Source organism: Clarias gariepinus, chromosome 8, assembly GCF_024256425.1.
Source record: "Clarias gariepinus isolate MV-2021 ecotype Netherlands chromosome 8, CGAR_prim_01v2, whole genome shotgun sequence".
NCBI classification, from domain to species: Eukaryota; Metazoa; Chordata; class Actinopteri; order Siluriformes; family Clariidae; genus Clarias; species Clarias gariepinus.
The window spans coordinates 11916711-12060889 of record NC_071107.1 but is presented as its reverse complement, the minus strand read 5'-3'; the positions used below and the strand labels follow the sequence as shown (position 1 = coordinate 12060889).

General features: G+C 38.6%; 2 protein-coding genes across 6 annotated transcripts in view; both read left to right on the top strand.

The window, feature by feature from the left end:
* The window catches only part of si:ch73-109d9.1 (zinc finger protein 420), a 16723-nt gene extending 6758 nt beyond the window's left edge, over positions 1–9965 (top strand). For 4 of the 5 annotated variants that reach the window (XM_053501277.1, XM_053501276.1, XM_053501275.1 and 1 more), the window contains one exon: positions 1–336. This exon is cut by the window's left edge. In XM_053501277.1, coding sequence (XP_053357252.1) covers positions 1–93 — 93 coding nt within the window. In that variant the 3' untranslated portion in view covers positions 94–336. Of the gene's footprint in view, positions 337–5945; positions 6024–6128; positions 6219–7487; positions 7593–9609 lie in introns of those variants that run through there. The other variant, XM_053501280.1, reaches the window with a different exon arrangement.
* A 32297-nt stretch (positions 9966–42262) lies between these two features.
* galnt2 (UDP-N-acetyl-alpha-D-galactosamine:polypeptide N-acetylgalactosaminyltransferase 2) lies at positions 42263–138207 on the top strand. Its single transcript, XM_053503019.1, has 16 exons — positions 42263–42604; positions 94008–94095; positions 97348–97501; positions 111251–111349; positions 111585–111652; positions 111898–111963; positions 117059–117180; positions 124383–124470; positions 127205–127292; positions 130397–130500; positions 131609–131735; positions 134217–134309; positions 134461–134544; positions 136268–136394; positions 136870–136989; positions 137595–138207. Exons 1-16 carry the CDS (start codon positions 42509–42511, stop codon positions 137748–137750), a joined length of 1680 nt encoding a protein of 559 aa, XP_053358994.1. The 5' UTR covers positions 42263–42508; the 3' UTR covers positions 137751–138207.
* Positions 138208–144179: the final 5972 nt, after the last annotated feature.

Sequence of the window (144179 nt, the reverse complement as noted above, 5' to 3'; positions counted from 1 at the left end):
AGTTGTCCTTGCCGTCAGTGCGGGAAGACGTTTTTGTGTCTCAAGCAGCTGAAGAGCCATCTGCTGAAAGTGCACGGAACGGAAATGAACTAAATCGCACATTCCAGTGCACGGATCTCAGAATGCATGACCTGAACCCTGAGCCTTTAGTCTTTCTGTCTGAGCTAAGCCATGCTTCAGTTTTATGTCTCAAAATGTCTCACAGTTACAGAAAACAAAGAATTCAGATGTAATTCAAAAAAGAGGTTGATGCTTGAAAAAAGCAATTCTGAATAAATAAAAACTAGTTTTGCAATTAGCAATTAAAAGCACTAATTCTAAACACATGAAAGAAAAGCCTGATTTTTTTTAAAAACTATTTATTTATTTTTTGTATTTTTGCCTTGTGTCTTAATTTTTAGAAGCTGAAACTTTCACAACAAAGCACATTCTCTTAAAATTAAAATATTCCTTAGGACAGATTTTTATTTAATAATTAATCAAGTAATTTGAAGTAATGTGGAGATCCAAAGCCTGTCCTGAAAACAGGACACTGGGGCAGGAACAGTGGGCCTGAGTGAGGAATACACCCTGCATGAGATACTAATCCATTACAGGACTGCACAGCACAGCACACACGTTCACCCCAGTGTCATGTTTTTGGGAGGGAAAACCCAGAGGAAACCACAACTGACCTGGGAACGTAAGCAGACAGTAATCTAACTCAGTCAACCAAGGACCCAATATTATTGTGTGCAATAATATTTGACTCTATTTGGAAGCTTTTAATTTGTGAACATTCAACTAAAATTTTTTTTTTTATATAATTTACAAACCTACTGGTTTGAGAGTTAAGCTGTGAAAACCCACTGAACCCATTTGAAGGATGCAATCAGACAAGATAATACCTAGAAGTCCTCTATAATAATAAAAAATATAATCATTTTATAATGGTAGGTTGTGAATTCCACAGCAGTAATCAAGAGTAAAAAGTTATGTTTTCCTGACCCCCACCTTGAAAACCATGGCTTCAGTGTAATGGCCCATAAAAGTGCCCCATTTATTTGTTTAAAGACCCGAAGACATTTTGGTGTTGCTAAAGTACCCTGAAAAGTCATTTTCCATCACAATTAACACACCACATAATGCTAATGTTTTAAATGGAATATTGGCTAAGACTGGTTTCAGGTGGTCAGTCATTCTAAACATTTTTTGAGACATTTTTGACCTTAAGACTCCTGGAAGCTGCTTTAAACTCAAGCAACATTATAAGACAGAATTATAATCCAACATAAAGCTTGTAGAGAAGCTGACAGATAGAAGTCCTGCACTGTGGACAGTGCTGTCCCAAGGTCTTAAGCCACCCCTCATTTCTTCATATTAAATGAAATGAAATGATGTAGATTAAAATAAAGAAACAGGAACAAATGTTTTACTGTGACAGGCTGCAAAGTGCCTTAAGATACAATTTCTAACAATTGTCCGTCTATTACAACCTGAGCAGCAACCTCATTTCCCAATTCTTCTGTTCCAACCATTCAGCATTTCAGCATATTAATCACCTGCTTGATCATCTGTCATCTTCTGCACCTTTTTCTCACTGGTACATGCCTTAAGTTTGATGTTTTTTATGCTTAAATGATTGATAGGTTACTGTGTGGGTTAACAGTATAAAACATTTCTCTGAAACTGGTCAGACACAGGGACTGGACTGAAGGTGAGAGCCAAAAAAAATTCCTTCAGAAAGCCTGCAGAACTGTTTCTCAAGACCACATTTAACACAAGAGTGAGTTTGATTCTTCCAAAACTAAATCAGAAGAAATAAAGGGTGGATCGAGTGAATACAGTAGTGTGTGTATACAGTACCAGTCAAAGGTTTAGAGACACCTTCAGTGTCTTTTCAGTGGTTTTTGTTTGGCTTTATTTTTTACAGGCTAGGGCAGTATTTGATTTTTTTCCAAATGTAATGAAGTAACAAGTACAACAACAAAGAAGAGTTATTTTAAGACACACAGGTCAGCTGTTCAGGAATAGTTCTTGCAAGACCTATGCAACATCGTCAGGTGCATTTGCATGAAGCACGATGATGAAAGTGGCTTTCATGAAGACCATCCTATGAAAGCAAGACCAAAAGTTGCATTTGCTGCAGAGAGTTCATTTGAGGTTACCAGCATCAGAAATAACCAATTATCAGCACTTCAGATTAGAGCCGTTGCAGAGCACAAGTAGCAGATGCATCTCAATATCAACTGTTTAAAGCAGATTATTGCATGTTTTGGATGCCTTCAGCATTGTTTTACAATGTAGGAAGAAAAAAATAGTTTTCCACAAGCTAAATTTATATATTTATCAGCAGCTTTAAAAACATGCTTGACTAGAAAAACCTGTTCTTCAATGGTTAACATTTTTACACAAAAATGTACAGCCAACGTTAAGCAAAGAACTCCTCAGATACGTACAACAGACTGGTGGCGACAAAAAACAAAACAAAAAAAAAAGCCCAATTGCTACTCTACGTGGCCGCTGCAGAGAGATTTTCTAAACGCGCTGCATATATTTCTTTTAATTTTGATGATTATGGCTTACACATCATAAAACCTCAAAATTTAGTATATCAGAAAATTTTAATATTACTTAAGACTATTAAATACAGATTTTTAACACAGAAATGTTGAACTACTGAAAAGGTCCACAACACCTCAGGAGTGTCAAAGACTGATCGCTTTCATGCCACCGTGTTGCTGCAGTAATTCATACAAAGGGAGCTCCAACCAAGTATTGAGTGCTATATATTATGAACATATATAGCACTCAATACTTGGTTGGAGCTCCCTTTGTATAAATTACTGCAGAAAGCGATCAGTTTTTGACACTCCTGAGGTGTTGTGGGCCAGGGGTAGCTCAGTGGGTAAGGCATTGGACTATTGTTTGGAAGATCCCAGGTTCAAACCCCACAACCACCAAGTTGTCCTTGTTGGGCCCTTGAGCAAGACCCTTAACCCTCAACTGCTCAGATGTATAATGAGATAAAAATATAAGTCGCTCTGGATAGGCAAATGCCTAAATGTAAATGTTGTGGAAGCCCAGGGTGCTCTGATAGTGGTCTTCAGCTCTTCTGAAGGTCGAGCGAGTTCGCTGGCCAATCAAGCAAATGGATACTGTACCACGGTACTTAAAGCAGGTATTAGTACTTTTGGAAGTGTGGGCAGGTGCCGAGTCCTGCTGGAAAATGAAACGAGCATTGCCATAAGGTGGTCAGCAGAGGAAAGCATGTTCTGAAGTGCTCTTAAACTTCTCACATACACTAACCTTGAACCTGATAAAACATTGGACCACCACCAGAAGATGACATGGTTTCTCAAACCACCACTGACTGTGCAAACTTTACACTGGACCTCAAGCAACTTGGATTCTGTGGCTCTTCTCTTTTTCTCCTTTTCCAAAGAAAATGCAAATTTTACTTTCATCTGAAAAGACACAAGGAATGAATCAGTTGTAGCCCATGTCCTGTATATATTAGTGTGTGGTGGCTTGTGAATCACTGACTCAAGCTGCAGTCCACTCCTTGTAAATCTCCCCCAAATTCTTGAATGGGCTTTGTTTTACGATCCCCTCATGGCTACAGTTATCCCTGTTTTTACCACATATCCTCCTTCCATTCAACTTTCCATTAATGTACTGTACTTAGATACAGCACTGTGTGAACAGCCAGCTTCTTTAGCAGTGACCTTTTGTGCCAGAATGTCAATGATCGTCTTCTGACTGTCAAGTAAGCATTCTTTCTCATGATTATATAGCTTACTGAACTAGACTAAGAGACAATTTAAAAGGTCAGGAAACCTTTTCAGGTGTTTTAAGTAATTTCGCTAATTAGAGTGTTACACCATGAGTCTCCAATATTTAACTTTCACAATATAAAAATTTTCTGAGATTCTTAATTTTGGGTTTTCATTAGCTGTAAGCCATAATTATCAAAATACAATATACAGTATATTTTGCCTGGCCAAAAAAAAAAAAGGTTGGATATGACCATTAGAAATCATATCCCCAGTAGAAACCATAGTTATGTTTAATAGTGAAATTAAGAACATTTCCATACACAGTGTAACAAGATCTCATAGAATTGGGACTAAAGAGCTGTGTGTTTATAAGAAAACCAAAAAAGTTTTTTTCAGAACTTTGGACAGTTGTGAATTATGTGATTCTCTAAGCGTGAGGAATCGTTTTCACACATGAACTGGTCGCCACAGTATGTGCTGTAATTAAAGCTGAAGGTGATCAAATAAATGTTTTGGCCAGGCAGTGTATATGTGTACACACAAAGAAACAAATGTACATTAGATGTAGGAAGAACTGAAATAATCACAGCTAATTATGCTCACAGACACAAGACTTCTGCAAAGACATAAATCATAGGCAGATTAGAGCTCAGGGTGTTCACAAGTAATCTCTTTAAGATAATAACATTATTAATATTAATACCATTTGTCTGGAAGGCTGCATGGGAATCTGCAGAATGAATATCATGAACTATGCTGGGTTCCAGCAACCCTGCTGCACAAAGTGGATCAGTTCCCATTTAACTGTTTGGTTATTTATTTATTCATTTGAGGCGGGTTTGCAGATCAATCGGAAGCTTGAGCACAAATCTAGCTAGACCTAGAACTGCATAATTAATACAACCACCATTTTTTGGCTTTAAATAAAATGTATTTAACTAGCAAGCTTGCCTATAAATAATCTCATTGGTTAGCATTAATAAATATGACGGTTTTTTGTGTTTGCTTTTTTATGACGTGTTTTAACTGCCTGTTCGTTTGCATGCTGCAATGGCATATTTATGCGTTAACTAATTTTGAGCCTGATTGTACTTTGCATATAAAATAAGTGATTGAAGAATGAAGCACAGGAATATAAGATTCTATTGTACAGTATGGTTTTTTTTGTTTTTTTTTTGGCGGGGGAGGGGGGGGGGCTAAATGAGAAACTAATAAAGTCCTAATCAAGTTATTTTGCTCCTAAATCGTCTGAATAACTGTGTGATAAATAAGCAGTATTTCAACAACGAGGGCAAAAACTGATTACGTTTGTAATGTAGTCATTATCATGCAGCTTTAGCTAACTCCATTATGCACCACTGGTGTGCTTTGTGAAACTATCCTGCTAGTAAACTGATTAAAAAGGAATTTGGATGAACAGCAATCTGCTGAAGTCTGTCTGCACGCTCTAGGATGCTAAGGCTGATGAACTAAGGGACATCTCTGTCTTTTTATTTTAAGACTAAGTATAATTGAGATGAGAATTAATATCCGCAGAATCTATTCAAACACTGTAACATTATTGTTTATTCTACAATATGTCAAAAGTTAAATTAATGTGATTGATTATACATACTGAAACGCTTTGTCCCACCTATTTGTGACAGGATCTTTTAGGTTTTTAATCCATATGTGCTGCTGCAGTGTGTGCGATGTTTGTAGGCTTACCGAACATGTGTTTTGTTTTTGTTTTTTTAATGATTGAATGAAGGTTGTTGTAATATTCTGTACTTTCCCCCTCAGGAACAGCAGGAGATGCGAATGTGCTTCAGACTTTCTAAACTCCATTCGTTAGCTTCCCGCAGTCTCTTGTTTATCTGTGTGTTTTTTCCTCCTCTCCTGTTGTCAAGGTCCCACCAAGCATCTGACCTTCATGTGTATAGAAATAAAAAATGGTTTTATCCCATTATTCGCCTTAGCCTCCTGCCTGGTTCATCCTTTTTAAGCTCATAAAAAAACCTTTCTGATCGTTAATTACGATTTCTCAGACTTTCACTCAGTCACGACTCATGAGCAGGCTCTGAAGCATCATCTATCAAGTCACAAACCTTTTTAAAAGTTCTAAAAAAGTGTCTGGATATTGTTACAGAATGCGCCAGACTGGAATACTTAGTCAGATTTGTGTGTGTGTGTGTGTGTGTTTTTTAGACAACACAAAGGCAACCTGAAAACCCTCCAACAGACCTGGTGAAAATGTGCACGACTAACAGACAGAGAACATTTAGTGTAAGTGGTTATCTTTAAATTATTTTCGGTGTCTCTGAATAATTATATTTAGGAAAAAGTCTTATGATAATATCTTTTATGTTTTTTCCATGTTTCTGTAAGCAGGTGGTGGCCAGAGAGATCCTGACCCAGTTCCAGGTGTGGCAGAGGGCCTGCTATAGCCGAAACATTGAATGGGGGCCAATTACAGCAAAGGTTTTGTGTGTTCTGTTTTTCATTAAACATATTACAGCATTGTGCATAAGTTTTAACTTCCCTCAAACTATTCTGGATTTTGTCACTTAATAGCCTGGAATAGAAATGCACCTTACTAAGGTTATACCCTCTCTGGACAAAAAGTCTCCAATTCAGAAGGGCCTGTATCAAGAAAGAAAAACAAGCATAGAGATTGTTTACCTTTTTATTAACTACCAACTGAAGCACTTTGTGGAAGAAATCTGGTTGGAAAAAAAATCATAAATGATCTAGGGAATCAACAGATGAAATCATACCTGTGATTACTAGTCAAACAAAAGCATTTTCACACCCAAAATGTGACGAGAACTTACAGGATCAGGACTAAACAGCTGTGTGTCCATAAGAAAACCACTTGTTAATAAGAAGAAAGTTTCGATTTGCTAATGAGCATAAAGATATTTATTTATTTGTTTGTTTGTTTGTTTGTTTGTTTGTTTGTTTATTTGTTCGTTTATGTGATAGGGACATTGTACATTAATTCACATATCTGTAAATGTAGCAGAATTAGCCAAACATATTCTGACAGTAAAAACAATTACAATAACAACCCAGGACCATGCATTAGAATTCAGACCAATGGATAAAGTTCATGTGATTTGATGAGTTCAGACTGACCCTATTCCAGAGTGATGGGTGTGTCAGTATGAAAAGAGAATTGCATAAAGTAAAACGCCTATTATACATAGTGGCCACTGTACAAGGCAGTGTTATGATCAGGGATTGCTTCAGTTGGTCAGGTCTAGAATCAGCAATGTTATGTTGCAATAAATTAGGTCAGCTGATAACCTAAATGCACTAAATGACCAGGTTATATAATTAATGGATTTTTTTCTTTCTTTACTGGTGACACATGCATATTCCAGGGTTTAAACTTAAAAGAGTGGTTCTGGGAGCATGAGGAATTATTTTCACACATGTACGCAAAGCTCTGGGCATTATGTGCAACAAATTATTACAAGTTGTTTATTTATTGTATTAGTATTCACCCCCATTGCTGTGGGACTTCTAAACCAACTGCCCTTAGAGGTCACATTATTAGCTAAGGGAAGTCTAGCTTTGCTTTGAGTCCTCAGCTATCCAGTTTAACTTCTATCTGATGTTTGATGTTAACAAGCTCCTGACCTTTATAGTCATAAGGAAAACAAAGTGCACCCTCCTTCAGTTGTTTTATTAAGGGCAGATAGACAAGACGTTCCCAATAAAAGTTGTATTTCTGTGTGTTTTCAGATCATTTCTGCTTTACCGTATTTGTCTGGGAGAGAGACGGAGGTGATTGTGCGATGTACTAAAATGCTGCATAACCGCAGGGATTACCTTCGTAGGAGAGCAAAGGTAATGCACAAATAAAAACAAATACATTTTTTTAATGCAAAGTGGTTTTACTTTATATATGACACAATTTAGATTGGTTACTCGCCATCCAATATGCAGCAGCAACAACAATCATGGTGCCGCAGAACAGTGCAAAAACAAATTCATGTAGATATACTGTAGGTCTAAAGCTTAATTTAAGGTACACATCAAATTAAGCATAGGGATGTGCTTTTTGTGATGTTATCTGTGGCATAGGGTTTTCAAGTTTACACACTAAAATACATTCTGTGAGCACATGATCTGCAGGCTGGAACATCTTGTTGATTAGAGAGATCAGAGGAGAATGACCTCATATAATCAGAAGGCATCTCAGCGTGCACAACACATCATACCTTGAGGTGAATGAGCTTCAGCAGCAGAAGACTTTATCAGGTTCAACCTATTATCAAGACATTTTTAGGAAATGGGCTACAATGGTCGTATTGCTAATATCAAGCCATTCCTGAAGCAGAGACAACATTAGAAGGGTCTACGGAGAAAAAGAACTTGACCGTTGTCCAGAACTGAGTAGTTCATTTGCATTTCATTTGAAAATCAAGGTCTCAGAGTCCAGAGAAGGAGTAAAGAGGCACAGAATCCAAGTTGCTTAAAGTCCAGTGTGAAGTTTCCACAGTTGGTGATGATTTGGGGGTGTTGGTGTTGGTCCACTGTGTTTCTCCAAGTCCAAAGTCAACACAGCCGTCTACGAGGAGATTCCAGAGCACTTTATGCTTCCGTTTGCTGACGAGCTTAATGGAGATACTGATTTCGTTTTCCAGCAAGACTTAGCACCTGTCCACACTGCCAAAACAACCTCTTACTGGTTTACTGTTCTGTGATATTACTGTGCTTGATTGGCTAGCTCACTCACCTGACCTGAACCCCATAGAGAAGCTATGGGCTACTGTGAAGAGGAAGATGAGAAACAACTGAACTAACAATACAGATGAGCTAAAGGCTGCTATCAAAGCAATCTATTTGTCAAAAGCCCTGACTAATTATTGAGAACAAGGCTCTAAAAATTTTACTTGCGTGTAGGCAATCTAAAAAATTTTACCAAAAAACACTTGTATTTATGCTACGATGAATGTGACAGGGATCACACTTTTTTTTTCCTTCTGATGTTTAATATAAACATTACCTTAGACTATTGAGCTGTATCTGTATGATTATGCGTGTTGGTTGATTAAATAACTGCATAAAAGTGCAGGGGTTCCTAATAAAATGCATGGTGCGTAAATATGTTGCTGATTGTATGTGCATAATTTCATATATCCATATTTTTACTTCAGCTCAGAGGTTATGTATGAGGAAAGATAATATTTTATCTTTCCTCATACATAACCTCTTATTTTTATCATAATTATTCTGTTAACCTAAAATAATTAATGTGAAACATAAATAATGTGGAAATCACATATTTAAAATACCTCTTATAAATTCCACCTTCTTCATATGAGCACTGGGATTTAGGGTTTAATTCCAGTTAACACAGAAGGCTCTAGTCTAATCTGATCCACAAATGGGCGGCGATCCTTTTGCTGCTCACTCCAACGTGGTTTCACATGTAAGATAAGTGAAAACGGAAACAGCAGAAACAGGTGTGGATCCTGCACAAGACTTTAAGTTTTTGGTGGATAAGATTGAAGACTTAATTCAAGTGACCTTTCACAATATAATTGCAAGTTTCCTCACGGGGAAAAGAAGGATGACGGGGATCTTTCTTTTTGACTTCACCATTCAACACCATCTTATCAGGTGTCTTCACTTCTTCCAAATGTTTTCAGCAAAGCTGTGTGTGCAGTAGATTGAAAATGCCTCAGTGCCAGACAGACCAAACACTGGCATCTGCTTTGCTAGATTGGTAGTACTGTCATCCAGCAGGCTGGGACTGAGAATGATCTAAGCCAACAATACAAAAACGCAGCCTGATTAAATGAATAAAGAAGGTAAAAAAAAAAAAAACATCTGACACCGTGTTCATTTTTATCCACAGGATGCAACTCTGGAGAGAAACAATTTGCCTATGGGCCAGAGATATGTTTTTCATCTTCACAGTGGGAACGTTATTCAGCATGTGTAACTGTGAACAACACGCTCTTTGTACTCTTGATAAACTATTTATAGTCTGCTATTGTATTTATTGTCTTTTACTTGTCAGTGAGTTTTTTGTACATTAAAGTAAAATGTCTTCCAATGTTTAATTTATATTCGTCTTCTATAGCAAATTTGAAAAAATGTTCTTAGACTTTTTGATTTCTTTGTTATTTATTGTTAAATACACCACATTTTACTAATATACATACAACTTTATGAGCAAAAGAATAAACCGCACATAAAGAAACACATGAACATGTAGTGATTTCTTAATTCATTTACGCCTTAAATGTCCTGTATTTTTTTATATTGTATTAATGACAATCAATTGGTATGCAACAAATAAGATTTGTTGGCTCAGGCGGTTGAAATTCCTGCACCACTTTTGAGTTGCTACTGTTGGACCTTTGGGCAAGCACCTTTACCCCTTGCCCATATTTATAATACCCATCCCCTGAGATGTACAGCATTATCAGATATGAGTTGTGGCAGACAGGGCATCCAGTGTAAAACCTGTGCCAATGATTTAATGTGGTGACCCTGAGAAAGGGAAAAGCGTAAGGGAAGTCCTTTATTCTTCAAACCCTGCTGGTTCTGGCTGGGGAGAGAGTCAGAAAGACATCTGCAATACCCTGGTATAATTTGCTCAATCCATGCCTTCTTGATTGCTTCTTGAAGATCATGTACAGAAGATTGTTTCTTGACTGCTATTGCCTTCTTTACCATTGTCCAACAGTTTTCTATTGGGCTTAGGTTGGGACATGATCCAGACCAAGGCCATATGTTGTCTTAATACTTTGGCTACCACTGTGTCGTAAAATGAGCTACAGCTGAACCACGCCCTGACAAAGCAACAGTGGGGGAAGCATGTTCTTATTTAAGGTCACAATAGGGGGTAATTCTTATTGACTTGCTAACCTGTGGCCAATACAAAAATTCATAGTAGACAGTTTTTTCATGTTTTTTTTTTGTACTCACACTCCTGAGAGCCATCTGAATGTTTAAACATGACTAAAAGATAAATGATCTATAATACAGGTGTGTTCAAAATAATAGCATTGTGTTGAAAAAAAACTGAGTAAAGCTCCATATCCATATAATAACTTTTAATTTAAATCACACAAATGCAATAGACACCCTGCATGTTCTATTCTGAATCAGACCATGAAGAAAAAATGTGCTAAATGTATTATTAGTTTAATGTAAGTGAAGAAAAACAAATATTAGTCTGTTTAAAAGAATAGCATTGTCATCATTACAAAGTGATGAATTTACAGTTTAAACTTTTTAGGTATTTGGCAGACGCTCTTATCCAGAGCGATTTACATTTTTATCTTATTACACACCTGAGCAGTTGAGGGTTAAGGGCCTTGCTCAAGGGCCCAACGGTGGCAACTTGGTGGTTGTAGGGTTTGAACCTGGGATCTTCCAAACCGTAGTCCAATGCCTTATCCACTGAGCTACACCTGACCCCCAAACAAAAATGCTTGAAGTTTAATCTTTCTTGTGCATCTCTGAACTAATATTTAGTTGTAAAACCATGGTTTCTGAGAACTGCTTTTCATCTGTGCTGCATGGAGTCAACCAACTTCTGGCATCTTTAAACAGGTATTCCAGCCTAAGAAACAGCATTTTTTTTATGTCATTTTTAATGTCAGGCCACAAGTTTTCTATTGGATTAGGGTCTGGGGATTGGGCTGGCCACTCCATAACGTTAATCTTGTTGGTCTGGAACCAAGATGCTGCTTGTTTACTGGTGTCCATGATCCCTGAAATGAAGCCCAACTCCATAGTACGAGAAGCATCCCCATATCATTGCTTGTCCCTCCATGCTTCACTGTCTTCACACTGTACTGTGGCTTGAATTCAGTGTTTGGGGGTCGCCTGACAAACTGTCTGCGGCCTCTAGACCTAAAAAGAACAATCTTGCTTTAATCAGGCCACAAAGTATTGCACCATTTCTCTTAAGGTCATTCAATGTGTTCTTTGGCGAATGGTAACCTCTTCAGCACATGTCACATTTTTTTCAACAATAGGACTTTGCTGGGGCTTTTTGCTAATAGCATTTTGGTTTTGTTCTCCATTTTAAAGCATTTGATATCATTTTAGCAGAGCAACCGATCATTTTCTGCACTTCTTTGTACGTTTTCCCATCTCTAATCAACTTTTAAATCTAAGTACGCTGTTCTTCTGGAACGACCTAATTTATTTTTAGAGAGAAATGCACAGGACAACTTCTGCATTTATCCCTGAATTTTTTTATCCTTGAATTTGTTTGACACTATTTTGAACACTTCTGTATGTTCCCTTTAATTTCCAATATTTATTTGATGTTAGAAAACGTCCAAAGAGTTTTGGTTGGAAAATGCTCTTACCTACTTCAATGATGAATTGGCGAATTAACTGGACATTACTACCACAATGAAGAACTACCGCTTCAATTATGTGCCTCCTGATGAGAAAGCCTCAACTGAAAGCATGAAAGCATTGTCGTAAGAATTTCTGTACATGTGTGGTGATGTGTGAAAACCAGTTTTTGTCGCTTTGGCTGAAAACTGTAAAAAATTGGGCCAATGCTTTGGATTTTCTGGCAGAGTGAGCATAATGGCGTTGCCTGATTTAAAACTATCTATTTTAGTTCTATTAAATGTCTAGTGTTAGACAGGTTGATGACTGCTTATCATGTTGAAAGTGTGGAAAGTTTAGGTCAGTAGAGGATCTTCTTGGGAGGCACTAAAGTCTCTAAAGCATTCTTATTTCCTAAACTGGTGTTAGTGAATGAACAGGTATTACTAGAATAAGCTACTTGATCACCAGGGGGAGATCTTGCTCATCTCTGCTTAATCTCAAAAGCTATGAAAAAGTGATGGGATTTCACATTGTAACAAGTGATTCGAATCGCGCCAAAAAGAGTTAATTCTTTTGGCTTCTAAATGGCTCAGAGCAATCATTGTTCTTTGATAAATCATTGATAAAATGATGTCAATAATCTTAGCTAAGCATTTTATAAAATATTTTGGAATATAACTTGAATAAAGTAATAAACTTGAGTGCATGCAACATACACTGAAGGACACATTCTCTCTTACATAATGCCTCATATAACCACCAGAGAGTCAAACCTGTTATAATTACAGATAAGAGGTATTTATAAAAGCATTTTTGAATGAAACTCTGTTGTCTGTATGGACATAAAAAAAGGGTTAGACTGCTTGTGAAAGGTACTTGAGTTTCTAGTTTCTGAAGCTTTTTTAAGAAATAGTGAAAAGCTGTGACACCTCTGTAATACTCGTGTGGCATCAATACATATTCATCAACACATATGAGTAATAAAACGATAAACATGTCCGCATTTATAGGAAAATTACAAAGTGCAATATTTTCTTATGACAGCATTAAGCTGGCGGCATGGTGGCTTAGTGATTAGTACTGTGGCCCTGCACAATCTGGGCCTGTGTTCGATTTCTTTCTATGTCTATGTGTTTGGAGTTTGCATGTTCTACCCGTTCTTAGTGGGTTTCTTACGGGTAGTCCGGTTTCCCCCCACAGTCCAAAGACATGTAAATTAGACTAATTGCCAAATCCTAATTTTCCATGAATGAGTGTGTGTGTTTGTGTATACCACACCTGTCCAGGGTGTACCTAGCCCTGTGCTCTAAGTCTCCTGGGATAGGCACCAGGCACCCATGACCCTGTATTCAGGATAGTATATAGTGGTTGCATTTTATCTATCTATCTGTCTATCTGTCTGTCTGTCTGTCTACACTGTCTGGGCCTAAATAATTAAATAAATGTTATGCTCTAATATTTTGTTGGATGCAATTTGCTTTATTTATGGCCATGGCCTTGTTTCAATAAGTTTATGCAATGTCAGCATTTATTTTCATCCAGAGTCATATAAATTTTTCTCCTATATTGATGTTGGGAGAGTCGGACCACTCCGTAAAGCCTTCTCCATCATTTTCTCAATGGAATTACGGTCTGGACTTTCTGGTGGCCAATAGATGCTTGAAAATGATATCTCATGCTCCCTGAACCACTCACTTACTCACTCATCGTCTATACTGCTTTATCCTGTGTACATCGTCGCAGGGGGCCTGGAGCCTATCCCAGGGTACCAAACCAGGGTACATCCTGGACAGGGTGCCAATCCATCGCAGGGCACACACAAATACACTAACACTTGCATTCACATGCTACGGGCAATTTTGGGAATGCCAATCAATCAGCCTAATCTGCATGTCTTTGGACTATGGTGGGAGGGTCGTCTCCCCTGCTGGTCCTAGTGCACTCATTTTCCCCCCTTACCCTGTCGGTATGTGTGTGCGGGTAATTTGACACCTTGCCAGTTCACACGTTCTCTCGAGGTAAAGCGTAGGTTAATTTGTTTTATTTTTACTTTAAATGTTGTATTCATAATTTTTATGTATTTATTTTTTTGGGTTGTGGAATAAATAATTTGAGTTTCCATTATTTCTTATGGGAAAATTAAATTTGGTTTAGGAGTGTTTTGGAATACGAGCCCACTTCCGGGACGAATAATGCTCGTAATCCAAGGTTTCACTGTAATTCAGTTTATTCAGGTTATTAGCTGACATCAATTTTTGGGCACATAACATTGCTCAACCTAGACCTGACCAAACCGCAGATCCTAACACAGCTCCAACAGGCTCATACTAAGCATTTCACTAAGTCATTAAAAGGTCTCCCAACACACTTATTCAGGATGTTTTTCCGACCACATTTCTTCCTCGAAGATGATGGTTCACCACTATTCCTCCAGGTTTTAATAATGTGTTTTACTTTTCAATTATTAATTAACCCAATTTTAGTAGTTTTGGCAATTTCCTTAGTTGTTTTCTTTTCCTGATGCAGGGATATATAATTTCACCCTTCTAAAAACACAGTACCATCCCTGTCATGACCACAGGATATGTCTGCCAGCTAAAACATACTAATCAGTGCATTAATTACCTTTTTGCTTACTTAAATCTGGATGGTCACTTTTTACAGCAAGACTAATCAGACATGAAAGCATTAATTTCCTAGGAAGCATAAAGAAGGGACTGTGTAGCATTGGGAAAAGGTCATGTGGTCTGATCAGTCCAGATTTACCCTGTTTTAGAGTCATGGATGTATCAGGGTAAGAAGAGAGGCAGATGAAGGGATGCAGCCATCCTGCCTAGTGCTTACCGTACAAGCCTGTTGGGGCAGTGTTATGATCTGGGGTTGCTGCTGTTAGTCAGGTCTAGGTTCGGCAACACTAAAAAAGCAACCTAAAGATCCTGAATGACCCGGCATATTCCAAGATGACGATGCGAATTGATGCGGTTCAAATTGTGAAAGAGTGATTTAGGAAGCATAAGGCATTATTTTTACACCTGGATTGGCAAGTACAGAGTCAAGACCTTAACCTTACAGGTATCACACCCGCACCATTAATACAAGAATGATGCGACTTTGGACGGAAATCAATGTTGTACATTGCATATATAGTATGCAAATATATACACATAATAAAGTATGTCCGCCTTTTTTTAGGACAGGCAATATATATAATGATACACCCATCCGGCTACTTTGCATTCTCCATCCACAACAGATTGTTTATTGTATTAACACAGCAACAAAAGGAAAGCAGGCAATTAATCACCATTCTGTCACATCATAAACCACTGCTGCATCGTCATTCAGCCCATGAAATCAGAGACAAACCAAAGTTGTGCATACTGTATGTCTGGATGCATATGCAGGTTGGTGCTCTGCTGCCAATTTATTTACTTACACCAATGCTGCTTACACCAGTGTGCTTGAATGTAAAGCCATAAACACTACAATGCAACAGCCTGTGTAATAGGCACGCATTGAAGTCAGAGTCCCATCAGTTTAACACAGAAGAAGGAATTTCATTAGCTCTTTTTATCTTGCTTGAGTATATACAGTGTGGGTGCATAAAGGAAACTTCAAAATGCTTATTCAAGTCATTTTGATCGTGTTAAAATGACTTACAAAAGGCAAAAGGACACTGGATGTGTAATGCAACTTGTGTTACTCCAAATTTTATAATAGATTAGAATAAAACATGCCAACGATCTTACCATCACATCACAGATTTAAATAATGAATATAATATACCTATTTAAATATATCACATACCAGGGATTTTGTTGTTGAGGTGTGTTATAGCTATACATTCCTGGATTTTTAAAGACAGAAATTGTAATTTCCATAGAGAACACTTCACATTATAACTGGTTAGTTGTTTTCCTTTGTTAAATAACACATGTTCAAACTATTTAGTAGTTTTAGATTTTATTATGTCCACCATACAAGTCACTCTATAATTTAAGGTACATTTGACATAAGAACAAACACAATGTTCTATCTCAATAGAACAAATAGTGGTTAAAGTTAAAGAGTTCATTCAGTCTAACATATGTGCTACTTGCAAAACTTATACGTCAACCATTTATTTTTTAAGGTAAATAATGGTTTTACTACTCAGTTTGTCAACTATGTTTGTTCTGCAACTCAAAAATGATTTTTTCCAATGCATAGTGACCCACAGATCAAATGATGTCAACATGCTACTGAGCCCTGTATTTCACCTTTTGATTTATTTAAAACATTCAGAACTTAAAAATGTATTGATAAAGGTGAATGTGTCTATATGAATAATGTGTTCTGTAACATATGTAGACTAATGACAGTTATGATGTACTGTAGAAATGATGACTGGTTATCCACAATACTGGGTAACATAGTTGACAATTTTAGTAGTACTGTAGGACTCGCCTGGCTGACCACTTCCCATTTTGATAAACGTCATATTAGCATCATATTAGAACAAATATTGTAATTATTAATAGATTAATAATGTAATAAATGTAAATAAGAATATGTAAACTATAACAGTGTATAAACAGTTGATGGCCAATTCCTAATATACAGAAATTGGCAATTCCTAATATACAGTTGATGGCCAATTCCTAATACTTAATGACAACAGGCTATTATAGATAAGATATATGCTCTCCCTTCCCACTTCGTGCTAACCTCCTGGGATAGGCTCCAGGCCCCCTGTGACCCTGTATACAGGATAAAGAAATGTATATACAGTAAGTGAGTAAGCGATAATTTAGTTAAAAAAAAGTTTTTAAATACAGTAGATTTACTTATCATCATGGAATGAACATCAAATTATAGAATAGTATGTACACGTCCCTGTGTCCGAGTTGCTCTTACAGAAAATTAATCATCACCTTCCATACAATTAGAATTAGGGATTCAAAAACTTATACTTGTTTTGTGGATGTTTAATTATATTAAACATAATATATATAAAAGTATGACATGTTATTCATTAATATATAAATGGTGTAGGGAGAATAAAACACTCTCCCAACAGGCTCGTAGTAAGCACTTCATTAAGCTTTATTAAAAGGTTTTCCAACAAGCTTCCAGGTTTTAATAATGCTTTTTACAGTTCTTAACCTAATTGTAGTAATTTCAGCAGTCTTAGTTGTTTTCTTTACTTGATGCAGGCCAATAATTTGTCCCTCCTGAAACAGAGTAAAGTCTTGGCCACAGGATACGTCTGCCAGGTGAAACATACTAATAACTGCAATAGTTTTTCAATCCAAATTATGGAAGGCTCTTACCTATTTGCTTATTTAAATCTGGGTGGTGCTTTTTTCTTTTTTTTAGCAAGACTAATTGGGAAAAAAAAGGTTTAATTTGCTAGGGAGCATAAAGAATGGTCTGTGTAGCACTGAAAAAAGGTCCAGATTGACCCTGGTTTAAGAAGAAGCTGTTACTTCATTCTAAGAAGAGAGGCAGATAAAGTGGTGCTGCCATCATGCCTAGATTCTACCATATAAGCCATATAAACCATATTAAGGGGAACAGCATTCTTTATGATCTTGGGTTGCTTATGTTAGTCAGGTCTAGGTCCTGCAATGTTTTGTGTATAAGAAATAAAACACTACTTATGAATGGATGAATTGAAGCTCTGAGGTTTGGATCATGACTAGCTTGATCACATCAAACTGTACTATGTTGGTTTAGGTCATATTTAACAAATAGGACTTTCTCTGTCATGATTGGTGATCACTCTTCCTCACCAGCCCATTTGACATCTGGTGTTCCACAGGGTTACATTTTGGGCTCTGTTCTATTTTCTTGTACATGCTAATATAAGGGTTGATTATTTCAACACAGTGTTAGCACAATGTTTCATTTCAAGCACATGTACAAATGTTTCATATGCAGATGATTTATACATCTATTTGACAGTCGTGCCAAATTCTTCTGATGCACTTGAATCGATCCACAGATATTTGCATGGCATCAAACTTTGGCTGTCGCAGAATTGTCTCTGTATTAATGAGGGTATTCTGTTTGGCATTTCCAGTCTTCCTAGTTTTGTTACTGCTGGTCTTGATTCCCCGTTCTCTTATTTTAGCCAAGCAGTCAAAAATTGGGAGGGCACTTTAGGTGATTTAGCGATTTGGGTGATCGCTCTTTTGCAGTAGCTGGTCCTAAACTCTGTATGTTATATTACTGACCTGCCTCTGTTTAAAGCAAAACATAAAACTCATTTTGTTTTGTATATTTAATTATATAATTAATGTTAATTATCTTATTGCCATTTTATTGTCACTTTTTTATGCTGTTAAGCACTTTAGTTCAACTTAGGTTGCTGTAAGGTGCTATATAAATAAATGTTGATTAATTGTAGTTGATAATTGTTGACTTTCCTACAGCATCAATTTTCATTCCTTATTAGAGTTACTGTGGTAAGGGATTAGAATATAAGCAGTTCTGTAAAATCAGTGACTAATTCTCAGATTATCTCCAGACTTCATTTTGAGTGCCATGTATATATACAGACAAACAGATGATAATAATAGAAATTCGAGTACTGAGGACAACATGATCTTAACTGGGATTCTGGGGAGTGCTTTGCTAAAAGAAACCAATTATCTCATCTCTGATTTTCTTGACAAGGGCAGAGAAGCAAGGAAAAAAAAACATTTGCCATAGCTTAACAGCAGGAGACTGACAGTTAGAGGAGACTTCCTGGTAAATAAAGAAATCACAAAACAGTTCTTAGTGTAAAATAAACCTGTGTCAGTGGGTGTAGAGGAGAAAAAAAATGTAATATATATATATATATATATATATTTGGACTGTTTGGACTGTATAATGTGTGTCCTTGTCTGTGTGCCTTAAATTGAAAGCAGTAATTTATAGCGGACATCTCAGTTATACAAGATGTACTGCCAGGTGTAAATGGGTACTACAGAAGGTGCTCGATGTGGTGCCAAGTCGGGTTCAATACAGTAAATCAACCAGCCGTTACACAAATGCTGCCAGCTTTGGAGTGATGTGCGTTGCATTTTATTGCACTTAGTGTAAAATGGACAATATGTTCCTAGTGATTTACATACCACTGTCATTACTACTTAAAAATATACAAACCCCTGTTTTTTTTTTTGTTTTTTTTAACCTTTTTGGTTATTAACATTTCCTAACATATGTTACAAATATGGGATAATGAAATGTAACAGCACACATTTATCTGCACAATTTATCTTCTCAGTTCCAGACATGACAGAAATGACAGAATGTACTTTATCTCGAGACAGATTGCAGTGTACTGCAATGACAGTAGGGGGTTTACTGGGGAAAAAAAACAAGAAAAAAACATTTTAGTCCTTCTGTTCATGAGTCGGTGTTTAGACACTCAGTCACTCAGTCTAAAATGTTCACATCAGGTCACACTGCACTGACATTTCACTTCATTAGTTTTTGTCTGTGACATGAGCCTTAATATGAAATGAAAATCTTCTCCATTTAATTAAAAAAACATTTTTTTTAGCAAGTGCAGATATCTTGAATAGAAATTTCCTGGTTTACCTTTTCAAATGGGTCTAGTACTTAGATAATATACATATAAGATATAAATATTTTATATATAGTGTATATATATATATTAGCATACAGTAATGTGCTAAAATATGTAAAATAAATAAAAGAAATGGAACAAATTTTTACCGTGACAGGCTGCAAAGTGATAGATACAGATATGATTTAAAAACTACTTGTTTCTGTAACAACCTCAGCAGCAACCTCATTTCCCCTCTTGTCTGGTCCAACCACTCAGCATTCAGCATCACCAGTGTACTAATCACCTGATCACCTGTCATCGTCTGTGCCTGTTTCTTACTGGTTCATGAAATAAGTTAGCTATTATTTATGTTAAGCTGAGGTCACTTTGTGGCTTAACATATAAAAAACATTTCTATGAAACTGGTCAGGTACGGATACAGGACTGAAAATGAGAGCCAAAAACTGGCCAAAAATGTGAGTCAGTAAAGGCCTTGAGGGAGCCTGGAGACCTATTGCTCAAGACTATGTTAAAAAAAAAGAAATGAGTGGTGGCGCAATTTAAGCTTTACAATCTCTTATTTATTTTTATCTGCCAATATCACAATCCTGAAATTATCTATCTACAATTAAGTTATTTTCAATAATTTATTTTTCACAGTCTACTGAAAGGTATTCTTTTACCTCAAGTGCCTGTCTAGAAACTATGTATTTCAAAATTGTCTATTTACAAGTTATTTAGAAATCCTTAAACAGTATACACTGTCTCTATAACAGTCTCAAATGGATCAAATTATCGGCCTGCATCAAGTAAAGAAAACAACTTTCTTTTTTTTTACACGCACTAGTCATAAATATTCATTAGTTGACCTGAGACATTTAATATTTATTAGTTCTAAAATACTGCTGGCCTGAAAGATATAGAAAATGTTTAAGGAGTAAACAAAAGATTTAACTTTATTACCAGTAGATTTAATTCACTTCAGTTTTGTTATATATGTATAGCACTTTAAAGAGGTCCTATTATGCCAGTTTAAAGGTTGCATTTTTTTGCTACTATTTACATGTAAATAGTAGGTCAAAAAACACTTCAGTTTTCTCTAAAAATAGATTTAATTTTACCCCATTTCTAAATGATTCGTAAACGACTCGTGTGAAGCAGTTCGAAGATTCAGTCTGTCTAAACCCCTCCTTTCCATGAGCCCTCACTGCTGTGATTGGTCAGATGGCACGGTGATTTATGACTCGTTTACTGCTACTGTCATGAGCGGGTGGTATAGGCTGTTAATGCCGTGAGCAGAAAATGGCAGGCATAGGCGCAGAGGGGTGTTTTTATTCAGGATATAACCAAAACAGGACTCTCAAAGAAACAAAACAAACAAAAAAATAAACACTTAAATTAAACTAGCCATAACTGACCCATACCCAGGCTAGAGGAAAAGACACAATACATAAGCATTATACTAAAATACATGCTTAACTGACAAGACACAGACTCTAATACACATATTATAAGCACTATGTTGAGACACATGCTTAAGGACGAAACACAGGCTCACGCTAAGCATGGAGCTGAAAACGGGGACAAGACGAGAGACTTAGAGAGACTAGAGACAGGACTAGAGACAGTACTGAGAGACACGAGACGGGACTAAGAGACACGAGACAGGACTAAGAGACACACCTAGCTACACTTACCAAATAGCTAAACACTGAGAATACTAAGCTAAGCACAGGGACTAGGCTAGGGACACAGAAGCACAGAGACTAGGCTAGGGAGACAGAAGCACAGAGGCTAAGCTAAAGGGCAAACAGGGGCTAGGCTAAAGGACACACAGGGGCTAGGCTAAAGGACACACAGGGGCTAGGCTAAAGGGCAAACAGGGGCTAGGCTAAAGGACACACAGGGGCTAGGCTAAAGGACACACAGGGGCTAGGCTAAAGGATACACAGGGGCTAGGCTAAAGGACACACAGGGGCTAGGCTAAAGGACACACAGGGGCTAGGCTAAGGGACACACAGGGGCTAGGCTAAGGGACACACAGAGGCTAGGCTAAGGGACACACAGGGGCTAGGCTAAGGGACACACAGAGGCTACTACTTACCTATTTTCTAACTCACAACACCGAATCAGCTCCTCACACACATGAACATCATAGACTTACATATGAACACATTTGGCCTGGGGACATGCTTAGTAGTTATGGGATAACATGAACTATAAAAAGAATATATAAAATAAAGCAACATATAAACAAAGAAAAGCAATACACAAAACAAAATGCCCACATAACTGACAGTACGTACAAACGTTCAATGCTCGACCCAGTTTCCCAGACTAATCAGCTCTTTAGTGAAGATTTAACGACCTACCTCGGTTCAGGTGTGCTCCCGCATCACCTGACCGAGGTGCCTACTGGGAAACTGAGTCTGCAAAACAAAAACTTCAAAGGGCTAAACAGTGCCCTCTAGTGGCGATTCCTTCCTTGGCAATAAATGTAAAGGCAGGTCAAGGAAAGGGCACGGCGCATGCGCACTTTGCGTGTGCGGATGCATTTTTCTACGGCTACGGCAAGCCCAGAGAAAAAAAATGCATCCGCACACGCGAAGAAAAATATGAAATTAACACAAGCTATTAAAATAAAATGTAACTTTCACATGTAAAACATGTTCATTTAAGAAATGAAGAAGATTAAGAAACATATGGATAGACAATAAAACAGAAAGCATAAAACAATATTGAGGAATATATTTCAATCTGAATTGAGAACGTAGCTCAACTTAGGATAAAAACAGAATATTAAAAAATAAAAACATCTGAATACAAATATAAAATATGAATTTAATAACTGAGAAACATTGGATGTAAAGTTAGATGTAATGTGCAATATATAACTTTGATTCCAGTCTATCGCAGGTCACTATGCACACACCTAGTACAGTACATTCACACTTATGTACACCCAAGGGCAATTTTGCGTAGCATTTAACTTATAGCATGTTTTTTAAATGTGGAAAGGATCCAGATAATGTAAGCCATGGACCCCATGTAAACATAGGGAAAACTTCAGGATAAGACCCTAGAGCTATAACACAACCCTGGGGGTAATATACTAATATATTTAGTATATATACAGTATACTAATATACTAAAATCAATATATACTTATTATTTAATTTACAACCTTATTTAAAAAAAAAAAAAAAAAAAAAGCAGGTACAATGTGGAAGAATAAAAAAAATTCTGTTAATTCTCTTTACCTTGTATTATATTAAAAACATGACAACAGCAACTCATTATTTGATAACTTACCATTTGAATGTAATTGTTACAACTTACCAATTGAATGTAATATGCATTCATTTCAAATCTGGTGGCTGCAACATCCCCCAAAACAGTTGGGACAATTGACTGTTTACCAATATGTATCATGTAGGCAGGCCAGTCTAGCACCCGTACTGTGAGTTTAGCAGCCATTGTATGTGTAATCTGAACAGAATGCAGTTTGGCGTTGTCCTGTTGGATAATACAGAATGTCTCTGAAAAAGATGGTGTTTGGATAGCAGCATATGGTGCTCCAAAAAGAATATATTTTTTTGCATTGATGGTTTCCCCACAGATATGCAATTTACCCATGCCATGGGCACTGGCACACCCCCATACCATGACTGATGCTGGCTTTTGAACATGATGCCGATAACAGCTTGGATTGTTCTTTTCTTTTTTGACCCAGAGAACATGACAGCTGTTGTTTCCAAAAAATATTTGAAATGTTGACATGTCAGCCATCAAAACAGGTTTCCAGTGTGCCAATTTTTATTTCTGTCCATGCATTTGTAAATGTAGCGAAAAATGGGACAATGGGCAAAGGTTTACCACAGTGTTGGCCAGGTCCTAACTTTTTTGCAGAACATTGCATTTTTAACAAACAATTAAATTCACATCACAAATCATTAAACAATTAAATATTATAGTATTTTCAGTAAATTACAAGGTAAAGAGACTTTACAGATGACTCTTTTTTTGTCTTTATTGACCATTTTTCACACTGTCCCACCTTTTTTGGAATTGGGGTTGCAGTCTAATCAAAGCACAATGCCTCTTGTCTGTACTTAATGCTAGCTTAAGATAAATGACATGCTTGCATTAAAGAGTCATAAGATCTGTTAGAAGAATTTTTTTTTTACAAAAAAGAAACTTATTAGCTCACTAGAAAATGTTCCACCATGTTCCAAATAGTGTTTTTCTTGGACTTTTTTATACTAAGGGTGACCACATTAAATCATTTGATGTGCAAGATCAAAGATGTGCAAGGATTTGCACTTTTAAGATACCCTTCCAGTTGCAACCAGTTTTTAACTGTTGTCTCAGTTTTTAACTGTCCTTGGGACCAGCACTCCATGCAGTGGCGTTACAGTATATGAGGCTTAGGGTTGCCTAAGGACTCAACAACGAGCAACAGTGGAGCTCAGAACACTGACCCTATGATTAGGCACCCAGAGCCTTAAATCATATTCATATGATTTTTTAATAAAAAAATATTGTTTTAAAATAATAATAATCACCTTGGGATATAGCCCATGTCTTACATAACGCTAACGTAATTTTAGACATGACTTAGTTACAGTGAGTTCTGTAACTCACTGTTATGATGTAGATGAAATATCAGATTTTAAAATGTTTTATTTTACATGGTTTCAATACAATATATATATATATATATATATATATATATATATATATATATATATATATATATATATATATATATATATATTTATTTATTTTTATTTTTTTTACAGCTGAACTGAAAAGATCATGTAAGATAGGGATTTTCATTTTCTCAACAAAAAAAGAAATGATTAAAAACAGATCCTTTCATAATGATCTGTCATCTACAGTATAGACCATTTGAAATATATCCAGTATTAGGTAGATAGATACTGTAGATAGAGTACTTTATTCGTCCCAAAGGAAAATTGCAATGTTACAGCAGCCAAGTCACAAATTATATAAAAAAGATGTAGAAGAATATTACAGTGCTTAGGTAAATTTTGAAATCACCATGAAGAAAACAAAGTAGAAAAATAATTTACGAACATAAAAAACATACCTAGATATATGATACCCTGTACAACAGTGGGGTCAAAAACTGTGCATTAATGTGCTTTCATCCATCTATCCATGTACGTAGGAACCTCCCTACTGAATGAAGGTTTGGGGTAAAATGACTAAAAGTGGAGTTAACATTTAAGAAGCCTCAGCCTGGTTGTGTGAGACAGTATTGTGTCCTGATGGCTATCTGACTGTCAGGTTTATAATACCATTTTTCATGGTGCTATATTTCCAAGATGTGGTTAAACTACATACATAAAAATATAAGATCATAAATATACTAAACTATACTGATGCTGCATTATCAGCTGTGACAATAAATCAACTGCAGTGACTGCAACCGCAAGTGAATCTCTTCACTTTTTCAGCTCCAAACTCGTGTCTCGAATCCAACACGTCCTCCGTGTCTAGAAGCAAAAGTCCTTGATAATTTAGTGTGACATTAAGTCATGCTTTATTAACTTTCCTTTTTCTGACTATATGGAGAGCCTTGAGCTTTATAAGCATATTGAAGTTTCTCCATGACCTTAACATACAAAAATTCATCCTCTTGTCGCATTTTCCTTTCAAACATTGAATGTGTCGGAAAGAATTTAAATGTCTTGTTAATCTTCAAGCTGGAAAAGATGACTTGATAATAAAGATCTATGTATAGACTTTGTGGATAAGGCATTATCTGTTACAGTAATGGAGGTTCACTTTTGCAGGAATTAATGCAAAACCAAAAGAGGCATCGCAGTTTAATGGCTAAAAGTAGATTCAAGAACAAAAGGCGTTTTTTTCTGAATGCTAATCTTAAAGTTTGAGACAGAAGATGAGAACAGCGTCACTCTCTGCCGCACTCAAGCTCCATGGAGATAACCTAAATCTTATACAAGCTGACATATGATAAAAAGGTCTTAGAATTTACTTCTGTCAAATATTTGACTTGTGAGATGCAGAATGAAGTTTTACAGTTTGATTGATGAATGGAATACAGGATTAGAAAGGAGCTCAAGGCACTGTTTGAATAATAAAACTTAATAATATGTGCACTTTTGAAAATATTTTTTTTGTACAGGTAGTGTTTGTCCAGAAGCCCGGACATTTAAAGTCATTTACGTGCTTTTTAGTTGGGCTTTTTTTTTTTGTAAACAATTTGACAGTAAAATAAGATAAACTTCATTTTCAATTATTTTGGAAAATTATTGTACAGATTGAAGATTCTTTTAAAAACTTTAAACTGGTTTTGCTGCATTTGGAAGCCATAATACACTTCAACATATATGAAAATAATTAATAATAATGAAAAAAAAATAAACAAAGAGCCAATGCTACAAACTGGTGCCTTTGTTACAACAGTGGGTCTGCTATGTCTGGTTCTGCAATCTGAATGTCTAAACTTCCATGTTTACTTCCTGCTTAAAACTTACAGTATATGGCTCATGTTTCATGAAGAATACAATATATAAAATATAGATGTAATGCAATATAATGATGTATCTACCATAGGGAAGAGTAATCATCCAATTCAAACTTGCAAACTTACTTGCAATAGTATTCAACCCCATTCTAAGACATCATATGTTTCTGCATTGTACACATATTTTTCCACAAAGGAATTTTTAATAGACAGCATGGTGGCGTGGTAATTAGCACCATGGCTTTGCTCCTCCAGGTTTAAGGATTTGATTCCCACCTTGGGTCTGTGTGTGTGTGTGTGGTGTTTGCATGTTTTCCCTATGTATGGTGGGTTTTCTTTGGGTGTTCTGCTTTCCTCCCACAGTCCCAAAGATAACTGGTTTTTCCAAATTGCCAGCATTGTGCTTCTATGCATGTTCTCCCCGGGCTAGGTGGGTTTTATCCGGGCACTCCGGTTTCCTCCCACAGTCCAAAGACATGTACTGTAGTTTAGGTTAATCAGTGTTCTCAAATTACCCGTAGTGTGTAAATGATTGTGTGAGTGTGTGTATGTCTGTGTGCCCTGCAATGGATTGACACCCTGAAACACTTTGAACACCCTGTCCAGGGTGTTCCCGCCTCGTGCCTTAAGTCTCCTGGAATGGTCTTCAGGCACTCCGCGACCCTAAATACATGATTAAGCAGTAATGACGATGAGTGAGTGAGTGTGCTTGTGTGCCAATTTTCCACATTGTTTAGCCGTTATTTTTCCCTATTGCTTTTGGCAGATTCTCAATATCAGGGCTTTGATTTGGCCATTTCAAACCATTCACCTTTCTCTTTTTGAGCCACTCCGGTGTTGGTTTGCCTTGTTTTTAGGGTCGTTGTTATGCTGAAAGATGAATCTTATCCCAAGCTGTAGTTCTACAGCCGACTGTAATAAATTGTCCTGCAATATAGTGTATAATTTGTATCCATCCATTTTCCTTTCAAGCCTTACACAATTCCCAGTCCTAGCACACTACCAACTTCACAGAATGAAGCTCCCACTGCCATATTTATGTTGGTTATTTAAATAGCACACATACCTCATTAAGATTTGGTCAAGATTTTGGTCTCTTTGATCTGACAATAAAACCATCTTCCACATCTTACCTAGGTCTCTTTCATGCTTTCTAGCAAACACCATGCATACTTTTATGTTGACCGTCATAAATAATGGTTTATTGCTCACACTAGTTCCAGCCACTGAGCACTGGTTGGACTGTTAGTGGCCTCTCTCCCCAGATGGCGTTTTCCTCGTATGCTTAGTTATGAGTCAAGACCTTTTCTAATAAGCTTCTGGGTGGTGTGATGCAGCTTCCACTTTCTGATAATGGATTTCAAATGAAATACCCAACAGGACATTTAAACTTTTGAATATTTTCTTGTATGTATTTCCTGCTATGTACAACTAATTTACTTTGTCTCTTACGTCAGCAGAATACTCCTTTGTCTTTCATTTTTTTCCCTTACAAATTGTAATTAATTTTTTAAAATATTTATAAAGGCAACATTACTTTAAAGGGCACCTACTTGGGGAAACAAACAAAAAAAAAAACACTTTTTTTTGTTATTTTTAAACAATTAGCTGGGACTCAAGTGTAAGTGTGAAAAAAGCTAGGGAAAAAATTCCTGCTTTTTTCCCTTTTTCCACTTTTGTCTTAACCAGCAATTAAACAAACCAATTATATTAACCTACAGACTTAGGGGGAACTCTGAGATCAGTGTTAACTTGTTAAAGAAATGGTTACATACACTGATTAACCATGACAATAAAACCAACTGCCTAATATTGTGTACTGTAGGTCCCTCTTGTGTCACTAAAACAACTCTAAATCATTAGGGCAAGGACTCCACAAGACTCATGTGGTCGACTGCTGTGGTATCTGGCACCAAAGTGTTAGCGGATCCTTTAAGGTAAATTTACAGTAAATCCTGTAAGTTTCCAGGTGGGGCCTTCATGGATCAGACTTGTTAGTCCAGCACATCCCACAAATGCTTAATTTAAGAAATTCCGACTCTACATCGGATTTTACAACACAGCAGGGTAAATTATCTTGCTGAACCAAGCCACTGCCATCAAAATACTTGGTCTGCAACAATTTTTGGAAGGTGGTACGTGTCAAAGTATCATTTCCATGAATGACAGAACCCAGGATTTTTGTTGCCTTGGCCAGCATCCCCCTCCCCATAGTGCATCATGATCCTTCAAAGCAGACCACCTTCTTCCACTGATCCATGGTCCAGTTTTGATATTCACATCCACATTGTAGGAGCTTTTAACAGTGGACAAGAGTCAGCATGGACACTCTGACCAGTTTGTGGCTATGAAACCCTATACACAGCAAGCTGTAATGCATTGTGGGTTATGACACCTTCCTATCAAAGCCAGATAGTAATATCCTTTTCAGCCAATTGTGCTACAGTACCTCTTATGTGGGATTGGCCAAAATGCACTAGCCTTTGCTTTCTATGTGGATTGGTCAGCCTTGGATGTCCATAAATCTGTCACCAGTTTATTGTTGTCCTCCCTTGGACTTATTTTGGTAGTGATAAGTACTAACCCATACATTCCAGGAACAATGCAGTTTTACATTTAGCAGACGCTCTTATCCAGAGCAACTTACTTTTTTTTTATCTCATTATACATCTGAGCAGTTGAGGGTTAAGGGCCTTGCTCAAGGGCCCAACAGTGGCAACTTGGTGGTTGGGGGTTTGAACCTGGGATTTTCCGAACCGTAGTCCAATGCCTTAACCACTGAGCTACCACTGGCCCACGTTTTTGATCTGTTGTTTTGGAAATGCTCTAACAAACATTTTTAGCCATCAACATGTGGCCCTTTCTAATGTCTCTTAGATCCTTATGCTCCCCTATTTTCCTCCTTCCAGTACATCAACATCAAGAACTGACGGTTCACTTGTTGCCTAATACTGTATATCCTACCCCTTAACAGGTGTCAGTTGAGGATATAATCAATGCTTTTATTATTTCATTTTATTACATATTTGGGTTTATACCTTTTATGCATTTATTATTACATTTTAAAAATACCTAATAGAATTATACAGCTGTTCTCTTGTAAGACAGGTTTTTATTTCCCATATCAGAACATTAATATTGACATCCAATCTGACACGACTATCAGAGCTAGAGTATGCTGGTACTGAAATATATTTAGGACTTTTATAAATGGCTCCACATGCACACACAAAAAATCTGATATTGTAACAAGCTGCAACTGTGAAAAGGTTATTTCTTATGGAATTGCACACAATACAACTAGCCAGAACTAAATTAATAAATAACTATTAAATATAATCAAGTATTTGATAAGATTTTTTAATTAGAGCCGCAAAGACAGCTTCAAGAACCTGAAAATAGCAACAGAAAAAATATTTATAATAAAACAGATTTTGCTCATTTGGTAAAAACTGAAAGTGCTAAATATTGTAGTGCTTAAATAAAACTAGAAGCAGTGGTATAAACATTGTCATGCTTTGCCATTAGCTGTTTAAACACAGTCTAATTCAGCTACAGCACCATATGACCACAGGGACTTAATATCAACACTGATCTCATTTTATAATAACACTGAGCTTAATGAGAGGTGCAGCTGTAGGCGTTGATTCAATTAAAATTGCTTGATGGAATTTTGCTTAATGTGATTATGGGACTACAGTGTCGGGCTGCAGATTCTTTTTTTTTCTGATTTTATTTTTAATGTCTGAATCAGTGTTTGGCTGCCATGCTCACTGTACCTCACCATATTCCGTGTAATTATTGTAGTATGAGCCTATGCAGGGTGCCATCTGCCTTGGAAAAAGGGCACATTTCCAGGCTCTTAGACTTACACTATACTTCACAGGCAGCAAGGTAATTGTTTCCATGCTAACACTTATTGCCAAGAGGAGAGCGCCATTCTGCAACCTACAGTACATCTGCGGCCACTTACTGTACATGCTCCTCTTGGCTTGCAGAAGTTCTGTTTGCATGACCCTGCTATAGCATTTTAGTCTTAAATTGAGAAACAATCTTAGAAATCAGCTATTTTAATTTTATACTTGGATAAATGTACAATATTCTTTAAACTTAAGAGTACTCTTAAATCTGAGATTATTTAAAATGTGTCTCAGAGACGTCTCAAATGTAACATTTACTACTTTGCTTTTATCTAAGATATTAGTAAAATATTTACCAAGATATTCAAATACTTCTGTATTAAACGTAATTTTAAACGTACTATATATAACATCCATAGGACAGACTCAAACATCGGTCCTTTAGGAGCATCTAATGTGTGCAGATTATTAATGGCATAGCCGAATCCCTTTTATTCTCAGAACCCAGGGTTTTTTTTTTTACTTTATAGACCACAAGTGAGAAAACTGAAATAAAGTAAACTTTGATATAACAAGCAAATACTCAAGCAAAGCAAAGATCAGAAGATTGTTTAGTATAGGAGCAGCATTTCATATGAAAGCCACCAGAATAGAATCAGAATCAGAGAACTTTATTGATCCCGCAGGAAATTGCTTAAACAGGTTAAATATAAAATATAAGATGTTATTAAATGATTAGAATGGTTAAATAGAATGAAACTTACTCGCAGTAACAAATTTTATTTTTTTTCTACCTTTGTCCCATGTGCGACCACACCGCCTTTTTGGAAATGATGTCTCGAAGACACAAATTCACAGATTGTTACACGACTGCACCAGGATGTTCATTAGATGTCACTTAGGGACTTTATGAATTAAATTAATTATAGCCTTATGGGCTAGTATATACAGTAATGAATATCACTACCGATGATCAATGTTTTCATAAAGTTATAATGTTACTAAAGAGAAATTATTTATTAAAATTATAGAAGTGATGTAAAATTATTTATAATCTGACTGTCTGATGTCAACCAGCTAACATTGTTTTTCCTTGCTGCCACCCTTGCTGCCTCTGATTTGCTCATTTGCTATCCACATTTTAAATGTATGTATTATAAAGAGGAAGATGTGAAGTGTCTTACACAACAATACAGGTGAGCTGAAGACTGCTACTGTATCAAAGCAACTTGGTCTTCAATAACACCTCAGCACCACAGGCTTCAGCACCAAAGCAACTTTTTGTACAACCAAATTTATACCATACTGTTTTGTATATAAATAAATTGAGCTAAAGGAGTCACAACCAAGTATTGAACACATACTGTATAAAGACACACATGGAAACAGAGACCTAAAGATAGACACGTAACACAGTGAAGAAAGAAGGGACAATATAAAGTCGTGCAATAACAATATCTGAACTCAATCCCTGTTTAAATTAATCTTTTATTCTAAGTGACTTTTGCAACTACCAGAATATTTCATTCCTTATATTTTATGGCTTGTAATATTGGATTTTGTCCATCTATCTACCTGGCATTGATTTGTCCGCCCATCTACAATGTCCTGGGTGCCTCGATGCCTGTGTAGCCTCAGGTGTGTTTCTTTTTTAATTAGCTTTCAACATTTATGTGGATGGTTCTCTTTTAACATCGCTATACAATTTTTAAACCCTACAAAATCATTCAAGCTTATCCTCAGCATAGTGTGGCTAGAGAACGAACAACAACTTTGCAGGAATTCAAGAAGGCCAGAACTCTTATTTACATCTAGGCATTTGGCAAACACCCTTATCTAGAGCGACTTACATTTTTATTTTATTATACTGTATGTACGGGCATGTTACTCACAAGTTCTGACGCGTATCTTTCTTGTTACACTTGGTTACTCACGACTCAAAGTCAGTTGAATTCTTTGTCTCTTGTTTTATTTTCAACATCAAAGTTCAACAGTTCTTGTAGTTTTCTTGCATAAATCCACTGTGGTTGCGACAACTCGTTTGCTGTATCCTGTAGCTTACGGTCTTAAATTATCGTTACAACAACCTTTTTGCTGTATCCTATTGATTATAGTATTACGGTTACAACAACCTTTTTGCTGTGTCTTTTAGCTTACGTTCAAAAGCTTGGAGACAGGGGTAGCTGCAGATCGGAGTAATGGGCGTGTTGAAAGGTTGGGGCGTGTCGAAAGCTCTTCATGATTGGTTGCACAAGTCGCCTAACTTTAAAGGCTAATATTAAACACTATTGTTTTTTGTAATGCGTTTAATTAATGCAGCCAACATAATCCTCTATATTAAAATTCCATTCTTTTTCTGTAAAATATCAATATTACAAATATTCCTTTCTAAACATTCTACTGCGTTGCCACGGGTTACTGACGTCGTCCTCGCGCGTTTGAGTCAGGATCGTGGCTAAAAGGGATATATAGCTCTGACCAGAAACTAACAATGAAATGAATTGTTATACCCATTGGATTATTTTTCACGTCTAAAACTAATTCTTTCTGTAATACAAAAAGTATTGTGTTGTATTGTATTGTTGTATAGTGAAAGAGAAAAAACGTTAGATTGATGTGCGCATGCCTAATAGAGCTCGAGCTGTATTCCTTCTAGCCTTAACTGTATTAAACCCATAATCAAAATCAAATTACAATTATTTAAAAGAATAAAGTACCACAAGCTGTTCATAAAATTTTGAATGTAAATTTAATATTTTTGGAATACTATTAACTTTGTATTGGTTAAACAAGACCAAAAAAAGTTACAGAATTAGTCATTCAGAATGTTTTGAACTGACAGTTGTTTTTCTGTAGTTTTACTAAAAGTGCATAAAAACTAAAAACATTCTTGTTTATACTGTTTTATATTGCTCTTTATAATGTCACTTTAATCAACTAAAATAAGCACACTTGCACTATTCTTATTGCACTGTTCCGTTTTTCACCATATCAGCCTTCTGTGTTGTAAACTGTCCCTTTTTGCAGAACAGTAACTCAATTATCTTACCTCTGTTGTTCTCCAAGTTCTCCAGTATTATTTAAGGTTTTTTCAGTGTTATTTGTAACAAGGGTTGAGAGAAACGTAATTTAAATTCTCTATATGTATGCACTGTACATGTAGCAGAATTGACAATAACGTTGACTTTGACATTGCCTGATAGGGACAAATATAGTTCATAAAACCCCACAATAAAGAAGAGAATTTCTACAGTTCAGTAACCTTTGAAGTGGCACTTATTCAGTAAACAGACACAATTTTAGCCAATAAAACATTTTATTTAGAATCAGAATAAAATGACGAGGCCTAAAAACATCTCTAGCGCAAAACGGACATCGATACAAATTGCCAACCCTTACTTCGAGGGAAAACCTGTCCGTGTTTCATCTCACAGTAATACGTGTCTGTCGACAACAATTAAACGAACAATTAAACAATTGTTTTGAAAAAAATTATTTATATTGACTAACCACACCAAGCCTTACCGCCGCCATGTTCTTCCACGCTAAAATAAAGGTACTTACATATAAATAGGATTACCGCTGATTGGCCAACGCAGAAGCTCTTTTCACCAATGAGAACGCTTTCGACACGCCCCCTACCTTTCGGCACGCCCCTACCTTTCGACACGCCCCCTACCTTTCGGCACCATCTGGGCAGTTGAGGGTTAATGGCCTCGCTCAAGGGCCCAACAGGGACAACTTGGTGGGCATGGCTTAACCACTGAGCTACCCCTGACCCTCTGAGTCAGTGAGTTATGACAAATTTGACAAATAAAATAACATATTAATAGCAAATACAGCAATCTAACACTAACACAACCACAGTTGTGTATTAGCTCAAAATATCTCTGGCTCCTATAGCTGCACTGGTGAGCGGTCTACTAGGCAATACTACACAGCACTCTCCAGCTAAAACGAACCAAATACCCTAAGAAGAGTGGAGGGTCTGCTTGCACCAGTCAGACTTCACATCAGAGAATAAACTTTAGCTCTGAAATTTTTTTTAGTAAGGATAATTAAAACACATACTGCAAAAAAAGTTATTTAACAGTCCCAACATCCAACTAATCTGAAAAATTTGAGTGGGCACCTGTCCTGTCAAGTTAAATGATCATGACCCCTCTGCACCTGACTGACCACTTTTAACTGAATTTTGGCCTCATTGATTTAGTTCATTGAGGTTTTTGTGCATTTGCTTATGCACAGCTTTCTTACAGCCCCACCACAGCATTTCAAATCGGTTGAGGTCTGAACTTTGACTGGGCCATTCCAAAACTTTTTTTCTTTAATTATTAGCCATTTAGATGTAGATTCACGGGTGATTATTGTCCTGTTGCAGGACCCAATGTCTACCAAGCTGTAGCTGTCAGACAGATGGCCTCATATTTGCCTCTAGAATACTCTGGTAAACAAAGGAGTTCATGAACGACTCTGTGAACCACTGCAAGATACCCCGGTCCTGTGGCTGCAAGACAAGCCCAGATCATCCTCTCTCCACCGATGTACTTGATAAGCTGTTTCTGCTGAAATGCTGTGTTTGGTTTTCACCAAACATGGTGTTGGCATTAAGGCCAAACAGCTCCACTTTGGGTCTCATCTGTCCATAGGACATTATTCCAGAAGTCTTTGTTCAAATGCAGTTTCGCAAACCTCAGTTGTACTTCCATGTTCTTTTTAGGCAGAAGAAGCTTCTCATGGCAATCCTTCCAAACAAACCCTACTTACTGTATAAAGTCATAATATTTAATACGCTCAGTGAGGCTTGTATGGCCTGAAATGTAGCTCTTAGCTTTTTTATTTTTATATTTCTCTGAGCATTGCATGGTCTGATCTTGGGCTAAATGTGGTGGGACGTCCACTCCTGGGAAGATTGGCAACCTTGAATGCTTTGAACTTGAGACGTATTGTGGAGAACGCCTTTGGCATCCTTGCTGGTGATTGTATTTTTGTGATAAGCAATGTGTTTCTTATTGTAAATATAAATACATTTAGATAATTTGTACAAAGTGATTTTATTCTAAGTAGAATTTGATGAAACTTGATGTATAAATATTATAATGATATCAAAATCAAAATGAAATGACCAAACCACATATATTTTAGGAATAAAAGTTTTATGTAAAATTTGTCATCAGACTATTATTTAAAAAACTTAACTAATTAATCACAGATATTTAAGATTAAAACATTTCTACTGTGCATCAGACTTTAACAAGTAATATATCTTTCAACTGTGTTTAATCATCACCATTTACCTTAAAATATTACTTTGATGAAGTTGTCATTTCTTCTATCTGCATTTAATATGAGGATTTTTGGTAGTCGAATGCTACCAAACAGGTAAGGAGGTGATACTGACCTCTACCGAGCTCTCCAGGGGTCGTAACGAATTTACATGTGAATTTGTGGTGAAAATTTTGTAGCAAACTGGTCCGAGAGGAATGGGGGTATTAAGAAGAGCCACTGGGTTAAAAGGAATCTAGTAACAAATAGCGAAAAAACTAAAAGTGAAAACAAAGAGAACTTACCAGTTTAAGAGTAGTGAGCATGGAGGGTCCTAGTTTTGTGGGAAACGCTTTTCTGATAGCATCCTATATTAAAATGCATATTTCTTTCATTTATACCCCTGAGCCTCTTTAAAATGTTTCATGATCAGAGTACCGATTAGAGAGACACAATGCAGGATGGACCCCCAGGCAGGTAGCTCATACTAGGGTGCTATTTGGTAATTAGCTTCCTGATAATGAGTCAGTGGGAACAAAGACAAAATGTCACCTCAATGGATGTGTTTTTGGTTAGCTTATTGGTTAGCACTGTCAGCTCACAACCCCGGGTGTAGGCTGACTGGCATTTCCCTCTTGCTTTGCCCATCTAAGGTGTAACCTGCCTTGTTCCCTGGGATTGGCTCCAAGCCCCCAGTGGCACTACACAGGCTGGATAATGTTTGGTTCACAAGATCTCTCTGCCCCACATTTCAAGATATTTTTAGTCCGATCAGCAAAGTGATCCTGAGTTTGAGTTAATATTGACATGTTCTCTCTGTGTGCCTTGGGTTTCCACCAGACTCTGAAGTTTCCTCACATCGGTAGATTGGCTAACCTAAATTACCTAAAGCATGTAATTAAATAAGAATAATTAGATAATTAATCATCGTATGAATAATCATACCAGTTGCTGCACCTAGTTTGGGACAGACTAGTTTGTTAAGTAGGGAGGCACTTTCATTATGTTTAATTCTTTAGAAATTTGAACGCCTTAAAACCCCAGGCTACATTGCTCAACATTAAAACTACTGTAGATACCGTTCCTATTTTTCTCACTGTATCTACTTTAACTATCATAGAAACAAAAACATAAACCAAATAACTAAAAAGACATCATAACCAAAAAAAATGAAAACAAAAAAGTTGGCAAGTTGAAGAGTTAATTAACAAGGAAAGCAACACTGAGGATAGTGTACTGGTGGAATATCCTGGTGGCATGATGTGAAAGTGAGTCCACTACATTACTTATATATTCTTATAATACATATACTATATTATATATAACTCAACTTATATATTACAATATAAGTGATATAGTGAACGAGAACATGAGAAATTTTATGATGGCTGTTGGATATTATCTACCATTAGTCTTTGGTGGTCATGTTAGTTGGCTGCTCTCAGTTGTGGGGCCATGCGGTTAGCCGTTCTCTGTGAAGCGACGCCGACTTGGCTGTTAACATTGCATCATATGATTGATATGTTTAAATGTAGCACAGTCAGAAAACAATGGCAGTTTTTCCTCTTCCCTCCCAGTGAAAACAAGCTGTGTCATCCAGTGGTGCGATCCAGGAAGAAAAAGTACATCATTGTAAATGCAACCTGACAGAAAAAAAAACCTGAACCAGACAAACATTCTACATTTTTTTTTTGCAAAGCTAAAAGATTTCTTTTTATCATGTTTGTTTTTCTCTTGCCCATTTTAGAACCTAAAACAGATGGAAGAAGCATGACATCTCTCCCAAAAGGGAGTTGTACTGTGCTTTTCATTACTTTGGCTAAACTTGAAATATCAGAGTGATGAAAAGCACATTCTGCATCTGTAATTTCTTATATTAATCACATCGAGGCATGGACACAATCTTCTGCTGTGGGGCATGGCTGTAACTATGAGCAAGCACTTCACCATAGACAAATTAAAAATCGCTGCATTTAGGCAGCCATGTTCAGGGTGTAACAGTGGGATGGATAATTAAGCTGCCATACTCAGATACTGCAGGGTAAAAAAACAGACGGCAGTCAAGGACAAGTGGAACAATGAGCTGGAATGCCTTTGAATAGTTTTCTAGCAGCAAGAAAGCAACGTCATTTGAGTGAAAGCTGCAATGACCTCCCGTCATTTAACTTTTACCGCACTTTAGCTAAAACGCAAATTGAGTCATGCTTAATGAATCATATACTGTACACTGACTAGCCAAAACAGTCACACACTCTAAGATTTCATTCCACCACCAGCACACAATTTGGTGGCCAGTTCATGGGTGAAAATGATTCCTCATGCTCCCAGAACCACCCTTGGACTATTTAAGTCCTGGAATATTGCTGTGCTATCAGGGAAAAAAAACTCCATTTATGCAATAACCTAATAATAATTCAGTACATTCAGGTGTGGTTTTCTTATGGTCACCCAGATGTTTAGTCCCAATCCCATGTTCTCATAACATTGTGTGTATGGAAATATTCTTACTTTCACCATTAAACATAGATATTGTTTTTAGTGTTATTTTCACCATGAAAAATGTTTTGGACCAGATTTCTTCCACAAAGCTAACAGTTCAACACGATCCTTCCAGGTTTTAATAACTCATTGAAGGGTTCTAAACCCAGTTCTCATAATGTCAATTCTCCTTAGTTGTTTTCCTCCCTTGATGCAGCCCAATAATTTGACTATTCTGAAATACCACTTTTTTTTTTTTTGCTTGGGTACTGTCTCTGGGTAGGTAAACATCTGATAGCAAACATCTAAGATGAACTACATGATCTAATATACATAATAAACTGTTTAAAAGAAAAATAACCTTCATATTGTACAGACTAAATGAGATGCTGATTTAAGATTTTAACACTTAGATTAACAGTAAGTGTTCCACCATGGGAAAGTCTTTGTATTTTCTGCTTTCTTTTTTAAATGACAAGCTTTGTTTTCTTGTCATTTTACTTTCGAGAAAAAGGAATGAATAATGAGAAAAACGAGAATGTTTCGAGCTACCATAATGCAAATGCTAACATGACAACAAACATTCTGTAATATTAAACATACAGTACTGTGAAAAAGTCTCAAGCCATCTTTTATTTCTTCATATTACATCAAACTAAATGATGGGAACAAATGTTTTTCTGTGATAGGCTGCAAAATGCCTGAAGATACAATTTTGTTAGAAACTGTTTTTGTAATAACCTCAGCAGCAACCTCATTTCCCCTCTCATCTGTTCCAACCACTGAGCATTCAGCTCCACCAGCACACTAATCACCAGCCTGATCATCTGTCATCATCCACACCTGTTTCTTGCTTTATTCTTGAATAATTCATAGGTAAAAAAAAAAAACATAAAGGTTAGGTACAGGGACTGGAATGAAAATTGGACAGTGAAAAGCTTGTCGAAAAATAAGAGCTAAAAAAAGTCACTTACGAAGCCTGGAGAACTGTTCTTCAAGAATACATTAAAAATACATGAAGGTCTAACTCATTAGAAGCAAAACATAAAGAAATGATGGTTGCTCAAAACTTTTGAACGGTACTGTGAGTATAAAGAGTTTAAGAGCATGATGTCCTTCAATAACATTTAAAATGGTCAATGTGCTATAAGAAAAAAAGATTTTGGGATGAAGGATTAAAGGAAAACAATCAACCTGATGGTACAATTAACTCCACTCGGGATACACTGTACATCTCATATTTTATTCCTAATGCATCAGATACCTACAAAGGTAGAATCTGAAGATGAATATAGAACTTTGTAACAAAGTCATATTAAGAATATGATTAAATTTCTACTACTTAAATAAAAGCTGTTAAATATTTCTATTAATTAGACTATCAGACACACTTTACATCCTGCACCTCCAAGATACATGTACAAGTATTAAAGACCTATAACCACTTTACCACACTTAAGCATTCTCATTTAAGATGTCTATTATATATTAAAAAAAAAAAAAAAAATACTGATGTGTTTTAGCTTCATCCAGATAGGAGAGGAACACCATATTGTGAATTGTGAAAAGTAGGTCATCAATCGATGCTTCCAGTTCCTTCATTTCTGATCCTTACGGCTGTAAATCTAGTGCTAAAGATGATTGATCAGTGCAGAATTGCTCTGTAATAATAAACCGATGGTATGTCATTTTGATTTTTCTGAAGCTGATTTTTTTTTTTTTTTGTCAAGGTTAAATGATATCTCTTCATGGACTGTGCTCAGAGTTTTAGGTAAAGCTATAATGTACACAGACATTTCACATTCCTCTTTGTCCCTTAAGAGCAGCAGCTACATAACTTTGGCTGTCTCCAAATGTTTATGCTGCTTTATTGGAGAGGGCTTTGTCAATTTGGTAATGACACATTGGACTAAATATTTATCAGCACTGTAGAAATGGAATAAAACAAGATGGCAGTGAACACTGACCTTATGAAGCTGAGGACTTCTTCAAATTCTAAAATAGAGGGTGTAATTAAAGGCGTTTGAAATGCTATTGTATAATGAATATGATAAAGTCAGAATACAATTTAATTATGTTTTCTTTACCTTGTCTATGCACTCGCCATTCACTCTATCCAGAGCTCCTGCAAACTGCAAAATCATGCAGCTATCCAATCAGAGCTTCAGGTAATGTTTAGAGCAAACATTAGAGTTTAGACTATGATTATATAATGAATGTTGCTAAGAGGTGGGCTGGTTTAAGTATTTAAAAAAAAGTTGTCAATACCGCCTTACCCTGTGAGGAAGGAACTAGAGTACCAAGAGGAAACCCACCAAGCATGGAGAGAACATGCAAACACCATGCACACAGACCAGATGCAGAAATCAAAACCAGACCCTGGAGGTGAAAGGCCTTTGTGCTAACCAGTAAACCACCGTGTCACTATGGGTGAAGCTTTGTAGATGAAAATGCCTTGTTCTTAAGCGGGGTCAGAGTGAAATGGCCAGATATATATATATATATATATATATATATATATATATATATATATATATATACAATATTTTTTAAACTGCCACTTTTACATTTGTTGAGTAAACTACATTTATTGAATAGAGAAAGTGAAGAATAAAATACTTCAGTTATACTGTAGGTGCTGTTATAGGAAGCTAATTATTCTCAATAATAGTGGTAGGATGTCAACAAGTTATCCTTGAACAAATGACTCCCTGTTATACATTACAGAATAGCAGTTATCTTAACTTTACAATTTCTCTTTTTCTCTCACTTGAAGTTAATAAGAGTAAAATGCAGCTTGTCATGTTACCACAAAAGTCAAAGGCCTTTGTCCTGAAAAACTGACTTTCTCATCTTGTAGCTTTACGCTGCCTAATTCCTGCAATCTACAATCCCGAATTCGCAATCATGACAGCAACAACGGCAGTGACTAAGAGACTGCGGAACAGATGGTCTGAAAAATGATACAACGTTCTGTAAGAAAAATAGATCGAATACATTTTAAAATCCAATGCAGTGAAAGAGAGATCCTAGATTTACCATAAAACTGTAGCTCTGTAAATGAACCCTGTTCATAAAAGAAGAATGCATTTCTTCATTCTTCTTCAGTAACTTTATTAGATTCAGATTAGATTAGATTCAACTTTATTGTCATTGCACATAGTTACAAGGCAACGAAATGCAGTTAGCATCTAACCAGAAATATAAGTTAGCAGTGGGGTATAAACATATATACAGATCTATATATACTATACATAAATAAATAAAAAATAAAGGCTATGTATGAATTGGATTTACGCTGCCAGTATTGTAAGGGATCTGAAGCCTGCATCACAATCTCTATATAAAATGCCGGTCCATCATTCACACTTAGGGCCAATTTATTGTAACTGATCTAGTGGTACAGTATGTATCACTGTGACTGTCATTCACATTAAAGGCAGCAGAGGGCTCTAAAATTTACAAACTACTCCTTTAAATACATTATATCAGCCATTACCTCTGTTTTTTTATGTTGTTTACTTTTTTGGGTTGTTTGTCTAAGATTCATGTTTGTGCGATAGCTTAAATAGCTTATAAAGTGAGATATTTGCAGTACATTTTAAAGGTGTCTGAGGAATACAAGATAGGAACCGGAAAAACAGGGTTTGTCAGCGAAAGAGCTGATAATGAGGTTTTTTTTTTTACATTAATAAGACAAAACAATGTGGCTCGTCTTGTTACACTGGAATCTAAAAAATGCGTAGAGTGTGCATGCTGTCCCTGTGGGTTTCTTGGGTGCTCAGGTTTCCCCTACAGTCTTGTAAGATATGCAATGATGGTGCTTCCAGGTGTTTACAGATTGCCTGTGGTGTACGATTGTGTGTGTGTGTGCTTGTGTCCAGTAATGGTTTGGCATCCCATTTAGGGTGTCTTATGCCTTGAGCTCCCTGTGTAGACTCCAAGCCCAATGCAACCCTACACAAAATCAGTATGGAAAATAGGTGGATCAATCAATCAATCAATCAATCAATCAATCAATATATTCCACCTGTTGAAATATACCTGGGTGTCTTTATCCCAAATATTCATTTATTCATTCATCTTCTATCTGACATATCCTGGACAGGGTCATGGGAGCCTGGAGCCTACCCCAGGAGACTTTGGGCACAAGGCGGGGTGGACTGTGGGAGGAAACCTGAGCACCCGGAGGACCCCCCCCCCTCCTCCTCCCTCCCCCCAAGTAAGAGGAACACATGCAAACTCCATGCATAGAGACCAGAGTCGGGAATCGAACCTGGACCCTGACGGTGCGAGGCCACTTGGCTAACCCCTAAAAAAAAAGAAATACGTGTTAACATGCAGAGAACTCGACAACAAAGAGAAATCAGTGTGAAACTTCATTCATTCATTCATTACACTATTTATTGAGTAAAAATTGTTTATTTATTCAATGCTTTCTCGTTGTGTCATGTTGATTATGACAGTTCCCTTTCGAGCTGTTACATTGTTTAACACCGAGTTTGATTCGGTTTTAATGAGCTCCGGGCTCGGCGTTTTGCCCGCAGGCTGTGGATGGGTAAGTCGCCGCCCTCCTCCTGCTGCTCTGCCGCGTGTGATTGGGTTAAAGTCGGCTCCCCTTTCCCCTCTAACCCGGTGATGTTGGCCGTTTCCTGCCTCTTCTGCCCAACTAGTGGTAGACAGAGAGCGCTGAAGCTCCGGTGAAGCACGTAGCCTGGACGAGCGGGTGGCTTTAACACCGAAACACGAAGCCATCCAGTGAAGCAGTGCGTCCAGACCCGCAGCCATGCGCCGGAAATCGAGGATATTACTGTGTTTCGCTGTGCTCTGGATCCTAGGAATAGCCTATTATTTCTATTCAGGGACAACGCTACATCGGAAGGTAGGATGAGCTCTCGCCGCGTTGCTAATGATGAACACGGGCATGTAGGGGGGAAACGAAACGCACGCCTGGTTCTACCCGGCTCTGGTTTTCCTCGCTTTGTTTTGTTTCTGTTTTTCTCCTTTTGTTTTGCTCTTGGTTTCACCTTAAAATACTTCTTCCACATCCGAGGAAGCATGTAGTAACTTTACCGGGCGTCACACTCGGAGTGTTGGTGTTATTTCCTCGGATACTGTAACCGAGCTCTACAGCCCTGTGCTGTGATTGAATCCTGCTCACAGTGCTAGCAGCTAGCGCTAGCCGAGTGTACGCAGAAAAAGCAGATATTTCTTACATTTCCGTATTGTTTAACCGACTTTGACTTCAAACGGCGCACTCGGACATCTCAATATACAATGTTTCATTCTCTAAGCGATAAAGGTTCAACATAAAAGCGGCAACCGAGCTAACGGAGATACAAAGTATCGGCTCTAACGTTACTTCGGGGAGAGAGGGGAAAAAAAACCTGGTCGTGTTCGGCTTTCTGTTCGGAGAGCCTCTACTAGAAACTTTCTATAGCTTGTAACTTACTACATGATTATTTTTCACACCAACATAACAACCCAGTCAAATATTACACTCATTACTTCAATATGCAAATCAATGTTTTGACTGCGTCTTTAAGACTTATTCATGGACTTTCCATACATCAGCATTCACTATCATAACCTTTTCTGTCACTAGTGTAAATTCAGATTAATAATAATACTAATAAACAAATCTGCTTGTCTTTTTGATTTATTTAAGTTCAATTTGACCCTGGTTCTTTTACATGACCAGGCTACTAACTAAAAATGACTCAATAAGTGGAAATATCTGATGATAATCTCTTGTAAGCACAGACCACACTGTGAAATGCACTGTACTCGAATGCCACACTTTTCACTTACAGACTGAAAGCCCTTCCAAGAACCCGCTCATGATTAACTCACAGATTAAGAGCAATAGGGTAAATATCTGACACGGGTTTAGCTCGGTCATGTTGTTTAAGTTTTCATTCCTGAACCTTACACTCGCCCGGATAAAGATCATATTTCGTCATCATACATGACCGCTACTTCCTGTTTAGAGTGAAATTTGCACTTTGTTCAAAATGAACATTACTTTTACAGTACTTTTAGTTGTCGTGTTTTTGATAAAACCATATTATTTTAAGCGATCAGTTAGAGAAGCATGCTTCTAGAGAATAAAACTGAGAAAAAAAATCATCACTTTTTTATTTAAAAGTGTTTTACATGGCTATAACCTTTGTGCTAGCCTTATGTGACTCATGTTAGTCAACTTTTTAACAGGGCTGCACGGTTTCATAAACTGTGAAGTAATACTGTGATAATGCCAATTTAAACTGATATATGTAACAATTTAACCCATTGTACCATTTTGTATCCTATTATATTTATCCAGGTTAACAGCAAATAATGACACAAACTATAATGTTAAGATGGTGTTTGCCAGCATTTGCTTAGCACCCTAAAAAAATGCTTAAATTATTGACAAGTTCTGCATGAATTCCTGACGATGTGTATTTTACATGTAATACATGACAGTCTTCTGCGGTTAAATAATTGCACAGATCCGTATTGCCATTTCGATTTTTATGTGATTTGACTGTGCAGTTCTTCTTCTCCTTATGTTTTAAACAGAATAAGATTATTTTTTAATGACACTTTAAATATTCAATATATTTAGAAAATATTAATAATTATTGTATTTGTAACACGTTGGTGTGAGGTGAAGGCGGTGAAAAAAGAAAATGCTCTTCACTCTCATCCCTTAAACACATTGTTTATGTTGAAACATTTATGGTATATTTATTTATTTGGGTGCAAATTGTGTTGGGTTGGTGCCACATTTTTCTTTTTCCTTTCACAAGTTAGTGGTGCTCTGGTGTCATATGGGAACACTGCTAGTGCACTTAAAGCACTGTTTAATCAGATCTCCCTTAAGTGATACTGATCAAGTTTCACTGTTAGCTCCTAAAACTAAAGAACAAACGCTTATTTTCTCACCAGGTTTCACTGATGTTTAATGTCACATTAATGAGAAATACAACATAGATGTATTGAAGACAGCATTCTGAATGCATTGCAGCTGCAGTATGATACAGTTGAGTGACAGCAGAGACTAGGCTCAGCTAGTTAGCAAAATATAGGGTGACAAGCACGGTGGTGTGGATTGATGGTGGTGGTATGGGCATGAAAGTTGAAGATTTGGGAGCTGACGTGTTTGAGCAGAGTGTACAGATGAAGAGGTGAGAGAGAGAGAGAGACATACAGGAAAAAGGTCTAGATTGGAGCTTTGTAGCTATCTTTAGGTAGAGATGTATTCTCACTTGATATATTTTGCACAATTGAAAGTTATATATTGATAATAAATATTGATATACAAGTACCTTGGAGATTTGATTGTCAGATTAACAAAAAACAGTTATGACAGTAAAATCTATTCTTTGTGTTTGTATATAATCCCCGGTTTCACTAATGCACCGTGTTTAACTAATGCTCGGATACCATTTAGGTAGATCTTTTTTTTTCAGTATGCTGGAGCCATGAACAGACTGCCTGCTTTACTTCTAAAACGCTGGCCTCCCAGGAACTCCTTTAATGGCCCAAACTTGTGGAAATTCCTTGGAGCGGGGACAGGACTGTTCGACAGATGTGACAATGTGAATGGTGTTCGTAAATGATTGTGTGTACAGTTCCCACTGTTTGATGCGCGTCTTCCACAAGTTGGCCACAAGTTATCCGTCGATTGTCAAGGATTTTCACCTGCTGAATATTCAAGGGAACGAATTCAGCGGGCTCTGAGCCACCTCAGCCAGGATCGTCATTCACGGGCATATGGCCGGGAGTCTCATTACTGTACCGTGCTTCGAATCTTCAGTAAACGTCAGTCGGTTTTATGCCTTCATTTAGGGGAAATGACATCACAAGTCTCAGTTTGACTTGAACGCAACTTGTATAATATCTAACATCTATTACCTGATACTATGTTGTCATGTTAATAAAAACATTAAGATTAATATGTGCAGACTCCTAGCTACTCAGCCACTTTAAGATCCAGAGCTAAGTAATGTTGTTAGTGAATATTAAACATTAAGCTAGTGGCATATTCAGTGTATGGTGTAGTATGACATCATATAGGCCAGTAATATGAAACGTGGTCATCATCTAGCATTACTGATGGACTCTCGGTCGATAAGTTAGGTATCGACTGGTGTAGTATTTCTCACAAACTCCATTTGGGAACCTGCTGGTGTTGATTTCTTTTGCACACTGACGCTTGTTTATTTTTTCGTCCCTTAAACATTCCATTTATTTCGGTATGGATTATGCGAGCAGTAGATTTCTAAACCACTGATGGCTTTTGTTTGTTTGACCAAAGGCGGTTAAATCATAGACACACACACACTTGGTGAGCAACTCGGCGAAGAAATAATCTTACTCTACAGTTCAGTGAATTCAGAGAAGTTGGGGTAAAAAGTACAGTGTGTGCTAATGTTCAAACTCTATAATCACAAGATAAAGCATTTGAATTTGTGTGTATTAAATCGTGTGCCACGTGCATGCCTTCCAAAAAAATGTCACGCATGGTGCAGCATTTGCAATAAATACTCATGTTATATATGCATCTTTTATTTATTATTATTTTTTTTTTATTCTATGTCAGATCTTGTACATCCTAAAGATCTGTGTGTAACAGCTTGTGACTATTTGACGTATTCTGATCTCCAAAGCTGCCAATAGTCTGTTATTTTCACTTTTGTTGCAGTGTTTTGTTTTTTTTCCCCTTACTTTATTGTACTTTATCTTGAGAATGATTTAGCACTCTGTGGCAATGAGTGGGTTTCTTTTTTTAGTATTGGTACCCTTCTTGCCTGCACTGGATGCAACGACTTGCTCTTTGGTGTTCCTCTGTTTAAGTCTTCACCAATTTTTTTTTTTTTTTTTTACCATCAAATCTTTGTCTATCAAGCTGTCTAGTGTACCTACTACCCACATCGGGTCTGTACGCATGAGGATTACATGTTCTCCCTGTGCTTGGTGGGTTTTTTCCGGGTACCCCAGTTTCCTCCCACAGTCTAAAGGCATGCAGATTGGCATTTCTTAAATTGCCCGTGATGTGTGATTGAGTGTGTGTGTGCTCTGTGATGGATTGGCACCCCATCCAGGGTGTACCCTGCCCCATTGCGTAATCTGGGATAGGTTTCAGGCCCCCCAGGACTCTGTATAAAGGATAAAGCGGTATAGACGATGAGTGAGTGAGGTTATAATTTGGTTTTGTCTCCATGCACATTTTTGATCTCTTGAGTATATTTAGTCTTGTTAAAGACACATTATTTAGTCCTTTTTAAAACATAAAACATCTTGTTGCTTTTCGAGTGTGGCATGACCTCGGCACACAGGGTGAAAAGAGAGAGAGAGAGAGAGAGAGATGGAAAGCGCTGGAGTAAAAAAGCAGCAGGACATAAACTAATGTCAGAAAAACGCCAGACGGAGCCGGTAAGCATTCCCATTTCCTATTAGTGCTTCGACGTTGATTAGTTTACAATTTTGATTGCTAGCTGGTAACTTCCAGCTGTAAAGAGGGTGATGTTCTCTTGCATTAGTAGTCAGCTCGTGTAAGTTCAGAGTACAGCAACAGCCTGTCAGAGGTGCTCCTCATTTTCAAAGCACTTAGGCAAAAAGGGACAAAGAGGGTGGTCTTGGAAAAAAAGTAAGGTTGTCTTTAAAATGGTCACATGGACCTGATACGGACTGACAATTTTTTTATTTAGCATATTGAGCAGATAAAGTGGTCCTGATACGTCATTTAGTTACATGTAGACAATAATCTGCTTTAAGCTTTTTAGTGGAAAGTTGAGGATCCATCGATCCTGGGCGTAGTCCAAATCAGTCGTGCCTAACAGTCGTGAAAAAGCGCTCTTGTTTGTCCAGCACATCCCATGGATTCCTTTTGGATTGAGATCTGGGGAATTTAAAGGCCGGATTAACAACCTTGACTTCCTTGCCTGCTGAGCTTCGTACACAAAAAGCTATGATGCACTGGGTGTTCTAATACCTCCGCAGCATATAAACTTTTTTTTTTCTCAGCATTATGTGCTGCATGGGCTTTTTTCTGGGATCTGACCTGACACACTGGTCTTTGCTCCCCACAGGCATAGACAAGCCTTGGGTGCTCATGATCTCATCACCAGTTTACTGGGATATAATTTATAATCAGCGTTATTCAATTCATCTTGCGGTGGTGTTAGTGCTGTGGCTGATTGGTCTACTTTGTGTCCAGAGTGTCATATTTGAGTTGCACAGTATGAAGTATTGCAGTGAATGTGAATGATTAGAATGCTGGATGGCAGCAGCATCATATGGTCTATTATTGTGAGATTGTACAATCAGCTGTTTGCTGGAACAGACGTGCATTGATTAGTTCTCCGCAATGTAGTCCACTCAGCACATTGCCAGTGACATGTATTCAGCTGCCTGTTGCTTTTATCCAAAGTGACATTTAAGTAACTCATTATCAGAATCAAGCTGTTAAAGGAAGTTTCTACTAACTTGTTATCTGGAATCAGCAGCAGATTGTTGTTTTTTTTTTTTGTTTCGTGACCATTCTGGCACCATTAGGACTTTTCCCTGATTTATGCATTTCTTAATATGTTTATCAGCTTTGTGAGAGAAAAAAGATCTTTTTCTATGACTTCTTTACAAAAAAGGCCATTGCTCATGTCTAAAACTGGTGCCACATGACATGTGTAAGAGCCATATTTCATTTTTCTAAATTTGTTGATGTTTATTTCGATTTCATTAGTTAAGCATTTAGTATGATAATCGTAAGTTGCACTGTGACATCATTTCATAAGTTGTGTAGCTGCATGTCTATCACGCCTGGTAGTAGTTGTTAGGATACGGAAGTTGTGGAGAACACAAGCTTTTGACCGTTAGCTAAAAGAAAGAGCAAAAGGTTGTTGTAACCGTAATCTACCGTAATACTGTAATCAAAAGGATACAGCAAATAGGTTGGCGTAACGATAATTTAAGACCGTAAGCTACAGGATACAGCAAATAGGTTGTCGTAACCACAGTGGATTTATGCAAGAAAACTATACGGACTGTTGAACTCTGATGTTGAAAATAAAACAAGAGACAAAAAATTCAACGGACTTTAAGTCGTGAGTAACCAGGTGTAACCAAGTGTAACAAGAATACGCGTCAGAACTTGTGGATAACATGCCCGGTACAACATGAGCTCATGTATTATGTATGCATTTTTATGATGCAATTGCACTCGCACTTGTCCACAACTCTACAGACTGAGTAGCGTCTGATAAGGCTTCCATGCAATCCACACACTTAAATGAAATCCCCTGAAAGGATTTAATCTTAAACCTGTTCTACAGAAACGGCTTTATAAAGGTCACTCTAGGGTGATGTTAATGATCTTTGTTTTAAGTGAAGAAGCATCACTACTTCTTCAAAAGTCTTACCAGTGTTTAATACGGGGGGAGGGGTATCATATAATACGGTGCTCGGCGAAATGAAACAGCAGAGGAATGTGTGGAACGGCGAAATTCAATCGCAGTGCGATGAAACACAAGCTGCTTTGAATGTCTATGCATTAGAGCTCCAGATCATTTTCCATGACTTCTTAACTAGTGTTTAATGCTAGTATGTAGCGTACGATCTTTTAAGGTAATGTGTAAGGGGTTTTATTACGTCCTTTGCTTAAAAACGAGGTGGATTACAGAGAGGATGTTGTAGTGATGTTAGACAACACACTTAAATTCTACTAAATTAAATGGCAGGAAAACATTAACTACATTTATGTTTAGACCCACAAGGGTGGAGAATAATAATAATTATGATAATGATGATGATGATGAAGAAATAATACAATATGCATTTCCTTGACACAGTATATGATCATGTAGGTGCACAGATTTGTGTGCAGTGAGAGCATGATGGTCAAACTAAACTGTAAAAAAAAATAAAAAAATAAATTTGATTCTTCAGTTACAAAAATAACTGGTAGAAAAATAGAAAGATTGAGCGACATGCAGCAACATCCTCTTACAATTTCTCTTAATTTTTCTAGAAAAAAGAAGCTGAGTGATGAATCCCCTGTGATGTTAAATTGGAGTTGCATAAAATTAGCATGTAATTAGCATGGGTAACACCCAGAAACACCTCATTTTTCGAATTCGAGAGATGCCACCAAGTAGTAAGAGGAAGAACTACAGCATTAGAAAAATCTAATTTCTTTAAAATGAAGCGTGAGCACTAACGTTACAGGAAAATCAAAAACAATCTGTAAGCCTGTGACTGGCGTGTTAGCCGAGGGACACACAGGTAGAGAAACAAAAAGAAAGTAGTTTTATAGCACGCGGAGAGAGCACAACCTCCGTCACCTCCTGAGTTAGACTTTTATAAAGTTGAATTTTTTTATATAACAGTTGAACTTAATAGTGCTTTGCATAATGATTGGTTTCAAAGTGCTTGTGGCAATCTGAAACGGCTCAGCATCCATCCGTTCCTCCATCTCATCAGATCTGTGTGATCATTCAAAACATGCTCTCTCTGTAAGCCCTGGATGGCCAAAGCATGAAACAGCAGTCTGTAAGCCATTCAGAAGCAGAACACGCGGACAACATCTAAGGGTGTTTATTGCCAAAATTGTGACAATATTACCAGTAGTATCCCTCTAGCCTACGAATTGAATGATCTAATCATTATCATTATTCTCCTATAACCTATAATAATCCAAATTTGATTATATGTTGTATTTTTATGTTTCTCAACTTTAAGACATATCACCATACTATCCATGCTGCCTCCAAAACTGCAGATCAGATAATTATATCATGGTTTATAAATGAAGGATTAAGACTGTCGCGTTTTAACATATTGTGATGGAAATTATTGTAACCATGGCACTGTGTCGGGGTGTGTTCCATGAATATTTCTGTCTAACACTACAAGTGTCTTACAACACTTAGGCAACTTTTGTGAGCATATTGTGTTGGCTGAAGGCCTCCAGAAAAATCTGCACTTAAAAAGAAATGTCTGTTATCTTCTTAATTTACTCTTTAAATGATAAAATCCCCGCAAGTATGGATCTTCTGTTTAACGTATGCTGAAAACGTGTGAATCGAAATGACAAGAACAGATAAAGATGTCGCTCATCTCTGTAGTAGTGTTATTGCCAAAGAGTGCAGCCATGGTGTGGATCGCTGTGTGAATCATTCAAACATTTGTTCCAAATAAGATTCTCGTGCTTTAGATCTATAAACGGGGTTTCGTGTATTTTCTTAGAGTGTACTTCTCTAACTAGCTGCGTAAGGGCTTACGTATGTGACTTGACTTGCCTTATAAGTTGCTATCATGATGATTTTACAGCTACTAAACTGATTACATAGCATTAACCTGAGGTGCACAATGTCTTCTTCTGAGAAATAGGGGAAAATTCAGTTATGAATCTCAATTCTTTTGTGTGTCTCCAAACTGACTTCAAAATGTGCATAAGCTTCGGAGTGGTGCAACAACTCATTTTCTTTGTCATTATCATAAATCTTGCGTGTTTAAAGCCCCTGATCTGCCTTTTTCTTCAAACTGTGTGAGCAAATTAGTTTCAAACCCGCTCATTACACACACTTGCACCAATCTCAAAACACCATAAGCTCAAACTAGTCTTGAAGATTATGCATGTTAAAAGCCCAGCGTGTCCACATTAGAAGTCATGCATGTCTTCCATGTCATTTTATCTATCATGTCCATTTTCAAGTTGATTTTCGATACTTTGGAGGCATTTCAGGCAGTAAAATATTGCTGTTTCTTTATAATCTACAGGTGGTACACTCTGAACTATGTGCACATTTTCAACCCGTGTAAAAGGAGTAAGTTATTTGCTGTGTGTTTAGAAATAGTAATTATGTTGGATGACAGATATGCTTATTTAAAATGTAACTTTTTGTTAGAATAAATTTTATATAAAATCTTAAGCTTGTATTTGAAGTTATTTTGTATTGTTTAAATGCTGCCATCGGCTTGTGAGAAAAATGTTATAAGGACTAGACAATATTTAATTACTCATTTCCAATTCAGTTGTGACACTGTTAAACAATGCTAAGGCAAGAAAGCTGTGTTATGGCAACTTTTTAAAAAGGTTTCAAATTTTAATAAAATTAAGGGAAAAATTGTAGTAAATCAGGAGTAGGGGTGGGCGGTATACCGGTAAACACGGTTAACCGGTAGAAATTTGTCAACCGATAGAGATTTTGGTCTTTCGTCTTAATCGCGGTTGAGATCACGTTATGTAACCACGCAATACACATGTACTTCTTTTGGAAGCCAAACACATCCAAACCAGGACGAAACCGTGGCACCCGGTTGAGCCGGCGTGGGCAGACCAAATATCCAGACCCGGTGGATCACGCAGCGCGGACCAACTTGAGCAGCCCTGCTCGAATCACAAACCTGCACGACTCTGATAGAAATAGACCGCGCCTCCCATCAAAATACATGTTAAACAGTCCTGACATTTTAAATAAATTGTTTTTAAATAAAAAACAGTGGGGCGCGCAGGTTTGTGATTCGAGCAGTGCTGCTCAACTTAGTCCGTGCGGCGCGATTCACCAGGCTGTGCAAATAAACCAGATCATCTTTGCGCTATCCAGATAGTCGCGCTGCGCTGTCCACTGGGCCGTGCAGATATTTGGTTCAGTCAGGTGCAACGGTTTCGTCCCACTTTTGATGTTTTTGGCTTCACATACACTTCGACAATGGAAGAAGACGGTGCAGCAGCAGTGAGTTTGCTTACATGTGACAAAACCAACAACGAGGAGATTGAAAAGATAGAAAAAAGGTCTGTGTTGTGAAATTGGTTTGGGTATAAGAAAAGTGATACAAATGAGATGAACGTGATTTGCAAGGTATGCAAGTGCACTGGTTTAAAAAGTGGTGGAAACACAACAAACCTTTTCTATCATCTGAAATCCAAGCATCCAAACGAATATGGCCAAAGTAAAAAATGCGGCAAACCTCAGCCATTTACAGTTTAAATAAAATTACATTATGTAAAACAGTTTCTTTGTGTTTGAATTTTTATTTATGCATTTTTCAGATACAAATTGCTATATTGTGATATATATCGTTATCGAAGTAGAAAATTGCTCCTACCGTGATAGAAGATTTTGGTTATATCGCCCACCCCTAATCAGGATATTTATAAAATTGTGGTATTTTTTTTTTTTAGAATTTAGAATATTGCAATTTAGAATTGCGATATTAATCGAATCAGCACCTAGATGTCATGACGTCATATGTGTTGATGACTGGTGATTCCCATCACTCCCTGCTTCCTTTCAAATTCTCCTGCCACTTAAAAGCGATTCGCTCTGAATAACATCGAAGGCAGAAAATGAACATAACATGTATCTGTGGGTTGTTGTAACAAAGGACAGTGCTGTGGCACTGCAGAAATGCAGTTTTAGAGCTCTTGCTAACCTTTGCACCACAATCTGAACATTTTGTCTGGTAATCATTTCTGCCACAGATAATAACACTAAGCCAAATAATGATGAATCACTGGCTGAATTTATCCACTCAGATTTTACTGAGCACACGACAAAAGAGCAGATAACGCTGCATGTCGAGAAACTTTAGTCACTTTATATTAACGATTTCTATCAGACTCCAGCTGTCCTTTACAACACTTTCAAGGCCAGTGCATTGGCAGATTTACGATATGATGATATTTACAGCTCTCTCATCAGGTGGGATTTAATGTTACACAATCATCCATCAAATCTAAACACTGATTAAGCAGAATATGAGCATAGTGTACATTCCGTTATTAAAACCTGCCTGTTTTTGATCTGTTTTTCTCCTTACTTGCTTATTCACTTGTCACACAATCCGTGTTGTCTGACCGAATCTTACTAATTTACACTTTAATAAAAAATATGTCAAATGCTAAGTGAATATGATGAGAAGTTTAATAATGTGAATGACAACCCTGGCCCCTGCATGTCCTCCAAATTAGTAAATGGAATACAATTACATCATGTATATTAGTGATGGGAAGTGTGGATCATTTTAGTGACTCGGTTCTTTGAATCTTTTTTTTTTTGTAATTTAGTTTATTTTGTTCTTTTGATCAGAAATAAAATAAAATGTTGAAAGAATCGAAAGAATTGTCTTCCAAGACATTACCCATGCATTCCCCGTGCTTATCATAGTATAAGCGTGTGGCTGTTTTGGTTTTTACGTTGCCTGCAAGGACTCTACTCTGGATATCTGGACCATTGAACCAAAAGAGAAATAAACACAGGGTTCAGTTCACCGCTTGTATCTATTTTATTAGTTGTATTTATGCATGGAGTTTGCATGTTCTCTCCGTGCTTGGTGGGTTTCCTCCGGGTACTCCGGTTTCCTCACACAATCCAAAGATATACAGGTTAGGCTAATTGGCATTTCCAAATTTGTGTGTGTGTGTGTGTGTGTGTGTGTGTGCGCGCCCTGCGATGGATTTGGCACCCTGTCCAGGGTGTCCCCTGCCTCTTGCCCTAAGCCTCCTGAGATAGGCTCTAGGTCCCTGTCACCCTGATTACAGGATAAAGCATTATAGAAGGTGAGTGAGTGTTTATGCACTCTTGGCAAAAGTTTTTCATCACTTTATCAGCCAACCTTTTTTTTCCACTCCATTTAATTCTGTTCAGTGTGAAACTTTATTGCACCATATACCAAGTGAACCAAAAGAATCAATTTCGCCTTTATCAGATTCTGCAAATGGACGAATGGGCATGAAAGCACCCTGAGGGTTATGTAAACACACCGAGTGCATGTGTATCCTGTTTATCTTGTACACCTTGAGAACACAATGACTAAAAGTAAATAGTTAAAGTCTGTGTGCAGGCTGCATTGTGCTGTGTGCTCCGGTGTGGCGTAGCGTGCATGAGTGGTTGTGCAACATGACAGCTGCTCTCCAGCCCAGTGTAAGCCCTCACTGAATACACACTATTCACACTGCTGTTCACAAAGAGCACGTCAATACTTGCATCGTGGATCGAATATCGGATGAAATGCCCGGGGACAATCTGTTTTAGAGCTGAAATTACTTAAGTTGAAAAGCGTTCGATTGAGCGATGGCTTCCCCGCGAAAATACGCAGCACCTCAGTTGTGCAATAGATGTATGATTTACATGTTGAATATTTTCCGTCGGTTTGCAAGATGCTCTGAGATTCGTCCCGATATAGCGTATGTGCACGGACAAAGGTGGGTCCGGGGTTGTCGGGTGCCTGCTTGCTCCAACCGAGAAGAGAGAAGAGCTGATCTGATATCCATTCCACTATACAATTATTGACTGGCTGATTGTTCTGCCCCCGTTGGATGGATTACCGCAGCAGTGCATTGATGGAGCTGTTTGCTTCCCTCCCACGGATTCCAGTCCGTCTGTCAGAGTCAGAAAGAAGCTCGAAGGCAAATTTGCGTGCATTTGCATTATGAACTTGGTATCACATTTGCATTCGTCTCTCATCCCATGCACAGTGCTACATGTATTCTTGGATAATAATTCACATAGTCTTGTTTTGATCTAACTTAACAAAGCAGGAAGCTATGATACAGTATATATATAAAGGCTTCTGTTGTTCTCGCTCTACTGGATTGATTTACAGCAACTGCTCTGAAAAACCGAGGTGGCTTTTTAAAAATGTGTTTCGAGATTTTATTTTTTATTTTTTTAAGCATCTCAGTCCTTCATGCGCTTATAATACACTAGTAATTCAGTATTTGAATGCTCTCCTTTGTAACCCTTTTGTTTAAAGCTCAGTCACAGCATTTAGTCTAACAGCTGAATGGAATCAAAACAGGCATTTATAATATCTAGTTCCTGAAAGCTGTACATCTTTGTATTAAGTGTTTAACTGTGCCATCCATTATCTATACCACTTATCATGTGGAGGGTCAAGCACATGCACCCTCAAGCACCCGAGGGGGTTTCGAACCTCCAACCCTGGAGACGTGAGGTGACGGTTAATCCATCCATCTAGAAACCTCTGTAGTCTAACTAAGGAGCATGGAGATCAATGTTATTTTATTTACTAATTGGATTGGATATATTGTACTTATTCCTATTATTCCCCTTTATTTCACCGTGGCTAGGACCAGTGAACATGCACACATGAATTCACACATTATGTACGATTTAGGATTGCCAGTTAGTTTAATCTACATGTCTTTAGATTGTGGGAGGAAACCCACCAAGCACGGGGAGAACATGCAAACTGCATGCACACAGACTCAAGGTGGGAATTGAACCCAAACCTTGGAGGTGCAAGACGAGAGAGTGCTAACCACTAAGCAACCACTTTTTATTTGTATAGTTAATACGTTTTTTTTATTATTCTGTTTTACAAACCTTTGATGCCGGAGAACCCTTCAAAAAAAAAGAATAAAAATATGATTTGCTGTACAGCCTGGTCTACTGACAGCACGGCTGTTAAGTTAATGAACACTCTGTGACCGGTCCAGTTTGAGAATTTGAGAGCGCTGTAGTGTATTTTGAGTATATCAATAGAAATGCAACAGCATTACCCCAGTTTATACCCCCCCCACCCCCCCCTTTATTCTAGCTGTCCCTCACAGAAATAAGTCAGAGCTTGTAGATATTGATTGTTACTGCTAGGAAGCTGAAAACTGACAAATATAATCTGTTTTCTTTCCAGTGGTCAGCATTTCGAGCGCCTTGTACTGAGGCTCGATATTACAGTACATGGATCGACGTTGGCATTTAGTTCCAATTCAAGCCTTGTTGGATGCAAGGATTAGTAATAACACATTTATTAATAAGCAGGTCTTTTCAAATTAGTCCAAATAGCATGATTCATGGGAAATAATGAGGTGCTTTACTTGGCTTGGCTTGCCATGATTCCTGCTTCTCTTCGAAAGAAGCTCTCTAGCAACCATATACTGTATATATACAAGCAGTGGTATCTCGGCATACGAATTTAATCTGTTCTGGTGGCAAGTTCTTAAGGCAAAATTCTGTATTTTTCCCATAGGAAATAATGTAAATGCAGATAATCTGTTCCAGCCACCCGAAAGAATTCCAACACGATAAAATATTTTTGCCTATGAAAACAATTAAAAATTTAGAGAAGACATGTAAATGAAGTAAAATGTGAAATAGACATTAAACCTCAATTAACTTTAATTTATCATTCCTCTTAGCGCCAGCTGCTTTAAAAACAAAACTGAAAGTGGCTCAGTTTTATTCTTGCATAAAATGCAAAAAAGGAAAGAAAAGTGTGTGTGTGTGTGTACGTACGTGTGTGCGTACGCGTGTGGGTATGTATAAATTAGCTTTGCTTGGCCTTCCACAGACTCAAAGTTTTGAAGGGTCCCCGGACCTGCGTGACTTGAAGTATGTGCGACCCAGCTCACCCGGCGGGGCATTCGAATACTGATATGTACAACTGTAATATATAATGTATTTCTGAGTTTGTTTATATATATAGAGAGAATAAATCTTTTTATTTTCCTGCTGCTGTTAGCTTTTTTTTCAAATGTCTGTATCTTATTTTCTGGGAAGTAATGTGAAAATGCAAACTTGCCCGCATTCCTCATTTCATAGTTATCACACTGTCGGCTTTGCATGCCTCCTTTAATTAGATTCCCTCTAAATCTCACATCCTGCACTATGATTAGGAAGTATTATTCCTTGCATACAATAAGCCACTAATTACAGCTTGCTCAGGAATCCGTCCTAAAAGCTGTGTATTGTAGGTAAGGGCTGTTGGCTCCAAAAAGACACACACCATGCACATTTATAAATGTAAAGGTTGTGCATTTTGCTAATGGATTTAAGTTTTCTACTGGTTAGTACTTGTGGTGTTCTAAGTGATGGCGCTGTGCTTAAAATACTTATCCCAGGAAGTCATATGAGAAGCAGGAGTGTCTGACATTCTGACCTTTGTTTGCTCATAAAATACTTGTCCTGGGGCATTTCTGTCCTTTGTCTGGGATAGTGATGTGTGTGAGATCACATGGGTGTAGGATTTATGGGACCTGCAGAAATCCTTTTTTTACTTGCCATAAAGTTCTGAGCAAGCATATGTCTGTGAAGCAAACCTTGCGTAAAGATGTGAAGAGTCTTGTGTGATATTGCTTCTTTTTTGCTGAATGAGCAGATTATATAATGTAGGAGAGATCTAGGGTAAATGAAATCAGCTGTGGACTTTTTTCATTAGTTAGCATTGTGTTTGCTTTATAAATGTCTGTATGCAGCATTCGACTGCTAGATAAAACAAGGTTGTTTGAGGAAGTGTGATTTGTAAGATTTTGACAAAATTATGCAGCCTTAGTACTAGTGATGGAAAGCCTCCAGTACTGGACAGTCACAGATCAATTTTATTTCTAATCTTTAACTGTTTGATGGCATCAGATTCCACTGTGGCTTCCGATTCCTGTTCTTGGCTGACAGACGTTGGACATGACGTGATTTTTTTTGTTTGTTTTTGTTGTAATTGCAAATCCACATGAGGGTTTGATGTTTCGTGCGTGCTGAATTGCTTTTCTGCTCACCACAGTTGTAAGGAGTGATTTCAAGCAGCTTGAAATGATTTCTGACCTCTCAGCACCAAGGCATTTTTACTCCAGAACTGTCACTCACTTGATGTTTTATGTTTTTTGACACCGTTCTGTTTAAACTCTAGAGACCGCTGTGTGTGAAATTCCCAGGAGATCAACCGTTTCTGAAACTCTCATGTATATATGTGGTCCTGATAAGGTAGACAGTAAGCTTACATCAGTATGCATGTTGCAAATAAAAATGAGGTAGAGAGAGAGAATATCTGTGAGAAAGCCGTCTCGTTTAAGCCTCACGTATCTGGTCTTGTTTGGTCTTTGTTATTGAAGTCTAAGTTATCATGCCTTAATCAAAAGAGCTCTAAGGACCTCAGAAAGATGGTTGGAGAGCCTTTGAGCCTGAGATGGGCTTTTAGAAGATTTTTCAAATATTGGAAATCAATCCTTACACTGTCTGGAAGATGATCTGCAAGTGGAGAAGATTTTACACCACTGCCAAGCCATTCCTTAGAACAGACTGTAAGATACTCATCACAGGGTCTGCATGTTGCTTTAGTTAAAGTTAATGTAAAAGTGCCTGCCTCTAGTTTTTTAGAATTTTAGTTTATTAGTAAAGGGATGAGAACGTGAGGAGTGCCAGGAGAAAGCCTTTGCTTTTTCAAAAAGAACATCTGGACAATACTGAACTTGGTTAAGTTAAGAGTATCTAGACAAATGTAGGACAATGCCTTCAGGAACGACATGCTATCTAAGATGAGTCAAATATAGCGATGTTTGATCAAAGCACCAGGAGGCACGTTGGCGGAAAGCCACAGACGACATTTGATCAGAAGAACGGCATAGCGCCGTGTTGGAAATGTTATGGTTTGAGGCTGCTTTGCTGCCTCAGAACCTTTCCAACTAAAGATCACAGGATCGACTAGGAATCGTCTTCCATACCAGAAAAGTGCTTACAGAGAATGTAGGGCCATTGTGTCAAAAAGTTGCCGCTAAAGAAGTGGACCTTTCAACAGCATAAATACATTCACCAGGGAATCGTCTGAAAAAGAAGAAATGTCTAGTCAGAACCCTAGAACTGAATCCCACTGTAATGCTATGGAGGGATTTAAAATGTGTAAGAAACTCCTCAAACATTTCACAGTTGAGAGAATTCTGCATGGAACACTAAGCAAACATTTCAATGTCGTTAAACATTCAATACCGGGGTGTACTTACTTTTAAAAGACGAGGACAGATTTTTCCAATCTTCCACCTGTCCTGTTTTGTGTCTCCTATAGCCCGAGGTTCCTGTTCTGGGCTGTCAAGTGGAACCTGACGTTGTTTCCTCCCGTCGTAGATCACTGTCTTTGGGTTTCGACACGTTGTATGTTCAGAGATCTTTCAGCTCATACGGAGTAGCTGTCAAGTAGAACCAGTCTGGCCGTTCACCTCTGATCTCTGTCATCAGCAAGACATTTCCACCTGCATAACCGTCCTCAGTGGCCCGTTCTGTTGAACTTCTAGAGACTGTTGAAATGAAAATGAAAATCCCAGGAGATCTGGACACTCTTGAAGCTGCTTTTCTGGCACCGATAATAACGGTACTGGCGAAATACCCGAGATATCACGTTCCTAACGCTTGATGGGAATATGATCCGAAGCTCTTGACCCGTATGTGTATTTACTATATATGATAATATGGTTATAGAGACAGGTGTGAGAGGTCATCCTGTGTATCGAACATTGAATTAGATAAACAGTGCCACTTTCGTCCCAACACTGGTGAAATAGTATATTAGTAAGAGTATGCTGTAGATCTTATTTCTCAGTTCTAGCAGTTGCATATTATAGTTGTAGATGATGAATAGTTTTTTTTAACACTAAATGAAAGTTTTTTTATTTATTTATTAATTTTTTTACAATGAACACTGTTCACATTTTATTTGTTTTATGCAAATCGTTCTCTTTCTTCTGTGTTTTACGGACCAGGTTTTGTGTAATGAATGCTTAGTGTTGCTTTGTTTGTTCCTGGCAGGCTCATGATTATTTGGCATGCCTCATGGCTTGTCACTATTGTTTCTGTTTCTTTTTTAAAATTTTGTTTTTGCTTTTGCATATGAATGAACTCCATGAACTGTCATGCTTCATTACTAAAACTGTGAATAGTTCTGTACATTGACACACGATTTTATTCAATTCGCTTTTTAGGTGCTGCAGTCTTCGTTTTAGTTTGATACCAAAGCACCATTGTTTATTATCTGATTTTGTCTTAAGCAACTATATTTCTTTTAGGATTTGAAAGTATTAAAAACTACTTTTTTTCATAGACTTTGTCCCTTCTCCTGGGGTTGGCACATCGGATCATTTGATCCGTGAGATCTGGCACAGGTTTTAAGCCGGATGCCGCAAATCTCCAAGTTACTTAACCAGAATTGAGTTGTATGGGGCATAGGGTCTGGGGCAGGCCTTGAACTTTCCATCAGCAATCCACACTTCATCTGCCTGAGTCACTGCTACCCCTTATTAAAAACTACTCAAAGTATTAAATAAGCACTTTAATGCTATGTAACTAATGTTGAATTTTTTCATGCATTTAAAGGCTAATACTAGGGAGAGTTACCGGTGGTCACCCAACATGCAAGATTTTTCACCATGTATCACCATAAAAATTTGTTTCTTGGCCAATTAAAACTATGCAAAAATATTGTAATGTTTAAATAATAATAATAAATATTACTATGGAAGAATGTGGTCGCTGGCCAATCAAACGCTGCATCTCTATAATAAATGTTGAAATAATAAAAAAAAAAACATATTTTGGAGTCAGTGTTGCAGTACATGAATCGCCACACAAAGGAAATGTGATTCATAACTGAATCCATATCTAACCTCTCCAATCTGTAGCTGCTACAATTGTAATAATTTGTAATAATAAAAACAAATGAAAGTTATGATGGATATGCTGGCTAGGACGCTCATGCCTTTTGATTTGGTTTGGTTTAGTTTTACACTCTAGGAGCATTTCTGTGGTGGTGCCTAGAGACAAAGTGCATACAAAATTGAAAACACGAACATTATGTAAACGTGTTGCAAATCCAAAGAACATGCAAAAAGGAAAGCGCCGCAAAAGAAATGTGGTGCACTCGAAGTGTTCTGGGACAGTTTTGCAGAGTTCTTCTTTTTGCATATGATTTGTTTCTTTGTAACAAATGATATGTTTCCGTAATGCTTTCAGATCTGTTTATTTATTTATTTTTTATCATTTATGACTTCAAACAATCATTTCCCATGAATGCTTAATAAAAGCATCAGATAGTGTCCACCTGCTCATTCACGCAATCAGCAACGGTGTGCAAAAAATCATGGAGATGCAGGTCAAAAGCTTCAGGTATTGTTTTGTGTGCATGTTCATGGACAGCCCTTGCAGCAGTGATCAGTTTGAAATGGAGATTTTTCCTCCTCTAAGCGGTTCAGTTTCATTCTCGGTTTTCATTGAAATCTTGGCAGCAGAGAATGATCTAGTTATTCAGGGGAGATGAAGAGATTTGTAGCTGTCATGCCAGTCGCTCCCAGCCCAGCTCCCAGAATGTTTTTGCTTTGGAAATGGCCTCTCTCAAAATGTTAGGTCCATTCTTCACTCATCAGTATTTGTTGAAATGTTTTGAAGGTTTTTTTTATTTTTTTTAGAAGCATCAATTTAAAGGGTTATGGCATTCTAGCACAGTGGGTATCATGGCTACTTCACAGATCTTGAGCTTGGGTTATTGAGTGCGCGGAAATGCACATGTTCTCCCTATGTCATGCGAGTTTTCTTTAATTTGCCAGTTTCCTTCTACGTCCTAAACTTGCTTGTAGATGTTTTGGCAAAGGTATATTCACTCCTCACGTCCAGCGTTTTGAGGATAGTTTCTGAATCCACCACGAACTCTGACCAGAACAAAGCGATTACTGAAGATTACTGAGAATCTTTCAATTTCCGGATGACTGAAGCCAACCTGCCAAATCCAGCTGTAGATATTTCAGCCACAGTGCATGGCATGGAAGAATTTTATTTTGAAAGAGCTAGAAGTGAGGATGAGTCAAATTTAAATCTCATTATACCTGCCTTTGATTGATTGATTGATTGATTGGTAGTTAAAGCTGTTAGAATGGCCAGAATGGCCAGAAGTACATCACAGCACAGATTTGTTTTAAATCATTAGAATCCTAATAATTAATAAATGGCCAATAACATTTTATGTACATTATAGGTTTTGACACGTGCCCTTTTTTCACTTTTATCATTTTCATTCAAACTCAGCGTTTCTTGTGAAATCATAAAGTCTGAACATTCCAGAGATCCAGTTCCTGATCCTACTGCAACTAGTGATCTGTGGTTCATGTTAAGCAAACTCCATGTTCTCACTTGAATGATTCTGGGGCAAGGATTCTTTATCTTATAGCTATCAGTGTGTATATACGGTTATATGTATAGTCTAAAACCAGACTATATAAACAGTTAGACATATAAAACTGTGTTCATTCACAGAACTGGGGCTTTGCCCTTAGTTCACCTCTCTCATCTATTATTATGGGATCTGTTCTTCGTTGTTGGTTCCCTGCATTATGACTTGCATTAAATAGTGTTTATCTTGAGGAATTCAGTGTGGAACATTTTGCAAACCTGCTAGCAACATGTGCAGTTGAGCCACGGTTTGGAAAAAAATGCTACGAGGGACGTTGTAATGAAATTTCATGCCAATGAAGACATAAAAACCCGATTGACATTTTAAGCACAGTGTGGTGATGAGACTCTTTGCGGCATTAAAACATTTAAATGGTGGAAACATTTTGAAGACGATACATCCGTGAATTACGATCCCGAGAACATTCAGCGAGTGGGATGCCAGATTCTTAAAAAACGAAGAATAACTTATCACCAACTTGTGGGAGAGACGCATCTGTCTTTGGGAACTCTACACACAATCATTCACCCACACCACTTACACATTACAGGAACTCGGCTGGGAGTTCCTGCAATACGCATCCTTTGTACAGTCCTGATCTGGCTCCCATTAAAGGAGTTCCTGGGAGGCCAGAATTTCAGATGTGAAGCGGGGAGTCTAATCATGGCTCCGGTGTCCTTAGAAAACTTTTAACCTTAATATCCAGGCACTAGTGAAACACTGGGATGAGTGCATTAGTGGAGCGGAGGCCTATACAGAGAAACCAAAGTAGTTTTACTCCCATAACTGTGTTCTGTTCTTCACATCAAAAGTCTCAGTTTGACTTGAACACCACTTGTATAAGATAAGCGCAAATTTTTAGTTTCCCCCCCTATTTTGTCTTTAACTTGTTAGTGTCCAATTCCCATTCGTCTTTTACAGCACTGCGTCATCAACCACAGCTGTCCATCAGGCAGGGTCAAGACTCTGACATGCTTCCTTTAAGATACCACCTGACCACACCCTTCAGTGCTATCTGCCCCTTCCGCTTGCCTGAGCTTACGGACACCCACAGTTACCTAGTGTCACAATGATCGATGTGAGAGTACGAGTGTACCATCCTTCCCTCCCCCCAAGAGATCACAACCGATCTGCTCTCTAGACTCCTGGGTGCACAGATGGCTGTAGAATCACCCGGGAATCAAACTTGCAATCTCCCTTTGAATCAAAAAGCTTTTTAGTCACGAATGATCCTCTGATGGATCATATCATATTCAATTGCTGATTTTTGTTTTTGGGTCATTCTGGTATACATCTATCACTGTTAATAAGCAATCAGGAAATTATGCTCTTATAAATCCAGAGTATCTTCTTGCATCAGGTGGCCTGTCCAGAAACATTCGAAAATGGATGGGATCAGCCGGGACACTTGCTGGGTTTATTAGCACAGCTTTGACAGATTGCTTCCAGGGAAACATGGTTCTGTCAGAGGAACATATGGTGTCAAATTTACTGCCTTTCCTTTCTTTCAAATGTTTGAAACAGGTTTTTTCCCCCCCAGTGCTGTCTGGCACATGCTATAAAAGGCTTCATGTTTGAGTTTGTACCATGTCATTAGAAGAGAAATTAAAGGATTGACACTGTAGTCATATCAGGAGGTTTGGATGTCCATATAGCTTGAATTTAATGCATTTATTATTTTTTTTGGTATCTGATTGATTTGCTCTACATGGTGCAGAGTAGCGATGACTTTCTTCTATATGAGCACTACGTCTGGAGGTGCTGTTACTAACAGGAACAATGACACGGCAGCTCTGTGGCTCAGCGAGTTTCTTGGGGCAGATAAACTGCCGAAGCATTTCCTGCTGTCGTTCAGAGAGTGATCTCCTGCCGTCCTGTTCCCACTGACTGAGAGACAGGGGTCCCGCTGAGATCCGCCCCCCCTCTCCACAGCCATCTCACTTATTCTCTCCACTATTCTGCAATTAGTTTATCAACTAAACATGGCAACAGACACAGCTGGTACAGGAGGTGGCTGCTTCCAGCTGTTTCAGGTTAACAGTAACATAAAGACGCATTTAACGATCCCCAGCTTTGTGTGGCAGTCTCGGAAAACCCTTCTAATCGGGCAGTCTTTTTCTATGTAGTTTATTCTAAAAACTGCACAGAGCTCTGGGTTTCTCTCTTGCATGCATTTCAATTAGAAGTGCATTTCTCCCATTCTAAATCCTTGTGTCTAAAAAGTAAAAAGGCAGAAAATCCCATTTAAATCTTCTATTTAATTCGACTGCCACACCAGAGCATCCTGGACATTTTGACAGCTGGAATCTGATTACAAGGTCAATTGATTAGGATTATGTCTGTTTTTCTATCCAAGAACTTGAGCTCATTAAGATTAAGATCCAATTATTCGTCACATCTACCTTACAGCACAGTGAAATTAAGTTTTTATTTTTTTCCGCATATCCCAGTTAGGAAGCTGATGTCAGAGTGCAGGGTCGGCCAAGATGCAGCTCCCCGGAGCAGATAGGGACGTTTATACATTAGGCCTGATTGATTTGTATCATGGCCAGGAACAATAGCTCCCCCTCCACACTCCCCCTCTGTTCGGCACTCACATTATATTTTTCCTTCATTCTCGGGTATGCTTGTGTATTTATATTCTCCGATACAGCAGGTGGTATTATGCACCTACTGATGTGTTCGGTACCTGCTAGAAAGAGGTTTTTGGTGAGACCAATGGTGCTGATGACATCTCGTCCAAACAACAGTCTACTTCCATGCTCAGAACCTATTGGCCTCCATATCTGATTAGATGCATGCCCAAGTATGCTGTAAGTCTGCTTGAAAAGACTGTTTTAAATCTTGTCATTGTTTCTTAGATGCTTTCCAAGGCTTTCCAAACTAGCCAGTTTTGGTGAGATTGTGACCAGTATAGATTTGGATCCCTGTACTTAGAACCTGCTGTGGTTTTCATCTGCTGTAGGTCATCCAAGTTCTTTGAGATGGCCTCCAGGTTCCCTGTGACCTTGCACCAGAAAAACGCTATAAGCAATGGATAAAGGGATATTAACTGAAGCTCTTAATTTCATCTTTAAGTTTTATCCTTGATTGCTGCATCTGAGCTTTCTGCTGCTGCCCCATGATGGGTTTGCAATTGGATCATTTCCTAAAAGTGTAGGTGTACAGGTGTTCCTAAAATAGACAGCAAAAGGAGAACTGCCAAACATATTTGTGAATTATCGAGGACAAATATTAGTTTAAATTGAGTAATGTTAGATAAAACGCTTAGAGTCTGATGTGTTCGTTAAAGGTCATAATGAATCTTGTGTGAGGCGCAGAATTGATTTTCAAAATGCTCCTGCTGGTAATGGAGGCTAAACTCTGGTGCTGATGGTGGGCAGAGAAGGACAGATGAAGGACAGCAGCAGTGTAGCACTGATCTCGGTGCTGCCGGGCCTCCTGCTTCTACACGCCACCAATCACAACATAAGCGCTCTCTACACACCTACGCATCCATTAGAAATTAATCTCCGGAAGCCTTTCACTTCGCTGAAATTGCTCTCTGGTATGTTGAGCGGAGCTCATTTTCTGACCGCCTGTCCGATTCAGTGTGTAACGTGAACGCTTTGGTTACATAAGAATTTCCTTCATGACTCCAGGTATTATTTTGACTAAGTACGTTTTTTTCTAAGTAGCAATTATCATAGATTTTCATGGCATGAGGATAGTGTCGTTTTGTATTAATATTTTTAAGAACCTAATTAAAATAAAATAATCAAGACATATAAGACTAGAAGTTCAATTTGGAAAACAGTAATGGCATCCTATAAAAGGAAGAAGTCGTATATTACATTATCTGGGCGAAGCTAAATGTAAATCACATGGTACAGGTGTTAAATTTGCCTCATACTGAAGTGGATATCTTGGATACAGTACCGGTCAAAGGTTTGGACACAACTTCCAGCTCCATGGTCTTTCCTGATTTCTTTTGCTTTTTACATTGTAAAACAATACGAAAAGAATCCAGAATATGAGCTGCTGTTAATTGGTGATTTCTGAGGCTGGTCACTCTAAATGAACTTCTCCTCTGCAGCACAGATACGGTTTGGTCTTGCGTTCCTGGTAAGGTCTTCATGAGAGTCAGTTTCATCATGGTACTTGATGGGATTTGCAAATGGACTTGAGAATACTGTTCTTGTAAGAACTATTCCAGAACAGCTGACCTTTATGTCTTAAAATAACAACTAACTGTTGTTGTTGTTGTTGTTACCTAATTACCATTATTTCAATGACATTATGTCATGTTATTTCATAGTTTTGAAAATTCCAGTATTGTGGTAGAATGTAGAAAACAAATCGACACTTTCGACTTGTACTGTATGACCCAACTTTAATAAACATTTCCAACAATCCGTTTCACCCAGATGTTTTCTCTTATTGAATAACACTGATTATCCTTTATATGCCAGTAAACTGGTGACATCATCATTGGCACCTAATGCCACCCGGCCTGATCCCAGAGAAACGCCAGTGCAGTACAAACCACCAAAAACAAAAGTGAATGCTGGCCATTAAGAAAGATATCAGAATACCCACTGCATCACAGCCTGCTACGTATTGGGCTTATCAGGCAAAGAGTTTATGGTTGTTGGACCTCCAAATTCCCCAGATCTCAAACCAATCGAGCATGCATGGGATATATATATATATAATAGACCGCAGGGCACATACACACACACTTGCACACTTATTCACACACTACGGGCAATTTGGAAACACCTATTACACTGATCCTGGAAGTACACCAAGCAAGAGATGGGAATTGAACCCTGGAGGTGCAAGGCGACAGTGCTAACCACTAAGCCACCGTGCCGCCTATCCTTATGATGATCATTTTATTAATAAATCAAGAACTCATAAAATGATTTACAAAAGCCGGAATACATAGATCAATCATGCTTTTTCGTATGTATTTCTTTTTTATTGTACTGCAATTATTTTTAGCCTGTCTCCTGATGACACCATAGACCAAAATATCTGTTGCTCATGTTGTACTGAGAAACCATATGCCATATGGAGCCGCTTGCGCACACAGCCTCGTCAACTCACGCTGGAAGCAAAGTCAGTGTCAGTCACTAGGCTGGATATCGGTGTCTGCAGGAAACCCTGGTGTTGTTAAACTCGTCTTGCATCATCTTTAAGAGGCTTCAAACTGAAAGGATCACATTTCATATACAAATGAGAAAAAGATCTGATGAGGCGCAAGTGAAAAGCATCGGGAGCTTTCAACTTTACTCCTCAGGGTGTGCGCTTGGATGCATTTTAGTTTAAATTTTAAAAACAGGCCCGGTGATGACATACAAATTTGCTTCCCATAAGATTTTAATACTTGTGTTTTTGTAAACAGATAGTAATGTTGCCTGTGCTTAAAGCTACTGCGCTTTGTTCTGGTGTCTTAGTGCCTTGTAGAGATTTTCCATCTCCTGCTCCTAACTACTGTGACTGATGTTGGGATGCATACCTGAAATTTTTATACCATATGAATGATGTGAATAGTGAATCAGAAGCTTAGGTTTTTATGAGTCAGGACTTAAGAGGGGTTTAATGTGGGCTGGGAAATTAGCGGATATTATTGTTATATTGGGTTATTTTGTCACAACTACAAATTCTTTTTCTCAGCCAGTATAAATCGGTCCCAGGTTGGACGAGCTAATAGTTTCGAGATCGGGGACACTGAGGGCGTTTTTCACATTAAGGCCCCAAGATGGTTTCTAAGAACACTTTCATGTTGATCACTGACAACTACAGTTAAACGTTAAACGTAATATCAGCAATCGTATAATGCATTTCATCCAATCAGATTCTAAATAAAAATATTGTGGAACAGATGTGATAACTTCTCACATCAGGAAGGCTTTGTCCAAATCCAAAGTAGAAAATGAGAAACCGAAGATGTATATGTAAAGCAGGGCATCATAAGTGACTGAGTGTGTATTAAATCAGATCTGTGTTTATGCACACATGATTTGTGTGTGTGTGTGTGTTCTGGTGACTGTTAACTATCTGAACCAGATCCAGCGGTTTTATATAGATTTCGGGCTGTAACTTTTGCGTTTGCGATGGGAACTTGGTACCCCACAAACGTTTTTTTCCATGTATGGAAAGAACGTATTTTTAGGCTGCTTTTTTATCGCCTACAAATCCCAGGCTTTGAGAAGCAGTGCCTCTCTCCTGAACGGTGAGGTAATAGGATTTTCAATCATACAACTGAGTAAAGAAAGAAAAAGGCTCCAAGATAAGCACACATTTTTCCCAGTGACTTACGGTCTCATGTTTTTAAAAATTATTCAGCAATTTCTGAAACAGTTCAGAATTTATATTCATTTCTTTTCTTGAAAACTCCTGTATGAGCTCAAGATGTTGGGGTCTGAGTTACACCCTTGGCTGCTACATGGGGTGTGTATCCTTTTGTTTCTGATTCCTCTGTTGCTATGACATGGAAATGCCCTTCGCATGTGCGTGTTTGTGTGTTGCCCAGTTGTGTTCATCATAGGCCGTTTTTACCGACAGTGTTTGTATGACTCCTGAGTGATGACACTTTAACCCAGTCCTCATGTCTGTTTGTGGTTGGAACAGTGTTCCTAAAGCTTTTAATAGTAGTGGAGGGAATATCTTTACTCCCACCTAGACGTGCCCATCCGCCTGAATTATTTCTAAAGGTCGGAGGAAATTGTACAACCTGGACAAAACGACAGAAAGAGATTGACTTGAGCTCAGGATTGAACCACCGGTGTGTCAGTATTATATTCTTGTCGTTGATATTTGACTCGAAGTGACTTGTAATCCATGCAAAATCTGGGTAACTTAGATTGAATTCAAAAAGCCACAGAACAGCTACAGGAAATGACTGGCGGTCGCGTCACCGTTTGAGTGCGTTTCTCAACGGTTTACTGTGTGGAGCCTTGCTGCTGTGTCATCAGGACATGTTTATTAACAGTTTATTCATAAACATAGCCCAATGTGGAAAAGTTTAAAGCAGGGATTGGTCTCCAACATGAAAGGCTCTAGACATGCTTTGGAGTAAACACACATTCTTGCTGTCTCGCGTATGAAGGCTCATCCTATTGGTTATTGGTCGCACTTTTAAAAGCTCAGTGTAAACTAAATTAAAGATAAATTTAAGGAAACACTGAGGGCATCACCAAGGCATCCAACCCAAGCATACACACCAAGTTTATACTTCAGAGGAAACGATGGATTTGGACACTAATCATACATGGGGAGATAGGAAACTGGAGGAGAAGAGAGAGTTTTATTGTCGGTAGACAGTCCGGATACTCCAGGTATGTGCAAATAGGGGAACATATACAAGCTGTTGGTTAATAAGTACAAAAATATCTATCTATCTATATACAGTGGTATGGAAAGGGGCTGTTTGCTCCCTTACTGATTTCTTATTTTTTTATTATTTAATGTTTCAGATCATCAAACTAATTTAAATATTAGTCAACGATAACACAAGTAAACACATCATGCAGTTTTTAAAGTTTTTAAATAAGGGTTTATATTATTATTTTAATTTTATTTATTTATTTTGATTTATTTTGATTTTGAGCGCTTTACCACTGCGCCACTTGGAGGCCAGGGTTTTATTATTAAGGGAAAACTAAATGCAAAACTACATAGCCCTGTGTGAAAAAGTGTTTGCCCCTTAAACCTAATAACTGGTTGGGCCACCCTTATCAGCAACAACTGCAGTCAAGTGTTTTCGATAACTTGCAAGGGGTCTGTTACAGCGCCGTGGAGGAATATTGGCTCCATTAGAGGGTTTTCGAGCACAATCTCCCTTTTTAAGGTCATGCCACAGCATCTCAATTTGATCAGGACTTTGACTTGAGCTACATAACATGACATAACATAATATAAATGTGTTAAAAGTTTCTTTACCCAGGTCCAGTCATTTAAAATCTCCTTCGTTGTTTTCTTTGCTTGATGCAGCCCAATATTAGGTTGGTATTGTCCATCTTACTTTTATGTCGTTTGATGTAAGTGCATAAATATAGGTATGTATAATACAAATCTGTATTCATTTGAGACAAAACAAACCAAAACTTGCTTAGGCACGAGTGTGTTTCATTCACTTTCTCGTCCTGTGTATTTAGAAAGGACACGTCTTAGCTTGCTTGTTTTTTTTTTTTTGCTTTCTTTTTTTTTAACAACCATGATAAACCCTCCCAGCCGTAAAGTGATGCAAGTGCACGTCTCGGCGTGGCTCCTGCCGAGCTCCCTGGGGTTTGAGTCTAAGCGTGTGGAGCTGCTGCTTGAAAAGGAGTTCTCTCTCTCCACAGTGGGCAAGGCCTAATGGAAAATGTGACATTAAATTTCAAACTCCTTCCACTTGTGATTGTAGTTCGAAACGGGTGTTTGTTTTTTTTTCCCTCTATTTGGCACAGTACGACTAGAAAGTAATAAAAGAGGAGAATGATGCTCATCCTGTTACTAAAAGTTTTAATCCGGTCAGTGAGGGTCAGTGGTTTGGTCATTCAGCAATCTGAGCTGTCTATCCGTTTTATCCTTGGAATTGTAACATTTTTAATATAGGAGTGGATTAAACATGTTCACCATGGTCCAGACGGTGGGGGTGTGATTATTCTAAGGGCGTTGCAGCCAGTCATTAAAGGAATGAGAACAACAGAAGTTAGAAAGAAAAAAAAACAATGAGTAAAGGGTAATGGACGGAAACAAATTTAAATAAGTTTTTTGAAAAAAAAATATATATATATCTGCAGTAAATGAACCATTCAGTCATTCACCATGATGAAGTGTGACACCGTAATAACCCTACTACAAATGTGACTTTGTTTAATGGTCAAGTCTGGACATTTTAAAAGCCTCACAGCACACAGATCTCTGTTCAGCTCTCAAGCATGCATCAGAGTAAACCTTCTCTCTACCAATTAAGACTGGGAAATCGTTTAGAGGAAACTGGGCTCTTAAATTCAATTAAAATACATTGAGATATATTTTTCTATTTATGATGCATGATGATAGAAAATATGACTTGTCAGAATTATTAAGCAAATGTCTTCCCTTCCGATTTCCTATAGCACATTCGCCTGCCCGTTACATCTCATCTGTTGTTTTAATTTAGCCTTTTGCAGCAGTAGTTTTAGATTCAGGTTCAAATATCAGTCAAGATAAAGTCCTATAATTACATTCAGTTCTGGGACAAAAGCCTGTCAATCAGCATCTGCCATCTGGCTCGGCTCATATCTGCGATTGTTTATATCTCCGCTCCATCACCACAGGATTATAGTATTAGCTTATCATGTTTCTGGTATTTTTCCTGACAGTTTAATTATCATCTGTGTTGTTTTTATAACCTGAACTGTAATAATTTACAGCCATATATCAGCACTGAACATGCAGTACATGGAAGACATGACACAAATACCCTGGACTAAACGAAGCAAAGGGGCTTTCATTGGATAATTACTGCAGTGACTAATGTGTTTCAGTCGGAAACGAGTTATTTATTTTGTTAAGAGAACTCGCTAAACAGCTGTACAGCCAGCCGTGAGAAAAGCACTAATCAGTGAGGCTAATCGGAAAAAGGCTACAATTTGCTAGGGAGTGGAAAGGATGGACTGTGAATCGTAGGAGAGGGTCATGTGGTCTGATGAGTCCAGATTTACCCTGAGTGTTGTGTGCGTCAGGGTACGAAGTGGGGCAGATGAAGTGGTGCACCGTGCTGCCTAGTGCCTGCTGTACGAGCCTGTAGGATAGTGTTAAGGTCTGGGGTGGCTTCTGTTGGTCAGATCTAGGTTCAACAATTACAGTACGTGCCCATAAAATTAAGTCACCAGGTTTACCATTAACAGTTTTTGTTCTTACCTGATGGCACAGCCATATTCCAAGGAGACGATGAAATCAGGCTCAGATTGTGAAAGAGCGCTTTAAGGAGCATGTGATATCATTTTCATACATGGATCGACCATGATGGAGTCAAGACCTTAACTGCATTGAGAATCTTTGGAATGTGCTGAAGAAGGCTTTACACCGTGGTCTGTCTCTCCCATCATCATTACAAGATTTTGGCGACTCTGAATGGAAATAAATGTTGTGATGCTGCATAAACTTATCGAAGCGATGCCTTGGTGAATGTGTGTTGTAATCAAAGTAAAAAGCAGTCCAAATATTTTTTGGATGTAGTTGTAAGCTCTAGCATTACCGTTTCCCTTCACTGCAACTAACAGACCCAAACCCGTTCCAGTATGACAAGCATGAAGGAGAATTCAAGTGTCCCGAAGAGGGCCTGACCTAACCCCACTAAACCCAGGCTTTCTCACCCGACACCCGTGCCTGACATCGGTAATGCTCTTGTGGCTGAATGAGCAAATCCTTACAGCAGTTATTATAACAGCAAAATTAAAACTGGACTATATCCGGAACTGCACGTTTCCAAATAGCACATAAGATTTAAGTTTTCTGCCATCTAAATGCAGGGCTCAAAAATGGCTGACTTTTGGGACTTTATCAAGTATTTCTTACCAATGCATGCCTTTCTGATGAACAACATTAAGAGGGAACTTTATACATACATATCGCGAGGATATCCTCAATAGTTAGCAAAATGTAGGAGCTAAAGAACGCTAGGTTATTCGTTAGTCTCTCCTTAAAGCCTTATTTACTTTAGCTCTTAAAAATGGAGTTTGAGTTGTGTAGAACTGGGTGGGGTTCAGTAGAGCTGAGCATTAAACCTTGCTCATTTGGTGTATGAGGTCATTATAGGGGGAAAATCTGATTTGACTGTTCAAAAATGGAAAAGCACCCATATAAATGTTTAAAAATGGCTGATTTAAAATAATATATTTATATATATATATATATATATATATATATATATATATATATATATATATATATATCCCCTTTAAAGTCGGGCAGAAGAGAGTTGTGGGATGAGGGAACAAATGAGTCAGCACCCTTTTAAATCAATTGTCTGATAAAATAACTTCATAACTTCACCATACACGCAGGTCACCTCTCCCTGGCGCTGTCCATTTCTGTCTGTGATATTTTTAAAGCATTAGGCAGCCAGTTGAAGGACACCCCGCCCTGGGATAAACACGTACGTTGCCAGGGTGCGGTTATATGATTAGATCATTAATTAAGTCTTTTGGTGATGGTAGTTTACCTCTAAACATAGCACTATTTGGATATTAACACATAGCAAATTTAAATCTGGCTGATTTGCTTCTTCCTTGTTATTTTCTTTTCTCTTTGGCTGCAGTTTTATGAAAAATCCCCATTCTTAAGATTGACACGAAAGCTCCGATTACCTATTAGCTGCATTTTCGCACTCGGGACAGCTCACTGCAGGTTTCTCTTGCCTTTGTGAGTCTCATCAGTCTCTGTGGAAGACTTAAATAAAATGACTAAAATAAATCCAGAGCCAAAGGATGGTATGGTATTTAGTATAAAGTCCGTTATTCTTTACCTGCCGGATCGGGCTGAGCGTATAGTCACGGAGACGTCTGCAGTGCTCTGATGTCACTTACTCAATTGATTGTCACATGCCTGCTTGATTGCTTAATGAAAATTCTAAGACAGTTTCTTGGCTGCTACTGCCTTCTCGACCACTGTGCAACCGGTTTCTATAGAGATGACCCAGGCAATGGCTTATCATCACATACCCGGTTTTCACTAGTTCTCTTGGCCACCACTGTAAAAAAAAAAAAGTTCTTTAGATAATTGAACATACATGAAGCTTATATGAAGTCCTTGAATCCATCTTGTTGCATGGATGGAAACACAGTTGAGTTTTAAGATTAGCATTTTTCTGGTTTTGAGGCACAGTGCTGTGTGAGCATTATTTCCCCGCCAGTCTCCACTGTCTTGTCTGAATAAAAAATGGGCAGCTGCTTGGCACAGGCTCCTGAAATAAAAAAATCCATTGCAGAGTTTTGGAGCAAATGAATCTGCAGATTGAAGCCTCTGGAAATATAGGTTAACAACTGCTTCTTCTTTTTTTTTTGTCTGCAGTTTGGATTCCGAATTACATAGTCTGTTTTTGTCATTCTGACAAACATGTATTTTTCTACTAGACAAAGACGATGTATTATGTAACTCTTTTTCTTTCTCTGTAATTTAAAATTTTTCTTTGGAACACACGAGTTTCTTCTTGTTTCGCATTTCGTTGTTTTTGTTCTTTGCTGAGCCACAACCCTCCATAGAACAAAAGAGCTGAGCATCAAGTCTGGGGGAGGGGATATTCCTATATGATGTCACACTTGGGGGGCGGGGGGGGGAGGGGGGATTTAAAATGTTAAATTTAATTGACTTGTTTAAGTACAATACAAAAAATCAGCCGTGAAAATGTATTTTTGCTTGTGTACGCACACCGGATGACCCATGCAAATGTCTGAAAATGACTAAAAAAGTGGATTTTGCATAATAGGTGGCCTGTAAGACCGGGTGGATTCCACAGACTTTCTAGGTTGAACCGAGGTGGCAGATGAGTACTGTACTCGCACTTTAGTGTGACTTCTCCGCGAGTTTGCTCTGCGGGAAATTTCAGTGCAATAAATTCAGTTATTCACCACCTAGGAAACAAAAAAAATTGAGAGGGGTGTTCAAGTCAAACCGAGACTTTTGATTGCACAAAATGACAAAACACACTTATGAGGTTAAATCCCCCACATTATTTCTTTATATAATCCCCTGCTACACAAAGGCACTCATCCCAGCATTTCACTTGTGCTTAGATACCATCAAGGTATAAAGTTTTCCAAGTACACTGGAGCGGTGATCAGACTGCCTGCTTTATAGCTAAAATGTTGGCCTTTCATGAACTCCTTTAATATCCCAAACATGTGGAAATACATCCGAGCGAGGTCAGGAGACTGTACTGGGATGTGGCAATGACTCCCAGGCGAGTTCCTGTAATGTGCATGGGGTGTTGGTGAGGGAGACAGATGCAGCTCTATAGACCATGTGGCTAAGAGTCTCATCATTGTCCTGTGCTTGAAGTCATGTCGAAAAAGTCGACTTTACACCTAGATTCACAAGAAATTTCGATAGATTCACAAGAAATTTCATCACAAGTTCCCGTATGACTCGTGTATGGTTATAAACTTGCTCCTTACCGCAATGCTGTATATTTAGTGTAAGCTGGTCAGTCTGAATCTGCCCACCAGATGCATCGGTCATGTTGTGATTTGCTTAATAGAATAAAAATTCCTGATGGAAAACGAGCATAAAGTTTGGGACCGTCCTTCTTGCATGATACGTCATCTCATGCTTTAATATATCCAAAGAATTGTTGGCAAGGTCACAATGCCGTCTTTGTGCGAGTGAGTGAATCAACCAAAAAGTGTGGTAGAGCAGCACAGCTACATTTTTATTTCCTCAAATGCAAAGAAAGAATGAGTTTCCCATTCATGCTTCCCTGCTTGTTTTGCTTACACGTCAGAAAGTTTTGTGTGAAGTGTACTCTTTACTCGAGAACACGCATCCTTACTTTTTTTTTTTTTTTTTTAATTCCTCTGAAAGTTTTTTCTTGTAAACTTTCTTTTTTTGCGCTAGACACCTTACACTTCTATTAGCATTTCAATCGCCGATACATCAGAGATGCTTTCTTTGAGATGGAGATGTTTTGTTCCCCACTTCAGCTCTTGTATGTTTTTACCAAAATTAGTTTGTGAAGTCTTCTGCTTCTTCTGCACCATGTTGTTAAGGTTTCCATGCAACAAAAGAAAACTACATAGCTTAAAAGTTTTCCTAGATTTAAAATATTTTATAAATCCCAGTGCATCTTTTTTTTTTTTAATTTTTTTTTTTGTGCAAGAGATTTTTTTTAATATAAAGTGGTATTGAAGCAGTGTTCTGGTGTTTCATGGGGAATTACAGCTTCAGTAGGATGAGTGAAGTTAGTGCACACAGAGGTCTACTTGCAGAGTCATCGGAAGTTCAAGTGATTTCAGGTTTTGCATACTGAAATTTTTACAAAAAAAAAAGTTTTATAGATCGTGTTATAAAATAAAGAAGATTTTAGATGAATGAATATTTCATATGATTTGAAAACACTTGAACATCTTGCAGCTAATATGGAAATGTATCAGGTTCAGGAAACACTTGTCTTGAGTGACCCAGTCAGTCTAAGTCTCTGGAAATATCTTGACATTTCTGCTGTTTGATGGTTATTCACAAGAAAGAAAGAGGAGCTCCAAATCCAGTTGTGCCAAGTTTGTAGCATCGTACTCATCATGACTTCAAGCTGTAATCACTGCCGAGGTGTGTGGGCATAATGTGTAAATGAGTGTATGAACGTGTGTGTAACATCATACAGGCAGTGATGGATGGAGTTATAAGATGAATTAAAAGAAGACGAATTATTGCTTGGGCTGTCAGCCACACCTCGATATGTTTACCAGCAGGGCCTGAAGTGGGAGAGGGACACACACACATGCATGATGTGTCTAAAGTTCTTTGTTCATCATGAGAAAAGAGAGCATATTTAAGCTTTTGGCAAAATGCTCTGCGTCATGTACAGTATGTCCCAGACATCAAAAGAACCTGTCATTAAAATGCAAAAGTCATAGACACAGAGGCGAAAGGGTTTCAACGGGCACTTGTGCATGTGTGTGCATGTGTGTGCATGTGTGTGCATGTGTGTGCATGTGTGTGCATGTGTGTGCATGTGTGTGCATGTGTGTGCATGTGTGTATAATCATGTGGAATGCAGCCATAAGGCATGTAAGACGTGGATGCGGTTAGAAGTGCTGCCCCTGACATGTTGTTTCACAGATGAACACTTTACCATTAAAATATGTATTAAAAATAAAGAGTTTTAGTTTTTTAGTAAAGTGCAGAGTGCTTTAAAAAAAAAGCATGGCATACTCGGTATCAGTGAAAAATTATGGTTATTAAGTTATAATTTCTGTGTTGCAACAGAACCCCAATTAGGGACTTGACTATTTAAGATTCCGAGGACCTTTATCAGTATTTATGACTTCCCACTTTAACTATTCACCTTACTGACAAGGGACAGTAGGGCACCGTTAACCCACATTAGGCTACTGTGGATTTTCTTTTTTCTTTTTTTTTTTTTTTTTTTTTTTTTTAATCAGATTGTTTTAAATTGTAAGACTATGCCACTGTAGCAGCTCGTAAAGAATGACCTGTGAGTACACGAGTCGTTTTTTTTTTCTTCTTTTTCTTTTTTTCTCTTAGATCTCTTAAAAGGTGTAAGAGATATAAATGAGATGTTCATTATATTTCAGATTATTATTATTATTATATATTTTTTTTTTTTCCCTCTTATGTACTTATGGCTTCATGTCAAGACAACTCCATGAAAGGGACAATAGGCTGCCGAGGGAACATCTGTTTATAACTCCTATACATCAAAATGAGCTAATTTACAGTATATCTGTATGTCCTACTACGTTAGCTGTAATATAATCTGATGAAACTAGATATAACACGCATAAGTTATCAAACTGCTGTGGCATCACTACAAGGATGTCAGAGTAGCACCGTGTCAGATGGGGTCACATCACATCACCCTTTCACAATGTTTTATTTGAAGTTCCACACCCAGTGCTGAGAGAATGTCTTAGTCCCCAGAGATAATGTGGAAGAACATAGCTGATAGAACAGAGATGCGGTGAGAGAATTTCATCAGCCGTTCCGAGAAACCCGAAGATCAAAAGGCAAACTTGTTTATAATAAGAGGGAGGAAAGTGGATAGGCGTTAGTATGAGCACAGCAGAGGAGCAGCCTGTGTGTTCTCCATGTTGCCTTGCCTCATTTGAAATAGATACTTAACAAGTAACTGTACCGTGTAAACGCCTGAAGCAACTGGATATTAATTTTAAGATCCTGAATCTTAACCGAAGGCAAACATCCGTAAGCCTGTTAAACGATCCCGCCTCCCCCTCGGCCTTTCGAGCAGGTGATGCACCCGTGGATCAATGCGGCTCTGTGTTCCTCTCGGCTCCGTATTGTTCGACGTCGGTGTAATGTTCTTCCCGGTCGGCCGCCCCGTAAACAGACCCATGACACGGCCGCCTGGATCCTCACAATGCACCTTCTCGACAAAGGCCTCCGCACTAATGGATCGAGACGGAGCAGGAAGGAAACAGGAGCCCTGATACCGGACGTCCCCAGGTACACGTAACAGGCTAAAGTAGTGCTGTAGGAACAGTTCTCCGTTGTTGACTTAAACAGAGGGTTAACCGGCTTGTGTTGACTCGTCGTCCTCGGACTGTTGCGTTTTTCTGTAACTGATGACCTAATTAGATCAACAGGGAGCGAGTTATTGCTTGGCTTTTTCTTTTTGGTTTACTGGAAGTGCAGCACTCCCTCCCTCTCTCTCTCGAAAGGTGTGATCTCTAACTGGACAGCAGCTCGGAGAGTTAAACACTGCACAGCCGGCTATAACCTATTCTCTGCCTTTCCTTAAATGTGGTAATTCAGAACTATTCAGGGAAGATGTGTTTTTATCGCACAGGTCACATAGTTTTGTGTGCATGTTTCAGTCATATGGCTGCTGTCATAGCCAAACATCATACTTTTAACCTTTTCTATTTTTAAATTTTTATACCTCTAAGGTTTATAATTACACATCGTGTAATTTATATATTTTTATATATCGTCATCGTTTATCCTGTGTTCAGGGTCACGGCGGCCTGGAGCCGCTCCCAGGAGACTTAGGGAACGAGGCGGGGTACGCCCTGGACAGGGTGCTAATCCATCACCGGGCACACACTTATACAGTGCACTTAATCACACACACTACGGGCAATTTGGGAAAGCCAATTAGCATAATCTGCATGTCTTTGGACTGTAGGAGGAAACCAGAGTACCCGGAGGAAACTCGCCAAGTACAGGGAGAACATGCAAACTCCATAAACGGAAGGAATCGGGCCTGGCCGGAAATCGAACCCTGGAACCTGGAGATGCAAGGCAACAGTGCTAACCACTACAACACATTGCCGCCATATTTTTAGATATTTCTGTTTTTAATTGTGTGTATGATTATGTATGTGACAAAACATTTAAAATTGATTTTTAAAGTGTATTTATTTATTTATTTATTTATTGCAGTTACCAGATTGAATAAGAGTATTTATTTGCAGTTTTCACCTTATTGCTCCTTATAAAGCTTTTACTACTCAATAACACCAGACATTTGAGAACAACGTAGCTGTTAGTTACTACCGAGTTTGTGCCAGCTTCATCATTTTATCACTTTCATAAAAAATAAATAGATAAAAGAAATCATAAAAGCCGTGAGTCTGTCGAAGTGACCGACACCTGAACTAGACTCATCTGAAGCCTCATAAATTTTAATGACCTGCGCGTGATTGAACTGTTCTCTTGACGTAGCCGTGTTAATACAATCGCTGCCGCTTCCCCGGCTTTGTATCCGCGGCACGGGAACGCCGGCCAACTATCAAATAGTTCTCGTCTATCAGGCGGCCTACAGGGTGCAAGCAGTCGCCGAGGATCTCTCAAATTGAAAAGCAGTGATGGAACGACTTCACGTCAACGCTTTCACAGCGCCCACCTTCGCTTTAGGCTCTGGTTGCCATGGTTACACGGCCTGTCTGGACCCTGAGCAAACGTGACTGAAATCTAGTGAAATCCTTATACGTTAAGCATTCGAATGATGTTAAAGTGGCAGAGGGGTTCGAAGGAAGAGGAAGGATTGCGTAAACGGTGCAGCCTATCCGAGTCGTGCCATGTCATGTCGTCCAAGTTCTCTAAATTACAAACGTTTACAAATTAAAGGTCAAACATTTAATCCAACTGAACCAAGTACTACTTTAACGACAAATGGGCGGTGTGCGTCATATTCAATGTGCACATATCGCTTGGTTTCATCCGCTTAGACGTGTAACCCTTAAGAGAATTAGTAAATCTGTTGTTTTTATAAATCATTTTAAAATAGTTTTTCAGCCATTCATAAACTTGAGGAATGGGTTTTGTGTTGATGTTTACGAGCGCGTCCTATATAATGTGATATCCCATTCTGTGTCCCCAGCAAACGAAAAACAAAGGCATCTATTTAATGAGCGGTTTAACCTTTCAGCGGAAGAGCGGCAGCTTTCTGTAGTCAGGAATGCTCTCTTTAGAAAATCCAAGATCCTAAACAACAAGGCAAGTGATGAGGGGTTTTCCCCTCGTCCCAGACTGTGCTTTCACAAACCGCCGTTCATATGGAAGCCGGGGTAGCTGTGGGATTTGAGCTCGCAACCTCAGATCATTAGGCAGAGAGCTGCTGTAGGGGGTTTGAGTACGAGTCTTAACCCTGAATCACTCAAGTATTCGCTCGTATCGGGTTCCTGTAAACCGCATTCACAGGATGGCGAAACGTGAACGGAGCATGGAAAGTGTGAGTTCCTGCGAAGTCATTTTTGATCGGGGAAAATAAACCCGACCGTATGGTGTGTTGCTCTCCAACAGTGTAACAACGGTGGAAATGTTGACTAAGCACTCTTAAGGCGGTCCCCACAAAACGCAATAAAATATGTAGTGCGTTTTACACAAACACATAAAGTTCATTCCAAGTCAGGCTCAGGATTGAGAAACACGGATCACAAGACCACACATATCCGCACCACTAATCTACACCTTCCCAACTGCAACTGTTATACCATTACCTGGTTTGAAGTTAAGGTTAAAGCTCACATATTTGACTATTTCTTTAACATAAGAACTTTTAGAATATGTGATAACCTGGGTCTTGGAGATGTTTTTATACCTAAACGTAATCGTTTTACTTTTCTTGCACTCCGAATGCTCTAAGTCGGGGAGGAGCTTATTGTATATGAGGTCACATTGGAGGTAAATCTAATTAGCTGAACACAAATGGAAAATGACAACAACAAAAAAATCTTCCCAAAATGTCTTGACTAAAGAATAAATAAATTATAACTGTTAAAATAATGTAAGGTGTAGTTATGCGTAAAGATTTATTCTAAAAGTGCACCTTCCCAGGTAAAAAGAAACGTATTAAAGATGTACCGTTGATTATATATTAGAGCACAAAAATATTAGCACTGATGCTTTTTTTTTTTTTTTTTTTAATGAGAAACCGACCGTAGCAGTGTGAAGAATGTTGAGCAGCATCTTATGTAATACCTGTTGCAAATCACTAAAACACTGACTTCAGGATCAATAGCGTCTTTTTCTTTTATTGCAATACTCATAACTTGAAGATGGATTCCTACGATTCTTCCTCGAGTTGTTCATTTCTTTGCACAGAAACTTTTCACTCCTCTGCTGCGGCTGGCCTTTGCGTTATTAGCTCTTAAGAGCCCGATAGTGGAGCTTTGCCAGGTGTTGATGCATCAGGACCAGATTCAGTCTGACGGCAGCATCTTGTCAGCTCCTGTAGTGGCAGCTTGTTAAAATACAGACGCTAAAACAAGTGAATACATACTGTATACTGCCTCTGAAAACGAGCACATTTTTTTAAATGTTGGTGAGAAAGGACATGGAAATGCAGCATGCTTGTTTGGGGAGCTGTAATGAGCTGTGTTTAGTGCAGTTAGTTGCCCTCTGGCAGCACATCTGTTAGGACTGTTCTGTACTTTTTCTTAGAAAATAAGAGAACAAAGTCAGTGGGGTGGTGTAACCTAATACCGAGTCTTTTTTATCTTGTACGACTTTTAATTGCAACCTTTTTTTCTCCTTGTAAAAAACAGGATAGCATGTAGAGGAATCCAAGACAAATCATTCTCACTCAACAGAGGAACTCCTTGAATTAGTGTAGCGTTCCCGCAGACGACTTTTGCATGTTGGCTACAAGTTATCTGTCAAATAACCCATGACCAGGCTTTCCATTCGCTGAACGGTCACGGGAATTTTCTTTGTTTTTTCTTTTTCATTTTGTGAAGCTGCTTTGAGACAATGACCATTGTTAAAAGCGCTATATAAATAACATTGCATTGAATTGAACGACTGCAGTGGGCTCCAGCATCGTCATTCATGGTAGTACGGATTTTTTCCAAATGTTTGCTCTAATCAAATGTTTTACTGCGACAAAGAGTTTTATCACTATGTTGTGCTTGAAGTTTCTATTAATGTAAGCCTTCATTCACCAGAAATTTCATCACAAGTCCCGCTTTGACTTGAACACCTCTCATATTAAATGGAATTTAAAATGACATTTGTCCATACCACCTGTTGTTTTTTTTTCTTTCTCTCTTGTTTTTCTGTTTTAAAAATTCCTCTGATCTGTGACTTACAACTTACCATCCATATGATCCATATGCATCCAAATTATGTGAGCCCTGTTGTTTAGGAATTTATCAGGTCTATTTCTGCAGCACTTATACCGGTCAATTGCTAACGTAGTCTTTGACTGATGGTGTGCACTGGACTCCAAGTTTGTCAGCAGGAAAGATGGAGCATCTTGAACATCCTTGGAGTCCCGTTCACATCGTCAGTCCTAGACTGACCATTAAGCGTCTCAGGCCTGTAATCATCCCTCATGCCATTCATCAGCACAACAGCAATCTCGCAAATAGCCCATTAGTCTGAACTCAGGTTTTGTCTGGCTTGGTGTTTGATCTGTTTCCTGTTTAATTGCACTCGAATCATGAGCCTGCTGTTTTCAAGAGGCTTAATAAGGCCAGAAAGGTTAATGTCCCGCCTGCTTTCAAGGACTTCCGAGGTTCTTGCTTGAATGCATGCAAAGTACTGTATCATTTGTAGGGAAGACACTTATAGGCAGGTAATAAAGTGGGAAAAACTCTGATACAGTAACTGTCATTATTTGAAGTGGAGTTATGCATCTGCGTTATTTTTATTTTTATAAATCATTTATACTTTTTATGCTACACATACATACACACACACAAAGGTTGTGATGTTTTAAAGGTGTATAAATTTAAATGTCCTTTAATAAAACCTGTTTGTGGAAGGAATTTTTCAGTGGTTGGTTTTACACCTTTAATCTTGTTTGATGGCCAGATGTTCCAGGGTATCTTAGTAAGGTGTTGAGCCACTATCTCATCCTCCTTCACTTGTCACTTGGAGTATTATTATTTTAGGGAGAGATTGTAGTCTAATAGCACAGCTTTTATACATGCACTTGGAGTATTTTCTCTCTGTGGAGTTGTGGATGGACTATTCTGTTCTTGCTAACAGTCTGATCACGTCGTGCATTGACCTGCTCGGTCACCTGGAGAACAGTTATTCCTTACATATCACTAATGCACAAGCATTACGGTCATTAAGCATGTGCTTTCAACCACAATGACCACAAGGTCTTTTCCCGTAGATCCGGATCTCATCAAGACCTCAGTAACAGTTTGTTTTCAAAGTCATGTAGATCTTTCCTTCTTGTTTTTCGACCTAGCAGTACTTAATTACATTCTTAAGGAAGCATATTAATGGTCACAAGGTCTAGCAAACTAACACGTCCACAAGTCGCCAAGCTAGAAGACTTACTGAAACGAAATGGAAATGCAAATCGTTAGCCTGAAAATGTCCTACATAGTTAAAATTGTGCCCACAATGGAATCTTTTCTTTCTTTTTTTTTTTAAATATCACTTTGTTTCTAATAGACTTTCTCCCACAGTTATTTTGGTTGTCTTTTTAAGGCTAAATGAACCCCTTGCACTGTGGCATACCAAATTCCATCATGACCAGCACTGTGTGAAAGAACGCATTCAGCTACACAAAAACTGCCTAATCACGGCCCGCCAGTTAAGGATCAAAGCAGCATCACAATGCCAGCCTTAAAGAAGCTGATCCGGACTGGTTTTCCGGCTCCACTGAGGCTGGAGTCAGACATGACCGTTCAATTCATTATCATATCATAATCAGCCTGGGAAAAAAACTCCAACATGCTGCTGTCCAGAACGTCACTAATCCACGAATGGTGCAGCATGGACGCTCATGTCCATTAAATCAGCTGTCCATGCTGTGCAGTCTCAGTCCCAGAATTCCTAATTACTTCTGTGCCATGGGGTCATCTACACAAGGGCACTGGTTCGGTGGCTTGGTTCGGTCACTTGTATGCCGAAAATGCTTTAAATGTCGAGGTGTGTGGGTGTATGTGTTTATATATATATATGTGTGTGTGTGTGTGTATGTACAGTGTATGTGTGTGTGTGTGTGTGTGTATGTACAGTGTATGTACTGTGTGTGTATGTACTGTGTGTGTGTGTGTGTGTGTGTGTGTGTGTGTGTGTGTGTGTGTGTGTGTGTGTGTGTATGTACAGTGTGTGTATGTACAGTGTGTGTATGTACAGTGTGTGTATGTACAGTGTGTGTGTGTGTATGTGTGTATGTACAGTGTGTGTGTGTGTGTGTATGTACAGTGTGTGTGTGTGTGTGTGTGTGTGTGTATGTACTGTGTGTGTGTGTGTGTGTGTGTATGTACAGTGTGTGTGTGTGTGTATGTACAGTGTGTGTGTGTGTGTATGTACAGTGTGTGTGTGTGTGTATGTACAGTGTGTGTGTGTGTATGTACAGTGTGTGTGTGTGTGTATGTACAGTGTGTGTGTGTATGTGTGTGTGTACAGTATGTGTGTATGTGTGTGTGTACAGTATGTGTGTGTGTGTGTGTGTGTACAGTATGTGTGTGTGTGTGTGTGTGTGTGTACAGTATGTGTGTGTGTGTGTGTACAGTATGTGTGTGTGTGTGTGTACAGTATGTGTGTGTGTGTACAGTATGTGTGTGTGTGTACAGTATGTGTGTGTGTGTGTGTGTGTATGTACAGTGTGTGTGTATATGTACAGTATGTGTGTGTGTGTGTGTGTGTGTATATGTACAGTATGTGTGTGTGTATATGTGTGTGTGTGTGTGTATATGTGTGTGTGTGTGTGTATATGTGTGTGTGTGTGTGTGTGTGTGTGTACAGTAAATATGCTCACATTACAAGTGAGAGATTTTTGAATGAAGGGTGCATTAATTGATTTTATAAATTAATTTTTTTTTTTAATTAAATGTAAAATAATTGAAGGAAACACACTATCTACTATCTGTGATTATTTATTAAATAATTTATTGTTTATATTTAGTAATGTGATTGTGCTTTAAGTGTTGAAACAAACTGGTGGTGTTACCTTTGGGCGTCGAAACAACTGTTTTTCTACAGTGTCTACATCTGACTTCATTTTGTTCGATGTCATCCTTACTGAAGCCAAAATGTGTCCAAATAACGGAGACTGCGTTTTCTTTTAGTACAACCTGCTCTTGTTTGCTCAGTTGTCTCAGTGTTTAAGCTCTCCATGCTCGACATGTCGGCGGAATAACGTAACGTGACGGAGCGGGGTCACGTGACCCCCACACGCGGTAGTGTTTTTAAAGGGAAAGTCATCGAAATAATCGACCTGGAATTTTTTTTTATCAATTATAGGTTCCCGAATGTCGATTTCAGTGTGTGTGTGCAGCTATAACCGCTTCAACTCTTCCGGTAAGGCTTTCCACATGGTTTAGGAATGTCTTTATGGAAATCTTTGACTATTCTTCCCGAAGCACATTTGTGAGGTCAGACACTGATATTGGATGAGAAGGCCTGGTTTCGCTGCTCTAATTCCTCCCAAAGGTGTTCTGTCGGGTTGAGGTCAGGACTTTATAGGCCTTGCTTTGTGCACTGGTGTGCAGTAATGTTGGAACAGGAAGGGGCCGTCCCCAAACCGTTCCCTCAAAGTTGGTAGCAGGAAACTGTCCAAATTGTCTTTGTATGCTGAAGCGTTAAGAGTTTTTTTCAATGAAAGTAAGGGGCTAAGCCCAACTCCTGCTAAACTAAGTGTTCCACTAAACAAAGCTACTACTGAACATAGTCTTCATCACAAACCAGGCACTTGATGGTCTCCCACTGCATGGTTCAGTGCTGGTTTTCCATTCTTTAAACCTCTGAATGCGTCTGTGCACATTTCAAATTCAAATTTCAAATTCAAATTTTATTTGTCACATACACAAACATACACAGTACGAAATGTAGTGAAATGCATTTTACGGCTGCCATTGACCCTAGAAGAGAATTAAAGTTTACAAATAAGAAATAAATATGAATAAAAGAAATACGATAGAAATTAAATAAAAATTAAATTAAACTAGGAAAAATAGAACTAAAAATAAAAATAGAAATAGAAATATAATGTGCAAAAATAGAAATCTACTGTACAAATTGAAATATACTGTGCTGTGTGTGCAAATATGCATGGAATAAAGTGACTTTGTGCAGAGGTTATTAAAGTGTCTTTGTGCACTGGTCCAGGATGTAAACGTAAAACTGTAAAATGTAGTGTAGTTGTGAAGGTAGGTGTGCAAAGTTATTAAAGTGACTTTGTGCAATGGTCCAGGATGTAAGCAAACGACATGTAGTGTATATATGAAGGAAGGTGAGCATGTAATTGTCCATAGTGTTCATGGATGTAAGAAGATTGATGGATTTGATCAATTATGAAAAAGATGAAAAGATTGTTAGATCTGCATAGTGGTGTGGTTGTGGTTGAGAGACCTTATCGCCTGCGGGAAAAAGCTCCTTCAATGGCGTCATCTCCATAAACAATCCGCAGCACAGTAGGAAACCATCAACTCCCACAAAGGATGGAAAGGGTTCAACGCCGGCACAAATACATGGCTAGTGATGTAGACGTCTAAAGAAGCGTCAAAGCTGGTGTCATTTGTAGCCGGTAGTCGGCTGTACATTAAATTCTCTCGCCATAAAAAGCTTTCACTGATATTTATTATTAAATCAATAGTCTAAATATAGTAATGTTTTTAATTTAACAGTGGCAAAGACCAACTAGTTAAGTACTTCTCAGAATAACCGTCTGACTAATAAAAAAAATTAATATTCGAGCACACTCTGTTAGAATAAATTCGAAATGATTGCTCTTGAAGACGACTGAATTATGCTCAGCAGCAGTGGAGAGATCTCGCTGTCCTGGCGTCTGAAGACAGATGAGGTTCCTATGCTATTCTCGGCTCTCGGCTTTTCTCTTCACATAGATTGCACTTTGTGTGTGTGTGTGAAGAGCTGCAAAGAGATGTGAGCTTAGGAAGCACAGGAAACTCACAAATCTCATTTCAAATGCTGGTGCTCACACTGCTGAATGCGTCTCGGAATTATGTACTTAACGTTCTGTAGGGTTTCTTCCCTTATTAGAGATGTGAGGTTATGTATTATATCAGTATGCCTGTGGGCCGTGATGTGGAAACCAGAAATAGCTATAGCGTTGCAGTGTTTCCCCTAGAAATTTATTTCATGCAAGATGGCAAGAGGATGGAAGAGGTTTTGTGTGCACACGTTACTTATTATCTCATGCAACACCAGGCTTTTGGTTGGTAATTCCCATGTAAAGGGCAAGTAAAACAATGAGAGTGTGGAAAGAGCACCATGTATTTATTGCACACATGACTGCCGCTACCTATTACTTTACCGTAGAAAAGGTTTGAACAGTTAAGTTATCCATCCATCCATCCATCCATCCATCCATCCATCCATCCATCCATCCATCCAGCCATCTCTAATCTAATCTAATCTAATCTAATCTAATCTAATCTGAATTGGTCAGCTCTGTTTTCCGAAGGTGCACATTCACGTTAGACACGGATACGCCGGATGCAAACCAGAATGCGCTGACAATAAAGGAAGAGTGCTTACTGATTTCAATGTAGGCCTGAGAACCAACACAGCAGACGAAGTCCTGAAGCCACATTTTTATTGTTCGTACCGCATTCAAGGATAATTTGTGGCAGTGCTACACTGAAATGTCTTTCATCGCCTTGTGTTGTTCGCCCGAGGTTTTCTCGATCTCCCTGGATGAATTCATGGTCACCCCTGGATTCTAATGGTTTAATGATGGGTAGTAGAAATGTCAGTGTTCACTTGATACACAGCACTACAGCTTCACACCATGTGTAGTTGAAAATTTCAAGGTGTGCAAGACTGTATGCCTCTGAGAATCACGCTTCCCCATAAATCAACCTTAAGTGCTACCCTCGACTATTTCCCACAATCCAGATGGGTTCATTAAGGAACAAGCAGGCCCGTACCAACACCAGAAGCTTGGAGAATGAACATTTACTCATGTTAAAGATTCAGGTTTTGGTGAAGGATTTGTATCTTCTTCTTTGTGCATCTGCATCATTAACAAGACCCCCTGACTATCATAGAATGTATTGTTCGACAAGATATCATCAGTTAGAGTCATGAGAAAGTGTAACGATCTTTCAAGACGACTTTACTCAGAACAAGGTTTTTTATTGTTGACCAAAAGAAAAATAATCATACTTTATTTCCCTCTCTCGCGCTTATTTATTTATTTAATTTGTATAACTGAGGTCTGCATCTTCACTGTCTGGGCCAGGGGTAGCTCAGTGGTTAAGGCATTGGACTACGGTTCACTTGCATTTGAACCTAGGTTCAAACCCCACAACCGCCACTGTTGAGCCCTTGAGCAAGGCTCTTAACCCTCAACTGCTCAGATGTGTAATGAGATCTGGATAAGAGCGTCTGCCAAATGCCTAAATGTAAATGGCCTTGCCCAGTTTACTTGAAGTACTGCAATGCTGGCTACTTCTCCTTTATGCCTATAAATGGAAACCTTCTTCTGTTCTTGTAGTACAACCTTCCTGTAAAATCTGGAGACAATTTGTTGAACACTTTGGCTTACAGACTTTTACCTACTCAACCCCAACAGCGGTTAATCATCCCCTTCCCCATCAATGGCAGGCTTTGTCTTGAGCATCTGGTTCAAGTAGGTTATCTAAACCATTAAGGATTCACAATGGCTTTTTCTGTCTCCATTAAAGTCTTGCAAAAAGCTTTTCATTATCTAAGAGCCTTTTCCTCAGGTATTTACAAGTCTATAGATCCCAGAGGTCGGCACAGCTCGACCTGGTAGAGAAAGTGAACCAGGATAGACAATTCGGTAGCTTTGGTGTTTAGCATAGGCGTATTTTTTTGTGTGTTTGTGGATGAGTCTGTGTGCTCAAATGAGGCATGATTTTCTCTCCAAAAATCAGGAATACACGGGTATGTGAAAGCGCTGATGGAACCGAGCTTGTCTAAAGACCTTTGTATCACCACCAATGTTAATTAATGCATTTAACTATTTGTTAGAGCAATAGTAAATAAAAGTACCACCTTTACCGTGTTTACAGTACTCGCCTTGTGATTAATTTGTAAGTCGGCCTCTCCTGGCTGATTTTACTTATTGTGTTAAAACGCCCTTTATCTGCTACTAAAGTCCGGATTATGAAAAACAATGCAGTATAATACAGTCATCGATTCTTTGTTAAAACTTTTGCACTTTATTCATTCTTTGGTTTAAACAAAGCTTGGGATTATTCAGTATAACCTGCTCATTGCTATATAATGGGCTCTCTAAAGTGTTTCCAGAAAAAGACCCACCTTGTCACAGTGCTGTCAGTGCAGACCTCATTAATGTGCTTTGGGCTGGTGTGTCTCTGGCTAATCTTAGGGAGGTGGTAATAATTACTTTAGCTGAGACGTTTCATGCCGTTTTCTAATCAGCCCGTCAAGCAGCAGCAGTGCAGTGCAGTGCCGAAAATAATGTACATACAGATATTAGACCTTCAGTTCACAACAGAGACCAAAATAATGCCAACTCAGGCAGTTTGACAGCGGCATGGTTGTTGGTGCCAGATGGGCTCAATTGAGATCTTAAAAAAACTGCTGATCTCCTGGGATATTATACACAATTGCTTTTAAAGTTTATATATGATACAGTTGGAGGAGAATGACTAGACAGGTTCGAGTGATCAGGTAGGCTGTGGTCACCCCGTCTTTGTGTTGACCTGAAAAGCATCAGAGTGCACATCGTTAAAGTTGAAGTGGCAACAAGAGTTGTGCACCCATTCACTCACTCGCTCATCGTCTATACTGCTTAACCCTGTATTCAGGGTCACTGGGGGGCCTGGAGCTTATCCCAAGAGACTTAGGGCACCAGGGGGTTACACACTGGACAGGGTGCCAAATCATCACAGGGCACACACTCATTCACAAACTGCAGGCAATTTGGGAACGTCAGTTAGCCGAATCTGCATGTCTTTTGGTCCGTGGGAGGAAACCGGAGTACCCGGAGGAGAACGTGGAGGGCAAGCAAATTCCATGCACACACAGATGGGAGGTGCAAGACGACAGTGCTAACCACTACTCGCCTCTCAAATTTTTTTCTAACAGCTTTATTTCTTACACTTTTTAAAGTATTAAACCTGCTAATTGGTTGCCTAAATGTCATGTCTCATACAAGGCCTTATACAAGGCTCTCATACCTGCACAAGGCGATAATCCTGACAATCTTGCGCTCTATACTCCAGTCCAAAGGTGGCGGCTTTCAACTTCTGCCCAATTCAAAAGCAAAAGACAAAGAAGCCATCCTCTCACAAAACACGAGTATTTGCAGAAGATTCAAGAAGTCTTTAGTTTCAACAAAAGCTGTGTTAAATTCTTAATTAATCGCCCAATGATCGATTTTAATTGAGTTAAACGTCATTTGGTCTTCTTCCAACTTTCAGCTATCTCGTTTCAGACAGCCTGTGCACACTATACCTAAAAGTTTATTATCTTTTTAAATTATTATTATTATTATTATTAAATATACCAGGAGTGAAACTTAAAAGTGATGAAGCAGCTGTTTTGCATTTATGCATAGTATCAGATATTCTCAGCTCTCCACCCTTCACCAGGCTGAGGCTATTAGCTGTTTCAGGGAAGATAATTCTGTAAATCTATGTCCCTCTTTTGCAATGTAATGTGTTCGATAAATCATTATAAATTGACTCGTAGCACAGCTTGTTATTAAAAGTCAGCGAGTGACCAGTTTTCTGCACGTCATGTATTTTATGGCTCTTGCATACATCTAAATGCAGGATCCCGCGTGCCACGGATAAAAACAGCGCTCTGGTTCGCTTCTTTCCACTGTGTTGCACTTGGCAATAAAGGGATTAAACAGCGTTTGTTTTGTTGTGCGGTTAAATTAAAGCACATTTGACCCTGCTAATGGTGATTGCACTTTTTAAAGACTATTGTGGTGCTTAATTTTTTTCTCTCCCCACAAACCTATTACAAACTGTTTAAAAACAATATATAATGACCGCATTTTAGGAAGGCATGTTAATATCTTTTTTTTAAATCGAAACTTGTGATGAATGATGCAATATTATTATTCCTTGCTCATAACTAATCATGAATACAGTCATGAATACAGAATCACTCAGGGTGTGCTTAACGAAACTAAATTGTACTCTGGTGACTTTTCCTTTCCAGCGTGGTTCATTTGTGGAAATGAGAATACCATAATCACTCATGGGTGTGGACCAAAACAACCAGTCTGCTTAAGGTGGTTCACTTCAAATGAACTCTAGATGAGTGTAATTGCAGGGATTTATAAATCGACGCAACGGCAGGAAGTGTTTTAAGCCGTCACACTCTCTGTTATGGATCATAGGCAGCGCTCTTTTTCTCACGGCCGCTTTCACACAGCCTGTTCGGCACGGGAATACCGCACCATCAGCCTTCTGCATGAATGGAAATGATGCGTAAAGAACATAACCGACAGGTCATCTGAGATTGAGACTGATCAGCAGGGTCAGGCATTCATTTCTGATATCACAAAATAGAAAATAAATAGGCATTAAGTGTTCTAGCCTGTTAACACCTGTGGGGTAAATTTGAACCAGTGCCTGACTTTGTTGTTGTGGTTAGCTCTGTGGTCTGTAGCGTGGAGTTTGCATGTTTTCCACGTGCTTAGTGGGTTTCCTCACAACGTACAAATGAGGCATTTCCAAATTAACCATAGTGTGTGAGCGAGTGTGTGTCCTGTGATGGACTGACACCCCGTCTAGTCCTACATCACCTGGAATAGGCATCCAGTGACCCTGAACAGTCTAAGTGCTGTAGAGAATGCGAGAATATGTGTCTGATTAAGAGAATATACTGTATCTGCTACCAAGTCAGGAAAATAGCACCAAATTATGCAAAGGCTCTACTGGCTAAATTCACGCCTGTACCTGGGCATCAGTCAAAGGCTCTGCTTAAAATACAATTTTTCTATATGTCTTACTCAAAGTTATGAAATAATGAAAAAAAACAAAAAAACAAGACTAGTTTCTGAAGGATGAATCAAGCTGTACCATATTCCACTTTTCTTTCTCAGACTTCTGGTCAGGGTCAACAGGACGCAGATATTTCTGGCATGTTAACTCGAAGGCATTTACATGAGCTTGTTCTAAGCAGACTGCAGTACAGTATATACTCGACAGCAAGGTTCACATATATAGTTACTAAAAGATGAGCACGTGCCACATCCGGCTGAGCCTCAAACAAATCACAGCAGCTCTTGCGTGCCTGTCCCCAAGCTGAATGCTGGGCTTTAGTGTCTTTTAAATCAATAATGTAACTAGATCATGACCAGGGCCTTTTGGGAGTGAAAAGCACTCTCGTTTTATAGTGTTTTAAAGCTGGTGTCGTTTCTGAGCTCTCCATCCCTGTCTTGGTGTTATACAGTTGGGTTTGCATGGGTCTCAGAAATAGTTTTATTTTTTGATTTAAGTCCTGTAGTTTATCACTCCTAGGGAAATACGAAAAATATTAAGATTTGTAACTTGTACAGTAACATCATTATGGTTTGTCTAGTCAAGGTAAATGCTGTGTTCTGACGAAATTGGTGAAATTGGGTCAGGCTTTGAAGTCTCATGTCGCCTAACGTAGCCGAACTGAACTCAAGCTAACGTCGAAGAAAGTTTTTTTTTTTTCGTTGTTTTGTTACATAATGTGATTTATTATGATTATGGGTGTATAAGTCGAACCGGGACTTTTGATTGTGCAGAACAGTTATGAGGGTCATTAACTTGCAACTTTATTTCTCAGTCAAGTTAATGACAAAGTTATCCGGTGATTCTCATCAGTCAGGCATTCTACTCACTGGATGTTCGGCCACCTCAGCCGGGATCGTCATTCACAGACGTATGGCCTTCTTCAAAACATTTGCACCAGTCAGATGCTTTAGTTTCCGAGAAATTTCATCGCAAGTCCCAGTTTGACTTGAACGCCCCTTCGACATGTTAATCTACTACAGTCTTTGTGTTGTTTGTGTTATTAGCTGCAGCAACATTACTGACATTTTCCATTAGCCCTCTGCATGTTTGGGATTCACTAATACACTACATATACACTAATGACTTCTTATCGGAATTATACAGAAAATTTATGACGTTGCCAGAATGCGGCTCTGAGAATGCACCAAACATTTGGTGACTTAATTATAGCATTCATGCCCTTTAAATTTTTGCATATTAAAACGTTTGCATGGCAGCTTGTAAAGTTACCCGTTGAATAAAACAGTAGGACGTGCATTTTGTGTTTTTTGACAGGATGACTGGGGTGCCCCAAGTTCGAGCAGAAACCAAGCATCCAGCAACACAGACAGCAGAGCGCAGAGCCTGGAGACCCTTCCACCAGGTACGTGTCCATCTGCACACCAGTGCATAATATTAAAGCAATGCAGGATTGATATCGCATTAACAAAAGAAAGACATGCCCACTCAGCTTGGAATTCTTCCTCGAGAAGCTGAAGTCTCTTTAACCTTCAGTTGACTTATTCTGAGAGATGAGTTATACCGTGTGCATTGGTATCTGCTTTCCATAAGCGGCTACCACTCGCCAAGAGAATCTCCAGACTCATCATCCATCCCGAACCTTCAGCCCCTGTCTTTCCCTGAAGCATCTTTCTCCCCGGGTTCTCATCAAAGCAAGGCTCTAAAGTCTCGAGTTTTAAATTGCTTTGTAATCAGGGATAAACAAACAAATATCGGTGCAACGCGTTAGCCAAGAACAACATTCCCAGCATCTCTCTGGGGTCCTTATCTGCCCACTCTTCAAGCTGTAAATGTTTCCGTCTGCAGTCTGCATAAATTCACTGTTTAAATCCTGTTAATGATGGTTCATGTTTTTTTTTCCCTCCTTAAGAGAAACAAAACACAAAGCGAAAGGTGTCGAGGTGGTAATGACGGCACGTCTTCGGCTCCGTTTAGGTTTTTTCATAGAGCGCCTTTTTCCGCTAGGTGTTTAGTTACCCTCAGCTTTTAACAGTTGAGACGATGATGATGACAGAGGCGATGACGATGGAGCATCAGTTCTGTTGGACCCACCGGTGTGGAAGGTGCTTACATTCTAACTGTCTGCTTATTAGGTTCAGATCAATATCTAATATCTACACAATAAGCATCTTTACAGAATATGAGATGAGAAATTATGCGCAGTGTAGTCAGAATGATGCACAGCAGCTGTGTGTCAGTTTGTTTGAATACAAGTCAAAAATAAATTATAATGAGATGAGCTGTTCTAGGAAAATAGTTCCCACTGATGTGGTGTGAAGCAGAGTTACTGTTGTTCACCCAGTGTTAATGTTTTTGCTTGTTAAGAGCAGTGGTATCTCTAAGGATTAAGGCATTGAGTTACTGATCAGGAGGTAATAAGTTCAGGCTCCAGCTCCACCAGGTTGCTATTGGTGAGCCCTTGAGCAAGGCCGAGAACGTTGCAACCAGTCCCATTCGAGTAGAACACCTGATTCTTAAAGAAATGACGGATAACTTGTCACCAGTTTGTGGAAGAGGCACATCTGTCTGTGGGAACTATATACGGTACCCCATCATTTACGAACACCACTAGCACTGGAGTTATTGACACATCCCCTGGGCAGTCCTGACCTCGCTCCAAGCCATTTCCATATATTTGGGCCATTAAAGGAGTTCTTGGGAGGCCAGCATTTCAGACATGAAGCAGGCAGTCTGATCATGGCTCTGGCGTACTGAGAAACATTCTTTATGATGGGATCCAAGTGCTAGTGAAACACTACAATAAGTGCATTAGTGTAAGAGGGGATTATATAGAGAAATAAAAGTGAGTTTTTGCACTCATAGCTGTGTTCTGTTATTTTGTACCATCAAGAGATAGTTAGAATATACATATTATGCAGTACTACTACTAATATTAATTATTATTATTATTATTATTGTTATTACTGTGTAATATGTCTATTATTATTATTATTAGTAGCAGTAGTATACATAATAATAATAATTAACATATTTAACATTGCGTATGTTATTATGTTATGTAACATAGTATTTTAGGTATTTACATTTTGAAAAATTAAAATCCAATCTTGGAGATTAAAATAAACGCATCTGCTTTTGTGTGTTTTGAGTAGTTTGCTCTCTCAGGTCAATGCTCTGTCTGAACCTCAAATCATTAAAGAGCCGTCAGCCAAACCACAGCAGTTAAAGGTCACGCTTTTCATCTAATCTCAGCTCTGTCTCATCATCTAATTCAGTTTGTACACAGTGAGTGATGGTTCAGCCTGGAACGAATGTATACATGTTTATTTGTTTAACACAGTTTTAAGTTTAGGCTTCAGTTCTCTGCTGGAAGCTTGAGCTATAATGCAAGATTATGATCAGACAGATGAGCCAATTATGATGCTCATAATCACCACCAGGCTTGTGTTAGGAGGGATAAATTGATTGAATTCTTCCGTATGTCTGACTGACCTGATTGCTATTAAAACGTCCAGTTAATCGATGGAAGAGACACCTGCTGGGCCTGACACCAGGGTGGAAATATGCCATTGTGTGGTAGCCTAGGAAAACCTTTCGAATGGCGAATTGGCCATTTCTTTTGTATTTTACTAGATAGTGGTACCTCGGCATACGAATTTAATCCGTTCCATTAAGCTAAAAGTAAAAATTCTTTAAAAAAAAAAAATAATAATAATAAAAAATATAAATAAATAAATGGAAAAAAAAACATTTTTAACAGCTCCCAGATGTGCACGTGACTTAGCCAGCATTCGGCTCGGCTCGGTTCAGCTCGGCTCGGTTCGGTTCGGTTGCTCATATGCCGAAAATGCTTTGTATCCCAAAGCAAATGTCTAGCGATATTTTAGTTCTTAAGGTGAACATTCATGGGGCAGGGCCATTTGTATGGCGAGTTACCGCTGTATAAGCTAAAAATAGCTGCCTTTGCTGAATTGAGTGGTTTTTCATTTCTGAGTCTGTCTTAACCAAAAGAAACATCTGGAAACATATTGCCTCTGTCAATCCACATCATTGGCTGAGGCATATTAACACGGCTGGTTTCATTTTTCAGTTTCACCTTAACTGTTTAAATGTTTGTTTTCATGGCTATGCATTTACTGTATGCATTGTCAAACACCATAAAATTGCTGCTCATGTTGCTATTACATGATTTTTATGCTTGAATGATTAGTAGGTCACTGTGTCGCATAACAAACAAAAAACTTTACCCTGAAACGTAAGGACTGGATTAAAAATAAGGACCAAAAACTTGCCAAAAATGAGAGCCCAAAAGTCCCTCAGGAAGCCTGGGGAACGATTTCTTAAGACTACATCAAGCATACAAGAAATTCAGTCCTTTAACAGTCAAATATCAAGAAATGGGAGCGAAAGGGAGAAAGGGGACAGTTTAAAACTTTTACACAGTACTGTATGAGTTTTATGTACAGTGTTATGAGCAAATATGATGTTTAGCATATGGTCTTGGTTGATTTTGATGCTTGCACCCCTTAATGTTTTGTGTGTTAATATAGGTTGTGGTTTCCACTTATCTGATTACTACACACACTCTAAAGCCTGCATAGCAAAGCCCAGTGTGGTGTTTATGTGTGTGTGTGTGTGTGTGTGTGTTTTCTAGGGAAGGTCAGGTGGCAGGACTTTGATCAGGACCTTTATGTGGGGGCGACGGTGGTGAAGCCGGGACAGGATCCCTACGCCCGGAACAAGTTTAACCAGGTGGAGAGCGACAAATTACGAATGGATCGTGGCGTCCCAGATACCAGACACGACCAGTAAGTGTCTCCTCTCTGTCCATCCTCAATCATTCATTTATTCATTCATAACCCAGACACTTTCATCCAAAGCCACTTAAGATTTGGGTTATTATTACTTATTATTATTAATTATTATGACTAGTGTATAGATGGTAATAGAAGTAATACAGCTAAAGATCCAGTCTCAACATCTTGTGCCTCTGGCCCTGCTTGAAGCCTTTTAAAATATTTGGCACACTATTGCTCTTTACAAATTATATGAAAACATTGTTCCGGTGATGTGAAGTCAGTGCATTTCGAAACACGTGCATGAGCTACACTATGAACCTTAATGTTCCAAACAGTCATCAGGGCTTGTTTTTAGGCTTTGAATATCTAAATCAAGTGCAAAAAAGTATTTCTGTACCAGCAGCTCTGATGGTTGTTCTAGCTCCAATTCACAGCCCATCTTTCTGTTAAAGGTCCCATATTATTACTGTTTCTTTAACAAGCTTACACGGGTCTAAGAGCTTCTCCAAAGTTTGTCTGTTAATGTCCCAGCTGAAATACCTCTCAGATAATGACTTTTTGTTTTCATGCTTCAACTCCCTCTGTTTCACTTATTGAACACAGGCTTTCAGTGCGTATTATAACGAACCAATTCCCAGCCACGGCCCAACAGAGAATATGATGTCACATTAGGGAGGAAATCTAAATGCCTCGTTTAAACAACTTGTTTAGGTTCCCACCAGCTTATTCACAGGGACGTGTAAGACAGATGCATCACATAATCTAATGCTAATAATAAACTGTTTAACAAATCAAAATGTTTCGTTTTTTTTTTTTGTAGGGATATGTTTGTCCTTTCTTGCCAAGTTTGAGAAAAGCGGAAGGCTGGTGAGGAAAAGATTGTATATACTCGGTAATACACTGACAGTGATAACAGGAACTAACATGTCTGGTGGACAAAGTGATCACGATGACATGTATGTTAAGAAATGAACAATTATAAATCGGAGGCAAGTTGCCGTGGAATAACAGGAAAAAGAATCATTTGGGACACACTGTAAATTAATCAATTTTAGAGTGCGGCCAGTAACTTTATTTCACTCCACCACATTGCTGATCTTGCCCTGAAGTATTTTGTTTCTTGTAATAACTGTTTAATTTTTTTTTTTTGCCAAATGATATGACTCATCCCATCTCTACTGTGTGGTGATTATCTCTGGTTTGTTGTTTGATCTTGCCTGCTGCACTTAAGCAGTGAATGACTTGAAACGCAAGCGGAGTCGTTAAAGCCTTCTCTAGGAAGTACTTCTCTCGTTCCTCACAGTCCTGATGCAGCACTTAGAAATGTTCCTGCCTTTGTTTAAAGTAACGTGCACCACACCCGTCTCGCACTCTGATTAGCAGAAGCCACGTCATTAGACCAGGAGGTGGTGATGTGGCACCCTGGTGGGAGAGAGAGGAGCATATTTCTTTCATCTGATCATCTGTATTGTCTTTCAGCATCTCTGGCTCATCCCTACGGTTCTTGGAGGTAGCTCAGCGTGACTGGAAAGCTTTCGTGGTTTTTAACAGCATGTCTATTCACAGCTTTTCATTTTGCCCTGCCAGTTTTGGCTCTGTTCAAATGTAACTTTTCATTTCTGTGTTGTACAAGCTGTATCCAGTCCTAATAAGATGATTTAGAGCTTGCATTGTGGTAAGACCGTACATCATTTGGTTCGAATAGCAGCCTTCCAGTTTTATTCTGAAAAACAACGTCGGGGAAAAAAAAAAAAAATTCGGTTAAATAAGTTTTTTTTTTCTTTCTTTTAAGTATTATTATTAGTGAAAGGAGACATAATGGAGGCAGACAGTTAGGTGAGGTGTCTGCTGCATAAAGCTTATTTAATCTGTTCCATGACTGTGAAAATCAAGGACATCTCTCTAATCGTGCCTAATGGGAAAAGTAATGGATGTTGGTAGAAGGGCCGACCGTTAAACTAAAAGTTGGCCCGTCGTCGCTGTCCGTCAGGGCAGAACCGGGCAGGATGCTCTGTCCTCCGAGCACACACAGCTGTTCTGCAGTACTGCATTAGCAGCAGCCGCAGCTCAGGAAAGTTTGACAGTTTGTCAGGGTGGAAGTGTGTTGGAGCACTCACTGTGCCAGAATGGTAGATATGCTCTTATGTCAGCACTGCATGCTGGGTAGGAGTTAACACCAGATAAATCTCTGGGTGATTTATGTGTATTAAAAAAAATCAGTTATAAAAATAAAAGTGGCATTTGTAGGGTTGAGAGAGAGTGCTGTATTAAAATAAAATGACGACGCTGATGAAAAGTTAATGTTTTTAACGTCATTATAATCTGCACTTGGTGAGGATGTTAACCCTTTACCGGCTGGTACAGTGCGCTCACATGCTTTTCGGTCTGTTGGAAGTATAATAATTTTCACTTTCATACTATATCATATAGATTTCATATACTGTTGGACAGATTTAAGTGAGGAAAAAAAACTACATACCTGTTAATAACGTGTTGTCACAACCTGAGTGAGGCTTGGCGCGTACTTTGAAACCGTACTAGAGAGAGGACCCATCCTTCATCAAACCATCTTTTCTACGGATATTCCATTAATCTAAAGCCATGTGAAAAGTCAGGCCACGATCTCCACTACAGGTTCATTCAAATGGGTTGAGATTCAGTGACTGTAAAAACCAAGACTCACGAGTGGGTCATGGAAGTTTAATAAATTAATTAAACCCACTGTTATAAAACACGATGCACTTTATATAATATATCCAGGACAGTCAGTGTACAATTTATTAGGAACATTGGTACACATTTACATCTAAGCAGTCATCCAATCAGACGATTGTATTGCAGTAGTGCAGTTTTCAAAATCATGTAGACCCTGGTCAAGATCTTGACTCAATATTCAGATAAAACTTTAGAATGAGAAAAAAAACTATATAATCCGTGAGGGATTGTAATATAGAGTTTGCTGACAAATGGGGTGGGTTGAATATTTCAGAGACTGCTGATTTAATGGTATTTTGACACACAGTTTGTACAGAATGTTCCGATGAACAAAACCTCCAACAAGCAGCAGTTCTCTGGGTGAAAGCTTGTTGATAAGACGGGTACAAGCTGACAGGAAGTCCATAATAACTCACATTCTCAGTCTTTGGAACCGCATTAAGTTCAATACTGTCAACAACTAACAGCAGCGTAAGACTGCAGTGTGGACAGGGTTACCAAGACAGAACCCAGGACTTCCAAAATCTCGCGCACATGGTCATCTGGATTGAGATCAAATGACTGTTACTGTAGGTGGACCCATGTCATGCCACTAGTTTTCTTTCATTTTGTCAATGTTGTTTAAAGGTCCCATATGTTCTTTAAATGGTTACCACAGGTCTCAGAGATCCCATGAAGTGTTCCGTTAATGTTCCAGCTGAAACATCCTTCAGAAAAAACTATTTTGTTAATACAGATCCTCAGACTAGTGCTGAACAAACAATCACCTAAAAATCGGAATCGCAATATCGACCTTAATGACGGTTACAGACACGATATGCATAGTTGGAAATTTATGTGGAGTGTAAGTAATTATTATATACTTTTCAGTACTGGCAAACATCTTAATTAGATAATTTGTGCAATTATCACGACAATTAAATGGTGAAGGACGCCCTGTTGAGCACAAGACAATCCTATCCTGTCAGTCAGATGGATTTCTCTGGAATGGGTGTGCATGCAAACGATGCAGAATTGATTAATCTCCCACGTGCATCTCCACCTTGCCATTCTTTTGTCATGCTTCAGAACGGTTTTGTGTACCTCTGGAATTAACTGGTTTTAAAAGGCTACTACTTACTAAAGCCGGGCAGACACTAGAATTTCTATCAATCTTGTCTGATGTGTTGTGTTCTCACGGCTCACACCATACGCAATGTGAGTGCTCACAACGTATGTTAAAACAGAACCCTGAACAGGTGTGTATATCGCAGTAAAGTTCTATTCAAACAAGACTGCCACCTGCTTACAGTTTTTTTCAAAAAAGAGACAAGTAGAGATGCTCATAGCCATTTTTGTTAGAACTTGGAAACTAAACAAGAGGGAAAAATGAGTATGGGTGGAAAACGGGTGAGGAGACGCAGGGAATATGGGCAAAACTGTGAAAAAGTCTGACCGTGGGCCTGCTCACACTGCAAGACAGTTGAGTAAAGTTTCAACCCCGCCAGAAAATCCGTCCTGTCCGTCTGGAGCAAAATCCTGGGTCATTCCCGGGGTGACCTGGGTAAGGGGGCCCCGCTCACTCTGCACATTAGACAACGGCTGAAATTTGGCGATGATTATAAAGTTAGTCTGGGGCTGATTCATGGCTAAACTTAGTCTGAATCCGTCTAGCGTCTGCCCAGTCTTAGAGAAAACTTTCCTTTTGGGAACATTTAAGGGTTTATTGGAAAATTAAGGTAACTATTTGTTCTATATTGAACTTCTAAGTGCTCGTGTGTGTTTTCTGTATGTTCTACTGGTCTAGTTATTGGTGCACATTAATCGCAACATGAAATTATACATTACATTACATTACATTACAACATTAATATATGTGCAGTTTGGAATTAATGCAGTTTGTCTATTTAAACTTTTTTTTTTTTTTTTTTTACTTTTGGGGTGATAAATAAATTATTGGCCAACATTCTCTTAATGAAATCACTTGTGTCGTTCCATTGTCCGTGTTAATGAGCTCATTCGAGTTAAGCAACAGGCAAGGTATCTTCTTATATGAGGTCACAATAGGGTGCAATTCTAATTCAGTTTGTTTAGCCTCAGCTAATGCAAAAATGGAAAAAAAAACTGACAAAAAGCAGGGAATGTTGTTTTCCCCTTACATTTGTTTGTAGACACATACTGGACATGTCTGAATGTCTAAAAAATGATAAAAAAAATTTGGGGTAATAGGTCCCCTTTAACACACACTCACTCACTCATCGTCCATACCACTTTATCCTGTGTTCAGGGTCGCGGGCTCTTTAACACATCTAAAATGTATTTTCGGAAGTGTTCAGATTTTACCAGGTTAAGGTCTAAGTTATGACTGTGGAATAGTTGAGAAATGTATTTTGTGCAATATTGTTTTGCTTTGATAAAAAGCACAGTTATGTGAAAGGCTAAAAGTTGTGGGGAAGTGGACAGCAGGAGGATTTAGGTGTTTATCTGTTGTAATACCAGCACACACTGCTGTCTCTTCAACATGTGTCGAGTTCCAGAAGGTCGCTGCTTGGCAGGCAGGATGCACAGTCTGTTTGTGTCAGGCTGCGCTTTAGCGTGTGAAGCTGCAGAGCACTGCCACGACTCCCTGATTTCCTGCTGACATCCAGAAGCGGAGTCATTCAGAGGAATCCCCTGATCCTCATACACGAGCCTGATCCCAGTAACATCACACCACAACACTTTCTGCCCGACGTTAATAAGCCGTAATTTATTGTCTCTGGGAAATCTGGTTCATGACTGGTCTTGGACTTTATAGAATATGTTTCACACAGTCAGCTGGACTATTTATAGAACAGCTTCCTCTAGCTGACGGTTGAGACACAGAATCTGGCAAGCGCAAGTTAATTATGTAGCGTAGCAGCAGGTGACGTTCCAGTGTAAATATTCGAACAGCGTACCTTATATTTGCATTAGTCTGCCATGAGCAGATCTCTGAAAGATAAAACTGGCTTTGTGAAAGGAGGAGGACGGGAAAACAACATCTGTTAAGGTGACCATCTGATCAATTCCTGGTCTTGTGCTTACTGTGTCTGCTCCTTTTAAACCTGGAGTTTTAGTGCTGTTCTGTCCTGTTATTGATTTGTTTTCTCAAGTCCACTTGTTCAAGTGTCTGTTGTAACTTGGGAGGATCGAGACAGTCCATCAGCACGGCTCTGCAAGAGCATTACTCATGGGATTATGGGCTGAAGTCAACACGAAGCACAAAGCCGAAGTAAACGTTCACTCATCACTTGTGGAAACTCCATAATTCGGGCCTCACACTCTTCCCTCTCCTGTCTAAGGGAATTTCTATCACTTCCTACTTCCCTTATCTTTAGTGTTAAAGTGTGGAGGATGATTGGGGTTCATCCCAATGCATAACATAGCGTATGTGAGAGCGAGCTTTTCATTCGACTGAGCAATGCAATTAGTTCTTGTCATGTTTGTTCATGTTGTACCCTTCCTCCTTGTTGGTGAAGAAAGTCGTGCTGTGGTCTGATGATAAACCTGAATGATTATAACTGAAATCCAGTAAAGAAGCTTTTAACACGGAATTGACTACAGCTTAAAAAATGTAATTCATTATATAGAAGCTATTAAACGAGACGCTTCGTTTGAACCTCAGATCATTTGTCGAGAGAAAGGGAAGGAAAAAGGGAATTGAATGAACACCCCTGCAATCAATTAAAGATTAAGAAGAGCGGTAAAGATAACACCCTCCTCCAAGGACACCCCAAGATACACTTTATTGAAATGGTTTATCAGCTCAAGGACTCTACAAGCAAGTTCATTAATTCTTTGTCCTCCCCTTTATAAGGCTCGGTGTGTTTGTGCTCTCAGCAAAACTTAAAGGCAGAAAGTCTTTGGCTGTTCAATAGCGCAAGCTGAGCTCTAAATCTTGTCTCCTTTTTTTTATTCTGTAGGCATTTGAAGAAAACAAGTTAAAGGTTAAAGGCTCATTGCAGTGTTATAACTGGAGCCACTCTAATAAATGAGCATTTTCAAGAAAGTGCTTGTATAGGCCGTGCTTCTTTCATCAAGTTTATTTTGTTTGGTATAACAAAAAAAAAAAAAAAAAGTTGTTTGCACAATATATTTTTTTTTATTTCTAGTGGGGCGGCAGAGAAATAATGTAACGCATTGAGTATCAACTATATACAAGTACCAGTGAACTTGTGACAAGATAGATCATGAGCACCCAAGGCTCCCCGATTTTCTCCCTAATTTAGTCCTATCCAATTCCCACCCGTCACTGGTGCGTTCCCACATCAAGGCTACTACGAGTCAGGGAGGGCCAAAGGACTCCCATGTGTTTCCACCCAACCACGTGATCGTGATGCCTGCCGGCCACATCTTTTCTAACTGCTCACTCACGCACTGTTGGGGTTGGCGTAACACACTCGGAGGGCAGCGCTATCCTCTCCTTCCGCTTGCATGAGTCACAGATGCCCGTGATTGGCTATACAGCCATAATTGATGCGAGGACGCAAAGTACCTTTCAGCAGACGAAGAGGTCACCCATGGGATGCGCCAGACAAACAAGTCTAATCCATGGAGGCCCAACCTCGCAATCCACTAGACCTAAGAGATCCTCTGCTAACATTCTGGTGCCAGACACAACAACACAATCATCTTGTGGATTCATGCCCTGAGGGGCCAGAGCTGCCCCAGTGGCACAAGGAGAAACCTACTGTACACAATACTGGGCCTAGGGTTTTGGTGTATATGTGTCATTTGTGCACCAAGACCACAAGTTCACATCCTAATGATTTTTCAGCATTGTTGGCTGTGATGTTCGGGCATATGTGATCACGTACTTGTTATCCGGTCAGTCACAATGAAGGTAGACAATCCTGGGTGTCTGTGATCTACTGCATGTGGAAGAGGACAGATAGCACTTCGTAGAGCTGGATTAGTGTATGTTGCCTTGATACACAGCATAAGCAGCAGATTAAAAAGATGTAGGGTGTTAGCTTCATGTGTCGTACAGGAAGCCTTGACCCTCCCCAGCTGATACTGGATCGTCAGTAGTTGTCAGTTATCAGTAAATTTAGGAAAAATAAGGGAAGAAGTAGGAAGTCTTGATTCTGTATCTTACTTCAGGGTTTCGTGTGCTGCACTGAGGAAAGAAAAATAAAAGGGAACCAAATGCTGTCTTAACGTATTTGCCTGTTAGGACAAATAAATTAGTGAAATTGTTCCTTTTTTTTCTACAGTCATGGTAAGGGATTTATAAAACTACATTTATGAGGCTTGTTTTTCACTGAGTTGAGCTTATTTTCTAGTAGACATTCATTTATGTCTCTTGACAGTGTGGAAATGAAATAAGCATAGCACCCAGCCGAGCTCATGTCAAAGTTCTTGACTCGTATCCAAGACAACTTTTTTTATTCGTACTAATGGAACATTACTTTTGTGTAAAGTTAGAAATTATCCAAAAATAAATGCATTAATAAAGATTGTGTTTTTGTTACACTTTGCCTGAAATTTGCTGGAGCTCCTCTATAAAGATCTGCTCAGAGCTGTCAGAACTTATAACAAGTGGGCACTGGATGCATGGCAGAAAGTTTTTCCTGCAGTGTTGGCATGCGTGGTTGCACAGCAGGCGAGCTTGAAGGTAGTCAGTACTCCTGCCATGCTGAGTGCTATGAGGATATGTGGCTAGAGTACTGTAGAGCTGAGAAATCAGATTGCTTATCATAGGCACCAGAAAAGTGCCTCATTGTTTGAAGGTTCAGCTCGGAGGTCATTCTGTTTGTTGGTCAGACGTGGCCGAGTCCGATTTTAAATAGGCTTTTCCTAAATACGACAGGAACGCTGATTATGTTTTGGTGATATAAAATGTTTTTGACGTCTTCATCCGTTATCACCATGCACTATTAAGCAGGCTTTGTACTTTATTTCCCCAGATTTTAACACTGTAACCAAGAGTTCTTAATGAAAAGACATATTTGTTGGCTTATCACCTGATTGCTTCTGTCTAAATATTTATTATTTAAACTGTAGTCACTTGAATTTGTCAAGTTGTTATCCTGAGTTTTTTTTTTTCTTCTTTTTTTCTTTTTCTAGTCTCAGAAGTGCACTCCGGGTTTTTATCTAATCATCGTCGCCTTCTGGAGCAAGAAAAATTGCAGTCTTTTGTATGTAATGGATTTAATGGATTTAATGTGATAACCTGATGAAAGAGTTTCGAGATCGCCGCGTGATGCAGTTACTTTTCAGTTCAGGAGTAGGGAGAAGACAGAAATGGCTCATTGTGCAGCTGAATAGACAAAGACAGCAAGAGGAATTTGGGACGAGGCTTAAATTGGAAATAAAAAGACGGCATATTTCTCAGTACGTTCTTTACTATCCATTTAAATAGAGGCTGTAATGGCCTGAATAAGGGGGCTAGTTTTTCTGAGTCATACAGACATGCATGTCACGAAAGCACAATTTAGCATGTAGAGCAGGGCTTCTCAGATTTAACATTTAAAGGAATCTAAATCTGATATCTATTCACGGTCAAAGAACAGAAGCGATTGGTGATAAGAAACTGACTTTTATTAAACTTGCATTCAAACCTAGTGGAAAAACGGTTTGACTGCAGTCAGATGTTAACCAAAATAGCTCTAATTTTACATTCAAGTGTCAGACAGAGTTCAAGTTAAAGCAAAGGAAATGCCTCTGTTTTCATCCAAATTGTTACTTGTGATTCTAAACAGCTCCAACTTTTAACTAAACATAAAGTTTACAGGTGTTCACAAGATCTGCTCAGAGCTATCAGAACCTATAACGGGTGGGCACTGGATGCATGAACTGCCTAAACAAACCAACCTTAAAGGACAACACAACAAGATCCTGTAGGAGCAAAAATCATATTTAACTAACAGTTATAGGATGCCCTAAAGGGCCGTTAAAAAGGTGTGGTCGCTGGACGGAGACACTGATCTTTTCATTGCATATTTGGATGGTGACATCCTCACTGCATACGGGACGTGGTGTACACTGACATAAGGTGCTGAAGTCGCGCTTGTCTGTGCCTGCAGGACAGAATGTGAACCAAACTGATAGCCGAACTCTCTGGTACGCTTGTTTTCATCAAACCATTCTGTTTAGCCTTAATCTCTAGCTGGGATCGCCATAACGATCTTCACATAGACTACAAAACAGTTTAAAAAGTTTACTGTATATTTATTTCGAAGTTGGAAACGTACTCTTAATTACATTGTATTACTGCATTCCTGATGTGTGAGCCGGGTCCGGATCGACCTGCCATGTGGTCCGGATCGACCTGCCATGTGGTCCGGATCGACCTGCCATGTGGTCCGGATCGACCTGCCATGTGGTCCGGATCGACCTGCCATGTGGTCCGGATCGACCTGCCATGTGGTCCGGATCTAGTCCAGTACCTGTATATAGAAATAAAATAGATTTTAATGATCTTTTTTTCATACAGTTTTGAGTAACGGCAGCTCTGACACTAGTGTTGGCTCCAATTGAAATCGCTGGTTTCTATAAATACATATCTGCTGTTTCTACAGTTAAAACTTACTGTGCACACGGAACTGCACGATGGGCAATCAACATGAAACAATTTTATATTTGTATAGTGCTTTAAACAATTGACATTGTCGCAAAGCAGCTTTACACAAAGTTTAGGTTTGTATGAAATGTGACTGTGTATGAATCAAAATGATATGATTGTCCCTGATGAACAAGTCGAGCACGACGGCGACAGTGGCAAGGAAAAACTCCCTGAGATGGTAGTAGGAAGAAACCTGGAGAGGAACCAGACTCAACAGGGAACCCATCCTCATTTGGGTGAAATGGATAGCAGAGATTGATCTGCATCATAGTGTGTGAGATGGGTACATCAAATAGGAGAAACAAAAAAGAGAACAGTACCTCACCTGGGGATTTCTGCGTAGGACCTCGAGACATACTTTTTAACTCCAAGTTCAACAAATAACAGCAAATCAACACTGCTGCAGCAAACAAATTGACACCCTTTACCCTAAATAAGTTATCCTTTATATACTGTATAAGTATTTTTGCTAACAAAGCCAAAAACTTACACGAGTCCATGTTTTGTGGCTTTGAATTATGGATTAAAATGTTATAATTGTAAGTCTGACTTCTTAAATCTGGATAAGCATGCAGCTGAACCTGCTGATATCTGTTGCCATCCATCCATTAATGTGTGGGGTCACAAGGGACTTTGAGATTATCCCAGGGAACAAGGCACAGAGGATTGGGTGCCGAACCATCACAGGGCACAAGCGCGCACACCATCCCAATCATACATTATATGAAATGTTAATCCTCTTACTCTGCATGCCTTTGGACGGTGGGTGGACACCTGAGAACCTGGGGTAAACCCCCCAGTCATGGGGAGAAGAAGCAAACTTTATCCATACTGGACTGGAAGTGTAAGGCGAGAGTGCTAACCACAAAGCCACCGTGCTGCCCTGATTATCTTCCACATAAATTACAAGTTTAAAAACAACGCACTTAGCTTTAATCTTGCAAAATAAAAAGAGAAAATTGTCCCGAACCAAAGAGACATACAAAATTGTCTAATCGAACTGCAGTCTGGAAAGAATTCGTCTGGGTGAATATAAATCTGTGATTATACCCTTAAACAGATCGATCCAGGGTCAGACCCGAGTGTCTGGGCTAAGACTGAGTACACCCTTAAAAGATTTTATTTGCCACTCGTGTGCTTCTACATTTAATGGGATTTGCCGTTGTGCCGTCAGCCTGTTGTTAATAAAACATTGGACGCATTTGGACATCCAGGTGTTTACTGGGGTTAGAAGGACACGTGATATTTGCCCTTTGTCATTAAAGCACTTTATTTAAAGCTGAAATAACTACGGCGAGCATATGGTCTCTCTTCCTTAGAGAATATACCACTTTGTGTGTTTTTTAATGTGTATTTTTTGGTATTAAGGCTGAATACTCTGAGGAATTGTGGCGTGATCGTGGGACTTAAGCAGCGCTGCAAATTTAATTTATAAGAAATACACCCCGCTGATTGAACTGCGAAAGGGAAGGCAGCTTGAGTTGGTCTGTTTGTGGGTCGGTGCATCTTTTCAATCACCTTATATTTTTATTTGAGCTCGAGAGTGAAAAAATCAGCATGAAAGTGCAAATCTTAATGAAATAGAAACGACTTCACGGTTGCAAAGGTTTTAGATCATCTGATCCATTCTTGAGGAGATTATGGTTATGATATTTGAAATATCCTATAGGGTATATAAGAGTCCTCTTCTGGAAGAAGGAAGTGGAGAATGATGTTACTGAGATCTGCTTCAGAAATGCTCATCTTCGAGTCTGTCCAGTGATACAGTGATGGATGTGTGTGTGCTGCTCTTTACTCGTTAATGGAAGAGGAAGCTCAGCATAAGGTGTGTGTGTGAAATAAATAAATTTTTATGTACAAAATCCACATTCCGTTTGAGCTTCCAGCAAGGTCATGCAAATAAATATTTGGAATCCTCGTACTGTAGATATGCTGTGAATTTTAAATTTTGCATGAGATCAGGTTGTTGCTTTCCCCACACACTGCTCTGGTCTGAGGTTAAACAGAGATCTGCAGTGCATGCCCTGTACGCGTGTGTACGAGTGCTGTCTTTTGGAGTGGTGCGGCTCTCACGGACAATAACGATAAGTCGCTTTGGCAGGCTCCTGATCTGAACCCCAGGCAGCGATACAGAGACGAGTTTGCACTTCCCTCACCTTTAACTAAAGAAAAGGCCACAGGATTATCCCCATAGGTGCCGAGTTCAAACCTGTGTGGCCAGATGTCCGGCTTGTTCTGTAAAACAGAATGAACAATCTGAAAATAAAAGCAGGGATATTATTATTCTTGTATTATTCTTTGTTCTTGTAGTATTAGTCCTTTTGTAGATATTTTCATAGTTATTATTGTAGAAGTGGTTCTCATCACTTTTGTTGGTTTAAGTAGTAATTCGGTTGGATTAATGGTATTTAGTGTAATTGTTATTGTACACCTTGTTTTTGTAGGTGTTTGAGATGACATTTTGACATTTGTACAAGTTTTGTCATAATTTTTAAAAAAAGGTTTTTTCCTCTGATCTTTATAAGTGAGATGTGTAAAATTTAATTTATTTATATAAAAAAAACTCTAAAGTTGGCGCGTTTGTTTTTTTGCAAAATAAATTGTCCTAATTATACTAATTTGTCATACTTATAGAAGTGTATATTGATATAAATATATATATATATATAAAATAAAGTAAATATGTGTGTATGTATGCATGTGTATGTATATGTGTATAGATAGATAGATATAGAAGTATATATGTATGCATGTAGGTATGTGTTAAAATATTTATACAAGTTTTTCTTTTCCAAAAGTGTGTTTAATTTTTTTTTGGCTGACCCTGTGTGTATATCTCATTTAAAATGATGCTACAGTATAGTTTACTAGCCATTTTGGAGTTATGTGTGTTATGTTGCTATGGAAACCGCTGATTTCTAATTCTAATGAGGCCCTTAAGCGGAATCACAGAGTCCTCATTTCCATCATTTGGTCGCAAAGTAAAAGCACTGAGTAATGCCGTATCTGCCTGAGAGCTTGGTTCAATGCCCCGATGAGCTCGTGTGCTCATGTTTCATGCTTAACGTTGCGTTACACAAGCATTTGTACTTGTAATTTGTCAATGAGTCTGAACTCATTAGTGTAACTGAGCAAGCCAACATGAATTTTCTTACATTTTTTAAATAAATTTATTGGTTTAGCTGTCTGTCTGATTTATTTATGTATTTATATGGAACAGGCTTGAAATGAAGTCAGAAGAATAAATTGTGTATCATTTGTTGTACGCCGAAACATTTTTGGATTGCATTGCCATGTGCCATTGCAGGGGTTTCTGCTTATGTTCACAAGAAAAAATATACTAAATTGTACTGTTGACTGGTATTAGGGTGAAATATGAATAATTTGCATATATGAATTGAATATTTAAAATAAATGAAAAAAAAAGGTTGTGGTGTAAATTCTAAATATTCACAATTCCTGTCTTTTTTTTGCAGCTGTCGCCATAAGCAGTGGAAGACGGATCTGCCCTCATCCAGCGTGGTGATCACCTTCCATAATGAAGCTCGGTCCGCTTTATTACGCACCATCATCAGGTGAGTTTTCAGCACTGGAGCTCTTCATGCACTGCTCTCTGTAGTGTCTACTGTATTCCAATTGCATAAGATTAGAGAGCACTTCACGCGCAGCGTGCAGTGCTGTACAGCCCCTTCTCATCATTTCCATTTTGTCCCCCGCTGAGAACGTGTAGTATAATCACTTGTTTAAAGTACACAATGTAAAGCTGTCGTGTAAACAGAGCCCGTCTGACTCCTGAACCTCTCGCCACAGTGTTCTAAAGAAGAGTCCTCCCCACCTCGTCAAAGAGATCATCCTGGTCGACGATTACAGCGACAACCGTAAGTGCTCCCGTCTCCAAGCTTTCCACACGCATCCCTCCTGCAGACGCATCTTACTGTATTTCCTTCATTTTTCCAGACTAAGTACAGAACTCGATTTGAGTTCATTTCCTCTGTTCTGTCTTGACGTGACCCGATTAGCAGACTGACGAAATGGACACGAGCATCCTGTTTCCTGGGCTGTAGTGTCTGTTTTGTGTCCGACCGCGTTTAAACAAGCTCTTCTTCTTCATTTGTTGTTTCAGCTGAAGACGGGGCCTTGCTCGGGAAAATCGAGAAAGTCCGGGTTCTTAGAAACGATAGGCGAGAAGGTGAGTGTGTTATTTAAGGAGGAGGTGAAGTTATGTCTGCTCTGATTTAGTGGACTTCAATATGGTTCCTGTAACTTTAGCATTATTTTCCAATTAAAACTTAACTTGGGTAAAATGTTATAGCAAATAAACAAATCACAGTTATCACTCAAAAGCACTTTTGTTGAATAGCTGCGCATTCCTGCTTTGTGAAACATACCTTAAGCAATTTTTATCATTTTATTAATGGCATATTTTGTTCCAGATCAAATGGGAAAAAAATAATATGAAATTACAAGCAATAAATAAATAAATAAATAAATAAAACACCAGCAAAAAATGAATAAATAAATAAATAAATAAATACATAAATAAATAAAGTACTTTTGATTCTCCTCTGGCTTTTATGATGGCCTGAATTCTTTAACGCATGGGCGTCACTAATGAAAAACAGCATTCTCCATCATGCTGGTTCCAACTTTCTCAAATAGTGGTCAGCACATCAGCTTTGCAGGGTGGAGTTTTGTTAGGATGGAGCATTTCTTTTTAATATCCACCATAAACATGTGACGGAGGTAATTTGTCTTTCCTGAAGAAAAGCTTCAACACTTTATGCTCTGTGGTGAGATACATTCTTATTCTGACAAGTGACTTCATCATGAGTCCTATTTGCTATTGATGAAATAAGAAATTTGAATGCACCCCTGTACACTGACTGTTGAGGTAATGATTGCCGTCTCCGCCTCCCCTCTTACTTTACCCAAGATGTGATTTTTTTTTTTTTTAGTTTTTTTGAAGCTTTGTCTTCACATAGTCATTTTTTATATATATTTTATTAGAACAGCACCAGACACAAGTTCCAGCATTACCTCCTTGGTCAATGCGGATTCGTGATTCATCACTGAATATCATATCCATCCAACCATACACACTCCATGATTGCGTCTCTATAGCCCACTGTGACCTTGTTTTCTTCTCTTTAGGTGGTAATGCTGGCTTTTCTATACTGTATGGAAATATTGTTTCATTCTGTTTATTTCATATAGTTCCATTCCATCACAAACTGTAAATTATATTTCAACTATTCCCCCCCCCCCCCTCCCTTTTTTTGTTAGCATTTTTCTATTTGTAAGGCAATTTTCCCATCCTGATGCTTTGACGTCTTATTTGGTCTGCCCGTGTTTTTTTTTCTTCCCGTTTTGTTTATACCTGGACCAGATTTTCTTCCTGAAGGAGTTGTATAATTCCTTCCAGTGTTTCAATTGACATCTTCCTAGGCGTGGCCACATTAGCCAACAGCTTTCTACACCGCAGACTGATTTCTAATTTGCAATTATTAAACTTCTGCCTTTTTTTTTTTTTTTTTTTTTTTTGGGAAATGCAATTTTTTTTTTCCCCTTAACATTGTGTCATCCATTATTCTTTTGCCTTTTTTTACTTTTAAACCATTGTTTTATTTCATTTAATGTTAGTCGTCTGGTACGTTTCACAAAGCAAGAATGTTGACCTATTAAACCAAAATGGTTTCCTGTCAAATTGTCTACATTTGCTAGAATGTAAAGAAGCTGGGTAAACATCTTTTAAAGTGTGATAATTATTAATACAAACACTAATACATGCAAAAGAATTTATAAGCATTTTATACATGGTACTATACAAGAGGATGGAGGCGGTTATTAACATTAAGAAGGCAAGCTGCAAACTTTCCTACTGATTGATACCGCAGCATGGTTAATTCTCACATCTGATTATTTAAAAGTTGTGGATTAATTCCATATGCTCAGCACAGCTTGGACGTTAGTTTTGGCTGTAACATAAATCACAGGGTAATTTGAATGCGCACTTTCTAATCAGTCGTTGTTTCTGTAACAGCTTCCGTGGACGTGCAGGCTGCACATAATTGAATAATAATAAGTGTGTTAAGGCTCTGCATAACTGATCAGAAGGTCGGCGGTTTGAGCCCCGGCTCTGCTAGGTTTCCTCTGTTGGGCCCTTGAGCAAGGCCCTTAACCCTGTCTGCTACAGGGGCGCCGTAAAAATGACCCTGCGCTCTGACCCCTGCCTTCCAACAAAAAGCTGGGATATCTGCAGAATAAATAATTTAATTGTGTAGTAATGTACATTATGTGATGAATAAATTAAATATTGTTTTTTTTTAATACCATGGATAAAACACATTACCAGTCAAAGTTTAGACATATCTTGGAAAATGGAAAATACATAAATAAACATTAGGGAAAAACATGGAATTAAAAGGTGTGTCCAAACTTTTGACTGTGTATGTATGTATGCATGTATGTATGGCTGGCTGGATGGATGGATGGACGGACATAATCTTACTATTTTTATAGTATTTTTACCCTTCCTAAGTTGATCGTATCTTCCTCAAAGCATGTTCAGTGTTGAGTGTTTTATTCTTCTTATAATACAGAAGTTTTCAGATGGGTGCACTTTCTACTCTAATCAATGAACAGTAGTTCATACTTTTCTTAGTTTAGATTTCTATCCTAATCCTATCCTATCCTGTTTAAGCTACTGATTTAGAAAATGAATCGATACATTTTGACCAATCATAATTGACAAACAGTGCTGTGGTGTGGACTTATGTAAGATGGCTCCAAAAGTCTGGATCCATATCACAGAATGTATTTAAAGTAAATGCTCATATTTATGGCTTTGCACCACAAGTTTAAACACTTGATACAAGAACGTTCATATTCCTTAGTGTATCAGAACTGTAAAGTTCATTTCCTCAGTGGAGTATAATAATTGTTGTGATAGACTGCTGACTTCAGATCAGCCCAAAGAGAAACTGAGGGGATTGATCCCTCTTGGATCTGAAATTACTAAGCAAAAAAAAAAAAAAAAAAAAAAAAAAATATATATATATATATATATATATATATATATATATATATATATATATATATATATATATATATATATATTTGAAGAAGACAAGTGAGAAATATTTACAGTGAACACCTCTGCTCTTCTCTGCCCTATTGGTAGCCATTAAAAATAAAATAATATGTCTGTTAATTGACCAGAGCTGTTGTGTGAACTGTCTAAACGTTCTAAAGGATTTCCCCCCAAAGTTTTTGTTGTTTACCTGCTCAGATTTCCAGCTGCGTAACGATCAAGCAATCAAGCTGCTTAACTGGAAGGAAGTGAAAGAGCCACAACACTTTAATGATGTTCAGCCTCTTATAAAACACAGCTTTTTTATAAAGTGCTTGGACAAATTGGATTGTTAAACAAAAGAACATGATTTGTTTTGTGAGTGAGTGTTCTTTTTTTTTTCTGCAAGGTGTTCTAGTTACCATCACAAAAACGTTTTTCCTTCCGACTGCTCGCATTACCAGCCTAAAGAGCCTTAATGCTGATTTCATTTATTTATTTATTTATTTATTTATTTTTGCAGCAGGTCTGATTTTTTTTTTTATTCTTTTTTGGCTGTATGAACACAAAAATATGATGTTTTTTTTTTTTTTTTTTTAGATCTGAGTCACCTCTATATGTGGTCCGAGATCAGATACGTTTCAGGCATGTGATTTAAATGAGAACAGGCAGATCGGAATTCAGGAGACTTTTTCACCGGCCTATGCGTAGGATTCTGACGTCATCAGTTAGCACCGGCAGTGCAGACTGACTTCATAGATTCCTCAAACAGCTACTGTAAACTGTAAACCCATCTTCCTTCTTCTGGACCACAGCAAATACCGTACAGTGGACAAATTGCTTGCCGTCCTCCAGAGCCGAATCCCAAGCATATTTTGGCAGAAATGACATCATGAGGTCTCGTCAGTATAGGACGTTTCAACCCAGATGGCACAAGCAAAGACATATCTGCAGTATGTGCGCATACATGCTTTTCCAAAGAACAGACTCATCCACTCCTCTAGAGTCGGATAAAATTCACCTGTAATTATTAATGTTAACGGTCATGACATGCCAATCTGATGTGATCTAAAGAATGGGAATGGGACAATGTAGCTTGTAATGCGAACGCAGCCTTACACACACTCTTTCCCGCTCAGTCAATGAGAGTTAGAATTTCATGTACTGATGTCATGTTTAATAACACTTAATTTAAATTGCCATGAACTGATACCAGCTGTGGGAAATGCAAAGTACCTGAACGACAATCTAATTTATCTAAATATTTGGGTTGATCTCTCTCCACCTAAAAAAAGAAACACCTTCCTAACAGTGCTTGGTTCTGACGATACTTAGTTAGTAACGCAGTGTAAGGATCTATCCAATGACGGAATTGTTTTGTAAGTCTGCCAAACATTTAAATGTGTGTTTGTTATGTAAAGAGGTTCTTGGCATTCAGTGTGAAACCTGATTGAGCTATTTAGTCTGATTCGTTCAGTCCAGTTAGTGACGTCAGAGTTCTACTGTAGACTTGTTGAGTTGTGATCAGAGGCTGAAATGTGATGGAGAGATGTGTGGGTGTGGGTGTTGTTTGATGGAGTGGGTGTGGGTTGGTGTGATTTTGGTCTGTATGTGTGTAAGTTTGTCTTTCTGCCTTTTTCTGATTGTGTATTCATGAATGTATTTGCCTGTTTTTGTTTGGGTGTGTGTATGCATTTTGTGTCTGTGTGCCTGTTTTTTGTTTGTGCATTTGTGCGTGTGCTGGTTTTGGCATCTGTATTTGTGTATGTGTTTGTTTATTTGTGTGCATGTGTGTGTGTATGCGTGTGTGCACACAGGTGTGACTGTGTGCATATACATGTCTTTCTGTTCCTGCACAGTTTTTATTGGGTTTGTTTGTGTAGGTGTGTGTGTGGGGTTTTTTTTTTTCTTTTTTTCGCATGTGCGTGAATTTTGTCTTTTTGTGTGTGCACATTCATGCACTTTTGTGTGAGTGTGTATGCCTGTGTGTTTCTTGTGTTCCCCCACAGGAAGATGAAATTTAGACAGTTTTGGCAAAATGTTTCCTTATTGAAGTATTTTTAGTATTTGTAGCAAATTATTAAAGAGCTAAATTAACTATCATCTGTCGACGTTTCTCACAAAGATAATAAGACAAATGTGTGTGTGTGTGTGTGTGTGTGTGTGTGTGTGTGTGTGTGTGTGTGTGTGTGTGTGTGTGTGTATGTTATCTCAGGTCTGATGCGATCACGTGTTCGAGGAGCAGATGCAGCCACGGCCAGTGTCCTTACTTTCCTGGACAGCCACTGTGAGTGTAATGAGCACTGGCTGGAGCCTCTGTTGGAAAGAGTCGCAGAGGTTAGTGACACACACTTTCTCACACACACACTCTTACACACACACATTGGCACAAATGCAGAGGCACAAATCTTAGTTCTCAGCTGTGGCTTTGACAGACTGTTAATTAAACCTTTTCAGGACGGCTCTGTGCTCATGTGGATCAGTGCAGCAGCTGCATTATGGTGTCTCAAGTGATCAGGGGTTTTTTTTTTCCCCCTCTCGTCCAACTGTGCACATTTTTCTGTACGTTAAGACGAGCGGTTAGTACAATGTTAGTTGAGAAAAAAAAATTAAGCATGCTGAGTAACCATGCTCAGACCTGCAGGTTTCACCCACTGACTCAGATTAAGATGGACTCTTGGACCAAGGATAAGTTTTATATATATATATATATATATATATATATATATATATATTTATATATATATATATATATATTTGGCTTCCGTACACCCCTACTCTGGCGGGTTTTTTTTGTTGTTGTTGTTTTTGCTCGTAAATAATTAAACATGCTAACATAATTCCGAACATAGGGATTGCCTTTATAAAGGATTTTCAATTACTGTATGGATTAGTCAATGACTGCCTGAAGTCTGTAACCCATAGACATGGCCAAATGCTTGATTTCCTCCCTCTGGATGCTTCGCCAGAACATGACTTCAGCTGCGGCTTGTTTGTGTATCTTTTTTTGCTTTCAGTCTTGTCTTTAGTACGTGAAAAGCATGCTTTATTGGGTTTAGAGCAGGTGACTGACCTGGTCAGTGAGAAATATTCCAGTTCCTCTGCCTTGTACATGTACATGTATGTTTTGGGTCATTATCGATCTGCAAGCCGAAGTGGTGTCCGGTCAGATTTGGCTGAATCTGAGCAGAGACTATAGCCGGGTCATCAATAAGCACCAGAGACCCAATCCATACCAAAATGAACCATATGGGATCGGGTATTCCCATTATTCTGGTACAGGTTCATTCTGGTTTTATCTGGCCAAAGTTTTCTAAAAAAGTTAAATCTGGCCTTTTTATTCTTCAACGTTACCACTGCTTTTCATCTTGCTTTGAAGCCTCTGTGTTTACTTCATAAAGCCGTCTCTTGACTGTAGGCTTTCACAGTCACATGTGTACCTTGTGTAGATGTTGTGAACGGGTTCTTCTTCACCATAGGCATAATTCTGTAGTCATCCACTTTAGTCCCTTCTGTGGTTTTTTATGCATTTTGCTGTTGCTGATTCCCAGGATTAATTCCGTCTTTTTAATATTGTTCCATACTGTTGTATTGGCTGTTCCCAATGTTCTTGCTATCACTTGGGTGTGGGTTCATTTAGTGTTTTTCAGCCTAATGTTGGCCTGTTTCACTTGTATAGACCTCTTTTTGGACCTCATGTTGAAAGTTTCTGTGAACAGCTACCAAATGGAAATATAATACATAGCGGCTTCTTATATCTGCTTTTATAGTAATGGAGTAAGGAGGGAACAGGCCACATCTGGCCATGCAACTGGCCATTTGTTCCATTACTTATGAGGGTATTAATAAAGTGCTGCAACTCCTGAATGGTTAATGCTGCAACTTCTCGACTTTGCTCATATATCGAGTGTTTCATTTCCAATTCAATGTGGTGGTGGTGTACAAAAATGTAGCTTTTTTTCCCCCCAGAATTTATGGACCTGACTGTATAATGTATGTATGTGATGTTTGTAGGCCATGAGTCAGGTTTCTGCTGTTGTTTTTCCACTGACAGTGCAGTATTTCTTTAAGAAATATCCTCCAATATTCAAGCAGATCAGACAGCTGCCTGGGGGTGTTGGTCCTCTTGTTAATGATTTAGGCCAGTAAGGTCAAATTTGTCTCCAGAAAGGGTGTGTGTGTATGTGTGTGTGGGCTTTCATTCCAACCACGCAGAAGCCACACCTGATTGCACATGTTTAATTAGTTGTTCCTGCCTTTCGATCAGGTGTGGCATCTGCCTGGTTGGATTAAAAGCCTGCACACACACCTGATTTGCCACTACTGGTTTTAGGCCATCAGTTAGACAGACTCTTAGACAGAAGAGTAGCGTTCAACATTCTAAGATCTGTGAAAATCTCATGAATATTTCCATGCCGCGCAGCAGAGAAAGTAAAAAAAAAAAATGTCCTTAAGTGCTATAGATCATTTTCTTCACTCAGACATCGTCAGGATAAAAAAGCCCCACCAAAAGTATTTTCACATAAGAATGATTATTCAGGTAAATCGAATGAACTCCAATGAACAGAAAACTGCTGAGTGTAGGAATTTCAATAGCCCAAGGTTTATTTAAATATTTTCCCATATTATCGTGCCTATACATTTATACAGAGCATGGCAGTTTAATGATGAGAAGTAAAAAAGAAAAGAGAATAAAGAGACAAGTTTATAATAAAATTGATGTCACCGGTCTTCTTCAGCTCACAGGAATATTATTTTAATGTCTGATTTATAAACATAGTAAATTTGAAGCGTCAACAGCTTTATATTCATTATACATGCACAATAAATAAGGTCTGATTTGAGTTCTCTAGGCGCCAGAAGTGCACATCTACAGACAAAATATAGTTGCTGCTAGGGAGAAAATATCAAAATGTAAAAAAGAAGAAAAATAAAAATAATAAGACATAAAACAGTATAAAGATAAAACATTGTCTCTACTGTAATGATGGCATCTGGTCTGAATCAGCCTGTGAAATGCGCGCTCTGTTTCTCAGGTGTGTGTGTGTGTGTGTATGTGTGTGTATGTGTGTGTATTTGTGTGTGTGTGTATTTGTGTGTGTGTGTATTTGTGTGTGTGTGTATTTGTGTGTGTGTGTGTATTTGTGTGTGTGTGTGTATTTGTGTGTGTGTGTGTATTTGTGTGTGTGTGTGTATTTGTGTGTGTGTGTGTTTTTGTGTGTGTGTGTGTATTTGTGTGTTTTTGTGTGTATTTGTGTGTGTGTGTGTGTGTGTGTATTTGTGTGTGTATTTGTGTGTGTATTTGTGTGTGTATTTGTGTGTGTATTTGTGTGTGTATGTGTGTGTGTATTTGTGTGTGTATGTGTGTGTGTGTATTTGTGTGTGTGTATGTGTGTGTGTATGTGTGTGTGTGTGTGTGTGTGTGTGCCCGCGCGCTTATCTGTAAACGTCTATGTGTGTGTTTAACTCACTAATCCTGTGCCAAGCAGGATGCACATGTCTATTGGTTAATTCATGTTTACTGAAGACTGTCACACCCAGACACACACCCACAAACCCACACACACACCCACAAACCCACACACACACACACACACATACACACATACACACACACATACACACATACACATACACACACACACACACACATACACACACACACACACACACACACACACACACCCACATACACACACACATACAGTGCGCGCGCACACACAAGTGCACACATCCGTGTATAGTGTTCAGTTGGGCTTATTGACTACATAAACGGTTTTGGTGAAGGCAAATGTTGATCATTTAAGGGGTGTAATGCGTGTGTTTGCTCGGGATGTGACCACAGGACAAGACCACGTGTATGTTTTAAGACTAAAGTAAATAGGATAATGTTTCACTTCAGTAACAGTATTGTGTACTGTGGTGTAACACAGGCTCAGTATTACAGTAAGTGTGCATAATAGCTTGAAATCTGCCTTTCTATGAATTCTGCTCGATGAATTAATTTATGTAAATCAATGTCAGTTTATTGGGGCAACGATTTGACACGTTGTTATTTGGAATTTACCAGCAGCGATTCTCTAAACCCATTCTGTTCTATCTGACCTGCTGATTTGATTTCCTTTCATTTCTAAAAACTGTAATTGACAGCATACACAAACGTTTTCATGACTTTTTTTTAATAGAAACATTAAGTTTAATGTTCATAATAAAACAGACTGTTAAATAACTTTCAACTTCTCTCCAAAGCTGTGCTCCTCCAAAGTTTTGCACAAATAAATTTCAGTTGGAAATTAGATGACAGTTACCACCCGGGAAGGACTGAGGCTAACACACGCTTCATACGAGACACGTGAAGCCACCAACTACAGTTACTCAACCTGGATCGTTATAGGGCAGGAGAAAAGAGCTCTCCGTGAGCTTGCAGCTGCTCATAATTGGCTCGTGTCTCTATGATTGATGTGAGAATGCAAGTCTTTTCCACTTCTCCCAACTACTCCCTGGACCAAGCTGGCATTTGCACTCTCGATCTCTGGGTGATGAAGTGAAAGCATTTCTGTTGTTCTCATGCATGCTTGGCACAGAATCGTATCCGAGACTGATCATCCTGTCACCGATCATGGCGGATCAAGCTGAAAAACGCTCATTTCCGTGCACTGGATGATTGTATGCAAAGCTGTGTTCTCTTTGATCTTTGGACCACAGCATTGTGTATAAAATCTATATCTGTATAAAACCAAATATATATTTGTAATCATTTATAAATGCTCACAAAAATTTCACAGTACCATGTAAGTTTACATTAATTAATTTAATCAGAATAATGAACCAATCTAAATAATAATGCATTGTATAAACACCTACATCTCGATAGTTTGACCCAATCTGGCCCAAGCAGGATTAATTTTCAGCCGGAATGAGATGGGGTGTGTATATTTTGATAATCTGTTCAATAGGTAAATTTTAGCCATGTTAACATACGGTTAGATGAAATCTAATATGTTTGCCTTGTGTAAGGGTAACATAAGGTGACATGAAATGCAGCTTCTTCTATTCCTTTTCGGTAAACTCCTTGAGAACAGCTCTCCGTCACTCGTCTTTACTTTCATCTACTGTGTCTTTGTCTGAGGAATTTTACATTTAATGTATTATTTTACATTAAACCAATCATAAATGAGACGGAAGCTGGGATTTCTCGGAAATAAAGGAAAGCCTAACTTAACCCTTACCGTTAAAGATAAATACTCCTTCTGCTACATTGTGCGCAGATTAAACACTTGATAGTGAGCAGAACCACTTTGCACATGTCAGAAAAAGTTGAATTCTGATTAAACGCTTTGAGCATGGAAACGTTATCAGATCAGCGTCCATGTAAACAGTCAAGTTGGATTCTGTGATGAGAATTATTTCAATCTGATTGTCCATGTGAACATAGCTAGTGACTAGTCAAGGTTTTCCCAGACCAACACACATTTGATTATTCAACGAATAGCAGTCTCAAAAGATATTTTACGGGCCAGAAATACTGCTCTCATTTCGGTCCTTTCTGTCCTTTCCATAACAGTTCAAACTAATGTGCCTTTTAGCAATCACTTGGTGTGATTTATCTTCCAAGGGCATGAACTTTATGGCATTCTACTACAGTACAAGTAGCTTGCATGATAACATTAAAACAGTGTTGGTGCATCTTTCACTAAATATTGTGACAGTGTTCCTGCTGTAAGGTCTTCCTCCACTGACTCTCTGAACTCATCCTGTCAGTACCAACTGTCTCATTTATATTCAGTGCTGTTATAGGCTTAGGCTGATGAAAGTCATGATTGCCAAGTCTGTTACTACGCCTCCAGATTCATGATCTTTTCCATTTTTTTTTAATCAGCCCACTAAAATATGCTGTCTTTTTATAAAATATCTGCTCACTAACTGCACTTTTTATCAGTTCATTAAAACTAAGAAGTTTAAATTTTTTTGGGGGTACAAATTTTAATGTTACATTAAATCTGCCAAATACTGTTATTCAACCATGCAACCAATATTTTTTGACTTGTTAAAGCTGTGTATGTACACTTTCAGTCAAAAGCTTGGACACATCTTCAGTTAGTATGACCGGTCTGGATCTCCAAAACGAATCAAAAATGTGAAAAGAAAACTTAGCAATGTTAACTTGTGCCTAATTGTGGAATAAAGGGTTCTTTCAGTGCAGCCGCTGTGCTCCTCATCCAAGTAAATAAAGTGCATAATAAAAGTGCTGTGTGGTGTAATATTTAGTACTGGACATTTGCTGACTTCTGCTCTATCCAAAACGGCAGTGTCTGTCAGATGTGCCACAAATACTCGGGCATCTGTTTGTGTCCAGGCTGTGCCATTACCTCATAAATCTGAGAGCAAATTTGGGCAAGAACTTGAAGTCACAGTGAATCTGCTGTAAATTGTTTAGAGTGACATGAATTGCTTTTCCATTTCCTGTAAGTGACATGGTCAGTCCTGGAGCCTTCAGTTTTTCCGAATTGGTCTGGTACAAGTCAAAACCGAACAGCCTTTCCACCGAGTTGTGCCATTTGTTAGTGCTATATGAAAATAATTTACAGCTGTTTTCATATATTTTTTTCTATATTTCCATATTTTTATTAGTATTTGTCTATTTGTTTTCTCTTATTTCATACTTTATATTTTTATTGAAAATCCTTATTTTTTAGGTCATCAGTGGTTGTATAAGCATTTTACTGCATTTCATAAATCAAAAAATAAAATATTATTTAGATTGTGTCTTCAGAGCTACCTTTTCTTACCATTCTTCATAGTATAGATTCAACATTGTCCTGGAAACATTACTCAGAAACATATCCATATTGACCTGATAGCATCACGTATTCGCTGCAGACATCCATGATGCATATCTCTTGTTCCATCACATCCCAAAAGTGCTCTATTGGATTGAGATCTGGTGACTCTGGAGGCCGTTTGAATACAGTGAACTACGTGTCATGTTTAAAAGACTAGTTTGCGATGACTTTAGCTTTGTGACATAGCGTGTCATGGATTTTTTTTTCTTTTTTTCATACCATTTGTTGTAAACCCTAGGGATAGTTGTATGTAAAAATTCCAGTAGATCAGCAGTTTTGGAAATACTCAGACCGGCACATCTGGCACCAACAACCAAGTCACGTTCAAAGTTACTCCCATTCTGATGCTCAGTTTAAACTTCAGCAGGTCATCTTGACCATGTCTATATGCCTAACTGCTTGATATTTGCGTTAATGAGCAGTTGAACGGATTAATAACATGCACTTTTTTCATTGTTATTAGGATAATTCCTTTGTTAATGATTTTACTGTGGAATACATTTCTTCACTTTATACTTACACAAACATCGTATTGACAAAATGCATGCACATTTCCCACAGGGTTAACTGTGTATTCATAATTAATGAGATTGGTTAACTGTCTTAGTAAAAAGGGAACTGTGTAGCTGTTAGGCTTGTTTTTTTTCACGTAAGAATCACACTTTTTTTCTTTATTCTTTTTCGCTTTGTTTGCAGGACAGGACACGTGTGGTCTCACCCATCATAGATGTCATCAACATGGACAACTTCCAGTATGTGGGGGCGTCTGCGGATCTCAAAGGAGGTAAACGCCTCAGAGCACCGCTTCTCCTCTTTTACATACAGTATCTAGTTCTGAAACTGCAATATGTTTCTTATTTGCCACAAGCTTGCAGCATTTAAAGGCTAGTTATCAAAAAATTCCCGACTACATTCCACATCCACCTACTGTACCTAGCCAGAATTTCAAATAATTAGACAAACTATTTTTACCACTTTGTTTGTTAAACTGTCTTTTTAAACTAAGTTTACTGTATAATTTTCTTTTGTTGTTGGTCACACAAGTCCTGTAAAATACATGCATAGTACTGTATGTATGTATATATATATATATATATATATATATATATATATATATATAATTTTTTTTTTTTTTGTCCATCTTGCATTTCATTTTATATATATATATATATATATATATTACGAAATGCAAGGTACACAGAAGAAAAATCTGTTTTTGCCCTATGGCTTCAAACCAAGTAAATTCTTACATTTGGATTCAGGTGTACAGTATACCATGCAGCTGCTAATGATTATTTGCTGTGTAGAAGGCGTAAACTGGGTGAGGAACAGCCGAACTCTGGTACTGAAGTGACCGAAGACCGAGCACAGCAACAAGATACAAGGCAGTTATACTTCTCCATCCGCAAGGTCTCAACGATTTTGAAGCAGATCGGGGATGTGCTGTTTAAGCTATTTCGAAGAAGCTGTTGAAGAACTTTGATGCAGTGGTCGGCCAAGGAAACTTAACACAGCACTTGAAAGAACACATCCATGTTTATTTCATTTTGAAATCGGAAAATGTCCAGCAGTCCCATTAGCAAAAGGACTGGCAGAAACCAGTAGGACCAGGGACACCCTTTTACTGTCCGGAGAAGAACTCAGGGAAGAACAAGGCTAACCGTCTTAGCTATCCACGAAAACATAGGAACTGGACTGCAGAAACATGGCAGCAGGTGCTTTAGACTGATGAGTCAAAAGATATTGAAATATCTTACTATAGCAGGATGCAGGTTGTTTTCTGGAGGGCTGGAGAGCAGTACAGTAATGAGTGTTTGCAGGCAACAGTGCAACATGGAGGAAGTTTGGGGCTCCATTTGTGCAAATGGAGTTGGAGATTTGGTCAGGATTGATGGTGTTCTCAGTGCTGAGAAATACAGGCAGATACTTATCCATCATGCAGTACTACCAGTGATGCGTCTGATTGCCCTCAGGGATATTCAGGCTTATTCAGCTCAAGGACCATACATACAGCCAATGTCTTTAAGAACTATCTTCAGCGTATGAGTCCTGAAAGTGATGGTTTGGCCCTCAAAGAGCCTGGATCTCAACATCATTGCGTCGTTCTGGGGTTAAATGAAGAGACGGGAGGATTTGAGGAGGCTTACATGCACAGAAGATCTGTGGTTATTTTCTCTAAGATGCTTGGAACAAACTGCCTGCTGAGTTCCTGTAAAAACTGTGTGCAAGTGTTTCTTTTTCTATTTTTGAAAGCATTCTTACTGTACAGCATTTTTTCATCTACCCAAAGCTTCTGCATAGTAGAATGCAGTGTACAGTGTAAACACTGTAATTTAAAACCACTGAAATTGAAACTGTAAAACCTTCTTTATACAACATAGGCATAACGATTGACAGTCAGTTTGAAGAAACATATTAATGATTTCCTAAAGCTGAGATGTTCAAAGCGCATTGTAGTCAGAACACCCTAATTTCAGCTGAACTGAATTCTTTTTTTTATTTCCTGCCTGTTTTTTTTTTTTTTTTTTGCGATGTACTTCTTTTCTTTCTTCCTACTTTTTCTTTCTTTGTCTGATACAGAACAACATTCGGGAAACAAGATACAGAGGCAGCGAGCCCCACAAAATCGAGATGTTCCTCAGCTCATGTATATATAATATCGACATGCTTCTGCTCAGCTATTCTGTTTCTTCTTGTGTTTCTTCTTCATTTATTGATTAGCCTGAGAGTTTTCTCCTTGCAGTAACTCCCAAACAGTAAGCTGCAGGGAAACAAGGTGTACAGCAGATAAAATTAATCTCCCTTTATCTGCACAACAGTAAATTCCCTGGAATATTTGGAATGCATCACTTTATTTTGTGCTTACTTTTTTTTTTTTTTAATTCCCAGTTAATACTGTCTGAGGCTGTAAGAGCAGTGTGTGGCTGTTAGATGTGTCAGGAAGCTCGTGGGAAATGTAGAGTGCTGAGAATGCACTCTGTTCAGCTCTTACACTGCTGTGTAATTGGACTTTTCACACAGCATGAAGCAGGCAGTTGATTTTCTTTCTGCGTAATGAGTGGCAGTCTTTCCGACTCGCTCTAATTTAGATTGGACTGCAGAACACGCAGCGCGACATGATTGTGTGTGTGTGTGGTTTTTTTTACATATAGTTTTCTAATCAGCCATATTGTTGTCATGTATTCTTCTTTACGGTTTGTAAATTGCATACAGTGTGCCTTCGCTAGTTGCACATGAGCTCTGAAGAAAGTTACTAAGACAGAAGCATGGCCATGGAGCACAGACTCGATGTTTGACGTTCAGGAGTCTTTACAATCAGAAAGCTGTTTGGACATGTCTTAGATTTATACGTATAGTGATTTTCATTTTGCCATTATCATTTTTTCCGCGTAAATACCTGTGCTTCAAGAAGCTCGCGATTACTTGCACTTTTCTGTCAGTTAGAAATCCAGACTTCTGTGCTTTATAGGTCTTATTTAAACCGCATTGTTTTATGTTGTTTTTTTTTCCCCATAAAGGTTTTGACTGGAATCTGGTGTTTAAGTGGGACTACATGACGCTGGACCAGCGGCGAGCGAGGCAGGGGAACCCCATCGCTCCTATCAAGTAAGTAGCAGCTTTTTCTCTTCTGTTTGTAACATTCCAGTTTGTTGCAATCACAAGATTTCTCTTTGTTTCAGTTAACTGACTTTATTAACACCACATTTGCAGTTTGAATTGTTAGTTCCTTTCATCTATCTACAAAGTTGACATTGACATTTAGGCATTTGGCAGACGCTCTTATCCAGAGCGACTTACATTTTTTTAAATTTTTTTTTTAATCATATTATACACCTGAGCAGTTAAGGGGTTAAGGGCCTTGCTCAAGGTCCCAACAGTGGCAACTTGGTGGTTGTGGGGTTTGAACCTGGGATCTTCCGAACCGTAGTCCAATGCCTTAACCACTGAGCTACCCCTGGCCCAAAAGTTGAGTATAGTGATGAAAAACTGTACTTTTAAAAATATGAAAAGTCCAATTATGTGTCTTAAATCCTTGTGGGTCAGTGGTAGACCGAGTTACTGATCGGAAGGTTGGCAGTTCGAGCCCCAGCTCAACCAGGTTGCCATTGTTGGGCCCTTGAGCAAGGCCCTTATCCTTGTCTGCTCCAGGAGCGCTGTATCAGGCTGACCCTGTGCTTTGACCCCAGTTACGCTGGGATATACGAAGAAAGAATTTCACTGTGCAGTAATGTATATGTGACAAATAAAGGCTTAACTTAACCTAAAGGGGACAAAAAAGGTGAACGATGCATATTAAAAGTAGAATAGATGCAACCTCTAGAGCATGTCCCTTGAAAGGAAAGCTTAGCTGGTTTAAGAGGCCTAGGTTACAGACTTGTCCCCACAACGGCCGTGCACTCTGCAGATAAGATTAAGCACCCATAAAGTATGCCATACTGTACCTTCTATCTAACGTTGTGTGATTTTCCTGGCCATGAGTGGCTGTAACAATAGTGCACAACTATTTATTTTTAAATAATTCCTTATTCTCGAGTTACAAAGGGAACCAGAGGACAGCAGTATAGAGCTGCACAAATGCTTTAAGTGTTGAATATCTGAGGGAGAAAAACTTAAAGGGACAATAAAAGCTGGATGCCATACACAACATATTCCAGATTATTATCTATATAATTATAGAACCATGTTTTTGGGGACAGCTCATTCTTCTCCATGTCTGGTCCATTTCTGTGCACATGTGCCAATGTTTATTTCCATTTTTCCATTGTCAGTATTTCCATTCCATTTTCCACAATCTTGAACAACAACTGAACATAATTATATGTGAAACCAAACTAAACAAACAAGGAAAAAAACGAAACAAAAAAATCGCTCTGATTCAAACACTGCAGACAGATAAATACATTTAAAGTGTCTCAGATAAACCACCAACACCTGCTATGTTGTGTATCAGTTCAATAACACGTATAGAATAATAACTATATATATAAAGTGAGGTAATGCTGAAACCGCTCTGATATTGATCTTTTTCTCTGTTCAATATTAAACCTCTTGTGTCTTCTTGGATCTTTTGTCGTATTGATTGCTTGCTGGTATGAGTGTACAGTGTGGCCTTTTGTAAAGCTCCTGATGCCATATAAAGGTTGATGTGATATACACTTATGTATATATATATATATATATATATATATATATATATATATATATATATATATACACTGTATATCATTGTTTTGGGGATGTGTATTCAATTTGTTTTTTTTGTTTATTTTGTTTATTTTAGTTAGTGTAAAATGAGTTACCCACTAATGCGTCTGTAACATCCAGTCCAACAGCATTTCAGTGTTTCAGGCCTAGTGTTTCTCCAGAGACCAGTGGCCAGTACTAGATGATTACTGACCGAGCCAGTTGTCTGTTTCTCCAAATGAGTTTTACAAGAACGCAGGCATGCTATTGACATGTTCGGGTCAAAAACTCGTGTCAGGATTGGACTCCAAAGGAGGTCAAAGCTCACCGGACACTAGTCCAGTGTTTGAGGCTGATCTTGGCTCTAGAGTTTCGTATTTTATCAGAGTTAAATTCAGTTTTGACGTTTCATATCGAATTGGTGTTCTCTCACTTTATAACCATTGTTGAACTGGTATTCAACATCTGACATGTACAAATTATGTTTTTTTCTTGATCCCAGTGTAACCTGTCCATGCTGACAGTCAGTTAAGCAGTCAGTAGTGCTACTCTGCATTGTACTTTTATCCTCAGGATTTTATTATATCAACAGAAATATACCGCCTGGCCAAAAGTATATTTCATTGGACCACCTTTAGCTTCAATGATAGCGTTTACTTACATTTACATTTAGGCATTTGGCAGACGCTCTTATCCAGAGCGACTTACATTTTTATCTCATTATACATCTGAGCAGTTGAGGGTTAAGGGCCTTGCTCAAGGGCCCAACAGTGGCAACTTGGTGGTTGTGGGGTTTGAACCTGGGATCTTCCGAACCGTAGTCCAATGCCTTAACCACTGTGCTACCCCTGGCCACTTTAGGTTTCATTCTTTATTCAGTCGGACCACTCTGTAAAGTCTTCTTCAGCACATACCAAAGAACTACTCTTTCACAGTTTGAGCCTGATGAATCTGAAACATCTGCGTGCAATCAGGACTTTCAGGTCATCAGCTGACTTTATTTTAGTGCCACATGATGTTACTGAGCCTAGACCTGACCAACCGCACTGCCTCCAGAGTCTTGTACAGTGGCCGCTATGCTTGCTGGGTGCATCGCTTTAAACACTTCCCTTCTTACCCTGACGCACCCATTAATTCTGCAGATGTGTTGGTTCAGCATTATCCATCTAGGATTTAATAATGCATTGAACTGTTCTTAACCCAACTTTCAGCAATATATCTTTTTCCCCATAACCATAGGATATATAATGTGACATGGTTGTTTAGGAAATAAGAAGCTGTTCACTGCAGTAATTAATCAAAGGCTCTTTAGTACGTGATCATTTAAATTCAAATGGTCATCTTTTTTTGTTTAAATACAGCGTTCATAAACTTTATGGGGAGCTGTTACTGTACATATGCTGTCCAATGCCAGTGCCTGCATTTTGTCTTTAAAACCATTATTAGTTTCATGTTTATGTGTAAACGAGGATGTAATTATACTGTACCACTGTGTTATTTTAATTCTATTTGTCTCCTTACATCAGGACTCCTATGATAGCTGGTGGCCTCTTCGTCATGGACAAAGGCTACTTTGAGGAACTCGGGAAGTACGACATGATGATGGACGTATGGGGTGGAGAAAATCTCGGTAAGAGACAAAACCGCTTTTTTTCCTCTCATGCTTCATTTTCATGTGACGCTGTCACACAGGTGAAGTGCCACCGACACACACCTCATATAGCTGGGCTTTATAATAGGAAGACAGGAAATGCAGACAAGGTTTGAAAGATTGGTCTCTTTAGCCAGACGAATGTCAACAATGCTGTTGCAGCTGCGTCCCAGTTGTGAGTGCAGGTTTTTAGCTCGTGAAAATGAGTTCGGTTACTATGAGAGAAATCGAGTCCATGCACTTTCCTGTTCATTGACGTCCAAGCGGCAGCAACCTTGCGCTTTTTTTTTCCTCGATTGCTGTCTCAAAAATTAGCTTTTAGGCCAGACAGAGACGTCTGAGGTCAGCTCAGTTTTAGGTTTAGGAGTCCATCGTGTCTGAGGGGAAAAAAACATTACTCATTCCCCAAACAGCAGGCTCCTTTCAGCTGAGGTGGTTTTGGAAATGACAAGAATCTGGCAAATGATGCACCCAAGGCAGAATGAAATAAGCAGAAAGAGTTTTGCAGATGTAGCAGTTGGAGTGGTAGCAGTGTCCACTTCAGCATGACTGCAGTGTATGTTCCAATTTGAATGCAAATCCTTCATTGCTTGTGCTTTCCATATACAATACATAATTCTTAGCCTGATGTTTATGTGATGTGTAAATGGTTATGTTTTTTATCACAAACTGAAGAATAAAATTAGCTGACTACAGTATTTTGATTTTGTAAGGACAGTCTAGTCTGCAAAAAAAAGGGTAAAAAAAATGAAGGCTTTCCTTTGTGCTTTGGTTACTGAGATCACGGAAGGTTGGAGGTTCGAGCCCCAGCACCGCCAAGTTGCCACTGTTGAGCCCTTGAGCAAGGCCCTTAACCCTATCTGCTCCAGGGCGCTGTATCCTGGCTGACCCTACACTCTGACCCCAGCTTCCTAACTGGGATATACGAAAATTACGATTAAAGTACTTATTATTATTATTATTATTATTATTATTATTATTATTATTATTATTATTATGCTAAGGGTTACATGTCCAGGATAAATTAACTACAATAACAATTTTTACAGGGATATTAGGACAAATGTGTGTGTGTATGTGTTTTCAGAAATCTCATTCCGGGTGTGGCAGTGTGGTGGCAGTCTGGAGATCATTCCCTGCAGTCGAGTGGGACACGTGTTTAGGAAGCAGCATCCCTACACATTTCCTGGAGGCAGCGGCACAGTGTTCGCCAGGTAGCTGCGTGACTGTATGAGCTCTAGTGGCAAAATCAAACCACACCATGAAAAGTGCTCATAAAAATCTTATCACTCAATACTTGTCAAATATAACAGGAAGCAGTTAAAGTTTAAGTGGTGCATGTCTAAAGCTCATCCAGGAAACAAAATGGTGCCTACGGGGCAGCGTGGCGCAGGTGATTTGCTCCACCAAGTGGTTGAAAATGGGTACTGATTCTATACATTTAGGTGCCTCAGTAGTGTACTCAAAACAGGCCTGGCAACAAAGGTTGGCAACATTAGAACATGCATCTATGGTTTATCATCAAAATGCACCGAAACAGCGGTAATCTTTCTTCTTATATTAAAAATTGCAATCAACATATAAATCTGAAATGATTGATACTGTACATTATCCGAAACCTCCTGGATGTCCTTCCTACTTTCCCCCAATCTCATAATAGTAAGTGCTCTCTAGGATTGCCAAACCTAGACAGCATATTAAAAAGTAAAGTTGTTGCAGTGCCGACAAAGATCTGCTTAGTCAAAGTCATGGTTTTCCCAGTAGCAATATGGAGTCGGTCCATAAGGAAAGCTAAGCGCCAAAGAAATAAAGCTTTCGAATTGTGGTGCTGGAGAAAACGCTCGACTGCAAGGAGTTCAAGCCAGTCAATCCTAAAGGAAATCAACCGTGACTGTTCATCGGAAGGATAGATATTGAAGCTGAAGCTCGAATACTTTGGCTATCTCATGAGAACGGAGGACTCACTGGAAAAGACCCTGATGCAGGGTAAGATTGAAGACAAAAGGAGAAGGTGAAGGCAGAGGATGAGATGGCTAGATAGCATCATAGATGCAATGAACATGAATTTGAGCATGAGCTCAAATGAACATGAGCATGAACTGCATGAGATGGGAGGGTAGGAAGGCCCATGGGGTCGCGAAGAGTCTGAAACAACTCAGCGGCAAACCATATCCCACTGCGCTCATCTAATCTTTATTTCTGGTTTGAAAAATGCAAGAATGTTCTGTATTCATTAATATGAAATAAAATGTATAATCATATGCTTGTGATATGATTTCATTAACCTACAGTAATTAATCTGACTTTTGGAGGCAACCAAACTTTTAAGGCAGAAACGATAAAAATTACTACGTTTTATTTTAAATCAAAGAAATGTGACTTAACCTTCAACCTGAAAAAAACAACAACTTTACCAGCATTTACAGTAAGTTGTGTAGTCAAGCTTGATTTCATACTGTATATAGGGTTTACACAAACCACCAGGTGCCTGAGAGTGAAAAAGAACCTGCTGATCAGCTGTAGTCTTGAAATTTAGACAATAGAAAGGTTTACACAATGTTTACACAATTTTGTTCTTCCTTTTTAGAAAAACGTTTTTTAAACAGAGGTATTAACAGGGGCTGTGCATGTAGTCAAGCTGGTCAGACTGGATTGCATGCATATACAGGGTTTAACAAAAATCACCAAGTGCCTGAGGATAAAAAAAAAACCTGCGCATTTTTGTTAAACCATGTACAGTAATTGAGATTTTGACAATAGAAATGTTTATACGCACAGTCCCTGTTAATTGCTCTACATACCTTTTTCCTAAAAAAGGAAAAACAAATTGGGCATTTAAACATTTAATTTCTGTACATCTTTACTACAAGGGGTGTTCGAGTCTAACCAGACTTTTGACTGTGCAGAATAACAGAACACACTTACAGTATGAGAGTAAAATCTACCTTCTTTCTCTATATTTTGTCTGCTAGACTAATGCACATATCCAAACGTTGGATTACAGAAACACTGGCCTCAGTGGAACTGCTTTAATGGCGTGTGCAAAAAGCTTGGAGTGAGGTCAGGACTGTAGAGGGGATACAGAGTTCCTGGAATGTGCAAGTGGTGTTCATGAATTATTGTTTCAACTTAACCATCATTTTTTTCAAGGATCAGGGGTTCCACTCTCTGAATGTTCACGCGAACGAGACTCGGGGAGTGTCGTTCACAGACATACTGCTTTCTTTAAAACATTTGCACACTTAAATGTTTTTACTTTGGCCCAGAGACTCATCACCATACTGTGCTTTTGAAGTCTTCTGTAATTGTCAATCAGTTGTATGCCTTCGTTCGTGAGAAATTTAATCGTTTGACTTGAACACCCCTCGTTAGAAAAAAAAAACTACTTTATCACTTTATCCACAGTATTAAACCAATATATGGTTTGAGACTTGATATGGATCAAGTTCCCTCTTTGACTCATCTCTTCTGGCTTTGCACAAGAGGTACAGTAGAAGGGTATCTGTAGGGATTTGTGCTCATTCGGTCACGAGAGTGTTAGAGAGGTCAGGCACTGTTGTCGAGCAGGCAGTCAGCAGTCCACCATCGTGATCCCATTACCTGAATGAATCTTTGCATTTTAAATAAAAAACATCTCTAGAAATGTTCTAGACACTCAACCACTAATCCACCGAGTGCTGTTCTGCCCCCTGCAGGAACACCAGACGAGCAGCAGAGGTATGGATGGACGATTTCAAGAATTTTTATTATGCTGCTGTACCTTCTGCACGGAATGTGCCCTATGGCAAGTAGGTGTCTCTGTTTTTTCTATCCAGAGCCATTATAAGCTCATTTAACCAAATGAGCTTATTTTACATAAAGTTGTGTGCGCTGTGTGTGCATGTGTGCTCGTTTTTCTTCGAGTTGTCTCTTTACCCTGCTCTGTTTTCTCCGTGCCAGTATTCAGAGCAGGCTGGAAATGAAGAAAAGATTAGGCTGCAGGCCGTTTAAGTGGTACCTGGAGAACGTGTACCCAGAACTCAGGTAAGCTGCTTTCACTCTGGATTACACTCTTTCAGCTTCTCACATTAATGTTTAGCTAAATAGTTACACAACTTGCATTCTGTTTAAACTGTATAGCCAGTATACAGTAAGAAAACAATTAAATTTTCAAATAAAATGTTATTATATTTCTTTATAGCGCTTTTAACAGTGGACATTGTCTCAAAACAGCTTTACAGAAACTCCGATGTAGATACAGTACAGATTTAGCAAGAGTGCCTGAGAATGCTTAGAGGAACCAGACTCAAAAGGGCACTTAACCTTATCAGAGTGCCCGTACAGAAGATGGTGAGATTATGAATTATCCAGTATAAGAATCACTGCCATTTTTTAATTATATGCAGGTGAAGTTTTTTACTGTATAACATGAAATTTGAGCATAGTTTTCGCAAGTGCAGTGAATAAAATGGCTTCATATACTGATCAGCCATAGCGTTACAGCAGGTAATAACATTGTTTACCTCATTGTAGTGGCACCTGGAAGTGGGTGAGACATTTTGTCCCTGAAGTTGATATGTGCAAGCATTAGGATTTGAGCAATTTTGACAAGGGCCAATTTGTGATGGCTAGACAATAGAAAGGTCAGAGCAGCTTCAAAACTACAGGTCCTATGCTGTGACTGCAGCAGTCAGGATGTTCGAGAAGTAGTCCGAGGAAGGAAAAGTTTTTAACCAGCGAAAAGGTGCTCAAGGCACATTGATGCAAGTGGGGAGCGAAGGCTGGCCCGTGAATTCTGATCTGAAGAGCCACTGTAGCTCAAAATGTTAAAAAAGTTAACGATGTTTATGATAGAAGGGAGACGACACACAGTGCATCCTAGTTTGTTGTGTCTGGGTGCAACCGGTCAGGATCTTTGACTACCCTGACCCATGTCCACAGCCTACAATGGGCATGTGAGCATCAGAACTGGACCACAGAAGGGTCTGCTACTGACGGCTTGGTGCCACATACCACTGCACACCTTTAGAGGTCTAGTGAAGTCCATGCCTTGTCAGGGCTGTTTTGGCAGCAAAAGAGAAACCTAGTGAATATTAGGCTCATAATAATGCTGTGGTTGATCGGTGTATAATGTATTTGATATTTTGGCAGGTGTGCTTTCAGACTTTTTTCACAAAAAAAGATTTCCTTTATAATCATCATTTAAAGTAAAATCAACATCGACAACATTGCAATGAAGGTAAAAATAACAACATGGCTATTTTTGGATCATTGGAATGTGTTGTGGGTATAACACCTGCTTGTTGGTGGTATAACTGCGCTTGTGGGTGTAACTGCACTTGCATACCCACAGGAAACACAGCCTGCGACTTTCTGCATCTTTAATTCAGGCATTGAGTACTGACCATCTTGAATCTTTTTTTTTCAAGATAATAAAGCGTTCTTTATGTCTTTAAGCTAAATTATATTTGTCTGCTTTTTTTTTATGATCAGAAAAATGATCCGATCCCTTACCATAAACCACATCACATATCACATCATACACATCATCCACACCCTGAGTTCTGTGATCATTGCTCGCTTAATTTATATTAATTTATATGCAGTACCTAGTTAGTTGATACTAGTTAGGGCTGATCAGAGTTTTGGTATGATTACAATGCATTTTTCTTTTCTCCCTTACATCAGTAAAGCAGGCACTCCACTATTCAGCACTGTGTGTGTCTACTGCCACAGTCTTCAGTTTTTCATGTTTGACCTTTTCCAGGGTCCCAGACCATCAGGACATTGCATTCGGAGCTCTTCAGCAGGGCGGAAACTGCCTCGATACACTGGGCCACTTTGCCGATGGCGTGGTGGGAGTCTACGAGTGTCACAACGCAGGGGGCAACCAGGTAGCATTTAGATCTCAGGTACATCACTAAACATTTCAGGAGCAGCAGAAGAAGGTCGAGTGATGCATGCGGTCTGCACCTGGGTGAACAAGTCGACGGACAGAAAGAGTGGTTTGGGAACACACTTTTTTGTGGAAAAAGTACAGTAATGTGAACACGTCTGTTGAATGCAGTTTTTCATGAGCCACTCAGTAGGTGCCATAGGGTGATGAACTATAATAAACAAAATCATGTAGAATAGAGCTTTGAGGGTAAGTGTAAATGTCGGCATCCTGGTAAGAGACTGTTCAAGGGCTGCAAGTGTAAAGGAGACAAATTCCAAATGATTCTGGTAAAACTACAGCCATAATGTGAGTGTGAAACTTGAGTATGTGCCTCATGGTGGATTTCAATCCTCAAAACTGAAATGCTTTGACCCTGATTATATGGATATTCTGAATGTCTCCTAAAATTCCTCTTCGCTTCATGTGTTCAGGAGTGGGCCTTGACTAAAGATAAGTCAGTGAAGCACATGGACCTGTGTCTGACTGTGGTCGAGCGCATGGCAGGAACTCAGATCAAACTGCAGGGCTGCAGAGAAAACGACAGCAGACAGGTGAGTGAAACGCAGCGGAATCTGTTGTCACCTTGCTGTGATGGGGATAAAACTTGTGCCTGGGTATACCTGTCTTTTTTTGTTGTTTAATTGAAGCTGCTCTTCTTCTTTTTAGGTGAGGACGAAATAATTTTTTTGAGTATTAAAGAAGAGGGAGAAGAATATTACATAAATAATTGACATGGGGAAAAATCTATTTAGTGTTTAGGATTTTATTGCGATTCTGTCAGTTCATGTATCGCCAAAAATGTTTTTTTGTAAATTATCTTTCATTTATATATATTTGCATTTGAGGTGGCTAAATGTTGCCGTTCCTGTTTAATCCTGTCGGTGGAGTGCTCTAAACGTTTCACAGTGCAGTGGGAGCGAAGTTCGTTTAAAATTTTAACATTTATAAATTTGTAAGAATTATTATTAAAGTCGTGATATTTATAGAATCGCTCTACAGACCAAATTAGGTCACACCTAGGTATTGTGTATCGTATCAGACGGCCCCTGGTGATTCCCGTCCCTAATAAATAGGATTATAAATAAGAGCAACTGAACCATGGTACTGGAGTCAGTACGCACCCTTAGTTAACACCTCTGTTGCATTTGTGTTGCAGAAATGGGAGCAGATCGAGAACAACACTAAGCTACGACACGTGGGTAGTAATCTGTGCCTGGACAGCCGGAGCGCCCGTAACGGAGGCCTGACAGTGGAGGTGTGCAATCCCTCGCTCACTCAGCAATGGAAGTTCACCCTCAACCTTCAGCCCTAGTTCCTAGCCCCTACGTCCTGCGTCCTTGGCGGGTCACGGAGCAGCACACGGTCTCAGAGGGAACGCTGCCCGGCTGCAGTGGGTCTGCTCGCCCCTGCTCCCTCACCCGGGGCTATGGGGCCAAACAGACACAAATAACAAACATGAAAACTTTTTTTTTTTTTCTTTTTTCTTTCTCATCCAACTATATACCTCACCGTTTTATTTTTGGTCCAGCTCTTAATTGAAATGCATAGGATTTGAGGTATTTTATTTTCTTCCTATTTCATGATGCCAGCCAAATGGATTTATTTTTTTTTTTTAGTTTTTCTTATTTCTTTGTTGTTGATTTTATTTTCCTCATTTTTTTTTGTTGTTCTTAGGATTCATTTTTTAATTAATCAAAGTTTTGTTTTTATGTAACCTGTAATGTTGAATGTAAGTGACGCTCCATTGAGGCTCCCTGTGCGATTGGAGAAAAAACCAATTTTTAGCCCAACAGAGGTGTGTGTGGGTGTGTGTGTGTGTGTGTGTGGGTGGGTTTGGGTGGGTGTGGAGGTATGGATGTGTGGATGTGTGTGTGGGTGTGTGTAGAGTATCTGCAGGGCTCAGTTTATGTGAACACTATGTACAGTCAGTTCCACAAACAAACAAAAACCCATCAGAGGCCAGCTTTGTCTTTTCCCCTACAGCTTCTAACAAATCGTCATTCTATCTATTTTGCATCTTGACTGTGCAATGAAGAAAGATCTGTTTCCTATTCGAGCCTCTGGAGTGTTTCGGTGAAGAAACAACAGGACCCATGTAGTGCTTTGTGCTACCATTCAGCATCGGTTGCCTTTGTCACAAAATGGACAATAAGTTGTACTTTTGTGTATTTCTGTCATCATCACATCGTCCTGTCATTGGGATTTCTTGATTCAAATCATAATTTCTAGCTGTGTTACATAGAATCATTCCATTGAGGAAATGGTAACTGTACCTGTGTATGAAATTTTATTTGTGCATTATGTTAGGAGTCAGTGTGGTCAAACCCAATCCCAGGGCAGGAGCTGTTTGAATTGTGATCATGGGCTTCCCGAAACAAGAAACAGGAAATGTTTTCAGATGGTTTAATTTGTGTATTGCACATTTATATTTTACTTGATTTCTTATTGTTTTATTTTATGTTGTTCGGTTGTTCAGTGATTTAGGTTGACTGCCTTTGACTCTATCCATGCTACTGTAAACAGAAAGGGTACCTGTCCTGTGCAGCTCACAGTCAGGGCTGGAAATAGTTGGACCTTGGAGATAAAAAAAAAACCTCCATGCCGTAGGTGTGCGTTTCTCTTTGTCATACATCCTTTATTTTTATTTTTTGTTTTTTACCTTACCTAAATCCTGGTATTCATTATGGTACTTCACACAATGCTGTGGTTCTGGTTAGACCCTTGTAAATAATACAAAATCATGAGCTTTGATTACAGTTTTTTTTTTTTCTTGACTTTGGTGTGTGTCTGATTGAGCATAGCCCTGTAGCGTAATTTATTCTAGATTAGGACACATACTGATGAGTTTCAGAAAAACTGTAATCACCATGTTCAATTTCTTCCTGAATAATTTAGATTCCACTACATCACCCTGTATTCCTCCAGCTACAGGGGATCTTTTCCACACGTCCTTAGAAGTGAACCTGAGGACATTAAGACCTTATTAAGTTGAAGCCTTGTTGGCTTTGAGTTCTTCAACGACGCTCTGGCGTGAGATTAGATGAATCAGGGTAAAAATCAGACCTGCGCGTGTTTGCATTCCTTGTGTCCAGAGTTGGAAACGTCAGAAAGGATGCCGTGCCCTTTATAGGGGGGGGCTTTTTATAGAAGGCAAATGAAAGTATGCTCTTGTTGAGTTTCACTGGTGAAATACAACTGCCTACTGTATGATCATTTCGCCATCACTTTTCCAACATTTTGAGCGATTTTGTACATTATGAAAATAAATCTTTATATGATGTCAAAAAGAAAAAAAAATCTAAACCAAACTAGGGCCAAATTGTGAGAAGTTCACTGCTTATGAATCTGAATTGGAATAAATGTTTACATAGTACACTGTGCCAAAGTTAATTCCTGTTGGGTTCAGTTGTCGCAGCGTACTTCAAAATTAGAGCATTAACCGAAATCATGACCCGTATCTCACAGTAAGGAACAGCCTGCATTTAAAGACGGGGAGCTGTGACGGGGTCAACAGTTGTAAAATTGTATGTGTGTGTATATACAGTCTGTATGTCCATGCATGTACATATAAACACGTACAATTGCAGTAACTAGTGATTTGGTTAATTGTACAGCGCTTATATATGTCCTTTTGTTTTATAGGTATGGTGAAAGGTTTACTTTGAATGAGGAAACAATTAACTTAAATAAAAGTTTATATATAATCAGTCGTGTTTAATGGAAAGTGTGTGTGAATATAATCACTGGGAGTGTGGGATTCGAACCAATGTATAGAACACCTATGGCTGTGTCATCATCTTTGGCTTCTGGCCTCAGAAGTACAGTAAGAACTAAAACAACTGCCATCTTGACTCATCTCTAGGTTATCATGTCATTGTAGCCTGCTTAAAAGGGAGAATCATATTGTAGTACTAAAAAAATACTAATGTTAATGAACAACCATAGATAACAACTTTATACAGATACACTTTCCACCATGAAAATTTTGAATATTGCATCAACTGAGAGAGATATAATCCAACCGAGTAAATCCTTTCAGCATCACCAATCCGTTGTCATCGGCCCTCTGTTGGTCTTCGTTCAGACTTTCTTTCACAAAAATCCCTGTAGTGTTTGTGTTACAGCACATGATGTCCTTAAGAAATCATACACAAAAAGCCAAACTTGGTTGTACGGTATATGTGACCCTTTTAGCTACTATGCTTAAATGTGGGACGTAATGAAGCACTATTACATTGTCATGGTAATGTTAATTTTAAGTGCTTTTACTCCTTATAATTTTAAACAATACGTTTGACAGCAAGCTGTTACTGCAGCATTCATCAGTTATTATCATGCTAGCTGGCTAGCTGTACAGTATTAATGTAACAGGTTGTTCAGCTAGCTGTTATCATTTATCAATTATTATCATGCTAGCTAGCTGGCTGTACACCCAGTTTCATTAATACTATACAGCTAGCTTGCTAGCATGATAATAACTGATGAATGCTGTAGTACCAGCTAGCTATACAACCTGTTTTATGAATGCTAACAGCTAGCTGCACAACCTTTTTTTTTATTTATTAATATTGTACAGCTAGCTGTTAGCATTTACTAGCTGTACAATATTAACAAAATAGGTTGTGCAGCTAGCTGTTAGCATTCATTAGTTATCTTGCTAGACAGCTGGCTGTACAGTATTAATGAACCTGGTTTTACAGGTAGCTGATAGCATTCATCAGTTATCATCATGCTAACTAAAATGTAAGAATGTACCTTTTGTTAGTTCACATTAGTGAACTGTTTTCCATTTTCCTTGAGTAAAAGAGGCACAAACTGGATGTAATTACTTATGTTAGTGTCACACATTTTTACATACACTTGTAGTTTGTACTTGAAAGAAGAATCCAAAGCTTTTTCACGGAGTATTAATTTACATTTACTGTAATTAAGGGTGGTTGTTTTTTTTTAACCACCTCAGACCACACTGGTAGCTTATAACAGAACCATATTTACGTTTGCACTGTAAATGGTGTAAAAAGAACCCAAAAGAGTCATGTCCATTTATTTGTGTGCAAATTGGTGTAAAGTTACACTTACAACGGTGAGCAGAAAAGGGCAGAGGAAAGATCAGACAGGTGTGTTCTTGTCATGGGTAAAAATACACAAAACATTTCCGCATAGGTTCTTAATTAACATTCACAACCAGAAGACACACAAAAGATTTTACAGCAACACACAGTACAGTCACTACAGTCATTCATTGCTGTGGAACATCAGAGATAAGAGATTATGTACAATGTTAAAATCCTTTTTTTTTTTTTACATTTGGTCCAATGTTAATGATAACTAACAAATAATTAAATGAATTGTGTACAGATGTTTTTCTTCTCCCACACTGTAGATGCTCAGCTTTGATGCCAGCCACTGCACACATGTCCATGGATTTGCCACAGATAATTAGCAGCCTATGAGGATACGGTTTGGCCTCTTTAGGTGCAGGTTTTATCAAGCTGTATTTGCAATCTTTTTAATCACCTGCAGTCGGCATGGTTTGAAAAAAAGCACCCCAACAAGTGTTTTTATATCCTTTTCCTCATCCAGTTTATATTCAATTGCACTTCAGTGTGCAAAACCCTGAGGATTCCCATGACTAAACTCTCATATGGGCAGAAGAGTGATGAGATTCACACAGGCTCGTCATAATGTCCTATCAGTGGAGTCCATTCTCTTCCTCGAATGCCGGTGTTCGAACAATATACAGTAGTGAGAGGAAGTGTGGTACTAATGCCATAAAGTTATTCATTCATATTTTCAGATCTATTGCATCAGAGGAAATGAGTATTAGTGGCATCTATGTATTTGCTTGCTGGAGATACAGTTTGTCAGTAGTATAAAGACACTGCACTCAAGTGAAACAAAAGGTTTCATTAAGTGTTTAAATAAAAACAACTAAAAGCTTGGAATTATAAGGTGCTTTCTGACACTTCTGTGATTTAACATATTAAGGGCATAATAATCAATTCCTAATTTAAGGAATTCTTGTGTTAAACCTTTACAAATAGATTAATTGCCAGGCCAATAACGCATATACAGTATAATTAGTTGGGTGACAACAGAATCTCCTAATTCCTATAAGATCTTTAAAAGTATACAGTGTAAATCACTTGAAATTAGAGGTGTGCATCAGGAACATCGAGAGCCCTTAAGAAAAAACAGGACACTTCTTCGCATTTCCTAGGGAAGTGGGCAGGATCGGTTACAATTTCTTTGAGAGATAATGAGATTTTTTCAAAATTCCTTGTGGTGGGGCTAAGATCAGTCCCAGTTTCTTTTTAAGGTTTTGGGATCAGGCAGTACTTCTTTTGAAGTGGGTAGGATCAAACATTATTCCCTATGGAGCAATTGATGGGTAGGAAGGAGAGGTTTATATTCCTTTGGCATCAGACAGGATTGGAGATAATTCTTCTGCATTTTCCGCTTTTTCCGTTCTATTGGGATTGGAATTGGGAAAAATGGATTAGAATAATCAGAATTACTTCAAGAGCAGGTTGGAGGAGTCGAGTCAAAATGAGTTTTGCAACAAGTGGGGTGTGTCTCTTGCCTTGGAAGTGGATGGGACTGATTATAATTTTTTCAGATGGAAGTGATGGAAATTCCCTCGGTAGCAGAGGTGAGGGAATGTGATGCCCTCTGCAATTTGGGGAGGATTGGTCAGTTTGTTTGGGGAGTCAGCAGTAATTCTTTTGGGAGCTGAAATAATTGGTCAGAATTTCTTTGGTTGTGGGAAGAATTAAAAAGAATTGCTTTAAGGTTGGGCTGGGTAAGTCAGAATTCTTTTAGGCATGAAATTGGCCAAAATTTCTTCAGGAATGAGTAGTATTTGGGATAGGTAAAAATTATTTTGGAATTGGGAAGGGTGAGTCAAAATTCCTTAAGCATAACTGGGAAATAATTATAAAAAGTCCTGTGCACACCTATTACTGATTGCATTAATATTATATTTAAAAAGGACATTTAAGAAACGATTATTCATTTCCTTCAAAAAGAAAATACAGGTATAAAATATGTTTCATTTACACCATATATATCATCCTACTTTGTACAGACTGACCCTAAAGAAAACATGCCGCCCATTTAACTGCCTCTTTTTAACATGCTGATTCTTTCCCTCGCTACTGAAAAAATGTGGGACAGAAGCGATAATGGCAAGAAAGCAGTGATGCGGTTACCAGGTCCAGGCTGAACGTAAGTGGAAAACAGATGAAAAGGGATTTGACATGGTTTCAGTGTGTTTGGAGTCCATATCTTTTAGAGCAAAAAGTATGATAGAGCTGCCCTCTTGTATTTAGACAAATTTGTTTCCATTTCCACTTATTACTTATTTGTCATCCAACAATCTAAGTGCAGCTGCAATCCTTTGGCATTTATCTGACACACAGTCACGGGGTCAGTGTCGTATAAGCCATCGCACAGTGATATGGAAGAAACTAGAAGCAAAACTACAAGTGTACAAAGCAGAACTAACAATATTGCTCTTGTTATCATATATACTGTATATATTTTTTTTAATAGTGAATTTTCAGTGACACTTTGACTAAGGGCTATGTGTTTAGTATAAATGTTATTTCTTGGCATATATACCTAAAAAGTAATTAAATGATCCAGTGGTTTTTATAACTTAAATATTTTAATAATGTATGGCAAGCTAGTTAGAGAACATTAATATCAGAGGTGGCAGAAGTACACAAACTTAATACTC

Excerpts from the sequence above, each read along its gene's own strand:
- galnt2 (XM_053503019.1), top strand. The coding sequence starts at position 42,509 with ATGCGCCGGAAATCGAGGATATTACTGTGTTTCGCTGTGCTCTGGATC. Across the intron at positions 111,653-111,897 it reads CGACGATTACAGCGACAACC|CTGAAGACGGGGCCTTGCTC; the intron begins GTAAGTGCTCCC and ends TTGTTGTTTCAG. Across the intron at positions 134,545-136,267 it reads AACGTGTACCCAGAACTCAG|GGTCCCAGACCATCAGGACA; the intron begins GTAAGCTGCTTT and ends GACCTTTTCCAG.